The sequence below is a fragment of the Uloborus diversus genome, chromosome 6 (genome assembly GCF_026930045.1).
Source record: "Uloborus diversus isolate 005 chromosome 6, Udiv.v.3.1, whole genome shotgun sequence".
In the NCBI taxonomy this organism is placed as follows: Eukaryota; Metazoa; Arthropoda; class Arachnida; order Araneae; family Uloboridae; genus Uloborus; species Uloborus diversus.
Window position 1 is genome coordinate 102,289,145 of NC_072736.1, and position 121,576 is coordinate 102,410,720.

The 121,576-nt window shown below is 33.1% G+C and overlaps 2 protein-coding genes across 4 annotated transcripts; one reads left to right on the forward strand and one right to left on the reverse strand.

Moving 5' to 3' along the window:
* Nucleotides 1-45,950: 45,950 nt before the first annotated feature.
* On the reverse strand, nt 45,951-90,886 carry LOC129224237 (CDK5 regulatory subunit-associated protein 3-like). 2 transcript variants are annotated; one of them, XM_054858663.1, is made up of 14 exons: nt 90,649-90,886; nt 85,806-85,851; nt 84,195-84,326; nt 78,896-79,045; nt 78,724-78,812; nt 76,234-76,323; nt 75,975-76,111; nt 75,344-75,509; nt 70,896-70,985; nt 56,388-56,496; nt 54,456-54,541; nt 52,905-53,113; nt 48,678-48,849; nt 45,951-46,311 (listed from the first exon to the last, which is right to left on the reverse strand). In XM_054858663.1, exons 1-14 carry the CDS (start codon nt 90,652-90,654, stop codon nt 46,225-46,227), a joined length of 1,569 nt encoding a protein of 522 aa, XP_054714638.1. In that variant the 5' UTR covers nt 90,655-90,886; the 3' UTR covers nt 45,951-46,224. The 2 variants fall into 2 exon arrangements, with proteins under 2 accessions (XP_054714638.1, XP_054714637.1); XM_054858662.1 differs by having other exon boundaries at nt 45,953-46,311; nt 56,376-56,496.
* A 275-nt stretch (nt 90,887-91,161) lies between these two features.
* Nucleotides 91,162-101,924, forward strand: LOC129224283 (SRR1-like protein). Of its 2 annotated transcripts, none has more exons than XM_054858711.1 (2): nt 91,162-91,357; nt 99,961-101,924. In XM_054858711.1, exon 2 carries the CDS (start codon nt 100,292-100,294, stop codon nt 101,168-101,170), a length of 879 nt encoding a protein of 292 aa, XP_054714686.1. In that variant the 5' UTR covers nt 91,162-91,357; nt 99,961-100,291; the 3' UTR covers nt 101,171-101,924. The 2 variants fall into 2 exon arrangements, with proteins under 2 accessions (XP_054714686.1, XP_054714687.1); XM_054858712.1 differs by having other exon boundaries at nt 100,015-101,924.
* The last annotated feature ends 19,652 nt before the right edge of the window (nt 101,925-121,576 follow it).

A 121,576-nucleotide genomic window follows, 5' to 3' on the forward strand; every position in this document is an offset into this window, starting at 1 on the left:
TATTTTGGACTCTCGAGTCTCAACCATGGTCGTGCTGGTAGAGCTGAGTTAATAAAGAATAAATCTGATCGAAGAGGACAATACTGAATTCGTATTGCCAAAAAGGTCAAAAACCTTTAGCTTTTTCCATGCAGAAAACCACACCTTTCTCAACTCCCCCACTGCCCTCCAAGAGTGCATCTTCGTTGAATCGTGAAATTGTTATCTTAATGCATGTACCTGTCCACATCCAAAGAAAAGCAATGGCGGCTGAAATCGAATCTGGAGCAGAAGGTCCCAAATTATTGATAAATACTTTCACAGGAATAAACTGCGAACGAGCACCGTAACGCTTCAAGTATCAAGCTATAAATCTCCAAGAAGACATTGAAAAGATTATTTTTGCCGATGGATAGAAATGAAAAACTATTACAGCCTTCGGGCCGCGAAAAAAATCATTGCTATGATATTTTCCTAAAGCAATGTGAATTCAAGAAATCTCATCTGCATACATTAAGCTTCGTGTTTTCCCTTGATTAAGGATTTCAAGATTTTATGCCCAATATGATGTTTCCTTTTCGGCAAAATTTCTTTTGATTCAACAGTTATGTAGGTCTTTAGTAGATAAGGTTGTTGATATTTTTCCTTAAATGTTTTTTTTTTTTTTTTTTTTCATCTCTCGTCTGCTCCGCGATGAATTGAATCGAAAAAAAAAAAAAAACCAAAAACAAAGGTCATTAATAAAGGAACTGAAAATGCTTTTTCTCTTACAAAACTTCAAAATAACAGTGAGTTCCCCCAGAATTGAACGAGCCTACTTAACTGTGTACCAATTTTGATTTTCGAACATTAGCTGAATCTCTCCCTCGGTTGACTTGGACAGCAAATTATTTCATATCTCTTTCACAATTAAAACAATTTTCTGAAAGCGAAGTATATATCTTTTTTCAAAAAGAAAGCAAGTGTGTTGTTGAAATTTAAACAGTATAAAATTCATTTTTCGAATTCTTAGGCGTTATATTTCAGTAATTGAAACTAAACTTCACATTTGAGGCAGTGAGAAGCAAAAGCAAAGGGAAGTGGCAAAATTAAAAATTTGGAGATAACCAGTACACATGGTAGGTGAACCTCTCCTCTGCCTTGGGGCAAGAGATCGTACTAGTAGCCCTGGTAGTTGCTGCTATACAGCATGATTTAGAAAAAAAATTCAATGAAAGCCTACCTAGGAAAATATCTTTAAATGCGTTTTATTCAAAACTTGAAAATGTCTACTTACATCCCTTTGCTTCTCACTGCCTCATTTGTGAAAGAATTGAAACTGCGTGGAAATGAAATGATACTGATTGAAAAAAATTTAAGAGTAAATTACTTTTAGAACGTTTTGCCACCAGTGATGCTCAGCCCAATCTTTTTTTGGTCCCCCTACAATGCTGACATACCTATCGTCCCACCCTCCATTCCATTTTAGATAAGATAAGATAAGATTTATTAACAAAACACACATACATAACAGTAAGCAAAATAAAATAAAGTAAAGTTAAAACATACAAATTATAAAACATAAATTACAAACGTCATAACAAAATATTAAGAAAATCTTGATTATAGTTCAACATGAGTTAGTAGTAAATTCAACACTAAAGAGCGCCAAAGGCACTGTCCGCAGTGTTATTTAATTGGTTTAATATGGATTACAAACACAAATATGTATTAAACAGTAATATTTACATATTAATTTTACACAAGTAATAAATATTTCACACAGAACAATAATTCGACTGTTTGACTCCAAGAAAAAAAAACACAATAACTCGCATTGAAATATTTTATAGTATAAAAAATACAATTCAAAATCCCCCTTCCCCCCGGTTGGCAAGTCAGTATATTTTATCAGCTGAAAGTTAATTATTTATAGAATGTCGTTATTTTGTTATATTCATTGACCCCTTGTTTATATTTTTTGAAGTTCTTCTCATTCCTAACATCTTCCGTTAGTTCATTAAACAGCCGCGGTGCCAAGTAAAATAATTGCTTTTCAATAATCGTTTCATTTGGGTTTTATAACTTTATATTGTTTATGTGAAATTCGAGTATTATATTGTTTTTCATTAATTTCAAACCAGTTATTGTTGTTATGTAAAAAATACAATATTCTCTGTGCATATATTTCTCTGATATTATAGATTTTCTCTGACTCTTGTAAAATAGTATCGTTTTTATTAAGTTCTTGTTTATATTCATAAATTATTTTCAAAATTTTTGCATAAGTTCTATTTAATTGGTAAGATTTGTTTCATAATCACTTTCCCATGCACAAATACCATACGTAATTATTGAGTTTATCCAAGTATAAAATAAACATCTAAGAAACTTTTTTGCAACTTACAACTTTTTCCCAACTAACAACTTTTTCTTATAAAAGTCACAAGTTGGCCCTCGTAAGCGTCAATATTGTAAAAAACTTAAATTTCTAATTTTAGTTGAAGTAAATAAGAAGCTGACAGTTGAAATTTCAAAAAAAAAAAAAAATTGAATTTTGACATCTTGAATTCAAATTATGTTTCTCGCAATCACGAGTGTGTGTATGTAGGCGTGTGTGCTTGTGTTTGGGTATGTGTTTGTGTGTACGGGTTATGTGTATGTGTGTGTAGGCATGTGTGTTTGTGTCTGTGTGGGGGGAGGGGTATGTGTATGTGTGTGTAGGCATATGTGTTTGTGTCTGTGTGCAGGTATGAATGTGTGGGTAGTTGTGTGTATGTGTGTGTGTATGTGTGGGTGTCTGTATGTATGGGTGTGTATGTGTTTCTGTATGTGTGTGTAGGTGTATGTGTGTATGTGTTTGTGTGTGTGTGTGTAGTTGTGTATGTAGGGGGCGTGTGTGTAGGACATGGATGCAACCTGGAGACGGCTTTCGCTAGAGGTGCAGCATCGTGAGGAGCCCGTCGACGGTGATGGTGCGGCGGGTGGCGGTGGGGAAAATCAAAGGAACGTCAAAAATAGTCAAATGAGAACAATAAGCAATCGTGATTGCTCAAATAAAAAAAAAAAAAAATAGAAACTTAATTATTCATTTTTATCTTTTCAGTGTCTGGCTTATGCTTGTTCGATTTCAATTAGCGTCAGATTCAAGTACGCCTTTTTGAAGCAAATGTCATACTTTTCCCTTTCGACTCATTCAGCTCTTTTTTTACTTCCTTTTACAAGCAAGAAGTTCTGTCTAGAACTAAACGAGCCTACTTTCCCGTACACCCATACTACTTTCTAGTACCTGATCAATATTCTCAAAAATAGCTACAATCGCAAATTGTTTCAAACATACTTTTCCAATATTTTAAGCTAATTTCTAGGAATAAAATATTCCTCACTCATCTAAAAAAAACTAGATGCGTTAAAAAAAAAAAAAACGAACAAATAAAATAGCAGCACCTTTTAAACAAAGCAGCTAATACACTTTTTCCATTAAAAAAAAATCGTTAACAGCTTTCATAACGAAAAAATAATAATTAAAATTAATAAGCTCATTAAAATAAATACATCATGTCAAAAGAAAAAAAAATCGTTTCTTTTTCCCCTGTTGCCAAAAATAATTTTTTAAATCAATTAATGCACTTACCAAGATAATTAAAAACAATAAAATGTCAACTTGAAGAAATACTTTTCATTGTCAAAAAAAAAAAAAAAAAAAAAAAAAAAAAAAAATCGTCTGCGCATATCTTTATGTAGAAATATTCGGAACTCCAGCGCTCGAATACGCTACCTTGCGGTGATTTACAAAACTGCCGATGAAACTAAAACATTGGCACGTTTCGTTCCACTTGTGTCTGTTGACGTAAATACAGGCAGTTTGTTCTGAGTATTTATTAACGCAATCGATGAGTCTTAGTTTGCTTTCAGCTACAGAAATTAATTCGTCCCTTACCAGGAAACATCACGATCAAGGAAATTCAAAAAAATTCCAAATTGGTGGCATTCGAAAGAGCATTGGAAAACATGTTTATGGCACTGAAACTACGTGCCCTCGTGACCACGTTATCGAAATATGATGTGTTAAAAATTGCCGAAACTTTTAGTAAAGTCGCCAAATTTAGCGAGTTTTGTTCAGAAATGGAAGGTACGGCGCGAATTCAACATCTGCATCTGACAAGACATTTCACTTCCATATTTGGTCACCACCAAAGCGCGTGAGAAATATCGCATTAATTCTTTACTCGGGGTGACTACCATGGCGCGGGGTGTCGTGGCACAGACTGCGGCATTGAAATTTTTAGGGGTTTGTGTTTCGGGATATTAACGTGCAACTGTATAGGGGAAAACGCCACAGCCCGAAATATTTGTTTTATTTTATTGTAAAAACAATGGAATTTTTTATTATTCTTAAGACTGTCTGTTAAAAAACTGATGTTTAAAACTTTTATGCTTCTGCGGGTGAAATATTTCCACTGAAAGAGTTTATTCGATGATGAAACTGTTTCGAAAAAAATATGATAACCGTAGAGAAACGGTAAACACACTTTAAAGTCTTTTTTTTTTTTTTTTTTTTTGTAAAGTCGTAAATTTGAAGTCTTCAACAGTATCTAAATACGAAGAAAACGACATTTTTAAAGATTTCAAACCATGTTCTCAAATTAAAAAAAAAAAAACGATTTCTGTCAGTTATTTCCAGTGTGTTTTTCGTTATGTGTATCGTTTTCAAGTTATGTGTAAACCCTCTAACAAGTCAAATAAAAAAAAAAAAAAACTGTATTAATTTTTATTTTGCTCGTATTTGAATTCCCTTTTAACGTGAAACATAATTGGTAAAAGTGACTTCAGTATTTTTAAAAATGACTAAATAACATTCAATATGATGTGCATTTACGTTATAGCGACTTTCAGTTGCAGTGACAGACTTTTTCGAACTACAGGGGTTATTGTAATGAACGTCGACTATAAAATTTTTGATAAGAATCTGTTATGAAGTAATTTCCGACATCGTTAGTTTTGCTGTGCAAATTTTTGACATTTACTATCCGTTGTTTTCTTTTTTTTAATTATTATTTTTTTCGATTTTAAATTAAAAATTAAACATTTTCGCTAGCAGTGGTCAGACAATAAAACTTCATGAATGATAATAACTTTTGAAAAAATAAATAAGAGCTGGGATACTACAATCCATGATCATGTTCTTTCAACATCAAAAACTATCCATTTTATTTTCAATATATAAGCTTAAATAAGCATGTTTTTTTTTTACTTATTCATATTAATTCTCGTACATAATTATTAATTACTTACAACACATTTCATTACAAGAGTACAAACTTTAATTAGTTAAGTAAAACACACTTGAAATGCACTTAAATTCTGAAATGCATTATTATCACGATTACAAAGTTAAATCCTACGTTCAATTTCGATATAAAGTTGTAGCTCCTCTGGATAGAGCTCTCTAGTTTCCATTTCACAGGCTTCATAGTTACTTTTTAATTTTACCCACACAAGTAAAGGGTTAATTCGAAACATCGTTTACGCGCTTTGCAGATGACCAGAAATGGAAATGAGTCTTGCTAGACGCAGGCGATGAAATCACGTGGTATTTTCCATTTCTTGCCAAGTCATTAAATTTGGCGAATTTTTGTAAGATTTCGACAGACTTTGACCCCCCCATATCTCAAAAACAAAAGGACGAGAGCACACAATATTTGGGTCAAATTTTTTTCTAAAGATACTCTTTCGAATGCGACCATTTTTAACTTTTTTCATGATTACTGAACTCGTGATGTTTCCTGGTTAGTAGTATTCTCGAGCTTCTCAAAATAATGTTAGTTTTCCTTATTTCCTTCTAAAATATGAGTTGATTGAAAATGGTGAAAGCGAAAACTGGATTAACAAACTTGGATAACGTTATACAAGGTAAAAAATTTTATTGTTTTGTATGAATTTGCAAGAATATGAGTTTTTTTTAATCTTAAATTAATTTAACTAACCATCTTTTACAGCAGCATTTAGTTGGAATGGACGGTATGCAAAATATTTTCTTGAATATATTATCGTAGAACAAAATGAAAAATGTTTCACCGAGAAAGAATTTACTTTATTCCTTTTATTCTCAGCTAAAAGGTTTCGCCAAATTTGTTTAGGGTTATAGTTTTAGTATTGTGCGAGCAAAGTAGCCTTGGCGAGATTTCGCGTTTTTAGTTAAACCATTTTTAATTTTTATCATGAGTGGAATAAAATGGTAGTACGATTACAGAATTCGATAAGTAAAAAGAAATAATGGTCAATCAACTGAAAAGAAAACTACCACCATATATCCGTAAGAATTCTGTAGATGATTTGCATAACTTGACATAATTAAATCGTAACTCAGAAATTAGAAAAATCGAAACAGAAAAATTTTAAATTAACCGATTCGGGAATTCGAGAGAAATAACTCAGCAACAAATGCAAAACAATAAGCGCTAGCCAAGCAAGGCAAAGAAGTATCATCTTCTTTCGATAATAATTTGTAATGTCATATTGAATTTTCTAGCATTAATTGTTGTTCTTGTCAGGTCACAATTATTATTTAGTTTTATCAAGAATTGATAAATATCGAATTCAACATCGTGGAAATAGCTGCTTAGAACTACGAACTACGTAGTTTGCATTAATCTTTGACGTTTTAGTAATGCTTCTTGAATTCTCATTTCTTTCTACGTGGGCCAGAATATCCACAAGACTTTGAAAATTAATTTAAAAAGAATAAAGCGAAAAATATCATACATACGAACAAAAATCACAACACTTTTAGCATTTTCTTCGTTACCACATTCGTTTGTTTTAGTTTTTAAGTCAGCCATTAGACAGTGACTGCAGTGCCCCCTATAGTTCGTTGGAGTTGCGAATAAATGACTTCGAGTTTATTCACCGAAAACTGAATACCTAAATTAAAACTTTAGCGTTAAAATAAAAACAAATCATATCAACAATAATTATTTCACAGTTAAAACCATAGCTGCGGAGTCGGAATCGGAGTCAATCTCATTTTGGGATGAAGGAGTCGGAGACGAATATCCAAGAATCGGAGTCAGTCATTTGTCCTCCGTGTATAAATTTTTGCCAAAGCTACGAAGTCAGAGCGAAGTCGGGGAGTCGGAGTCCGATTAGTTGTCGGGCACAGGAGTAGGATTCGGAGTCAGGTGCCCCTAAATTCTCGGAGTAGGAGTCTGGAGTTTGGCGTCAAGAGCTATTTCCAACAAAATTTGTTTGAAAAAAATCCGCCTTCAAGTACGGAATCTACATTGACTTTCATTTTCCCCATAGGCGCTAATGTTAAGGGATTTGAACTACTCAAAATTGAACGGAAAATTGTTCAAATCAAAAAGATAATTTATATACAAGTTTTTCATCATTTTCCTACAAAGTTTGTTTGAAGCAAATTTGCCTCACAGTTCGGAATTGCCTTGAATTTCCCCGTAGGCGCTAACGTTAAGTTTTTTTGAACTGTTCAAAGTTGAACAAAAAATAGTTCAAATCAAAAAATGAAATATGGGAATGAGTGTCCTCGCTGAGATCTTTCGAACAAAAAAAAGTTTGTTCAAATCGGACTATTCATTCAAAAGTTATTAGGAGGGGACAGACAGACAGACCGACAGACATTTTTTCTCAATACACTACTTTCCAATTTTTAATTTTCCGATATTTATTTAATTATTTTTTTTATTTTTGACCTTTTTTTGTTTTTCGCAATATTTTTAAGATGCATTAAGCCTTCTTTCATGCTTTTTTCTTCTTCTTCTTCTTTTTTTTTTTTTTTGACTTTTACTGGGAAAGTAGGCTAGAAAGGAAGTATTGTATTCGCAAAAAAAAAAAAAAAAAATCACTCAAAAATCGACCTTAATTTCCGTTTTGCTCACCCTCGAATGAATGTTGAGTTTTTTTTTCGACCCTACCACACGTGCATATGTACCTAAGAACGTATAGACGCCCGAAATATCCATTTTGACGATTAACGAGTTAATTACAACGAGTTTTCTCGTGACGCCTGTATGTACGTATGTGTGTATGTTACATAACTCAAGAATGGTATTTCCTAGAAAGTTGAAATTTGGTACGTAGGCTCCTAGTGGAGTCTAGTTGTGCACCTCCTTTTTTGGTTGCATTCGGGTGTTTCTAAAGGGGTCTTTTGCACCTTTTTGGGGGGAAATCAATGTTAATTTCGTTGCAAACTTAAATGGTGTTATAATTTGGCAGACACTTGGCGATATATCGCAAGTAGTTTGGTCGCCAAACTTTGTCGGCAACTTGGCGACAAATTTGGCGATTTTTTTTTTAAAACTTTGGTTTCAGTTTAGCCATTGTTGGTGATATTTAGAGAGTCAACTATTGAATCACATTAAAATTGCCAATAATGGGGAAATAACATTAAATTGTGTAAAAGAAAGTCATGTGATGCACGCATCAGCTCGTTGAGCTAAATATATGGTTACGAGATGAAGAGTAGTTCCAAAACGTCACCCTGGCTAACTTGTTGCTGCACTGCTGGAAAATGCTGGAAAACGATTTTTTCTCCATAATCATTTTAGATCTAGAGCGTCCGTCTATCACTTACAGGGATGGCTCTAGCAAAAATGCGACTCCCGGACAAAAATGCGAAGTGCCACCCCCTCCTCAAGATAAAAAAAAATATTGAAAGGCACAAATTTTCTATAAATACCAACCAATAAATATCAAACAGATAATTCGAGTTTTTTTACTCGAATGATGTGTTTGCATGACTTACAATGCATGACTTACAATGACATTTGTTGCATGACTTACAATGCAACAAAATATTACATATTTATTAAAGCTATATAAATCAAACTACAAAAGAAGAAAAAAGAGAGAGAGAGAGAGAGAAATTCAAAACAATTGCCACAATAACGTGTTTGGTAGTAATTATCACAAAATATTATCAGCTCAATGTATTTAAAAAAAAAAGTTGAATGCGGTTTACATTTTTTATGTACAATAAAATACACATAAGCAAACGCATATAGTAATTTAAAAATACGCTAAGGCATAACAATGAGCTGCAATTTCCCAGTACATGCAGGGTATCTGCTACGTTTCGAGTTTTAAAATCCATGACTTTCCCTGACTTCTGCTCGTAATTTTCCATGACTTACGGGAAGCAATTTTTCCAGAAAAAAAAAACATTATTTTTCACAAGAATATCTAAATTGGTGTTTTGTGAAAATTAAATTGCAACTATCTGATCTGTGAAGTAAGACGATTCAAATTAAAGTGAAATGTAACTAGCTTAACTACTATTAAAACTGACCAGAAAATTACCCTTCAAGATATGGCGGGTGAAAATTGCTTCTGCAATTGCCTGTTTGATGATATTTTGACTGTTCAAATTTTAAACCTAACTCCAGTGGATGAACCTTAAACTTCAGTAGATAGCGTTCATTGGTGACCACTTTTCCGCTTCTTCACTCTTCTAAAATGACGGTTTTACGGGTAAAACAGTTAAGTGACCGGATCCAGTTCAGCCTTGTCACAACAAAGCCTTTCTTTGCATGGCAAATATTACCAAAAAATATTATCATATTATCATGCCGTGGCGCGAGTTTCATTGTTGATGACGCCAGCGTTACTCGATCATTCACTATTATATATATATATATATATATATATATATATATATATATATATATATATATATGTATATATATGCAAAGATAGCTAAAATTAAAAATTTTAAACCCCCCGACTGAGTTGCAAATGTAGAATCAAGAGGGAAAATTGAAAATCCTTTTAAAAGCCTCATACTATTAAAAGTCAATTAAAAGTATGTCATTCGTTAACAAATAGAAACTGGCAACAGATAAAAATTTTAAATCATTGCATCTAATTTCCTTGACCAACAATGAATTCGGTTGCCAAACGCGTGAATAAAGACTTTGCCGTATTTAAAATCTGCTTTAAAAAACGTTGTAATTCGAATTCTACATAACATGGAAGTTCCAAACACATTCTATAAGACGCAGAAAAAAATACTCTTTATTTCGGTACTAAATTTTTAAAAATGTTTTCACTGCAAAATTCGCAAAAAAAAAAAAAAAAAAAAAAAAACACCTTTTAGAGGTTTTTAATTATATCTTCGTTAATTAATGTCATACGAAGATGCAACCTAGCTAAGAATATATACTCTCGACCAACTCTTCTTTCGAACAATTTTTTTCTCTTCAAAATCGGTCTATCCGTTTAGGTGCTAGAATGCCACAGACAGATACACACATACACCTCAAACATATAAGCCCCCTTCCATTGTGTGTCGGGGGTTAAAAACATTTCATGCAAAATTGATTAGTGGTTCACATGAAATAATCAGAGTTTTAACTTAATTATTTTGCTACTACCAAGGACATACATTTATAAATCTACAATCTTTGAAAATATTTTTTGGATTCCAATAAATTTTACAAATTTTTTATATAGATAAGAATTTACATGTAAACAAATTTATTATCTTTTCCCTAAAAATCTGATATGATACACAATAATTTTTATATCACTAAAAATGAAAAAAAAAAAAAAAAAAAACTTTTACTTGCAAAATCATCTTTCAAGATAAAAGAAGCTTCAAACATACAGCAATAATGATGCAAAACTACTGGTAATAACGAAATATTTAAGATTGATCTTTATTTCTTTTGAATTTTTTTAAAGAAATATTTTATTTTATAAACAAATAATGAATCTAAAACTTATTCTTTTTTAAAGCTAGTAGTTTTCTTAAAAAATTGTAGACTAGCAATAATTTAGTGCTTATAAAATTAAATTTACAATGACCAAAAAATAAAATATTAAATTTAAGTACTTAATAATTAACTTACCAGACATTACAAGAGATATTGCCACCAAAGTTTTAGGATAAGCTACAAATAGTGAAACAAATTCCGAATTTGTGTGACTTGCAACATTTTCCAAAATCTTCATTAACTTAAAGACACTGCTGAAAATTAATGATAATTTTCATAAGTCTCTTCAATCAACATGGATGCAAATGACTAAAAATTTTCGTGTCGAATGATAGCAGCAAAATTAAAAGTCTACAAGTCCTCAACTACGCAATTAGACATGTAAGGATGGTTAAAAATAATGCGAAACACATAATTATAAATGTCAAAACGGTAGAATAACATAAAAAGTAAAACGAGCGAGTATTACAGAATCGTATTTGGAAATGTGTTAAAAATCGGGTCTGACGTGTAAAAATGTAAGAAACGGCTAAGATGCGTAAATTTGCACCTAATCTGTAGAATTCGATAAATATGCATGCTCTGCAGTTCAAAATCTATGACCAGTTGTCAGTTACATGATTTTTGAGCATTTTTTTTTTTCTGAAAATCATGATTTTCAAGTTACGCGGACACTACATACTGGAAAACTTTATTTCAGGAAAAGTTTTCAGTTGTTTGAATGTACACTAAAATGTGTTCCGAAATGTTACTTTAAAAAGAAAATGTTCCGAAATGGGCTCCGAGTGTGTTCCGCTTAGGATATTTGTCAAATTTCAACTTTGAGAACAGATGTTGTTGTTGTTGTTGCTTGTCCCACTTGGCAGACAGAAACATCATACCAAGTCCATGAAGCCGTGCGAACAAAGTCCCTCCAAAACAGCAGAAGAGTCGGTATGCAACTGATTCAGGTCACAGCCGATGCAAGAAAAAATATGGGCGGGAGCAGCCTGAGTCAAATTGCATTTTGGGCACAAGGGGAAAACCTTAATACCAGCCACATGTCGCTGTGCTCGAGTGTGTCCACTTCTCAGTCGGGCTAGGACGGTTTGATGTTCTCTACTACTTGCCCGAAGCAAAGCAGCACCAGGGCGGGATGCTTTGTACCATTCATGAATAGGGAGCTGTCTCCAAGAGGAACTGATGCTTTGCTTAACCCGGGTTGCAATTTCTGAAAAAGAAAGGCATCCGTTATGAGGAGAAATCTCTCGGCTCCCCTGACGAGCCAGCCCATCAGCAATCTCATTTCCAAATACATCCACATGTGACGGTATCCATTGAAAAGTAATGGTGAGACGTTTACTCAAGTGTTTTAGGTGTTGGATTATGTTCAGAGTCGTTTTGTCACCTTGTTTCCACCATTCAGACAGATGCTGAATAGAGCTTCGGCTATCACTCAAGATCCAAATATCAGTATTAACACTCTCTGTGACGCAATAATTCAGAGCCTCCTCAATAGCTAGAAGTTCGGCCCGGAAGACGGAGCAAAAATCGGGGTTTTTAATACAAATCTTAATGCCGTTTCCTTCTCTGATATAAACACCGCTACCGGAGATAGCGCCGTCGCCCCTGCTACCGTCAGTATATATTTGCAATGCATCACATGGGATTTGGTGAATAACCTCCAAAGCAAGTTGTCTAAGATACTCCGGGTGTTGAGAGCTCTTGTTGGTGTGCGAGCACAAGTGAGGTTTGAAGAAAACTCGTTCATATAATGATGGAGCAGCATCCAGACCACAAGTCAGTGAAACATATTCAACTTCGTTAAAAAGGAAACCCTCGCTTTCAGCAAAGCTAAGTGGACTCTGTCTCTTAAGAGTGTCCCATTTTATGAAAAAAACTTCATTTACCCAATAGATGGCGCAAAATGTTGCACCCTGGTTGTGACGAAAGCATCATGCTCGTTGTACGTTTTAGCCGCAAACTAGTTTTACAACTGACAGGATTTACGCGACATCCAGAAAAGGGGACAAACCGGAATTTGTGTATAGGAGATATTGTTCTTCAGAGGAGTCAGTGAGGAATGTCTTTCATTGTTCGAAACACACCCCTCAAGTGCCTTCAGGCATTGACAGCGCGAAGGAATCGGAAAAGCAAACAAAACCGCTGCAGAGAAATGAGATGAGAGCATTTTTGCTTCGATTTGAAGTTTAGATCAGAAATGATTTCGTTATACCAAGGGTTCATCTTTTTAACCGCGGAAACTTCGGTAAATTTATCGCAACATATTTTAGAAATGTCTTCTTTTTGGCTATTAAATCTACTAATAAAAGTTGTCAATCTAATGTAGTTTTTTTTTTTTTTAAATATTAATCTTTAGAAGCTTTGTTTCCTTCATGCTGCATTTATAGAAATTGCTAAATAGTAATAGAAAAGACTGGAAAGTTTGTTAAATCAGACTTGGACAGTTTAAAAGAAAATTGTCTTTGAAAGGTCACATTTTTTTAATCTTTACGAGGAATTTTACCTTTTGTTCATGACAAAGGTCCACAAAAATTACCATGGAATTACAGAGAAAACTTGGTGGTACGAATCTTTTAAAATTTTGAAGAAGAAAACATAGTTTTTTTACGGCATTTAACAGGGCCCAGTCGTGCAAAGAGGGGGAGGAACAGCTCCCCCCCCCCGAGATCGATCTTAGTTTTCGCCTAACTTGGAAATAGTCGGGGGGCTACGGGGGAAGAAACTGCAAATTGTGATAAAATTATGAAACTCGGCATGCTTGTAGACATTGTATAAACAAAAATTTTACAAAGGGGAGGCATTCCAAAATCCCCCCCCCCCTGGCGGCCATTTTTGGTCCAGAACCAAAAACGGCGATTCTTTTTAAATTTTCGGTATTATAATTTTTTTAATCATTGGTTGTGTCATTCCATGGATGTTTATTACATTTTTTATTATTTAAAACTCCAAAAAAATCTAATTTCAGAAATAACTTCACAAAAAATAGTTTTTTAAAAATAAAATCAATATTTTTAAATTATGAGTTCTCTGAAGTGAATTTTTCCCCCATAACAGAATTACAGGTTTCTGAATTTGAAGATACATTACATTTGTGTTATATCAAAGTAGGATTCCAGTTATCCAAACTCTAATTGCCCGAACTGTCCAATTATCCGGTCATGATGCCCCTCGTTTTAAATGACTGAGCACGCATAATTGAAACTATTTGAGAAGGGTATAATAGAATAAGGACTTGAAGAAAAAAGTGAGAAAAAAAATTAATTTTCAGACAACATAATTCTAATAGAAAGAAATTTAAAGTTAATTTTAAATTTCTGTTTATTATTATTATCACTATTGTTGCTGTTTTTAATTCTCCGTCACCCAATTGATCATCAGTAAGCTTTTTCTCATTTTATAATTAAAAAAAAAAAACATATATATACATAAACAAATTCAAGTTTTGGAGCACCGTATCAAAGCTGGTGCTTTTAAAATTAAAGTTTATTAAATCATAGATTTCAACTAACTTGAGTATCTTTACTGAAACTTTGAAGGAGTTGATTTTGTGTGTGTGTTATATACAAATATACGTGTACTCGTGTACAATATACGAATTTTGTATTAACTTATCCAATTATTTAAGACATTTTTAAACACCCTTTAAACTGTTCCAGACCATTTCTTAACAATATATTACCGTTTCTTGCATAAACAGCTGAATTTTTACCGTATTTTTAAAAAAAACAGCAGTATTCAAACGATGCACAATACCAATTATCAATGGGAGAGAGAGACATGAAAAAAAAAAAAAAACAGTACGGTACATATACAGTATGCAGTAATAATAAAGCACTACACTGTAATAGTACTATACAGTATTGCTGTGCTATCTTCGATCAGTGGCGGATTTACATTCTTTTCAAGGGGGTGGCGGTTGAAAAACGTGAAAGCCATATTCCTCCCCTCAACCCACTATGTAGGGGGGAGGGAATCAATTGCCCCCTTTTAGCCTGTATTTTAAATTTTAATCACCCCCTATCGCCCCTCACAAACTTATCGCCCTTCCTTTTGGGGGCTATCACCCCCAGGGTTAGAAACCACTGTTCTAAATCATAGCAAAATGTATCATCATACCAGTATAGTGTAGTCCATGGAAGAAAAAGGTTGGAAGATACATATAGAAATATAAAAATTATTAATGTTCAAAAAAGAGGGGAGAGGCGAGCTTCGGTTTCAAATTAAAAAGTGGGTAATGCTGTCCATCTTCGACTACACTGTCTCAACTTAATTTAAAGCAAATTTGTGGAATGTACTTGATTGAAATTAATAGCGAAAGCTAGTAAATCCTTTAATTCTATATTATTGGTTTTCGAAAATGACAGTTACGGAGGGGGCGGTCGTCTCCACCACCCCCCTGGTAAATCCGCCACTGCCTTCGAACCATTTTTTAGAGTTTCAAGCGTTCAAGAATTCGTTATCTTGTCACAAATTTTCACTTTTTCCTTCTATCTTCACAAACATAGCATGAAACAGCGTGCTTTGGTGCAGAATATTTCATCACCTTTCATATTTAGAATTTAAAATATTAAAAGAAAATTGTGGAGTTGTTATTTATACACACTAACAAAGCGATGTTTTGACTAGCGCTGGGTGGGAACTAGAGCAGTTAGTGATGCTAAAAGGATGAAAGTATATTCACGAAACTAATATTTAGTAGTAAATAGCGAAGCCGTCATTTTGCGCCACGATTCCTTTATAAAAGTTTTCGTGTTGTGGGTGAGAAATTAGCGTTAGCTCTAACATTCGTTACTCGAGAAAAACTCGCGTTATAGGCATTTGGCGTAAGTTGAATCGCTTTGGAGCGGAAGCCGACTGTATATGAGAGATATAAATGTTCAATTTTGAGTGGGGAAAATGTAAATTTATCATACATTTCCCGACAGTATATTTTTGAGTATTATATTTTAAAGTTGATTGTATTCAAAACGTTGATCAGAATAAAACATGCGTCTTGTTTTGCCACAATGACTTGAGCAGAAAACGGACAACCAAGTTAGAAAAGTTACTTATTGGATTTAGTTCAAGCACTTCTCTGCTTCCCAAACGTGATGAAATTTTAACTAAATACTGTTTTTTTTTTCCTTTTGTTTTAGCAAGATTAGTGAACTCCCCCCCCCCCCCCCCTTCGATGATGAGTAGTCATTTGATTGTCATCATTTTTATTTGGAGGAGAATGGAATATATACTATGACTACGAGCATTCTTCGGAAGGGCTAGAGAGGTGAAAACCAGGAAAATATGTAGCAAAAAGGGAGATCCAATGGGGTATTCCCCCAAAAATATTTTAAAAATCAATAAAACGATCTATCCTTCCTGGATTTCGTTTCAAAGTTTATTTCAGGTCCGTCATTTGGGAAATCAGTGTGAGGAGGGGCCATTGGAACCTCCTGGATTTTAGAAATATTTTTTTAAAAAATAGTCTTTTTGTTCGTATTTTTTGTTTGTTCCTTTAAATATTAGGCAAATGTTTGGATAGGTAGCCTCTCCCCCGGAGTTTTTCCGGAATTGAAGTCTCCAAAACGTATTTTAATCAAGTTTTAGTGATTGGGGGGGGGGGGGAGAAATGATTGGGGGTAATATGAAGGAAACTTTGGAAATTTAAGTTTCAGAAATAGAATAGTAGATTATCTTAGATGGCAAGGCGAAACGATCGGAGACCCTCACCCGGAATTTTTTTTTAAATTTAAATCCTGAAAAGGAATGTTTGTACGGTCTTTAATCATGCAAAAGGAATAGAAGGCACTCCTGTGAAATTTTTCCGAAATTGAAAGCTTAAAAATCCATTTCTTTGCTATTTTTAGGGAATGGGATAGGGTTCTAGGAACTTCTCGAAATATTTCCAAAATTAAGTCCTGAAAACGCAATTACATGACATCTTTCAGGATGAGGGTTGGGGTTAAGAGACTGTCTCACAAAAAAATTCGATATTGAAGTTCCAAAAACGAACTATCAGACAATTTTAGATAATGTTATAGGGAGGTTTTTTTCGACTCTTTCGCGGCAATTTGTAGGGATGCAAGTCCGTAAACCAAAATGTAATAATGCTGAGGGATCATCAGGCTCTTTAAATTCGCCACTATGCTCAAGTATTGATGCTTCTCTAAAATGATTTTTTTCCTCTACATATTTTAGTTTTTACACTGTTTAATGATATGTTTTTGAATGTGTTCTCTTATAAGAAATTCTTCGCGACTCCCTTGGAAGTCACAACATGCTGGTTGGGAACCGCTGATCTGGAGCATTAGTAATTAACCAAGCTAGTCAATTAATGGTTAAAATATTTTTTTTCTCAATAAAAGTTGTACTATACACATTCATATCTTTAACATAAAAATGTTTGTAATTACTTTTGTATAAAGAAAAAAGCTTTAAAACTAGCATTTAACTATGTCATTACTACAGGTAGATCGTGTTTGTCAATTACTGGCGTTGAAGGCATTTTAGATCAATGCATGTAATCGACCAACCTTCAGTAACAAACAGCATAAATGGATAGTTATTAAATGCATTTTTTTTCCTTCACTGAGAATAAGCATTGATCAGCATATCTCAGTAAATGAACCTGTAAAATTAAATTTAACCTAGAAAAAGGTGATTCAACATTTTATCTGATAACAATTTGCACCAGTAAGAAAAGTGACTTCCTTGAAAACTTCTAGATGTCTCTGTAAGTATATCGTACGTAACCTTCATAATGGTCAAATCAAAACCTTTGTTACAAGTTAGTTCAACTTACTGGCTGATGGTCAGTAACTCGCGGATCACACTATAATACTTCCAGTGCAATTTAAATTAACGCTTATCAATATAATGTTTACTTAATCTGTTACTTTTCCAAGTCTAAAACTTTAAAGTATAAAATTGAGATGAAGATTTACTTAATCCATTTGCACAAATTTGACATTTTTATGCTTGTATTTGCAATTTATTCCCAGAATTTTAAGCTTTGTCTTAAAATTTTGATACATTCAAATATAAAAACCATTAAACGTTACATAATATATGAAGTACCTACTTTCTAAAAAAGTTTCGTGTCTACAAGGTAATGATTTGAGCCTATTACGCGTACGCACACAATATGTAAAAATCTTTACTTTTCAAGTTCAATTTTTTTTTTTTTTGAAAGTTCATATATTATCATACATAATACTTTGCTCTTTGTTATAAAGGGCAAATATATGCACAAAGATGTCACACCTGCGCAAATGGATTGAGCAAGGTTTTTTTATTAAATAAGAACTATTTTCAGATCATCTTTGTCCTTCGTTAACATTAGAAAATATTAATTACTTCTTGAAAAATAGTTAAAATCGTTGTTGAAATAAAATATCACGAAATTTTAATGATCTCTGTTGCGTCAATTTAGAAAGATATTCATTGCGGATTAGGAAAGATTCTGTGGCGAGCACTCGTAGGCCAATCCTCCACTTCTTGTTCACACCACCTGTTTCTAACAACACGGAAAATACACACGGGGATGTCCTCCCTCCCCCCTTTCTCTTTCCTCGACTACAATCACTGCCGCCTCAAGCATAAGCTACAAGCACTGACATCCGATACCACTGGCCATCACTTCAGGCACACGCATGGAAAGCCTCACTTTTTCGCAAAAATCTAGTTCATCTGCAAAACTCACTGATGGCGATATTTGTCCGGCGGGATCTCCACGCGATCACGAACAATTGGTTTTAGAGAAAAAAAAATCTAGACTGATTTATGAAGAATATGAAGGAATGAAACTTGTTACAGAAAGTTTATGGTCCATATGGAATCATTTATTAGCATAAAAATGAGAAAAAAGCCGAGCTATTAATAAAATAGACCTTAATTTCACGTATCCTTACTTATTCGAGTTTTTGACGCCATCTATTGGCACTTTAGGCAACTATAAGATTAGTGGACAGAATCGAGTAAGTTTCAGAACACGTGAGCATTGAAATTTTTTTTAATGATATTTACAAAATATTTCAATTGCAATGCGTCTACATTGTTTCTATGGTTCAGAGAAAAAAATCTCGAATCTCTGTGCTTAGATGATTTTTCATGAATGTGTTCAAGAGAAATATTTCATATTTGACAAAAAGTACTTTTTAATATCATTTTGTGATAAATGTAGGTAACTCAGCAGCAATTTACTTCATGTACGTTGTTTTTTACACATTCATCTGATACAGTAAAAAGTTTCATTGCTATCCGGCGATTAGATTTTTTTTGTCGCTGTTCCCAAAGAGTCAAGTTTAGCATGTTTTTCTACCGGAACAGCCTGGTCCTGTTCTGGTCACCATAACTAACAAGCTTAGCAAAGTATTTAGCCAGGAGATATCTGCTTCGGAGTCCTAGAGGTTGCAGGTCAGCCTCATACAGAACAATATCCCTAGGGCAACTATTTCGGAGGCCAGTGATAATTCTTGCAGCAGAGAGCTGAATCCTTTCCAGTTTTTCAAGGTTACTGACAGAGGCAGCCTGATGAACCTGAAACCCATATTCCAAAACGGGACGTATGAGCGCAGTATAAGAGTTTCGAAGTGTCTGAGCATCCGCTCCCCAGGTCCTGCCAGAGATATATTTCAAAATTTTCAGTCTCTGTTTGCCTCTCAGGACCAAGTTATTTATATGTGCATGACTGAGAATCTCCTGATCAAGGATATAACCCAAATATTTCGGTTGCTTTTCGCATTTCAGCCGTTTTCCCAGCAGAAAAACTTCAGGCTCATAATTGTAAAAATGTCTATTTGTGGTAAATATACTTGCAACAGACTTAGAAGGATTGAATGTAATTTTGTGCTCTATAGCAAACTTCTCGAGTTCAACGAGAGAAGAGTTGATGTCCTCTTGAGCAATAGTTAGACTTCCGCTGGTGCTCCAGATAATTATATCATCAGCATACAGTCCTATACATTTCTTAGTATTATCCCCAATCTCGATTCCGGTTATAAATAAGGAGAACAGGGTGGGACTGAGTACAGATCCTTGTGGTATGCCTTGACTTAGTCTGAATTTGCTTGAAATGATGAGAACAGATGTGGAATACATTTGTAAAGTTATCGCTTTCTTTCACACAATTCAAAAGAAAGCAATTTCAACTGCTTTCTTCAACTATCAGTCAGAGGCGTAGCAAGGCGTGGGCGAAGAGGACGACAGCCCAGGGCCTCGCGCCTTCCAGGGTCTCGCATCTCCCCAGTTCGTTCCGAATTTTTCTCAAATTGAAGTTTGTTTTGAGAAAATTTTTTATTTTTTCATTCCCGAATCAGTTAAAAAAGACAGATAAAACAAATTTTTCAAAAACACATTCATCCAAAAAAAAAAAAGAAAGAAAAACCGAGGGGCCTAGCTTTGAACTTTTCTAACGATCTGTTTCTTCCTTTTATATGAACTTAAGGCGCGCTCGGCTTCCTCAATTGCCGATCTTTCCCTTTGTATCTTGCACCTGTGGTCGAGAAGCAACCACGAGAAAGAAACTCCCCCCCACCCTTATCTTCCACTCTTTAGAACGTTTTAAACTGCATTTTTAGAGAAGGCAGAAAAATATTTATTGCCGACCGGTTTTAGGTGTTAAGATGGTTAGGTTCTAACTTGATGGATCAAATTGACTCCACCTGGCTTCCGGGGGTGTGAACTTGAGATCGGAAGATCTAGGAGGACTGTCTGCTCAAACACGTTTGTCCTGATCCCCTCATTTGCATTTGTATAAAATTATAACTTTGTTTCATTTAATTCTTTTCGAAGACCAGACCCGGACTGGCCAGGCCGGCTAGTCGGCGATCGCCGAGGGTCTTCGAGCTGGGGAGGGCCCCCAAACGAAGCGAAAAAAAAAAAAAATTTTGTAGCGAAAAATGATTTTACAGTTCTTTGATTTCTTTTGTACCTATATTTCGATCTGCTTCCTTATACTTTTTTGCCAAGGTCAGGACCTGATTACTGAATAGGCCAACTAGGCTGTGGCCTAGGGCTCCTGCTTTTTAGTGGCCCCAAAATGGCTAAAATTGTTTCAGCTAATGACTAAAAGTGTGAGGTTTGACTGCATGGGGGCTCCAAAAATTGTCTTTGCTTAGGACCCTCTCTTTATCTTATACAGGCCCTTGCCATCAGAATGCTTTAGATCATTTTTTTTTACTAGTTTGATACAAATAGTAACACTGGGCTCAATTAAAGCAAGGAGGGGCCAGGGGCAAACATTAATTTCAGGGGCCCCATACCCAGGGTTTCCATTTCTCTGAATTTGGCCCGTGAACTTGATGCTTCAGTGAACTTTTTTAATAATAGTTATAGGACTTTTCTGCTTTTTTGTTTTTGAGAGTTAGAAGAGGAGAGGATTACGCAGTATATTCTATTAATCCACATTAAATGAAAAAAAATATATAATTTTGTTTATCTGAAATTATGTATTAGACTTTAGATACTTATATACAATGCGTGTAGACGACTAAAGAAGTTTGAGGTGGACATTTTGTGTACAAAACTACTATTGTTATACATAAACATATGAATTTGAAAAAATAAACTATTTATTAAAAATACATAGTTACTAATTTGGTACGATTTAAGAGAACTAGAACATAAATTGTTTCATAATTGAATAATTGTTCAACTGAACATTTTTCATATCATAAATTTTACTAATTTATTCCAATTTTAATAATTTAATATTCTATCCAAAGAGATTTTCACTCAGACAAAATTATATTTTCAAGCAATGGTGATTTTTCGTGGACTATTGAGCAGTATTTTCCCTTCCATTTCAGAAAAAAAAAAATCTTATAAAAGCATTTTATTTCTTTATTTTTTAAATTTATAGTTGAGTGTGACCAGTGTTAGATTTCTTTAAGCCTAACAAGCTGTAGTTACATACGTCCGCTTTGTTGGGGCCCACAGTTCCCGAAAAATAGCGCTATTCTTCCAAAAAAAAAAAAAACATTTTCAAGTGCTTGAAAACTTTGAAAATTTGGGAAAATGTGGGTATAAACCTTCAATTTAAAAGTTTCTAACAAATGCAGGAAGGGAGCAGAACGTCCCAAATTCCGTTCCTTGCTACATTTTGTATCAAAAAAATAACAATCATGATTCTCACATTTCTGTAACATATTGTTTGAGATAAATTTTTGTGACTTGCATGTTTCATATCTTACTATTTATTTTATTTATTCCCGGCATCAGTATTTTGGAAGCTCTTTTATTATTGCCAGGGACGGGTTACCAAAATAGGAAGAATTTTTTTTAAATCTTTGTTTTAGCCAAAAACATTTTCTGGAGTTCGATCAGTTCAAAATCGGAAAAAATAAAATTTCGGCGACTCCTTTTTTCCCTTCTTTTTATTAGTGCTGCCAAACATGTTGTTTTCAATTAGCCGACAACCCTGGGGATATTCACTGGACAAAGAAGGTAAGAAGGGTATGTGCTTTTTGACTTCCGACTATTCAGCCACACATGGGAAAGATGATGCATATGAGGGAACCCGGAAAATGTTCAACCGCACACGATTTCAAAACTGTCCAGTCAGGGCCGTCGCCAGGTACATTCTGTTGGGGGGGGGGGGTGTTGAAACTGGTTTTGCCGACTGACTCCTGACAATTTGCCGACAGATAGATACGCGCACAAATATTATATATATATATATATATATATATATATATATATATATATATATATATATATATATATATATATATATATATATATATATATAATTCAGAGCCTCTGACCGGAATTTGTTACAAATTCATTTGTTGTGAAGGTCTGGAACACGCAATTGTAGACCAGCTTTAGTAATGCTAAATGCTAAGGAGATGCATTAATTTTGATAAAAGTCGAGATATATTGCTCACCTCTGGAAAATTTCCGGAATTGGCCTCCTAAAAATGTGACTTTAGGCTTTGTTGTACAATAAGAAAGACTCGCCGCGGGTTCCTTCCCATTATCTTTTTCGCTGGAGTCAATTGTGGACTTTATTATGGAAAGGATGTTTTTGGGAGTTCTTCCGTAAAAAATTCGAGAAACAAAGATTTTATGCAATCTTTGTTGACGCGAAGAAAAGGAAATGGGGGGTTCGGGGGCTCTCCCCCGAAAGTTTTTCGAAATTAAAGTTTTAAAAACGCAATTTTAGGTTATTTATCCAGACTGTGTGTGAGAGGGTAGGTTTTGACAGATTTCAAGTGGACAGTGGCAGATTAGCTGGAAAAGATGGGACTGGCATAAACAAATGGTAATGACCCTCGATTTTAAAAGACTCGATTGTTTATGAAGATTACGCGGAATTATAAGGAATTTTAGAGAACACATAATGAGGAAATTCGAAAAAAAAAACATATTTTATCTACACAAAATTTAAATTTAACCCATAAGCAAAGCATGTTTTTGGAAGAAACAAAAGCTCGCGGTAATCATCCGTTTAGGTATCTTTGAATATCTTGATTCTGATTGAACATTTCTATAGCGCACTAATAGGGATTTTAAGTATACAAATCAGGAGAATTATATTGTATGCGGAGAAATAGACTTAGTAATATGAGTCATATCATGATAGTAATGGAAAGTCAGAAATAGCGGGGTTCAGGAGGTTCTCCCCTTGAAAATTTTAGAAATTGTTGTTCTGAAAATGAAATTTTAGACAACCTTAGGGGGAGAGAAGGCTCGGGAAAATTTCGAAATTGAATACTTAAAAATGCGATTTTAAATTATCTTTGAAACCGTTAGAGGAAGGGATGGGGCTCAGGGGCGCTCAATGTGCAATTTTAGAAAATTAAATTTTCATAAATAGGCAATCATAGACCACTGTTTGTTCATATTAAGGAAAGGAGGTGAATGACATATTTTTAGTGTTGGGGGAAAGAGTGGGATACAGAGACACAACCCTGGAAATTTCTGAGATTGAAGTTTAAAAAACTTATTTTTACAGGATCTGGGTGACGTTCAGGGGCTGTTCCCCGTAGAACTTTAAGAGTTGAAATCTTAATAAAGAAATTTTGTAAGCAACTTTGATCGAGTTGGGACAGTGGCGTAGCTGGAGGGGGTTGGGGATACGGAGAGCCCCGAGATGCTTGGACGATTCCAGTCTGGAGCCCAATCGCGGATCCAGAGGAGTGTATAACTTATTTTGGAGACCTTTTTCGCTCTTCAATTTCGGAAAGCTTTCGGGGGCGAATCCCTGATCCCCGAGCATTTCCCTTCTGTCTACAAAAATGGGGTTTCCGAGTCTTTGAAAACTATTTTCGGTAAAACCTTCTCCTCCTCTCCCTCATCTAGCGTAGCGCCAAACATAGCTTTACAATGTTTTTGGTAGGGACACAGCTCTTGGGCACATGATTCCTTCGACAAGGGCTCTCGGTGACCCCACTTTTAGGCCTTGAATTTCGAACAATTCCCTCCTCCCCTTACCGTCTCTACACATAACCTAAAACTGCACTTTTGAAACTTCAAAAATCTAAGATTTTCTGGAGACATCCTCCATGCCCTATATTTTTCCAAACATCATCAAAATTAGCCTCAAACTCGTTTTAGGATTTCAATTTTAAAAAATTCCAGTTGAGGGTCTCCAAACCACACGGTTTCCCAAACGTTACTATCAAAGATAGCCTGAAATTGCGCAAAATTTGGCCGAGATAAATTCTGAAACACTCGCTCTCACCTTATGTCTAAAAAGATAGTCTAAAATTGCGTTTTGAAAACTTCAATTTCGAAAACTTTCCGGGAGAAGCTCTTGACCCCCTAATATCAGCAAAGATAGTCTAAAACTGACTTCAATTTTACAAAAATACCAAAAGGATACTCTAAATCCTCTTTCCACATTACCAAATGTAGCTTAAAATTACGATTTTTACGTCAATTTCCCAAATAATCGCATTTTGCTATTTTTACAAGCCTCCTAGCATCTATGGAAGCCGTCGAAAGTACAATTTCGACATTTAAACGAATGAGGATCAATTTAAAGAGCAGTGTTGACGGTTAAGAGCGTCAAAATGGTCTAACTCTGTCTGGTGTCAGTACACAGTGAAATCAAAGTCATATTTATAAATAACTAAAAAAAGAAAAATAAGAGCTATTTCAATTTTTAATGTTTAAAAAAAATTTTTGAGCAAGTTTAAGTTTTGAATTATTAACATTATTGTAGGTGAAAACATTTCAGTATTTCTGTCTAATAGTTAAGTTTTAATCATATTACTCATGCATAGATTTTGAGGCTATTTATATCTTGATTCATACAAATAGGAGTGTATTGGTATTTTATATTATTAATAAATAATTAACAGCTATCAATAATTTGCATAATTTATGATGAAGCCTATTTAGCGATTCAATGAAAAATAATTAATGTGATAATCTCTTTGAGGTAAGAACCTGGGCCCCCTCCGAAACAGAATCTTGGCTACGCCACAGGATTTGAAAAAGGGGGCATCGGAATATTTCCCCAGAAATATTCGGAATTGTAGTTCTAAACATATAGTTTTAAACATCAAATGATCATTAGTGATGTTAGGAGAAGGTATGTATCAAGTGATTTCTCTAGAAAATTTTTGAAAATTGAAGTCTTAAAAAGATCGTAGGCCATCTTTGGTTAACGAGATTCAGAGACTCTCTCCCGACAACTTTCTGAAATCGAATATAAAAAAAACGAAGTTTCAGACGATCTTCGTTGATCTCATAGGGCCCTCCTGCAGTCATTTTTTAGAAACGTGACTTTAGGTTACATTTCAGTACCAGGAGGTAAAAGGAAATGGTTAGCTTCTGAGATCCACTCCGTCTCTCCCTCCTAACATGCTACGCCCCTAATTCATTATATTTATTAAAATAAAAAAAAGTGAGAAATCCTTCCCTACTTTATTTAAAAATTAGGAATCCTGAATGCCTGAATATTGATAACTTTTATTTAACTTTACATTTTTACCGTTAGAGCTACTGGTGTAACTTTTCATTACAAAATTTTAAATATTTTCCTCTATTTAAAGCATATTTTGGCGGTCCTTACTTTTCCCCATTTTACTCTGATTTTCGTGTTGATATCGTGGTTTGTAAAAAAGTAGAAATACAAAAGTATGGGTTGCCCCTAGGAAACTGTCTTGTTAGTTTATTTATCCATTTTTTTTTAAACTGAAGCTTGTCATATGGGATTCTATAACGCACTGACTACTTTTTTTCCCTTAATGGTTAAAAAAGTGTTTGAAACGTATTTCAGCTGCCTTTAGTTTGGTAATTTTAATGATGAACATTTTTGAGTGTTCCTAAGTAATATTTTAAGGATTGAATTTTGTTTTGAAATTTTACACCAAAAAAAAAAAAAAAAAAAAAAACACACACACACACACACACATTCATTTGTTTTCTTTTTATTTATTTATTTATTTATTTATTTATTTTTTAACACTGCGAATGTGTAACAGGCTAATAGACACCCATTTTTCCATCCCAGTCAGCATCTAATTTACAGCTTTTAGTTTTCAATTAATGGTAGATGTATAAAAAAATAAGCCCAAAATAAAGCTTTGAAAATATTACATTAAAATAATCATACCTTTTCTGTTGCATTTCAATAAGGTTTTTTTTCTTCTCAAATTAAGATCAAGTGCTTTCAGATTTTTTCTTATTTGCCACAAGAATTATTACTCGTTCACTTGCGGAGTAAGTTCAAAATTTCAACTAAATTTTTTGTGCAGTGCTGAATAAACAAAATAACTCTAGAATAGTCATCCAAGTCGTCTGCTCTACTCCCTGATGCGATTAGCGATTAGCAATAACCATTTTCTTTTTTCGGAGGAAAGTTCACTCAGCGGGGCTCCGGACAGACCGTCCAAAACTAAAAGTACTCAAGAACAGTTGATCCAGGATTACCCGTTTGCCTAGAAAAAGTGTAAATGGTGCTCAATGTGCACTCAGAAGTTTGTTTCAAAATCAAACACTTATAAGTACCAATGTGACTTTGTGTTGTAATATTTTAACTATCTTTCTCTCTACTTTTTAATTTGCTTTCGTTTCGCCCCCCCCCCATGTGTTTTTCCCACTTTGCTGTGGTTTTTATTGATGATACAATTTTATAAATGTGTAGACGGTCAGAAGCTAACATATTTATTAATCGAGTTGTATTTTTAAACTGAGAATTTCCGTGGGGTTCCATATACTGTACTAAATAATTATCTTTAAAATTATGTTTGAAACATGCATCTCGACTGCTCATCGTTAGGTAATCTTAATGTGTAATACAGATTCCCGAGTAATTTCTAAGTAATATATTAAGGTTTAGTTTTCTTTTTAGATTTTAAAGAATAAACACTCATTAGAATTTATGCTTTGCATTGCAAATTTGTGAGAATAGGGAAAATAACTGCATACACTTCCAAGTAACTATGCATACTTTTATCAAAGATATGGTGAATTCAGAATTAACTCCAAAAATAAAAATTGCCGATTGTAGCTGAAATTGCCGACTGACCCTGTGGCCTCAGCAAAAAAGTCCTCATTCGGCAAAATTTGTATGATGATTCGGCAAATTTTGAGGCATTATTGCATTTTTAAAATTCCTGATTTTCCCACCTTGCCTCATGTGTGTATTGCATACCCGTATTTTATCATTCGGCAAATTGAAAACTTCTCCCAAGTTGAGAATTCCCCAAAAATTGAAGTTCGATGTGTTCCTGGATCAGTGTCGGCAAAATCAAATTTTGTTCAAAGTAAATGTCGGTAAATTGAGAATACAGCGCAATTAGCAGTCAGCGAGTTGATTATGTCCTTTCAGATGAACAGTTGTCAGTGATCACATGATACACTGACACGAACATTTTTTTCTTCATCTGCTCACTATGCCGATTGCTTACTTTGCAACTGCTCATTTTGCCGACACAATAAGCATCGATTCCCTCAGAAAATTCATCTACAGTCGGCATTTTTGCTTTTTCAATTGATTCTAGATTAAAATATTTGAGTACAAAGTAACGTGTATCTTAACCATGGGTACATTTTCACATTTTAGTGAAGAAAGAAAAATCAAAAACATGTATATACTAGTATAGTTTGCATTGGCATGTGCTCATTATTTTCTCTTGCGCAAAGTACACTTGAAACTTTGAAATATGAAAATAATGCTAATTTTTTGTAAAAATTCAGTCAATAAAAGCTTTAAAAATCCGGAACATTAAAAATGCCGACTTAAACTAATTTTGCCGACTGGGTGAAATCTCTGGGAGGGTGAAACACCCCCCTCACCCCCCCCCCCTATGGCGACGGTCCTGTGTCCAGTTGACCCCCAGTTACCACATGTGGGGTAGTATTTATTAACTCGCTCTCCTTTGTTGAAATGAAGTCTGGCCTCAACGCTCCTTGTTCTTATCGACACTCAGTACAAGCGTTTTTATTGATAGTGTCATTAAAGCCAATTGACCACACAAACAGCTATACTGTTTCAATTACAAGGCACCGTATTCTTACCGGCCGTACGGGGCAATATATTTTACTCTCTCTGTTTGCGCAGTACCTGGGGCATTATACCTGTAATTCCGAACAAAGATTCTTTTCTTTTCATTTATATTTTGAAATTTTAAGGCAATGAGTTGTGTCGGCTTCTGCAAGAAATCGCATGAATGACGGTCTAACGAACTACACATTACGTCTCTTGTGTCTAATATTGCAGCGTAGAATCTTCAGATATGAATTTTTTTTTTCTCTCCAACAAGTGCAAGATTCATGACGTTTTGCTTTCCACAGAAGTGATGAAAGGTATGCTGCGTTTATTTAAAGCTTTTGATTTTTACAATAATGCCATAATAATTCAGGAATAGTACTTAATAATTTTTTCAGGTACTTTTCAGATTATAATTCTGAAATTTAACGTATCATAGACTTTTATTGCGCAAACTGTGCCATTGAAGTTTTTAGTGGCGCGATTTAAAAAAAAAGTTTCGTGTTCTTTTTTTGAAAGGGGAAAGTGAATGATAAAAAAAACCTTAGCCCCTTTCTCAGTAGTGGCGCACCCACGGAGGGGGCTAAGGATCTGTCATCTCCCCCCCCCAAGCTCTAAAAATACAGAATGTTCTATCTATATCTCAAATTCTTTTCTCGGGGGAGAAACCCCTGGACTCCCTAGAATTTGGGATATTCAACACCCCACTTAAAGGGGGGTCCATGCGTCCCAATCCTTAACCCTTCTTTTCCGCCTACAAGGTCAATCAGAAAAAGAAAAGAAATAAATATTTAGTTCAGAGCAATATGGTAGAAAATGCACCTTGAAAAGATTGTGTAAAAATAGTATGAAATTTTGTTTTGATAAAGAAGCAAAGCCTAAAACAAATGTATTTAATGCAACTTTAGTTTTATACTTAAGCCCCCCCCCCCCAAAAAAAAAATTGCAAAATGCTGATTTTGAGAAAATTTTTAACATTTTCGAGGGGGAGGGTCCCCGCACCCACCCACAGGGGAGTCCCTTTCCGTTACCTTGCCGATCACCCCAAAAGGGGCCAGTCTGGGCCTGCAGCCAGTTCTTGAGTTACTAATAGGCAATGCAGTCTGGATTAAGGGCTGCCCGGCTGGGCCATGGTGGACTATTTTTCCACCAATATTTTGAAAGAGCCCGAAGTTCAAATAGAATCTAAAACAAGAATACATAGGTTTTTAGATATTATTAACTGTAGCCAGGGTCGTATCCAGCGCCCCCTCCCCGAAATATTTTGGGACGTAAACTTGAATAACTTCTTATTAGTATCATTTTTTTTAAATCTTTCTATTGACAGAAAAAGGAAAATTGTAAAGATATTTTTTATTCTTACTTTTGTAAACATTAAACGACTTAAAATTTAAAGAAATGCAGAGAAATTAGACAATTCGAATTCTCATTAGCTGCAAGACATATTTGAAAACGAGACATTTATTATGCATATTTACTGTTCTTTCCTTATTCTATTAAAAAGTGAATTAAGACTCCTTTTTTGGATCTACAATTTAAAAAAATTGCCGAGCCCCTAATGTTACCAAATATGGTCTACAGTCGCATTTTTCAGACTTCAATTTCAGAAAACTTCTGAAGAAGGGAGCAAATCTGAAAAAGAAAAAACTATAATTCCGAAAAAAATTAAGGTGGAGAGCTTTGAATCCCTCCTCCTAGTATCACTAAATTGCTTAAACTTCTATTTCAAAATGTTTTTTCGGGAGAAACCCTAGAGATTTGCTTCCAGTAATATCATCAAAGTCTGTCGGTAACTGAGTCAATCCATGACAGCACCTAAGTCCCATTCCTTTCTCTGACGACGTCAACAAATATCGCCTATAATCGCGTTTTAAGAGCTAAGTTTCTAAAAATGTCTTTAGAAGAGGCCATCCAAAACTGTATAGTCGCCGTAATGTCACCAGAGACCGTCTGATATTGCGTTCTTAAGACTACAATTTCAAAAATTTCTCCAGGGGAAGACCCCCGGACCCCCTCTATTACCTACGGGAAATTTTGAGTGCGCCACCTTTAAATATTTCCCGATTGCGCCACTGAAGCGTATGTGACCTAAAAATAAAAAGTTCATCCTGACTTATTTATTTACTTTTTAAATGATGAATCATTCATTGAGGCCATTTCTAAGAATGTTGTTGCGGTATCTGTTTTGATGTCCCCACCCCCCTTTTAAATACTTTAAATTACAGCCTTAATAAATATATGGTTTTATTTTATAACATTTTTTGGTTAACAAAATTTATTGACTCTTATTTAATGGACAATATATTTTTGAAAAGTTTAAAAGTGGGGAGGAGTCGGCATTTTGCATTTTAGTCCGGGGCGAAACTGCTAGAGCAGGCCCCTGCACAGAATACAAGAACAACTTCATCTAGAATCTAGAATTTATTTCAAATTAGGGGGGGGGGAGGCCTCGCAAAATTCATTCGCCCACTCTTAATGTTGCTGTTGCTACGCCACTGCTACCAGTCAGTAGAGTATCTCAATATAACTTTAGTGGAAATTTTGCTGCAATGAATCGCGGTGAGTTGGTGTCATTGGATTCCCTGGTTGAAGATCGTCCATTGTCCGACGGCGGTTAACAGCTAGCTGCCCAGCGATACTCCCGTAAAATTAACAGCAAAAACTACAAGAGTGTTGCATAAGTGTTGTAAAAAGCGTGCTAAAAAAAGGGGCATGTGTCAGAATTACATTTTTTATTCCTCAAATGCATTCCCTAAAGTGTTAAAAAAGTGTGCTGACACAAATAAGTGTAATGAGAAATGTTTTGAATACTGTTTCGAAATGCGTGCTTCAGAGTTTTCTGAGAAAGGGGACAAGTGCCCGTGTTCAAAAAGTGTCTCAATATTTGAAGAAGATTCTTGAGAAAAATAAATAGGACATTGGAAGTGTTATCCATTTGTGGTAATAAAAACTGAGCGTGGAGCTAATTGACGACTAAAATAAAAACATCCTTTTAAAAATATCAAACTATTCCAAAAATGTTTTAAAATATATCTTGTCCTATTCAAAATTTCTAGTGTAACAACATAATTCCTCTCCGGTAGCAAATTGTAATAAAATTTCAATTTCTATCAGTCTTAAGGAAAAAAAAAAAAACAGTAACATCAAGAAAAAGGTTTAATTTCTTTTGTGAGGTTTTTTCCCCTTGATTTTTAGTTCTGAAAACTTTCTAATTAAATTTTTAAAATCTATTTTCTCAGCTAATTCATACTCTAGAACCAATGTAGTGAAGCAATTTCGCCTGTGGGTTGTAAGAACTTTTTTTATGAATTTCAATTCCGAAAATCTATTATTTTCACTTGCCACACTTATTGGCTAAGATGAAATCAATAGCGAGATTTGGTATGATATCTAGAGTTGAAACTATAATTCTTTTATAGACTTTTCTTTTCACATGACCAAAATGGATACTGTTTTATCTGCTAAAGCGTATTTGTCTCCAACGATTCCTCATTGGTCAACATAATTTAAAAATCTTTGCTGTATTTGATTAACACATCGTTAGGGGTTTATTTTAAACCATATTGATGAATATAAAAATTTAGAATGATTGGCATGGGTACTCATCAGTCAAATCTACATTCTAAGACAGAACTCGCTGGATTCATTGTGAAAAAAAATCTCTATTTCGAATTTTAATTTAGGGTCATATACGAAATGAATAGTTTTTCGCTGAACTCTATGATGCGACTGCGTTCGCTCCAATCTGGGATGTCAATTTGTCAATCTCGTAAGTAGAGGGAAAAGGACAGTTCTGCGCCAGGAGGGGGCTCTAGGGCTCATAGCCCCCTCCCACTCCCCCTCTGACCTTGGGGATGACGTTGGGCTGCCCCTCCACCCAATGCCGACCCCCCCCCCCTCCACCTCCTCCCGACCTTGGGGTTGACCTTGGGGTTGCGCCTCGAACTTGAAGAAGGTGACGAGGGTTTTTTCCCGTGATTTCGCCCTTCCTCGTTTTCGGACTTAGAATATTTTGAACTTGTTGTCATGACAACCAGAGTTTTTAGTTTTCGGTTGGCAACACCTGTTGCTATGCTTTAACTTATGCGGTGTTTAACGTTCATGGCGCCATCTATTGAGAGGTTTATTTTTATTTTTTTATTTCTACGAATTTAATTATTTTTATTTTTACAGAGTGTTGAAGTTGGGAATCGAACACCCAAACTTTGAGTTAGCAAAAACGTATGCTAACCACTATGCTATATTTTTCATTACTCTTTCAGTCTTAATGTGAATCTGTACCATGACAACGAATATTACAATTAAATTAATTTTAAAACCATCAGTTAATTTACTCTTTAGTACTAATCATGGCATATCATTAACTGAATTTCAGCTCATAATTGAAACTATCATCATTATTATTATTATTTTTCATAATAACAAAGTTTTCACTTAAGTAAAGATTTATTTAAATACAACCCATTCGAGATTTTAGATTTATTTCAATGCTTTGTGGACTTGAAATATATTTTAAACTTTGATTTTCTTTTTCATGCATTTCAAACTTTATCCTTTTTATTTTTTCTAACTTGTTAAATTTTCTTTTTTCTTTGTCAAATTTACAAATAATTTTTCTAACTTGTAAAAATTTCGAAGAAATAATTTTCTTAACTAATTTTTTTTTTTTTTTTGACTTTCATACAACAAAATATTTTTTCTTATTTGTTAAATTTTCTAAGAAATAATTAACTTAAATATTCTTTCATACATTTTGAACTTTAACGTTTTTTCCTGTCATTTAGCACTTTTGATTTTTTTTTCCACTATTTTAGCGTTTTTCAATTATTTTCAGTCTTTAACTATTTTCTTAACTTTTTAGTCTTTAACTAATTTCAAGCATTTCAGACTTAGATTATTTTTTCGTGATTTCGATTTTTTTTTAGTATATTTTAGAGTTTGATCATTTTCTCGCTTGTTTTTACTTTATCGTTTTTTTTTTTCCCCGATATTTTTAAACTTAGAAATTTTTCACAAGTAGTGACAGGAATCGAACCTTCAAATTTTTCAAAACGTTATCATGTCTTCAATTTTTGCAATCATGTCAAACTTGCAATCAATTTACTCGTAGTAGTAATTAACACTTATCATTAACAAATTTTCTCAGATTTTAAAAAATCAACTTAATTAATTTTTTCCAGTAAGCAAATTGCGCACTCAAGTTACATTCCAACACTGCATATATGTTTCAAGAGTTTCATTGAATTTATCACATTCCATTTAATTAACTCTAATAATTACTTTTTCATTAATACTTAACTTAATCATTTTATCATACATTTATTCCAGTTACAAAATTATGCTTAAAAGTTATTTATTTTTCTTAGCACAAGAGATTTTAACATGTTCCTACTAAAATGCTTTTCACTCTAGTTTGAGTTTACTAAAATAGCAACTCATTTACGATTTAGATTCATTTAATCGTCTTTGATTCTTTTTTCATTGTTAATATTTTACATTATCACATACGTTATTATTTTTATACATTTATCCATTTAATTTTCCAAAATCTACAATCAATTTACTCTTCGTATTAATTAACACTTATCACTATCAAATATTTTCATGAATTTTAAAAATTATCTTCTTAAATAATTTTTTACTGTAACCAAATTTCCCACTCAAGTTATATTTCATCACTACATATGCTTTTCATGAGTTTCATTTAATTTATCGCATTTCATTTAATTAACTCTAATAATTATTTTTTATCATCGATATTTAAGTTAATCATATTTTCCTTTATTTATTTTTCATGCAAACACTCTTGATGGAATAAAACAAATTTTTAAACTTTCATGAATTAAATCCCCTCTGACTATTTTATTTTACTTTACCATACTTTACTATTTTACTTACTGCGTTTTACTATTTATCATTCATTACAGCTTTTCCAAAATATTACTTTACAACCAACTAATTTCATTAACAGAATTTTCATTACAATTTATAAATTTCACTTTTATTTAATTATTTTTACCTACGCTAAAATAAAACACATCACATAAAAAAGTTAAACATCAATGAAGAACCCGAGAAATGTTAAAATTATAAGTCAAGTATCAAAACTTCATGTCAGCAAATTTTAAAAATAGACTTACCGAAAAATAACTTCTACTGAAATTCATTTCAAAACTTGGAATCAATTTACTCTTAGCATTAATAAACACTTATCATTAAGAAATTTTCATGGATTTTAAAAATCAACTTATTTAATTTTTTCCAGTAAGAAAATTTCGCACTCAAGTTACATTTCATCACTTTATATGCTTTTCAAGAGTTTCATTTAATTTATCACATTTTATTTAATCAACTCTATTAATTATTTTTGATTAGTATTTAACTTAGTCATTTTATTGCATAGTGTTTTACTTTATTATTATTATTTTTTTTTTTTTCATACAAGCACTCTTGTTAGAATAAAACAAAATTTTCAACCTTCATGAATTAGAATCACTTTGGCTATTTCATTTTCCCAATAATATTTTACTTTAACAACTAATTTCTTTAACAAAATCGATATCATTTATTTTAGTCTTTATCCTTTTCGAACGATACATTCAAATGGACAGCTATACGTTAAATTAAGAAACTTAATCTAAATTTTGACAAATTAAGTTATAGCTAAATACTGACTAAAATTAAGTACAAAAGACTAACCTTTTTGGGGTGAAATCCCTCAAGTACCAGCTATCGCGAAGTTATTTAAAAACAGTGAATGAAATTGTAATAAGTGGATTGTTAATTATAACTCAATCTCACAAAATTACAATTACACGCATGTTTTATTTGAAATCACTGCATACGGCTGGCTGCCCATCGTCGATTTGCAGAACGAGTAATTACTCGTACCTACTACGAGTAATTTTAAGATGGTAGCAGGTTTTCACATCACATCGAATGCCGATGACGGTTTCGCATCTCACGCATGACATGATCAATCACGTGTAATTGATCATGTCAATTTGCATGAGATGCGAAACCGTCATCGACATTCGGTGTGATGTGAAAACCTGCTACCATCTTAAAATTACTCGTAGTAGGTCAGGATGAATTTGGAAGTCAAAGTGTTGGCATTTTCTAAAAATCTGAATACTGTGTAAAACAACACAATTCTGCTCAAAAGTTCATGTGATATTCTATGACGTCAGTAGCAAGAGATTTATGTACACTTCTCATTGGTTAAAGTGAATATTCATTGGTTTATAGTGGATGTTTGGAGAATCATTTTCAGGGTGATTCTGAGCTTTGAAAGAGATCGTGAAATTTTATTCTATGTACTTAGGATTTTTCTTCACCAGCTAGTGTTAAAACCTAGTTTGATTTATTTTTTAAGTTCACAGGAAGTTGTTTTAGTATTGTGACTCCTAATCCTATGAGAGTTAAGAATGACTAACGCTGGTGAAAATCATTCTGAAACTTTGAAGCCTGAAGATGAACAGATGGGATGCAACGAACATGAAAATGAACATTGAGGCTTCTCCACAGCCTGATGATATGATACACTTGGGTGATTGTATTTTCACTTTAGGTGAATGCTTTTCGGAAACGTACACGCGTGCATATTAGAAGATATACGTGTGGGAAAGATGGTATTTTTCGACCAACTATGGATGGTATTTCCTTAGAACCAGATGTGTGGAGATCAGTTATTTCAAGCCTACGTAAAAATATAAATCAAAAATTAATCGAAGACCGTGATTTCGTTTTTGTTATAAAAAAGGAGAGTCGAGTGCGAATGGTAACATCTGTGTTAGTGTGCAAAGATTGTTCAAACTGAAACGAGAAGTGTTCCAGTTGATGCCTGATAGAGTTCTACTTTTGGAAAGCCAGATTGACAAATTGTGCTACGCGTCCCCTTGTATCTCACGTAGTGTCAAAGACAAACTTATGACTTATACTCTAAAAGAGTACATCCTTTCGGAAATTGAGAAAAAATATCCCTGTGATTGTCGATGTGATAAAATCAGCACATATACATCACAAGAAGTTCGTAAACTGGCTGATTCTCTACGTAAGTGACTATTTGATGAGCTCATATGCAACATAAACTACCTTTCTAAAAAAGAATGTGTGGATTGTAAAAATGGATTCATTTTTTACATGAGAGTGCATGAATGTGAATCATTAACAAGGGGTCGAAAGTTCGACACTTTTTTCGAACGGGTTCTTTTTAATGTTAATTGGGAAAACTTGACTCGTGACTTCGTTACTTTGAATGTTGATAGTCCATGTTTAAAATGTCATGTGTCTGATTTATTTGATGCAATCGATGTTAAAAATACGCTTGAAAGTTTTGAAGAGTTTTACTTAAGGATGAAAGTTTTTTTAATTGTCTTTTACTGTGTGTGTGAATAAATTGTGTTTATCATTTTAAAAGAGACTTGTGTTTTGATTGAGTTGTTGAATATGGTTGATGGATTATACTTTGAAATCACTCTTACATATATTTTTTATATGCACTTTATTGTAAGTAATCTTTATACTATCGGTGTTGTCTTCATCTTATTGTATGGTTTTGTAATTAAGACTGAATGAAAATATAATTTTTGTAATATTTCTATAGTTTAATGCATGCGAAGGACTTCAAATAATGCTAAGTGGAAAGTCAAAATTAGAACCGTAAAGCTTAAACATGACAATGGTTTGAAAACAATACACAGTTATATTCACATACACAAACTCGTACGTATCAATACACTTACATTAAAGAGAAATATTAAAGACTTATAAATTCTCATATGAGATAAGAACGCTCTTTCTTAACTTAGTTGGTCACATGATCGATAAAAGATCCTCACCTATTTGTGATTTGTCATGAAATAATATACATCGATAGATATGTTACTAAGTGTGTAATAGTTTTTATTTTTCTTAAATTCAAAGTTAAAACCAATTTGTTAATTGTAGGATTATATTAAGTGCTAAAAAAATGCGATATTTTCGCTTATAATTTCGGTTGATAAGTAAAGTTTTATTACAAGTTCCCTCACACGAATGAACAATAACATGCTAGATGGATATTTGAAAGCTTGAGTGGATGATTTGTAAGTATCTTAAACATTATTATTATTATTTGTAATGCGTGTGTGTTAATTAATACTTAGAGTGCAAAGAGTAAATGGTTAAGTGCTATTGGTTATTAATACTAAGAGTAAAGTGATATTGAGTTTTAAATTTAATTAAATCATTTCGTTTGAAGATTCAGTTGAAAAAATTTTATTTTGTAAGTTTGAAAATTTTTGAAAAAAAAAAAAAAAGATTGAAAGGAAAAAAAAAAACAATATGTTACAAAAATATTATTATTATTATTATTTTGATTTGAAAAAAATATTTTTGCGGAAAAATTTATTGTTGTAAGAATAAAAATTTATTTTTATATGATTGAAAAAAAAAAAATTGATTTTTTTTTTTAATTAGTGGAAAAATATTACAAGTTTGAGAAATTATTTCTTAAAAAACATTTTATATGATTAAAGAAAACAAAAATTTTTGATTTCATTTTCTAAGTAGAAAAATATTACAAGTTTGAAAAAATACTGTTTTGAATCAAAAATCTGTTTTTGAAAGAAATATTCTTACAAGCTGGAAATTTTTTTTTATAAGTTTGAAATGAAAAAGAAATTAATTCGAAACTACGAATTAAAATCTAAAATTTTGTTTGGAAAACCAGACATCAGGCTATTGCCGATCTATGTGCTTGATATTTGAGAAACGTGAACTAATTTTAATTGGTCAGAAACAGTGACATCACTTGAAAGACGTAGGCCAGGTGGTGAATAATACTCGCACGTGGGGTTTGTTATCTGTTATCGGTAAAGGGGTAGATAACAATATTGATAAAGTCATTTTCTCAATTCGTCTCGGTGAGTGTGGACGATCCGAAGTGCTGTAGCATTACGGTAGTTTTTTTCAACAGCCGAGTTGATTTGCGATATCACGGCATGCGTTCTGCAAATCGACGATGGGCAGCCAGCCGTATGCAGTGATTTCAAATAAAACATGCGTGTAATTGTAATTTTGTGAGATTGAGTTATAATTAACAATCCACTTATTACAATTTCATTCACTGTTTTTAAATAACTTCGCGATAGCTGGTACTTGAGGGATTTCACCCCAAAAAGGTTAGTCTTTTGTACTTAATTTTAGTCAGTATTTAGCTATAACTTAATTTGTCAAAATTTAGATTAAGTTTCTTAATTTAACGTATAGCTGTCCATTTGAATGTATCGTTCGAAAAGGATAAAGACTAAAATAAATGATATCGATTTTGTTAAAGAAATTAGTTGTTAAAGTAAAATATTATTGGGAAAATGAAATAGCCAAAGTGATTCTAATTCATGAAGGTTGAAAATTTTGTTTTATTCTAACAAGAGTGCTTGTATGAAAAAAAAAAAATAATAATAATAAAGTAAAACACTATGCAATAAAATGACTAAGTTAAATACTAATCAAAAATAATTAATAGAGTTGATTAAATAAAATGTGATAAATTAAATGAAACTCTTGAAAAGCATATAAAGTGATGAAATGTAACTTGAGTGCGAAATTTTCTTACTGGAAAAAATTAAATAAGTTGATTTTTAAAATCCATGAAAATTTCTTAATGATAAGTGTTTATTAATGCTAAGAGTAAATTGATTCCAAGTTTTGAAATGAATTTCAGTAGAAGTTATTTTTCGGTAAGTCTATTTTTAAAATTTGCTGACATGAAGTTTTGATACTTGACTTATAATTTTAACATTTCTCGGGTTCTTCATTGATGTTTAACTTTTTTATGTGATGTGTTTTATTTTAGCGTAGGTAAAAATAATTAAATAAAAGTGAAATTTATAAATTGTAATGAAAATTCTGTTAATGAAATTAGTTGGTTGTAAAGTAATATTTTGGAAAAGCTGTAATGAATGATAAATAGTAAAACGCAGTAAGTAAAATAGTAAAGTATGGTAAAGTAAAATAAAATAGTCAGAGGGGATTTAATTCATGAAAGTTTAAAAATTTGTTTTATTCCATCAAGAGTGTTTGCATGAAAAATAAATAAAGGAAAATATGATTAACTTAAATATCGATGATAAAAAATAATTATTAGAGTTAATTAAATGAAATGCGATAAATTAAATGAAACTCATGAAAAGCATATGTAGTGATGAAATATAACTTGAGTGGGAAATTTGGTTACAGTAAAAAATTATTTAAGAAGATAATTTTTAAAATTCATGAAAATATTTGATAGTGATAAGTGTTAATTAATACGAAGAGTAAATTGATTGTAGATTTTGGAAAATTAAATGGATAAATGTATAAAAATAATAACGTATGTGATAATGTAAAATATTAACAATGAAAAAAGAATCAAAGACGATTAAATGAATCTAAATCGTAAATGAGTTGCTATTTTAGTAAACTCAAACTAGAGTGAAAAGCATTTTAGTAGGAACATGTTAAAATCTCTTGTGCTAAGAAAAATAAATAACTTTTAAGCATAATTTTGTAACTGGAATAAATGTATGATAAAATGATTAAGTTAAGTATTAATGAAAAAGTAATTATTAGAGTTAATTAAATGGAATGTGATAAATTCAATGAAACTCTTGAAACATATATGCAGTGTTGGAATGTAACTTGAGTGCGCAATTTGCTTACTGGAAAAAATTAATTAAGTTGATTTTTTAAAATCTGAGAAAATTTGTTAATGATAAGTGTTAATTACTACTACGAGTAAATTGATTGCAAGTTTGACATGATTGCAAAAATTGAAGACATGATAACGTTTTGAAAAATTTGAAGGTTCGATTCCTGTCACTACTTGTGAAAAATTTCTAAGTTTAAAAATATCGGGAAAAAAAAAACGATAAAGTAAAAACAAGCGAGAAAATGATCAAACTCTAAAATATACTAAAAAAAAATCGAAATCACGAAAAAATAATCTAAGTCTGAAATGCTTGAAATTAGTTAAAGACTAAAAAGTTAAGAAAATAGTTAAAGACTGAAAATAATTGAAAAACGCTAAAATAGTGAAAAAAAAAAATCAAAAGTGCTAAATGACAGGAAAAAACGTTAAAGTTCAAAATGTATGAAAGAATATTTAAGTTAATTATTTCTTAGAAAATTTAACAAATAAGAAAAAATATTTTGTTGTATGAAAGTCAAAAAAAAAAAAAAAAAAAAAAATAGTTAAGAAAATTATTTCTTCGAAATTTTTACAAGTTAGAAAAATTATTTGTAAATTTGACAAAGAAAAAAGAAAATTTAACAAGTTAGAAAAAATAAAAAGGATAAAGTTTGAAATGCATGAAAAAGAAAATCAAAGTTTAAAATATGTTTCAAGTCCACAAAGCATTGAAATAAATCTAAAATCTCGAATGGGTTGTATTTAAATAAATCTTTACTTAAGTGAAAACTTTGTTATTATGAAAAATAATAATAATAATGATGATAGTTTCAATTATGAGCTGAAATTCAGTTAATGATATGCCATGATTAGTACTAAAGAGTAAATTAACTGATGGTTTTAAAATTAATTTAATTGTAATATTCGTTGTCATGGTACAGATTCACATTAAGACTGAAAGAGTAATGAAAAATATAGCATAGTGGTTAGCATACGTTTTTGCTAACTCAAAGTTTGGGTGTTCGATTCCCAACTTCAACACTCTGTAAAAATAAAAATAATTAAATTCGTAGAAATATTCAAAGTCCGGAAATAAAAAATCAACCTCTCAATAGATGGCGCCATGAACGTTAAACACCGCATAAGTTAAAGCATAGCAACAGGTGTTGCCAACCGAAAACTAAAAACTCTGGTTGTCATGACAACAAGTGTTGCCATTCCAAAACCGAAACTCGCCATCCAAAAAGTAAAAACTTTGTGGATACCATGACAACAAGTTCAAAATATTCTAAGTCCGAAAACGCGGGAAAAATATCTAAAACGCGGGAAAAACCCTCGTCACCTTCTACGGGTTCTCGCGGCGGCCCCGGTCGTGGGGAGGGTCAACCCCAAGGTCGGGAGGGGGTGGGGAGGAAGTGGAGGAGGCGGTGGGAGGAAGAGTGGGAGGGGCAATGCATTGCCCGATTGCCCCTCCTGCCGCAGAACTCTCCTTTTCCCTCTACTCTCGTAGGGTAATTCCGTTTCATCACCGATAATTTCATTAAATGCACATCCAATCGAAAATCCCCCCCTCTCTCCCCCTCCAAAAAAAAAAAAAAAAATTTTTTTTTTTTTTGGAGAGATGGTTTGGTTGCAGATGAAAGATTGCAGTTTTTGGTCTGCAGTAATTTACTGGATTCATTCAGTTAAAAGTTTTGAACCATATAATAATAGGGCCTTTTGGTGAAATTTGAATTGTTTAAGCGGGTTTAACATTTCAGAAGCCTGATCTCTAAAAGAGTTGTCAATTTTGGAATTATTATAAATGCTAAGGAAAGAACCATAAACTTCCACAGCCTCTATTCGGCTTGCCCATCGAATTTCATTAAATGGTTTTTAAAGTATGCCCTTTTACATATTTCAATAACATGGCCCATTGAAAAGTTGGTGTAGGAAAAAATATATAAGTATTTTGAATCACATTAAAAAAAAAAAAAAAATACAGGCCTCCAAGGGTGCCATTTGCTATGTTTTTAATAACTAAATTTAGAGACTGGTTACTGGAACATCGATTACCTGTAAATTTAATGCTCTGATTCTAGATTGCACCCCTGAATTTTGGCCTATCATATGGATTAGTTATCATATGCAGCAAATTCAAGCCAAATTTTGAATTTTTCTCAACAAAAATCTGACGTTAATTTCAACGGTAACCTCATTTGATTCGATTGTCAAAGACCATAAAAATAAAAGTCAGTAGCTCGATCTTGTTGACATCAGGAGTGCAATCTTAGGTTTAAGAAAATTTTTGCTTTGTTTAATTTCATTAACAATGTGCTATTTAATATTTACATGTAAAAGAGAAACTATACAGTTTTGAATTTATTTTAGAGATACTTCAGTGTGTGTTAGCAGACTTCAGTTTCATCCTTTCATCAATATCAGCTAAAACTAACAGTAGCAATGAAGTGGGTACATTTAAACGATGCACTTAAATAATGCTACATTCATACTTTTCAGGCTTCCAAGCCATAAAAAGAATTCTATTTGTAAAATTCTTTTCCTCAATTTGATATATAATGAAAAAAGAATTGTAGATATTCAAGCCAAAATGTCGCCCGGAATATTTGCTGCCCCATACAGGGATCTGGTTTGTCTGGCGATAGAACCGCCCCTGTCTCCCCCAAGCATATACTGGCTTGTCTGGGTCTTGATAAAGAGGACCTCATTAAATAACCTCTCCTATTCCTAGTTACTGACTTTTTGAGGACTTCTGGGCTCATGAACCTGGTTTAGGATAGAGTTAGACCGGGTAGGATTAAAAACAACAACAAAGCAGAAAATAATGCATAATATAGAATTGTATTCAAAATCATAATTTGAAAATTAATGATACCTGCCATCTTCATGCATACAGTTATTTGGTAACTAAAGTAGATAAAATTTAAAAAGTATTTTTCTTAGATATGACATATTTTTAGTTTTTCCATGGAAGCAAATTCAATGTGACCCCTTTTTTTAAATTTTACTTTTAATGGTTGGCAAATACAATTATCTAAAATACAAACTAAAAATCGTGAAAGAAAACAAAACTAAAGTTAAGCATTTGCCAATAAGTTCTTGTGCTTGCCAGTATTTTCTGCACATATTTGCAGCAGAAAAGGCCAAACAATAAGATAGATGAAAAGACTCCATTTTATTGTTGGAGCGAGCCAAGGAGAGGACAACAGGGTGTTGAAAGGATTCCAAATCTAAATAGGTGTTTAGCGAGTCATGGACGGTAGCTAAGCAAAAAGAAGCAACAGCTTCTCCTCTGGGAGTATCCAGAACACTCTGCACATATTGAACCAGGGTATATGGATGTTTCTGCGTAAGAGTTCATGATCAGATGTTGAGTTCATAGTTTTACGAATGTATACTTTTACTTATTGAAATGGCGACAGCTGCAGCTCCTTTCAGCATCGGCTGAATGGTCAAAGCATGGATGGAGATAGAGCAACTGTTAATATTGTAGGGCTTTTAAGCAAATTTCATTATACTGTCTATTTTCAGTGAATCCCGTGGCATGTGAGAGTATATGGTACTGATACTGCAGATGTGCTGGCTAAGGAGGGCAGCCTTAAAAATTATACTAGTGGTGTTTGTCTCTCTTTCTCAGAAATTTCCTCAAGGGTGAAAGTAGATGTCAACATCTTCTGGAAAAGTTCCTTTGCATGATTGGTATGCCTGTGACCGGCCGTGGCATGGCATTGCATGAGACTAAGAGTAGATGTCAGCAGACAACTATTGCCAGGTTGCATTCAGGTCACTTGCATTCCCAACGTCATGTGGTGGGACAGAAAGTTTATCCCGCTTGCAAGAAGTGAGGTGTGGCACGAAGTGTTACCATTGAGGCTACTCCATCACATATTTTAATGTGCATAGGATCTGATAGGAGCCAACTGATCTCCAATCCTGGTGCACACAGGCGCAAACAGGAATTTAGCAAGGGAAGGATCCAAATCGAAAACCTTATTCTCATATCATACTCCAATATGCCCCATCAAACATATTGACTTTATTTCATCAATTAAAGAGAACAAAAAATAAACTATTGAATAAATAATTAGCATTATTTATTGAAATTTACCTAAATTAATAACTAGAAAGCAAAATGATTTACACTTTTACTTTTCTTATAAATACAAAATAGATTCAAAATCATCAAATCTCATTTTAGTCTGTAATTACAAAACTAAAAACGTGATTATTAGTGTATTCATTTATAATCACCATTCTGCTTCTTATAGGCAATTCGTTATAGGAAAAACGCACAATATTAAAAAAAAATTGATGATTTTTCTTTCTCTTATTAGATTTTAAATTATTGTTACCTTTGTTTGAAATTAATCTACGTACAAAATTCATAGGATCATAATCAATCGGGAGAAAAAGCAAGACCTATGGGAGGGGTTCAGACCCTTCCCTTGTGTATGCCACTGACTTCGATTAAAATTTGGTGGGAAATCCTAAAAGGTGCACCTCTGAAGTCGACGAAGAAGCTTAATATCTAAAATAATTAAGCTATATTGCTCAATAAATAAATTATATTCACTTTTGCTAATCACAGAGCAGCATTCAACCTATTAACACTTCAGTAGGATGAATGTTGGCAATGGTTTCTAAGCAAAATTGGTAGAAATAGGATTAAAACAGGGGTGTTCCCCCAAAGGCAAAGGTGCACCCCCCTCAATATTGTGGAGACTCCCCCCCCCAAAAATGAGAAAAATACCCCACCCCTAAAAATTTCAAATGGTGCAGTCTGAGCCATGACCAAGGATGTACAAATATTTAGCAATATTTGTAGTTTCACTCGGCCAGTGCTGTACACAGGAATTTCTCAAAGAGGGGGGGGGGTCCAGGATCGAAGATCTACCATTTTCATATCATACTCCAACACAAATCCAAACATATTCTTCTAATTTTATTGATTGTCGGGAACAAAAATATTTAAAAACATTATTGAACAATCACTTAACATTAGTTCATAAATTAAATTTATGAATAACAAATATTTAATTTAAATACCAGAAAGCACAAGAATGAATATATGAATATATTTACTTTTCTCATAGTCAAAAATAAAAACAGTAAAACAAAATCATCATTATACAATGATTCATGTTCACATACAGTTCGATTTTGTAGAGGAAGAAGGAGAGAAAATAAATTATATTTTTTTGTGTGAATTTTAAATCTGAAATTGTTACCTCTGCTTGTAATTATTTTACGTACTACATACATAGGATTATAGTCAGGGTTGCCAATCAATTTCGGGAAAAAAAATCCCTGTGTTTTCCCTGTACGCAACGTTACAAACATGCATGCACTGATATTTAAAAAAAAAACATTAATATATTGATAGTTTCAACACAGGGTTGAAAAATATCAAATAAAAATATAAAATAAGGGGAATTAAAGAATTTCTTAATTGAAATAATAACATGGTGATTGTATAAATATTTAACTTTTTATATAAGAAAAAAAAAAGCCTTTTCATAACAATTCATTACTTGAATCTAAAAAGATAAAAGTGCAAAAGTTAAACAGAATAATGAATATTGATGACTAATTTTATTCTCTCTAAACTAAATTAGCATTAAATTCAGGATGCATGTCAAATTAAACAATAAATAATTCTTGCTTTTATGATAAACATTTTAAAATTTACTGAAACAAAAACAAGAAAAAAGAAAACTTAAAGTGAAGGTACCTTTTTATAATTTTAATTTTTTTAGGAACTTTATTAATATTAACAAAAAAATTATTTTCTTATTTATTTATTTTGGTAGTTTATATAATTGTGCATTGATTTTGCAATTTCAATTAAAAAATTCCCTGCGTTTTCCAGGTTTTTGAGAAAATTTTCAAAGTTCCCTGGATTTTCCCTGTTTTTTTGTTAAGTTTTGAATTTTCTGTATTTTCCCTGTTTCTTCAGGTTTTCCTGCGGAGTGGCAACCCTGATATTCACTTAAAAGAACTCAAGGGCCATGGGAGGGAACCGGATCCCTGGGACCCTCGCCTTATGTGCGCCACTGCATGTGCGGTATTTGGATTTCTGCAAGATTTCGAGCTAATGGACTTGGTTTAAATGCTGCTGTCAGCCAAGTGGGATAAGTCCCCCCCCCCCTCCACACTTATTGAAACAGAACAGTTCCATTGGGAACGGGAAAAAACAATAACAACACTTTAAGAAGTAAGGGTTTAAGCTTTCAAAACGGTTTATTTCAGCATGCTGTCGAACATTATAACAATATCAAATATCAACATAAAAATTTAGAAATAAAATATTTACAGAGAATAAAGATTAACAATTTTAAAACAATATGGAAGCATCTGTAACACATATGTATATTTCATTGGCATAATTTAAGTTTTGAGCTTTTTCAAGTCAGAAATGCAAGAAGCAGTTTTATAAATCTCTCTCTTTTACTTTCTCTTCAGTGCGTTATGTTCTGTAATGCACTCAGTCCACCCATGATGTTAACAACTCTGTTTTTATACCTCTTTGAAATGTCTTGTTCAACCTGAGTAGAAAATTTAGGAAGTGATTAAATCTTTATTAATATAAAATTGTCAACTTTCAGCACATCTAACCAACAATGCATGAAATCTGGTATTCTATAAAATGACTAGTATGAGAAGAGGGCTTTAAATAGATTCTTTAATTGGGGCAAACCTAACCTGGCAGCACTGGAATGCTATGTAGATCCTAATTAAAGCATTACAACACTGCAGGGTTAGGTTTGTCAACTATAGTTTGAGATGTCAGCATTCTGTAAAATGTCAGATTTCATGTGCTGCTGGTAATATACACTTATATAAAAACATATATCTGTATACAATGAAACCATTCTAAAATACTGCAGATGCATCTTAAATCAAAAATTGGAAGCTTTTTATTAGCAGTGGGGCTGGGTGATACCAGAATTTTAATACTGCGATATATCGCTCTCCAGATATCGGTATTTTCGATGTATCTATATAATTAGGTCGTTCAATTCAACATTTTAATATAAAGTATCTTTTACAGAGAAAAGCCATTGGCCATCTTGGTGGAAAAATATTTCAGCAATGTATTCTAATAATAATAGCTAAAGCAGGATAGCAGGGATGACCATGTGTGTGGGGGGGGGGGGGGGAGCAATAGGGTGGATCGAAAAAATCAATTACTTTTATTTTGAAATTGCATTACCTCTTAAAAGTTGAAATTTGGTATCCTCAATTGGGTAAAAAGGAAAACAACAACAACAAAAACCTTGTTGAGATCTTTAGATTGCACATAAGGCTGAATTTTAGGAAATGTGTTCAAAATTAAATTATTCCAAAATTAACAAAATTAGTTTTATTTGCAATTTTTATCCACACAACAGCTGCAAAGTATCAGAATATATCGTAGTTTGAATATAAAAAAATATTTTATAGCTTTTAAATAAGATCTTACGCTTGTACATATACCTTAAATTGGACTAAAATTGCCAAAAATGTGAAATTTACATGTTTAAGGAGGTATTCTTATTTAGAAATTTAAGAAAATAGATTTTTTTCCCTTCATATTTTCAAAGTTTAGACCTTTAAGAATAAGCCTCGAAGAGGATTTACAGAAACTTGAATTATTTTCAGAGTTATAGTTAATTTTGTTAAGCTGAAAAAAACCCCAGCAAACGAGATCAACAGCGTGACAAACGTTCCGAGGTACGAGCTTCCGAAACTTCAAACGAAAGCAAAACTGCTCTTATGGCTGAAAGATTTGCCAAAAATGTAGCTTTTGAGGTATAGGAAGAAACAATGTATAAGGCAGGGATGGCTGTTCAAAAAAATATAAGCATAACATACCATCAAATTACTCGGACTGCAGAAAATGCAACTACAAACTTTAAACGCATTTTTCTCGAAACTTTTTTATCAATTTCGCTGACAAAATATCTCAAGTTCTAATGCACCGATTTATTTGAAATTTGGCGTAGACTTTTTTAATACTAACAACCTTGTCTCCATGTAGGGGTTTCTGTATTTTTTTTTCTATTTTTAAAAAATTACCCAAGTTGGAAAACAAGCCAAAAATAACCTTTATTTATTCAAAAAGACGCCATTTTGTGCAATTTTTTTCCAAATCCACTACGTCCAGACAATTCTACATCCTTGTTTAACAAGAATCAGCCTTAATTTCTTGTTTCAAATCACCAAGGGGATTGGAATCTTGTCAACCATTAGACACCTTTTTTTCTGAGTCCCCACTTTGCTGGCCTCTACTGATTTCAATTTTAAATTTTTTTCTCACTATTATACTTCTCAAGTATCAATAAAAACTGATGAAAAATTGATAGAAAAAAATCGTTACAGTTTTTTTTACAATCGTAAAATCGCCTCAAAATCGAGCCCCTAGACTAGAATACCCCCTTAATATACAATAATACATATGTTTCAAAAGTATTTTTTAAATTATAAATTTGTTGATTGTAATCTTTTATTGCAGTATTATAAGTACAAATATAGTTACACACATTAATATGCACATAATAACATTGCATGTCATAGCTAATTTCTGAATGATTTATAGATTTTACCCAGTTTTACAATCAATGTGCATTTTATCATGTTCAGAAGTAAGTTTATTGAGGTTAAAATTTTTCTTTGAACCACACAAGATGCCTATATAGCAAAACCTTTTTAGCTACTCCACTTAAATTAGAACCACAACATTATTATTAGCAAATTTTCAAACTCTTCTGACCAATCTACACAACAGAGATTTAAAATTTTATTCAGATCATTTCCCTAGAACCAAAGCCACAGCTAGGAGTTTCTGAATAACTTTCAGTTAAATTTTAACCACCTTGTACAATGTACATGCATACAAACACATACATTAATAATATGTATTGTAACTAACCTGGTTAAGTAAAATTTTGGTCTTTTCTACAATTAAATCAATTTTTGGTTTCAGAGATCTTTGTTCTTCAACTGCTTCTTGATACTTAATTTTCACTGCTTTTTGGCATTCCACCATTCTTTCAGCAGTTTCTAATTTGCTTTTTAAGGAATCCACTAATCTATCAACATACCTTAAAAAGAAAAACAATAATTTAATTTTGCTACAAATAATCATATCATACCAACAAATGTATTTTTGATCAAATCATTATAAAGAATATTTTTAAAAACATATTTATTTCAATCATGATAGTGTAGGGAATATAAAATGCATGAGGGTCATTTCACGTCAAATCGCCTAATGCCATGTGTCGTCATGTCTATTATTTTTTAACAAACAGGTATCTATGAGAAAAGCCCAAATTAATTTTTTTAGATTTTTGGAATAAAAATTACGAATTGGAGAATTTTTTCAAAAATTCGATTTTTGATCATTTTTCAGCCATTGTTTTGGCATGAATTCAGAAAATCTCTCTAATTTCTTGATTTTTCAACCAATTAAGCTGAATTTGGTATCAATTTCAAGCTAAAATTTTTCTCTTTCAGTGTGAATGACAGAAAGTATTCTATGAACAGTTGGGTGTTGCCATTCCTTATCAAAAGTCAGTTTTTTATGTTTTTTTAATTGGGAGATTAAATAAGTTATCTCTGGAGTACCTACTACGATCTGCATCAATTTTTTTTTTTAGCATATTTAAATCATTCTCTGCTATGTAGAAAAAAGTAGAAGGGTGTTTTTTGTTGTTTTGAAATAAAAAAATAAAGTTTGTTTCGCAGAAAATACAAGTTTTCTATTACTTTAAATCCCTTTTAAGCTTAAAAAAGGCCAAACACTTTTCAGAACAATTAATACTGGACTCTCAAAGGCTTTGTATCAATAGTTAATTGCTAAAAAGTTGTTTACTTTTGAAAAGAATTGTGCAAAAATCTCCGTTTCAGACTTCGCAAAAATAAATAAATAAATAATAATAATAATAAAAAAAAAAAAAAAAAACATGTTTGATTGAAAGAGTACTAAATATTAAGAACAATAATTTGAAGAATAGTATAAAAAATATTTCTAATAGCATTATTTAGCTTTTTTTAAAAAATATTTTTAAATAGTTCAAAAATATCGTAAAAGTTCTAAACCAGTCCATCACCTCAGTACTTGCCAAACCACGGGAAAAAGTTCCAGTAGAAAACTTAAATTTCATACCACAGGTTAATCCTCACAACAGGCTGGCAGAAACCACGAAGGTCACATTCGCTTGTCGGAAAAACTGAACAGTTGAAAAATGCATTCCCATCCGGAAAACAAATGTGCTTGCTTCTCATAGTAGACAATTACTTATATTCTATTCCAGGTACCATCCCATCTGCTGAAGAACCCGTTCATGCAGACATCCAGTTTGGCCAGACATCGGGATCCAATTAGAATGTCCAAGACCCCCCGAACGCACCTACAGCTACTTCCACATCGTCAAGTCCGAACTTTCAAACCGTACTGAGATGGCTAACTCAAGCACTTGAATATTTCAACTAAATCTTAAAAACTTGACCCCCAAAGTACACAAAAGAAAGGTTTAAAACCTTAGAGCAGGAATTAAAATGAAGAGAGCAAGTCTAATCATTGGCTAAGCAAAAGCTGACCTAAAGACCCCAAGTCAGGTGACTCAACAATGACAAATGGTTTACACGCTTTGCATGAAACAAGCGAAAGAAACTCGATTCCTTCCAATGCTTTGCTTTAAATTCTATCACATGATTTGGTTTCTTCGTGTCATGAATGAAAGTCTTCACTCCCTCCATTTTATCTCTTCTCAATGTTTAGAACCACCATTCTCATAAGCAGGGTCAACGAACAAGATTCTTACATTCCTTTAATATATTTCATCCACTTCCTCAGTGCGGAAAAAGAAACAAGAGCACTAAGCTCCCTAGCGCAATCTCCCAGCACCCAAAACAACCAACAAACTGCAGCTGCAGTACAGATGAAAAGAGAGAGAGCTAGTGAAAGAACATACCTTTTATGATCACTGTTAAAACTTACGTAGCTGCACCACACACTGCTTATTTTGCATGATCTAATTTAAATATACAAATCAAACAATCAATACATCTCAAACTCTCAGAGATTCAACCCGTAAAAACTTTTAAAAATATTTTTCACATCAGCATCAGCAACCTGTTACTCAACACTTGCGCTGTGACGTCATACAGCTTCCGCCGGTAAACACGTGAGTCACAGTAGGCTCTTTCGACACTAAAGGGACATTCACTTCTAGTACGCCGGTTCAGGAGAGTGGAATAATTCACCAAGTTAAATACCAAAAACAAGTTCTCTCATTTTACAAAACACTTTTTAGCTTTTTAGGAATTTCTCCAAGAACTAAAATGGTGGCATTTTCCTATTAATTTACCCTTTATGCGCTGGCCAGCTAGATCCCATGTAATTTTTTTTACAAGGTTTCGTTAAAGACTGTTTTTACACCACCATTGCAAGCCAAAAACCTAATCTTGCACCAAAAAACCTAATCAAATGAATCAACATTGCAAGAACTGAAAGATCGTAAGTGTGTAGCATTACGAAAAAATTGACAGTGAGACAGTTCAAAATGTACAATATAGATGTGTGTTGCGTTACAAAAGGCGCACACATCCAACATTTGTGAATGAAAAAAAAACTTATACAGTTTATCTTTATTTTTATGCTTCATTTATACACTGACTACCAATAAGTATTTGGACACCTGTGATAGAAAAGAAAAACTAACTTTATTCAAAATCAATAGTTGGTAGAGCTTCCACGAGAGGCAATTACAGAATGAACCCTCAGGGGAATACTTTCCACAAGTCTTTGTATGACAGCTAGTGGTATTTCTTTCCACTCAGCTTGGAGAAGACATAGAAGTTCCTTCAACGATTTTGCACGGGGAGTACACCCCTGAATTCGGCGATGCAACTCGTCTCAGAGGTTCTCGATAGGGTTCAGGTCTGGGCTCTGGGCAGGCCAGTCTATTCGATGAACTCCATTGGCACCATACCAAGCTTTGGTTAACGTCGAAACATGACAACTGGCATTGTCGTCCTGAAAGTCCATGGGTCCAACCCGTAAAACTGCCACAACGTAGGAAGCACAATGTCATCCAAAATAGTGCAGTAGGCATCGGAGTTGAGCTTACCATGAATGGGGACCAAGGGTGCCAGCCCATACCAAGAGAAACACCCCCAGACCATAATTCCACCTCCGCCGAACTTGACTGTTGGCACAATGCATTCTGGCAGAAGACGTTCTCCAGGTAGACGCCAGACCCAGACCCTGCCATCCGAACGGTAAAGGGTGAACCTTGATTCGTTACCCCAAAAAACCTGTTTCCACTGATCTACGGTCAAATTTTGATGTGCTTTGCACCATATTAACCGGTTAGACTTTGTGATCAAAGGCTTATGGGCAGCAGCACGACCATGAAAACCAAGCAGATGTACTTCCTAACGGATTGTATTATATGAAACAATACTCCCGGATGCCTGTTGAAACTTCTCGCAGATGAGGGCCATTGTTTGGGTGCTGCTCTTCCGAATTTCTAAGGACAGCACTCGTCGGTCTCTATCTCCCAGTTTCGTTGGTCTGCCGACTCGGAGCTCATTCCGACAATGACAGCTCACCCTCCACTTCTTAATCACATAGGCCACTGTTGATTTTGGGTACTTCAGATCGCAAGTAATATTCCTTAAGGATCGGCCACATTTGTGATACCCGATAGTTATACCTTTTTCGAAATCAGAGAGCTCCGAACTGCGAGGCACCTTGCATGCGACTAAAGCCGATGCTGTTTCCTACACGATATATACCGGCGGAGGCCGTGACCTACCTTAGGACCGCAGATATCGACATTTGCATAGGTGTCCAAATACTTATTGGTAGTTAGTGTAGTGCTAAGTGCAATAGTTTATGAAATATAAATTTTTATCTTTTATGGTAACCTTGTTCTGTAATTGGAAATTTTATTTTTCAGGTTAACTTATAGCTACATTAGCTGGCGCTGAACAAATGCATGCACGATATGAGTATTTAAGGCTAACAATGTAATATCTTTTTTCAGTTGAGTAAGCTATTTTATTACATCAAAATTAAAAAAAAAAAATGCTCAAGTATGAATAAATATTTGATGACCAAATAAAGACATTATTTTGGAGTACAAACCTTGATGAGCTTTTAATCAAGTAAAGATGCTTTAATTTTGTAGTCATGAGCTGAGATGCAATGTTCTTTACATCATTTTCCATTTTTCGGAAACTTTCAACTGACTGTATCTGAAGAGAAGCAGGAGCATTGTGGAAAATACTCGATGACAATGCATCACTTACAGAAGATTCACATTCCAAAATTCTTTGTGAAACAAATGCTTCTAGCTAAAAAGAAAGAATGAAAACAAACTAAACTTGTTTAAAAGGGAAGTGATTTAAAATTTACACATGAAAGTCTTCTTAGAACTTTAATTTTAGAATATTAAAAAAAAAAAAAAACAAGAATTGATAAAATCATTATTACAAGGAATCTGACCAATTTTACTCAAACTTACCTTTTATTTTTGAAGAAACTTTTTGATAAATAAACCTTTAACTACTAATGCAAACTAAAAATGCATTTGAGTGTTTGTATTTTTGTATGTTTATCTTTTTGTATAGTGTTAAGACCGTTAAAGCACTTCCATTGAAAAACAGTACTAAATTAGTTAGGGACGTGATAAAGTGCACCTTGAAGTGATGTTTCTAACTGGATTATATGTTTTTTAATAAGAATCTCAAACTTATTTTTCATATAAATATGTCAATACAGCATGCAAGCATATTTTGCACTTTGATAATTTTAATGCTATTTCAAAGGCCTAAAATAGTACACAAAATGAAAAATCCATGACAGTTACAATGCCTGTTATAATTTTGTTAAACAAAACAAAATTCAACGAGCATCCATCGAAATTGGCACAAACGTTGAAAGAAAGTTTACAGGGGTGAGGGGAACCATTAATAACAAATTCCATTAAAGGAAAAGAAAAAAAGATTTTGTCACTATAATTTTAATGAATCTTGGAAGCAAAAAAGGATGAATAATTGAAATCCTTGAAAGGTATGTTCTAAAACAAATATGCCTTTGAAAACAGTTTTCAATATGGCTGATCAAAAATTGATAAATATTGTTAATTAAATTTTTTATATTTGGAAGCGGATTCAACGCAGAAGTTTGCAGAAGAATAGGTGGAATACGTTACAGCAATTATTATTGATATTTGTCTAATTTTAATTATGCTTATGATTTTAACAGTAAGTTTCTCAGATACAATGAGCAAATATTGCATTAGCCTGGCTTCATGCAAAAAAAAGCTTGATTATTATGGAGAGAGGGGGAGAGGAAATCTCCAATATTATTTATGAGTCACCTCTAAAGAAAAAAAAAATCAGCAAGGTCAATTTCATTTTTCTTTAAAATTAAATATTACTTTAAAAAATATTACTTATTAAACATTTTATTGTCTATTTTTTGATAGTTGTTTTAGATAATCCTACAATTTTGCATAAAAGTTAAAGTTTTTATTTCTTTCATTTTGTACTTTTCAACAAAAACGAATATATGGATTGCATTTTATCCAATCGAAATATCTCATGAGCGGTCTTTAAAAGAATATTAAAAGATATAAAACTTACAGAAAGGCAGTCTGAAGTACTAAAGAGAAAAATAAAATGTGATAACTACCTCTAATAAATCATTATAAAATGCGTCTCGTGTTGCTTCATTTTCAAGTACTGTTAAAGCATCAACTCCACGGGCAACTTTGCTACCTGCAACACATCAATTTTTATATCATGCAGTTGATATGAAACTATTGCATCAAATCACCAATTTTTTATGCAAGGAGTAAACCAATTATACAAAATATAAACAAAAATCTAATTAAGGCAGCAAGAAGCTAATGGATGTAAGTAGATAATTTAAAGTTTTGAGTAAAACCCATTTAAATTTCAGATCCTAGGTAGGCTTTTGTTGATTTTTTCTATATCATGCTGTATATCAGCACCTACGAGGGATACTAGAGTGGACGCTGGTTAATTGAATCAGTGGTTTATTGAGTCAAACTCTTTAATGAATCAAATTGTCAAACACAAAATACAATCCAGCTTTACTGAGTTAGCCGTTTTATTGAATCAGTCGTTTTAAGGAATCAAAACTGTTTAGAACAAATGTGATTCATATAAGCGGCGGCCACTGTAGTTGTTCATTAATCACACAGATTAATTAAGAAAGTTGTATTTATTTAAAGAACAAATCATGAACAACAATGAATTAACTTGTACACACAGTACCGATGAAATCTTCTGAACATTATACAATTTCCAGCTTTACTAAAGAGACATATGAAAGGAATTAAAGCACATGAAATGATAAACCTAAAACAGATCTTAAATTAAAATAAGGAAAGAATTAAATTAAACTTAACATATCTCTTGCTCTGTTACAGAGGAGAAGCTCCTTTATCATTTGTACTGGTTATCTCCAAAATTTTAATTTGGCACTTACATCCTTTTGCCTCAATTATATATAACTAAACAACAGACAAAAAAAAAGAATCAGGTTTTTGCCTAATTTCTCCCAATTTTATCGAGATCAGAGAATGCAAGAATTTTTTTAAGGCGAGAAAAAAACTAACAACACAAAAAACTAACTTTCAAAGGATGACATGAAAGACAGCAGGAAAGAAAAGATGAGTACTATTTTGATTTTTAACATTTATAATGCTTGACATTTTGTATTTAAAAAAATAGCAAAACATTCAAAGGTGACACTTTAAAAATATCAGTCAATTTCTGTTTTCCATTTTGTGCGATGCTAAATTTTCATTTTAAATATAAAGCGTGAAAATTCGTTTCTGATTTTTTGAGGTGTGTTTCCAATTTTCAATGTGTGAAATAAGCTTGCTTAGGTATTAATCCCTTATTAAGATAAAAATTAAATGTAATGTAAACTGTAAATGCATGGTGTGAGTGATGCACTATAATGGAAAATTTATTTTACATTGCTTACTGATTCGTGGAAAATTGCAAATTTATTGCACACATTTTGATGCAAATTACAACTTTTCATAGCCTTGCATCTTTTCACAAAAGAGAACTGCACTAGAATTTTAGTATAATTTACCAAACAAAGTTTTTTGAGTCATTAAAAGTAGGATGGCCACCAAGTTTTTTAAAAAGAGGTTACTGGGGTAATGTTTCCAATGATTTTAAGCAAATATAAAACAAACTTTCTTGATCAAATAAACCAACTGTAGTTACAAAACCATATTTAAAAGAAAAAGATTCATTTAATGCTGAGTTTAGAATTGAAATTTTAGAAAAATATAAATTCCACTTACTAAAAAAAAGCTTCTCATTTAACCAAATTTATTAATCATATAAATTAAAAACATGATCCTTAGAGCTTTGCAGATGCAAGATAACTAAATTTAATAATTTACATCAAGGCTGCAAAAAATTTCAAAACAGAAGGGAAGTTAAAATTTCTTCACTCATGACTTTGTTATCTTTATATGCGTTGCATATTCAGGCCCCAAAATGAACCATTATGTTTTCTCAGTTAAAAATACTCCAAACAGAAAAACTGAACTTGAAAAAATACCTTCATTACTGCCTGGCGAATCTATAACACTTATTGATGCTGAAGTATCAACCGAAATATCCCAATTTATTTCTGAATCACCAAAGTCTACCTGGTCACTGTTATCAGGTTTACATTCTTCCTAATAAAATAATGAAAAATAAAATAAAATTCACCATTGAAGAATAAATCCATATAAATAAAACAGAGAATTTCTTTTTGTGATACTGTATAGGTATACAAATATACAGTTTACATTGGATCTTGAATAAATTTGGTAGGGAGGTACTTTTGTACTTGGGAAGGCTTGCAGAGGGCTTTTCAAACACTGAAAAAATAAACAAACTATTTTTAGAACCCAAAAATGACATTAAATGACCTTTTCTACTGGAAATGATTATCTGATCATCTCAATTTTAGTTTGGTTAGAAAGCTCATGAAAAATATCCCCTTAGAATATCCTTTCCTTGGTTTTTAAAACTCCAAGAGCCTAGTTACAAGTATTTTTAAGTTTAAATCCTTTTGAATCGGATGTTTATTGCTATCAAGCTCAGTTTTACTGAGCATGAAGAAATCATTGAAAAGAAACATCTGCTGGCAGTTTTTGCTTGAGTGTGAACAAATAAAATTTCTGCTTTTTCTCTGAGGTTTTTTTTGTGTTAGCTGGATTTAAAATTTGCCCTTTTTTTCATCATTTTTTTTTCAATTTATAAATTTTTTTGCACTGCTCTCAGAAGATAAGGATTTTAGTAGTGTCAATGTAGAATTTTACCGTTTTTATTCTAATCTCTAATTGGGAATTTAAGATTTGGCATTAACATTACTTGAGAATAGTTGATGGGGAGGATTTTGGGAGACTAAATTATTACTCTAAGGGGAACTTTTAGAAAATATTGAACTTATTCAAAAGGGATTTTTGGCAGCTATTTTTCCAATTCTGAAGGGGTTTCAAAGAGAGAATGTTGATGCTATTTGGAAATTTTTTCTCATGTGAAAAAGATTTTAAGAGCTATTTTACTTACCCAGATAAATTTTAAGAGGGGCTGTTGATGTTATTTGAAATCTTTAACCCTCTTTCTATCAGAGTATTTAGTGAAACTCATGTCCTTATTCTAATGGGGCATTTTAGGGACAGTTGTCCTCACTCAAGTAAGGATTTTTTGGGGACAAATGTCAACATTGTAAATTGAGTATTGGGGGACTGTTGTCTTGATTTTAAAGAGGTTTCCTAGGGAGTGTTGATGCTATATTTTGGCACTGTTGCCTTCCTTTTAATGACTCTTTTAACACATTCCACCTCATTCATTTGGGAGTTAGTATTTTTAGGGGAATGTTAACTTTATTTACGAAGTTTTATCACTTGAATGGTAATTTTTAGGCACTAATTTGCTTTGTTGGGAGTGCAATACAGTCCTTTTTTTTAATAGGAAAACAAATTTTTTAAAAAAGAATTACACATTTGTTAACATCAGAGTATGTGAAATGGTAACCAGTAATACTTCAAATTATATAAAACTAATCACTATAATTACAAAATATGATGTTTGAAACATATTAAATATATTAAGAGGATGAAAGTTAATACTGTCGGCCCCGCTAAATCGCATAACGGATAAACATACACCGCTTATACGAATATAATATCCCGGAACCGAATATTTCCTATGTTGCAGATGCAATGATAAAAATCCCCACTTAATCAAATAATATTTCTTAGAACTGACAATATTTGTTTAGGTGAGGCCGACAATTACTAGTAATGATTTAGTTTCAATGTCAGTGATAAAATACTCATGACAACAAACTGCTTTTGCTACTTGATGCCAATGAAAAAAGAAAATTATGCTGCTTCAATGCGAGAACACATAAATTAACAAATATTTTTTATTTAAATTGAATATTGACAAATTGCTACCATTTAACTAACCAAAACTGTTACATAACATTTCTTAAACATGCAACTTCTGCAAACTTACATTAAATAAAACCATAGTTACCAATAAAATATAATAACTTAAACAACATGCAAAACTTTGAATAATTACTGTTAAATGCTACACATTTACTCGAGATTTGGTCAGATTTTCCTTTTTGCAGCATTTAATTAGATGCATTTTAACAGTAATTTAAAGCATTGTCAATGAAATAATTAATTTACAATGACTGATTTCTGCAGTGATACAGTCATACAGAAGTTAAATTCACATTAAAAACAACAGAAATTGGGAGAAAAAATGGCTGCTTTAAGATTTTTCTATCAAAATTTTTAAAAACTTAAAACTTTCAAACTCTTCAATGTTAATGGGCACAACGCGAGTTTCAAAATTATATAATATTTATTGGCATAAGAGCCTGGGCTGGATTAGCCATAGAGCAAATGTAGCAAATGATATGGGTCCCGCGCTCCTGGGGTCCCCACACCATGAGAGAAAAAATTAAACTACTTTTCCGTAATTTTTTTAAACTCGTTTAAACTTCTTTCTTCTTCTCTCTTAATTTAGATTTAGCTTATCACAGCAAAAATAAATGTTTATCAGGGAAATAAAAATTCTATATTTTTAATGCCCTCCTGATTATTATCATCAGTGCTGGAAAAGGGGGGGGGGGGGGGGATTTTTGTGTCTTCTGGAAACTGTAAGTTTTCTACTTGACAAAGATTGAGAACAGTCACTGTCGTAACTCCATTATTGTGTTCATTTACCTATCTAGGCATCCGAAGCAACAAACTTGGAACAACTTTTGAATGAAGTTTTGTCATTTAGATTTTGATCACTTTAGACCTTACCTTTCCGCTAAATACTCCTTTTAGATTTACTTAACAATTTTGCACATTAATATTTGATCTCTTAAAGATAGGCACTTATGACTAAATTACGACTTTGTTCTCCTAAAATCAATCTGAAGCCTGGGGCAAATGTAACGACCAATTAAAAAAAATGCTTACAAATATTTTTATCTGATAGGTCCTTTTGTTCTGAAAGAGGTAACTATTTCAAACAAAGTGATTATTTCTTGTACACATCAAATGTTAAACAATTTTACTTTTGCACGTACCAGCAATAGTTCAACTGCATTCCAATAATAAATGAAGCTATAAATTTGATCAAAGACAAATTAAAAGAAAAAAGAACTATATGTATATATTTAATTTAGTGATAAAAATTGTTTCATGATTACAAGTCTAACATTCATTCAGATTTTTACCGAGTATGGGGCTCCACTAAATTCAGGGGTCTTAAGCCTAAACTTGGTTGGCCTCTTGCGGAACAATATCCAATTTATATATATATTTTTAAATTAAAATATTGTAGCTAAAATCATAGCAAAATGCAAAAAATATATAAGACTACAAAATATGTTTCAGATTGCATTCAAATTTAAGTGGGAAGAGACATACAGGGTGTTTGAAAAGTCCTTGACACATTTTAAAAAATCATAGAAAATCAACGAACTGCAGTATCAATATGTGGTTTGTGCCATAATACTACAGTTTCAAGAATTTTTTATGACATTGCAAAAAAAAAGGAGAAAAAAAAAGTGTAACAATAGACAATCTCTGTATCGTCACAGAAAGGAAAACAAATGTCATGCAAGGTGTTTAATTATTTTAATAAACAGAAAGCAACCCCTTTCATTACTAGAGTTCAATGCGTGTACTGTTTGTGGACATGGGATGAATTTGAGTTCCGTTTAAATAGGGTTTGAGGAACATACATTGCACATGTTTAACTTTGCTGATGAAAGGTATTCTATACCATGTAACCAGCATTCTGTTTAATAAAATGATTAAACACTCCACAAGACGGTTTGTTTTTCTTACTGTGACAATAGAGCAATAACCTAGAATTACACTTTTTTTTTGTTTCCTTTTTTTACAATGCCATAAAACTTTTTTTGAACCTGTGAAGTATAACAAACTGCATAAACATTGTAATGAAAAGTCGCACCGAGTAGTTCTCAATGTTTGAAGGTAAAAACAAAATTTAACCGGTCTGCAGTTGAGGACGAGATATCTCGTCCGAGATGGATGCCATTCATGTGGTTGAGGACGAGATACCTCGTCCGAGCTAAACTGGTCTTATTTGGTAGGAGACGGGCACCTGGATTTTACAGGAATGTTTTCTCTGCAATACCATCGTCCCCCCCCCCAGAAGTATTGTTTGCTGCCGCTGTTGCTTCAAAAAGCTACGTTTGAGTAAATTGACTTTGATGGTCAGTTGTGAGGAAGCACAGTTTGTTTTGGCATGTTTGTTGGTCTTTAAAGCGGCTTTTAAGTATGGAAAGTGTTCCTCCACTCAGGGGCCTCACAGGGGACGGATTATGGCGCAAGTTGCGCCATCAAAGATGGGGGGGGGGGACTTTTAATATCTTTATTTAAATTATGTATTTATTTTTTATTATTCATTAATTTTTATTTTTATTTATTTATTTATTTACTTCTGTGTGTGTGTGTGTGTGTGTGTGTGTGTTTGCACGTGTCAAGGTGTAACACAGAACTTTTCTTATAAATAATAAAAATAAAAATTAAAAAAAAATAAATAAATAAATAAATAAAAATATTTAAAATGATATAAATTAATTAATTAAAAATGTTTAAACATAAATAAGTTCATAAATAAAGAACATTTGAAAATAAATAAATAAAAAATATTGAAAAATAAATTTAAAAAATAAAAATAATGATTAAAATTAAAAGTAATAAAAAAGGACTAGAGGGTTGAGTAAAATTCACGGGGGGCGGGGGGGGGATTTGCGCCATTGAACTTGGGGGGGGGGATGTGCACCTCACTGTATACCATATGGAAATGAACATTGTTGATGAAAGTTTTTGTTTTACTTTTTATTTTACTAGACGCTACACAATATATGATTAGAAAACGTGACTTAATCGGTTTTATTTTCTTAGTTAATCATACTGTTCAAATATAAGATCAAATTTAGCCAAACATAGATCCTTTTATATAGATTCTCAAATTCAGCCTTTTTTCAGCCAGTAACATTCTGTAGCAATTGTTCTTTCAGCAAACACCATCGTCTGCCCTTTTTCTCGAGAATCCCCAGTCCAAATCACATTCCTCTATTGTTCCTTTGATAAGCAGCTGTTTCTTCAGAAGGAGGGGGCGGGGACGATATCCTTTGCCAGCTCCCTCAATTTTCAACTGGTTTTGGTCAAGGACAGGATGATTTTGCACTCATGCATTTGATCTGATTTTTAATTTTCTATTCCATTGATGATAATCATATAAACTTCACAATAGCCGTGACTAGTGAAAATAAACGAAAAGCGTTTTCTGCAGACGCGAAAGTTCAATTTATTCGTAACTAATATGTAAATACATTTTACGCACTTATTATTCTAATCAGCTGATAAATAACATTACATTTACTATAATACCAAATAATGTCGCCTATTAACCACCAATAAATGTCTATTTTTTATGCCTCTTTCTTAAAAAATTAAGGAGAAATTATAATTCAACAATACTATGTGGAGTTAAATTTATTTCTAGAAAGCCCCCCTTCCCCCCAGTACAGATCATTGAACAAAGCACGACTCATAATTGTTTTATTTAAAAGTGTTTTTTTTTTTCCAGTTTTGCTTTCTAATTAGAAAATAGTTAGTACTACAACACCGTGAACTTCTATCAATACAGCTGTTCATGAAAACTTTTACTTTCATATCTTTTAAAATGGAAAAGAATTTTTCTTCCTTCCCTCTTCTCAAAACATTTCGATCTGTTCTACTAATAAAACACAAAGTACCTTTATATATTTGTCTGATCCTCGCCTCGGGTAAGGACATTTTGGTCGCTTTTCATGAAATTCGGTACAAAGTTAGTTGAAACCTCGGCGGTATACACTTCTAAGTCTTTTTTTTAAATTTCGAACATACTTTTTTCCCCTAATTTAACCAATTTTCAGTGCCTTTAGAATTACTAAAATATGTTTAAGAGATTAGAACAGAACAAAGCAAAGCTCATAACCTAAAACTGAAATTTTTATCTAAATATTTTCTGTCAAATTGCTACTCAAGAAAGATAAACATAGGTAGGTATCTAAGAAAATATTCTGTATGGAAAACAGCAAAACTTTAATTGATTAGTCGCAAAAAACTAATTAATACTAGTATATTTCCATACATATTCAAAATATAGTACATTATTCTAAAGAAATATTTGCAGTGCTCAGAATTACCCCCCCTCCCCCCTCTCCTCCCTTGTATGTAAAGAAATGGGAAAGAAAGGCTGCAAGTGCTTTTTATACTTGCTTTCATTACTGATTTTTGCATTACTGCTCATTCGATCTGTCTACTGTTGCTTACAAGGGTGACAAGTTCGTACCTGCTCCTTATACTTTACACTTAGAGTATAAAAGGGAACGAGTGGTTAAAAATAAGCAGGTAAAAGATACACAAAATACATGAATAATTTTTGAATATTTTTTCATTTAAAATGTGATTTACTGTTACTTACGGATAATTTGAAGATATTTTAGTCAATAAGTTAACATAATTGTTAAAGAAGTACAATGAAGCACTCTTTCGTAATGTATATTTTTTTCAAAAATTCTCTTTTGATTTTAATTACTTACCAGTGGCGTAGCCATGGGGAGGGATAGGGGGGTTAGAACCCCCCCCCATGAGCCCCAAAAAATTATATATCTATATATATACATATATATATATATACACACACACATACATATATACATATATATATATACACACACACACCCACATATATATATATATATATATATATATATATATATTGTGAATATATATATATATATATATATATTGTGAAGCACAGTTTATACGTTTCTCTTTTGTACGTTTTTATCAATTATGTGTTTTTCAAATCGGTCCCTGCATAGTCTAATACTCAGTAACCTATACCAATTATACGTTTTTTCATACAGTCCCTTCAAAAACGTATAAACAGTGCTTCACCGTATATACATACATATATGTATATATTGTATATATATATATATATGTGTGTGTGTATAAACTTGAGGGCATAGCTTTACTTTAAACTTCAGAAAAAATTAACACCCCCCAAAGATTTTTTCTCGCTACGCCACTGTTACTTACTAAGAGTTTTTGACGCTTTTCTTAAAAATTATTTTTTGATACATATTTTTGAAACTTCTTTTATTTTCTTCGTTCTTTTCTTTCTTTACATATATGTCGTGAAGTATAAGGGTAGTTCTAATATGTTTAATGATTTATTATGTTTACTTATGCTGTGACAGAAACTGGTCAGATCATGTGCCCCCCCCCTTCCAACTTGCTTGACACTTAATCTTTGAACCTGAAGTTTTGCAAAATCAAAACGAAAATCATAGAGTATCATTTACAGTTTTATAAAACAATATTTTATCTTTGCGTGTCTGAGGGGGAGGGGCACGAGTGTATTATTTTGCTTCAATGTGGGCCGAAATGGTGATTTTTGATGCTTAATTGAGAAAAAGAACTCTTCCCAGAGATATTGGAAAGTGAAATACCCTCGTCTCCCCCTCGCAGACACTCTGCTTAATTGCAATTATTATTATTATTATTTATTATTATTTATCAGCTGCAATTTCATAATATTTGAAGAGAACTATCACATTTTTTTCTCTACTTAAGATATATTTTCACCACTAAAATTGTTTCTTGACGACACATTCCTGGCTTTGGAGGTAAACAAAGGTCACATTATCTTCAACATAGAGCAAAACAACAACGGTTAAGATCGGGTGGTTTTCTGAATGGCATTGTGCCTTCCAACGCGGAGTAGAACTTGGTGGGGGTACATTATTCACACATGAGTGCTTTACAGATGGACTGAACACGTGCAGCAATCATTACAACAAAGCCCAGATAATGACTCATTACTTGGCATTTTTAGGACACATTTTTATCAGTTCTGGAAAAAGAAAAAAATATCATTCATCTTCACAAAATCAATTCACAAAAAGAGCAAAACATTCCATATCTACTAAATGTACTCTCGCCTACTTCCCCCCCCCCCTTTTTTTGATAAAAATTGTTTTTAATGCGAAACTCATCCTTCAATCGAAATATTGCAACGTTTTGATGATAATCGCCAAGAGAACTTTAAAATTTACATATGAAAAAGAGGGAACGTGGGATTTGTTTTAAAGCAAAGAAAAGGAAAGGAAAGGTTTTTACATAAACAAAAATACCAAACTGAGAGGAATATTAATTGCATATATTATCATTTTAATTAAGTAACAGCTGTAAAACATAATTTGTTTTACTACCCTTATATTATTTTACACGGTAATTATTAATTTTGCATTAATAAACTTTATTTACATTTATGTGCTAATTAAGATTGTAAGTTGAAATGTCAGTTCATATAATTAAGCAATAAAATAAAGATGGAATACTCTTAAAAGACCAAAAAAAAAAAAAAAAAATGGTGGAGCTAAAAATATATATATGTAAGTGTGTAGTAATGCATCCAGTTATCCAAAGGATGGAGAGCATATTTCCATGCCGCCCCCCAAAACTTTCTTTCATGATCATACAAAAGGACAAAAAATGCTCACATCTCCTGAAATTACCGAACATCCCTCAGCACCTCCTCTACCAGGAATTGGTTTTTGTGTATAAAGAACACACATACACACACACACACACACACACATATATATATATATATATATATATATATATATATATATATGTTTTTTTTTTTTTTGTAAATCAATGCTTCAAGCAGATAAAAAGTACCCACCCACATATATACCACAAGAAAATTATACATATTGAAAAACAATTAGGTCTCCCGCACAGTGAATTGTTGTTTGTGTACTTTTTAACTAAGAATAAATTCCATACACAAATCTCAAGTTGACAAAAAGGTACTCTTGAACATTTACCACCACACCTACACACATAAAAAAAGAGAAGAAAATCCAATTAAAAAATTACTCTATTACGCTTATTCAACACTACTTTATATGTAAACGCAAGGTTTCAGTTACTAAAAGCTTTCAGTTTTTTTTCTCAGACGTAATTAATTTGTATTTGCTTTTATAATTTTCCGTCATATAGATTTACATGAAAGTAGATATCTCATAATAAGACCAAAAAAAAAAAAAAAAAATCACGCTAAAAGTTTATACTTTATCAAGTAAGATCCGCAAATTCCTTTTTTAGATATGCTTGCCCACTTACCCCTTCCTATGGTTAAGTAGGACACCCACGTCATTTTTTTAAAGAATATATATTTTAAAAATATTTAAAGCAATGTTTTAAGAAATAATTATAAACTTGTGTTCATTAATAATGTTAAAGATAAAATAAGTCAGTAAATTTGAATTTTTTTGCTTTAAAACTTGTGTATAAGGCTTCAAAATCGAACTATGCCAAAAAAGGGTCCCATTTACCCCAACCCTATATTCTGTTTTACTCAAAATAAAAAAATAATTTTTCAAACATTTTAAGTCAAAGTATGTAAACCTAAATTGCGTAATTTAGCTTCAAAGTATTTCTTGCTCTCATATATATATATGTTTCCCACGTTCGGAAGATGGGATTCAAAGTTTGTTTGCTGATTTTAAAAAGAAAAAAAAGTGATGCAAGTTTTATGTTATTTTATAAATAAAAATAATTAGATTTTTTTATAATCATTTTGTAATTTTTTTTATATTTAAAAAGAAATACAAGGCTAAATTTTTTTTGTGTGGGTTGAAAAGAAAAAAAATTGTGTTCAATGTTTCTCGTTTATAATTTTACAATCTTCACACATTAGGAAGACTGGTTGTAATGTTCAAAAATATTTATATCAACTATCATTTAGATAGCTAAGACATTTCGTTATTTAGTAAGTCAGTAAGTGAACGAGTTGAAAGCACAGAGTGTACTTTCATAAGCCAACAAGAGAACTTCCACGAAGTCCCTTGACTCTGTCAAGGTCGACTAGTCGCTCTTGCTGGGTCGTGCAAAGGAAGACTAACTGACAGGGAGGTTGTTCCTCCACTCCCCCTTAAAATCCCGCTCAGTAGGTGCTGTGGGGGGAAGGAACGTAGTGGAGTTTTGCAAGGAAAATAACAGATAGGAGCCTGCTTATTTTCAAAGCATTTCTTGAATTCTCCCCTCTAGGCTATGAATGCAGTTTTCACGCGCAAGGGCTAACTGCAGGGTGGTTAAACAGACATTATTTTTCAAGAGGTTCAAAGTATTTAAAATTAAATAAAGTGGGAAAAGCGTTCCTGCAAAACACCACTTTCGTTGTTTTTAAAAGTCTACTAAAGCTGCAGACATTTGTATCTATAAGAAATTAAATTATTATGATAGAAATTGAAAATTTCTTTATTTAAATTTTAAATAATTAAATGATTCTACAGCAAATAGTAGGGCAGAACTTGCATTGAAAATAAATTAAAGATGAAAGGGGAAGTCACCATACTAATCCATTTCTTTTGCATCACTGAAGGTAGCTCAGAACTGCAATATTCAAACTTGAAATTCAGAAAAATTCAGGGAGAAAATCATCTAACATAATCAAAAATGGGGTAAAATTGTTTTCTGGAATTTCAATTTCAAAAAATTTCTATGGATGAAATCCCGAACCCCATCCCTTCCATCAAAGATGGCCTACAATTGCCTATTTTAGAGAATCATTTCGAAAACTTTCCGCAGGAGTGTAACCCTCCTACTCTCCCTCTTCCTCCAACATTGTTTTCGATAGCTAAAATTGATTTTTTGGACTTTAACTTCGAAAGTTTTCTGGAATGCTTATGGAGAGTCCCTGAAATCTGAAAACCTTCCCATACCGTAATGTTACCATCAATGGCATATAATCACATTTTCAACACATCAATTTCCAGAAATCTCCATCAGGGGAGAGCTTTTAAACTCCCCTCCCTTGCCTCAAAATCACCAAAGGTTGTACAAAAATACTGTTTTAGAGGTGTTCGGTTTAAAATTGTGTTTTTAAAACTATAAATTCAAACATTTTCCTGACCATCTTGAACCCACTTCCTGCCACCAACATTATTAAAAATCATCTACAATTTTGTTTAGGATTTCAACTTTGAAAAATTGTCTGGAGAGAGTCTCTTCCTCCAACCTTACCTAAACTGGGATACAATATCGTGTTTTTTTGACTTCATTATTGAAAAATTTCTGAATAAGAGTATGAGAACCTTCCCTTCCCCAAATGTCATCAGAAGTCGTTAGAATTGCGTTTAGACCTGATCTATCGAAATTTTTCCAGGGGCGAACCCCCCTTCTTTTAGATTATCACTAGCAAAAATACCCGGCGTTGCCTGGGTTAGCAATAATTATGAGAAGCAATCGTTACTTGCATTTGTTTTCTGTTTTAAGTGAAAGAACTTAAAACACACCTTTTTGACGTGATTTAAAATCTAGCTTCTTTCTTACTCATAAAACTAAAGTAGCAGTAAGTAAAAAGAGCAAAATAGTATTCATTTAGAAACGAAAACACGAAATTTAAGCGTATACAAATTTGAAGAATTTCCGAAATATGAAATTAAACTTCACATGTTAAAAAAGATTTATCAATTAATACTTATTTTTTGTTTACATGGAGTCTTACCTTCTCTGTACGGCTATTGAAGAACGAACTGTTTAAAAAATGTAGCCGCGCGCCCCGTGATCCCCTTAAACTTGCTTTAGTTATTTTGGAAATTTCCAATTATTGTGGGTTCTTGGTGCGATTTAAAATGTTACCGAATTTGCGGGAATCGTTTTGGGATGCCTTGGATAATGCTCCCCCTCCTTACTTTGTAAAACGGTATGTTACTAATTTTTGTTAAAGAGATATTGTCGCCATATGCTATGATACTTTTGGTCACCATAAAATGGCGCTAAAACAATTTCATCCGAAATGTTTCCAAAATAAGTAGTAAAATTTGGCGATGGTTTGAATTTGAGCACAAAGTCACATTAATGGAAGTTTTTGTGCTGTTTATGAATTTGCCTAATTTCGTTGCTAGATTATTTTACAGTAAATTTTGGCGAGGTTTCTGCTGTTAGTTTGGATAATGATTAAAAAATCCAATCAGCACAAATAATAATTAAAAAACCATTAATTACACCAAGGTTCCGTTTAAATGGAAAATAATCAACCAAATCAAGTTACTATTATCCAATCTTGGGGAAAAACGTTACTTTAAGATTTGACTTGAGAAAAGCCTCGAACAGTCAGACGAAACACAAAAACATTCAACAATTCTTATGAACTGGGAGTTGAGATGATACACTAAATAATGAATTGGGTTGAGGAAAGCCTTCGAACATGGAACCAAAAAAGCTCATAACTCGTTTTTCATACAACTTAGAAACTTCGAACAGATGCTATCTTCAGCAGAAAAATTGGCGCTTTCGATAGACATATAATGTTAATATGTGCACGTTTTTTTCCACCTCCATATTGAGGCATTTATGCGAAAATTTGGACAAATTAGAATAAAAAAGGAACTATCAATCGGATTTTTTTCGAACTGGTCTACAAACCTCCCCAGTACCAAAAAGAACAAACGGTGAAAGTTTCAGCCAAATCTGCCGGGTAGTTTCTGAGATCTTAGGGAACAAATTTACCAAACTCCAATTGTATATATATAGACTAAGCTACTATACTTTTTAAACACATAAAACGTTCAAAGCCTAGATACTTATGAAATGGAAAAAACGTTCAGATTTGAGTTAGATGAGGGTTTCAGTTTTAAAATATCGTCAACAGTCCCTCTAAAAATATCTATCATAATAAGGAAAGTAGTCATCCCCCCCCCCTCCCTTCGGAATAAGAAAAATTTTCAAAATAACATCAACATTCTGTTTTTGGTTTTGGTTTATCCCCAGTTCTGCCGACACTTCAAACTTCCTCTCGCCTTTAATATTTTAATATATCAAAACGTATGATTAAATCAGAAAACGGGGGGAGGGGGACGAAATGTCGGCTAAACTGGGAAGACACCCTTTTTTAACCCCAACAGAATTGGCACAATAGCTTCTAAAAAATTCCCTTTTTAATGAATTCTCGAAACGTCATCTTAGAATATCGACGTCAGTCCCTCAAAATCAACATCAGCATCAACCATTCTGAAATAACGATAACGGCTCATCTAAAAATCTCCATTACATTAAAATTAATAGTAAAAATCTTCATTAATACAGCTAAAATCCATGTCTTCGGCCGGCTAACAAAAATTAAAACGGTCTGTTACAAATTTTCGTCAAAAAGATATTGTCGCCAAATCATGAGATACTTCTAGTCACCATAACATGGAGCTAAACATTTTCATCCAAAATGTTTCCAAAATGAGTAGTAAAATTTGGCAATTGTTTGAAAATGTGCAAAAAGAAAAATTTATGGAAGTTTTTGTGCTCTTTAATGGATTTGCCTAATTTAGTTTATGGTGGATTATTTTTTATCTTGAAAAAAGTTTTAAAGATTCTTTTAATGGCGATATTTTGTTTACATGGTGAAAGCTGAGAAACATTGGCTTCAAAAACAGCGACAGTTGAAAAAATGGCACAAATGTATTCGCATAAGCTACTGAAATCTTTGCAAAGAGTTTGGCGAGATTTCTACTGGTAGATTGGATCATGCGTCTGATCAGCACAAATAATAAAAATATAACAATAATTTCATTAAAGTTCCATTTAAATGGAAAATAATCAGCCAAATCCATTTATTATCAGCCAATCTTGTGAAAAAACGTTACTTTAAGATTTGATTTGAGAAAAGCCTCGAACAGTCACACGAAACGCAAAAATATTGAACAGTACAACAATTCTAGCTATCAACTGAGAGTTGAGATGATACACTAAATAATGAATTGGGTTGAGGAGAGCCTTCGAACATGGAACAAAAAAAGCTCATATCTCGTTTTTCATACAACTTAGAACTTTCTAACAGATGCCATCTTCAGCAGAAAAATAAGCGCTTTCGATGGACACATAATTTTAATATGTGCACGTATTTTTTCAGTCATTTTGGGGCATTTATGCGAAAATTTGGACATATTAGAATAAAAAAGGAACTAACAATCGGATTTTTTTCGAACTGGTCTACAAACCTCCTCAGTACCAAAAAGAACAAACGGTGAAAATTTCAGCCAAATCTGCCGGGTAGTTTCTGAGATCTTAGGGAACAAATTTACCAAACTCCATTTTTATATATATAGATATGCTGCGTTTTTGGAATTAAATGCTCCAAAAGCGCGGGGAGACTAGCAAGAATATAAGGGGCTCATAACCCCCATATAGCTCAAAAAATTATATCCCTATAAATGCATCTATTCATGTGTGTATGCATTAAAAGTGCACTCCCCCCACCATGAAAAATTTATTATCCATATTATTGTCTATTATCCATACAAAATTGAGGGCTCCTTGGTAACATTTGCTATAGGCCCTGATTAATCCGGCAACGATAAGAGCCAAATATGTCATACATGAATTTTAAAAATTGCATTTAGTTTCTATATGCTTGTTTTGCATAGTAGGATATAACAGAAAAAAATGATAAAAAAAACCCCCTTGATAATACATACTTTATCTACATGCACAAAGTCTCCATTAGGAGAGCTTGAGCTTCGATCATCTCCAGACTCTGAATGTGCACCAAAATCTCCAAAGTCAATCTAAAATTAATAAATAAGAAACATCAGTAGGAAAGAAAAATAAAATTATGCTACAAATTTTACTTGTGAAACAATTGTATTAGTCTTTGTAAAATCAGTCAAAACTTTGTACTAAAATATGAATAGTAAAATCAGACAATGTAAATAAAAGAACAAATAAAAGTGAAATAAATTAATAAATTAATAAATAAACAAATAAAAATGAGCACTGATGGTTGATTTTTTAACAAAAATATTACAATACAAATAAAAAATAACATCCTATATATCCTTTTCAATCTTTAAAAATTCATATAATCTTATATTTACCCAATTGTTCCATAACTTTCACTGAACAAAAGATTTAACAAAATTTCTAACAGTATGCAATTTATATGAAATTTTTTAAAATCTTTTAATGTATGAAATTTTTCAACAACATTTATCAGAAGATTTATTACAAAACATAGAAAAAATGTAACTCGCATTTCAGTACAGTACAGCAGGGCATATTTTAAGGAAATTTGACTGTGTGGGTAACTTCAACTTCCTCGGAAGGGGGGGGGGGAGGGATTGTAAATGTGCAGTTTACGTTAGTTGAATAATCGTCAAAAAAGAGTTGGGGTGTGAAAATTGGAATTAGGGAAATTATTGCTAATGGTCGTTTTGTTCGACAGGAAAAGAGTGTAAATAACATAAATGCTGTGACTCAGCATTTAAAATAGTTCAAACAGTCACTGAGTTTTTGAATTTTTTAAATTTCATTCATTGTAATACAACCAAATTCAAATAACATTGTCTTTTTCAAAAAAAGATTTCATATAAAACCTCTCTTTGTGAAGTTTTTACAACCAAATTCAAATAACATTGTCTTTTTCAAAAAAAAAAAAAAAGATTTCATATAAAACCTCCCTTTGTAAAGTTTTTACAACCAAATTCAAATAACATTGTCTTTTTCAAAAAAAGATTTCATATAAGACCTCTCTTTGTAAAGTTCAGCTTCTGGTTTTCCTTCTCTTTGGTTTTTAATTTGCAGAAATTTTATGGTGGATGGTCACGGGTTGAAATAGGATATCCCACAGCCATTTAGAGCAATATTCAATCTTTTGTTTATTGTTTCAATTGTCGTTCCGGCACGATGGTCTGATTTGACTATATTATAACTGGAAACTACCCGCTCCACCTGCATCGAATGGGGAACACATATAGAAACACATAACCGATGGAAAAATTTAGAAAAATGTAGGTGGGCAATTTTATTTGACTGTGTGGGCAATTGCCCAAAAAAATCCCATTAAAATATACCCTGCAGTACAGTACTTACATATATGTAAAAACTAGAGCGAAAAATTATAAAATTAACAATGAACAGCAGTAAAGCTAAAATGAGTGAAAATATAAAGTTTTATAAACAAGATAGTATTTCAAGCAACAAACCCCAATTATAGTTAACATATGAGGGGAGATTAAATATTAATACACACAAGTTTAGTTTGTACTACTTTGTTTACTAGCTTTTATGCTTAAATTGGTTCCAGAAGGTAAAATATTTTAACATTATTAACTCACAAAAAAAAAAAAAAAACAATAATAAATTAACGAACAAAATTAGAAGACTTTTTCTTTTATCCTCATATATATATATATATATATATATATATATATATAAAAGCCAATGATCAAGTAACGCTCCTGATGTCACCAACAATGAAACGCGCGCTACGGCATGATAATTTGATAATGTGTTTTCGTAAAAATGCAGGGAAAGGCTTTATTGTGACAAGGCTGAACTGGATCCAGGAACTTAACTGTTTTACTTGTAAGAATGTGTCATTTCAAGGGAATGAAAAAAACAAAAAAGTGGTCAACAATGAACGCTATCTACTGGAGTTTAGGGTTCATCCACTAAAGTTAAAAGTTAAAATTTCAACTATCAAAATATCACCAAACAGGCAATGGCTTTGTTCAAATGTAGCAGCAATTTTCAACTATCATATCTTGACGGGTGATTTTCTAGTTTAAAAATCATAGGCAATTCCTAATTAAATTATACAATGGTGTGCAAAAATTGAGGACGACACGGTTTTTTCAATATAACTTTGTACAAAAGCTTTCCAAATCAGCACATTTAATACTGTAAGATCCCCAATACGTAAGGACATGTGTAAGGTAAGCAACACTTACTAATAGAGAAATCATAGGGATAAAAAGAAGCTTTATTGAAAAAGTAGCATGGAGCGCAATGCGACTGAAGGCCGAAACATCCCTGTGATAGGTGTCCAGCAAGAAACATCTGGTCTTTAGTAGGGGATATGATATCTCCCGACTGCTAGGCAGGCTTCACAGAGTCTGCCCATGCTGAGACTGAGGGTGTCAATGAGTTGTTGAGGCATTGCTGCCCATTTGTCTTGCAGCGCCAATCGAAGCTCCCGAATCATTACTGGTGGTAAGGTACGAGCTGCCAAGCGTCTGCCTAGAGAATCCCATACATGCTTGATGGGATTGAGATCCGGAGATCGTGCCGGCCAATCCTTACGTTCAATATCCTCACTCTCTAAGAGCTGTTCGGCAGCTACTGTGTGATGACATGATGCATTGTCGTCCATAAAAAGGAACTGCGGACCCATAGCGCCTCTAAAAAGGTGCACATATGGAAGAAGAATCTCGTTACAATAATGGGTCCCGTTGACTGAACCTGCGTCGAAGATGTGAAGGTCTGTACGACTACCAAGCATGATGCCTCCCCAAACGAGATCACCGCGATCTCCATACCTGTCCCTTTCAATGATGTTTGAGGGATGATTGCGGCTTCCCCGCTCTCTCCAGATGAGTATGCGATGAGAATCGCTACTCAGACTGAATCTGCCCTCATCTGTAAAGAGTACTCGTCCCCATTCATTGTCTCTCCAATTCCGGTGTTCCCGGCACCACAGAGAACGTCTTCTCCGATGGGCAGGCGTTAGAGGTACACACCGTATAGGGCGTTGTGCAAACAGACCACCACCGTGCAGTCTTCTGGCCACGGTAAAACGCGATATCGGTCGTCCAGTGGCCTGTGTCGTGTGTCTAGCGATTTCTCCCGCTGTCTGCCGCCTGCTTCTTCTGGCCTGTAAGACAATATACCGGTCATCTGCGGGTGTGGTTCCTCGTGGACGACCACTATTGAACCCCCGGATAGCTGTTCCTGTAGTTTGAAATTGTCTCCAAAGTCGTGAAATAATGCTGTGAGCAATTCCGAACTCTGCAGCCACACTTGTCACACTGCGGCCTTCCTCCAACTTCCCAATGATTCGACCTCGGGTAAAAGCATCCAGATGTCGTCTAACAGATTGATTATTTGCAATTTCTCGGTGAGGCAGCAACTCGGTGTGATTTTAACTGCTATATGGCGTGCAATCTCTTTGCCAAAAATACTGATCTTACAACGAGAACATGCTTTATACTACTCAGACACTCCCCCATTACGTCTGACTGCATATCTGCGCATGTGCTACCGTACATCACCTTACTTGATCTCCTGATTGGTCTTTCTCTCCGCTCTGCCTCTTCGTTCAGCTGATATGCTAATTTTTCGACTTCGTCCTTAATTTTTGCATTCCAGTGTATATTATTTATATGCAAGAGTTAATTCTCTCATACATGAACTGCTGCAACATGATGCCATTTTATCATTCATACGTCCTCTCCATACACTATGGATGCATGTGACATTGAAAACATATGCTCTCATACACAGTGGAACCCTAATATAATGTAGTCCATTTCGTAGGTTATCCCGCTCAGAGGCGTGCACAGGAGGGAGAAAGAACACCTGTTGGACCGGGTACAAGCCTGAAGGGGGCCCACTATTTTTAAAACTAGGCGTGAAATATAGAAGTAAACAATATGGAGGGTGGCCCAGAAAAGTCACTTGTGACGTACCCTAAAATTTTTTGATCCCGCTTCCGACGTCATTTTCTGCTGGTGCATGATAAAGACTACACTGATAATGCTAAAACGTCCCAGATTTTACGGAAATTCACCTTTTTCAGAAAGTTTGCTGAATAATTTTTTCTATTAGCAGATCAAAATATCTTTTTTTATCTATACAAGACTCATGCATAATTTTTTTCCAGGTTTAGATTTTTTCAAGATAAATTTGTTTCATGGCAATTTGAAGCTGTTTTCCCAATTGGACCATTTTTTATCACTGGTCCGACAGCAAACGTAAAATCACGGTTCCACTTTATACTTTTTGCAGTAAAAGTAATCAACTATGCAAGTACAACACACAATAATTGGATGGATTTATCTTCAAATCATTCTGAATAACAAAAAGCACTAAGTTAAGTAAATAAGGAGTTTGTATACAGAAACAAATGCAACTTTTAAAAACATACCTGATCATCTGCAGCATCAGTACTTCCACTTTCCACATCCAATGGAATCACAGGAGTTGTAACCTCGATCACTTCGGGAGGTTCACCTGTTCTCCATTCAAAAGTAGTAGTATTTCCTTTCTCAATTATGTGCTTAAGCATAGGAACACAAATGGATTCAGCATCTCTAAAAATATGCAGTACCATCAGCAAAATGAAACAAACTATAATTATGTATTAACTTTGAGCTTATTGATATCAGCTCACAAATTAAGTCTATGTTACTAAGATAAACTTATCAGCTACTTCAAAGTCTTAAAGGATTCGAAATAATTGAGAGTTCTTTCTAATTTGAAATTTATCACAAGAAACAAACACACAGACTCAAAATTTAAAATTTGCAAATGACAGAAAAAAAAAAAAAAACATAAATCATCATAATATTTTAACAAAACTGAGTTTTTGCTAAGTTATAGTACACATCATGAGCGTTTCGGATTTGTTTTATTTTAATTGCATTTCCAGTTTAAATGAAAGAGTTTGTTTTTGATACTCTTTAACACTAAACATTAATATTTGGTTAACATAACTAATTACAGATAAATTTGGCAGTCAATGCAAAGCCAGTTACAATTCAGCAAATAATATTTACCTGTTAAGTGTAAAATTTAAAAATGAAACATAATAATTTCGAACATGCACCAAGTCTTTAGCTGAAGCTGAGATAGCATTAAGAGCATCAGGTAGGTCATCTAATAGTGACAAAAGTTCTTTCTTGATGTTTTTCCCCTTTAAAAAAACGAAAAAGAAAGAAAAGTTTACAGAAAAATTCAAATTCAAATATTTCCCATAAATAATTTGGAAATAAACATAAGAATAAGGATTTAAGGATGAAAAAGCTTGTGCTTTACTTCAATTTCTATTTGCTGACAAGATGTAGCATAATTTTCTCTCATTGCGTGTTCATTTTTAGCATAATCAGCTTCTTTCTTGATACATTCCTAAAACAAGTAAGAATTACAAACATAAGGTCAAATTAAAGACAGTTCATGACAATGTTTTTTTATTACTGATTAAATCTCTAATGGTTACTTTCTGCTGAAACTCTCATTTGTTTTTTGTTTTTTTTTTAAACAGTGCAAAAATTAAGCGTATTACAAAATAAGATAAAATCAACAAAGTAAAAAGGTCTTAGTATTTTTTTTTTTAATGTAGAAGTCTGTTTTGAGGTAACCCCTCTTGATGCAAAATGACGTGAGCTTTTAGATGTAAAGATTTATGACAAAAGTCACTTATGCCTCATAAGCAGGGGCTAATTACAGAATAGGCTAACTATGTCATGGTCTAATGTGCCCCATATGGCTAAAATTGTGTTAGCAAAAAATGTAAGTTTTAATGCCAAGAGCACTGAAAATGCAATTTGCCTTGGGTCCCCAATATCTTAATCAAGTTGCCCATAAGTTAATATCTTTGTGCATTGAAAACAGGGTTTCGTGGAACAAAGAAACATAATCTGCAATTTTTGTCAGTCTGTATTTTTATGCTGTTGATTGTACTTTTGCTCCTTAGCTCAAAGGTATTTATTTCTTAGAATACAAAATGAAATGGAACTTAATTGAAATATTGGTGAATTGAAATACAGCAAAACCTGTAAAGTTGACCACCCTTGTAAGTTGATTACCTGTCTATGTTGACCACCAATATGCACCAAATTTGGCTGACATTCATATAACAAACCCTTTGTAAGTTGACCACCTGTTTAAGTTGACCACTAAAGTACTGCACCGCAAGTGGTCAACTTACACAGGTTTCACTGTACTGGTAATTGATTAATTAACCAATCTAATCAATTTAAGGGATAAACCTTTTTCATAAAATTATTCTCATTGAATGATTATTTTTATCCATCCTCAGCATTGTAACTAACTAATGCACAATAATATATCAATATAATTTGTTTATAACCAAACACATAACAAACTACCTAAAGAAAAAATAACTGAATTTTGTAAAAATTCTATACTTTTCACAATGCACTCAAAAGGGTAAAATTACTTTTCTTGGTCAGAAAGGAGTTTTAGTATCCCTGCAGTTTTTAATTATTCCAAGAAAATGACACCACAAACAAAGAAAAGAGCAGCTCAAGTCATTTTAAACCAAACTTTCCCAGAAATGCATGTTTCAACACTCAAATTTATAATTAGATAATGGTAAGAAACTCTCTACCTGACTTGAGTAGTACTTCTTTTTGTTTTTGGTGTGATTTTCTTGGAATAATTGAAAATTGAAAACTACAGGAATACTTAAACTGTCCATTCTGTCACAGAAATTTATTTTGTCCTTTTAAGTGCATAATGAAAAGTGCTTAGTATTTAAAAAAAATTCTGCTATTTTATTCTTTTTAGTGTAAATGTATTTCAGAAATAGTATGATATTACCATCACAAAATTTCACCTTATTTTTTCATTTTTTCTCCATACTGAAAGAAAAAAAAACCTATATACTTGCCTAAAACTTTAAGCAGTTGGCACTAAAAAATAATAATTGTTCCTCTCTAAGATTTATTTGTATGATAATTTAATTAAAACCACTTAAATATTAAAGGTTTCCCAAAAAAATTTATGCTTCACAAACATACAAACTACTCCAGATAAAGATACTTATATGTCTCTTTACTTTGTCCTGTTATTGATCATTGGCATAGATGAGGATAAATATCCTACGAGGGCAATGATAGGGAATAAATTTCATGCTTTCCAGAGGTGCCTTCACTCAAAATTTTCAATATGATCATTATTTAAACTACTGGTGTAAGGCAATGAATTTTTGAGAAAATGGGTTTTATATTTTATCATTTCATGCAGAAATTGCGCGATCTTTACTGTTTTCCATCCTAACTGAAATAATTTTATTTTAGAATTTTATTTTTTAGCTTTAAGTTGTACCATAATTTAAAGAAATCATTTAGTGAAATCCCGAAGTCTATAAGTGGCCTAGTTGCTGCTATAAACAAAAGCAGGCCTCAGAATTTCCGCAACAAACATGCCAAGTATAATAAAAGTGCTTAAAAATGATCTAAAATACCGAATATGCTATCTTTTTAACTATAGCCTGAAGGCATCGCAGACAATGCAAAGTACGGGGTCACAACGATGACATACTGGCATGTTTAAGGTAACTAACAACAGAAGCTTTGGTCCACTTGCATAAACATTTTTTAGATTGACACTTTATAGATAAACCAAATCAAATCGAGCAACATGCATTCACAAAAGATTTTTCCATAAAGAAACGTTTTTTTTCAAAATGTAATTTTAACCCATTAAAATATTTTCAGCATTTATAGCTTGCATCACACAGGGCCACATGGAGATATTTATCACACATTTACAGATACTAACCTCTTGAGTTTGTTGAGCCTTCATGAGTTGTCTTTTCAAAGAAGGCAATTCATAAACAATATTTCGGATCAATAGCTGAGCAGCCTCACCTTTAAAAGAAAGTATTGACAATGGTATCAAAGATTTTCCACTAAAAAGTTCTGTAGCTGAAAATGAGTGCAATTTTGTTTACCAAGGTAAATGCTGTCTTTTTCATACAATTTAACAATCTCCAACCAATCTTTCATTCTTTGGGAAGAATACTGTCCAAAAATATTTTTTGATGAAGATTCAGTGGTTTTCAAAATATCAACAATCTGCAGGCAGTGGAAATAATTGATGTCTGAAAGCAAACATAAAGGATAAAGATACACAAAAGACTGCTTTTAATATATGTAGATAATTTTCTACACACATATATATATATTAAAACCGGAATCAGTCAATTTTCAAAGCCTCAAAACCAAAGACAAAAACTGAAAGTAGACAAGCAGAATACAATTGATCATACAATGAAATCCCTCTAATGCGGACACTAATGGTACAAAAATTTTTGTCTGCAATAGAAGGGTGGTCTGCAATACAGGAGTTTATTAATGTTATTTGTCTTGGAATCGAGGAATTGAAAATTGTCCACGTAAGAGGGGTGTCCGTTAGGAGAGGTTTTACTGTATAATTAGTATGAATACAGCTAATATAAAGCTTTTTTTAAAAGCACATATGGATGCCTCAATTGCTAAATTGATTATCTCCACCTTAAAAAAAATCCCCATTTCTGCTTAAATAGTGCTTTATCAATGCTTTGCATGTGAATCTATATCAAAGTTTTGGCTCATTTCTGACCCTGTGATGGCAGAAAATGTAACCAAGGGCCTATTCACTCCTATGGATAACACTACCTTCTTGATAACTTTTCTCAACTTTTTGTTTTATGGAGTTAATCGATTTGTGAATTTCAAGTGAGGCATTCATATAACATTCGTGAACATGCCCTTAATTTAAAACTTTGAATTTTCATATTAACAGAATTCAATACCATCTGTTTTGGATTTTAATAAAGCAATAAATTAGGGAATTTGAGGGAGGGAGGAAGAGGAGGGAAGAATGATCAACTTTAGATTGAAAGAATTATGATATGGTAATAGTTTATTGGTCACTAGTGATACCCGCACGGCTTCGCCCGCAATAGAAAAATCAAAAGGTCTTTTGGTTCGCCTGTATATTTACAAATAATGTATAGTGAATTTTCTCGCCAGTTGGCTTGTACCGACATTACGGTTCCACGTTATGATAATTTCGTATCTCGCCAATTGGCTTGTGCCCATGTTACGGTTCCACGTTACGATAATTTCGTAATTTATGATACTTTTTTTCTTAAAATTGGAATAAAAAAAGAACCACATCGAATTTTCGAAAAATCGCTTCGAGGTGCACACCCCCATGCTACATACTAACTTTGTGCCAAATTTCATGAAAATCGGGCCGAACGGTTTAAGCGCTATACGCGTCACAGACATCCTACGGACATCCTACAGACATCCTCCGGACAGAGAGACTTTCTGCTTTATTATTAGTAAAGATGAAACACAAGAAACATCTCCTTACTTAAATTTTTCAGCAGAAAATGTTATTTATGCATAAAAGATCAGAAATGTTAACTTTCAAAATGAACTACCATATTTTTGGGAGTAAGTGCCCTATCGAAATATATTCTCAAGAGTTTTTTTAAAAATGTATCTTCAATACATTAAAACTTCTTTCCTAATGTGATTATCATTTGAATAAACATACCCTACAGAAGAGAACCTTCGAAACTCTCAATTTCTACAACCTGATGAACAAAAAATAATTAAGGAAAATAGCACATGTAGGGCTTGTGCAATTTCTTGATACATAGTGGAGCGCCACAAATCCGCCAAAGGCTGAAACCTGCATGGATTTTTTCTGTTTTTTTTTTAAATTATTTTTTTACAAGTTTTTTCTTCGCTCTATGAATTTTTTTTCCCATTCTTATTTTATTCATGTCTCTAATCATCCAAATCAGGATAATTTGCCCAAACAATTGTTTTTACCTCATAATTTGCGGATAGTGTGTTTTGTTTTAATACATTTTTCGCATGCCAAGTAATGTAATCAAGGGCGCCAATAAGGGGGGGGGGGGGCTCGAGCCCCCCTTAGAAATTAGAACTTCCTTCTTTTTAGTACTATTTTCTTTCTAAAAATGTAAAAACATTTCTTCTCCAGCTGTTAATGAATAAGTTATTAAAAATGTCATTTTTTAATAACTCTAATCTGCACTGAAATTAGTTTCCATAGGGATAATATCCTGTTAAACCATGAAGAAAATATCTGAGCCCCCCCCCTATAATTTTGCATATAGGCGCCCTTGGATGTAATCAAATGAAAACATTTATTCAAAAAAAAAAAACATTTGAATTTCTGTTCAATATGCTTTATATTGTGTACTACTGATGAAAAAATAAAAATAAGAAATTTCATAAATCAAAAGCAGATACTAAAAGATTGTTGCAGAGTTACAGCAAAATGCTACTATTTTGCATGACACCTGGCATCAAAGAAACACGAAAATAAGTCAAAAATACAAAGAACTCAACATGTAAAAGTTAAATGTGGATTATTTTAGACATTTCAATCGGAATCAAATGCCTTAGCTATTACAAATTTATACCAAGTAATTTCAAACTGGTGCCGTTTATTGGTTTTTGTTTGATGGTTACTCTAAGAGAAATTGCAACTTTTGGGTTTGAAAGGTTTTTTAAGTAACAGCTAAAAGAATTAATTTTATTATTATTTTTTAATGATTATACATTATTCAATCATTCTAGGAATTAATCGCTGAATATTTCAAAGTTTTTATGTTGCGTTATTTTTTCAGTTTTAAGATATTGCTTAAAAAGTTGGTTATTTAAGGGCCTGAAATATGCAAAATCCTAAAGTCCACACAAGCACTTCTCCCATGTTGTGAGGATTTTACCCTCCTATATATATATATATATATATATATATATATATATATATATATATATATATATATATATATACACACCAGGGTTCGCCGATACATATCAGTCAATATATACCATGATATATATCACGATATTTTTTCAACTACTGTATTTTCAATATAAAAATTATATGAACATAGTAATGATGTTCATTTAATATTAAAAATAACCAAAAAGTTATGTACTATATTTTATGATGCATTGATACATCATTAATATAACAGAGTAATATAATATTCCTTTTTTATTTTCATAACTCTATTAGTAATGTAACAATTTTAATTCATATTACAAGTGGCTTATTAAATATTAAGCATTAGTCAAAAAAAAAAAAAAAAAAAAAAAAAAAAAGAAATGTCTTATGACTGTGCACTGACTAATGCATATTTTTTATGTCTGAATCATACAACTGTAAAAGTAGCTAACAAGAAAAATGAGTAAAAGAGCCAATGCTAAATTAGAGGAAGGTTGTTTAGCATCGGACAAGGCTGCTTCTTAATTTTGCCGCCAGGGGCAGTACGTACTGGGTCAACATAGTGTGCTGTATTGGGTAAGAAAGCCACAGACACCATATTGGTTCAAATCAACCGTTCGTTCTGGTGTGCAAAGCTAGTTGTTTGTTTGTTGAGAGAATTGCAGTGCACAAACTAAACTTCTGGGGCATATATTTACACATAGAGTAAGTTATTTTGTTTCGTTGTTATACCTTTAGACTGATAGTATATTAATCTAAGTATTATGGGCTATAAAAGTGTCTAGTTTAAGTAATAACCTAGTGGTGGTTAAACAACTGTAGCTTTACAGTCGGGTTGTATCGGACAAACCAATTTCGGGTTGTGTCGGACAAAGTTACTGGCACCAAAATAAAATACTGACGGTGTTTTTCTTTGTCCAACAGGTTGAAATGGAAAAATCACGGCATAAATGGGATGAAACAAATATGAAAGAAGCCATTGAAAAAGTTGGACTTAATAAAATGACCATTAGCCAACCATAGGCTATATTTTTCAACTTTTATAAAAAATTATTACTTATTTTCATTTTTAGACATGTATACTATTCTAAGTAACCAACTACTTTGTTCGTTTGATTTTTTTGCACATTAAAATGTTATTTCTGAACTATTTGTTTTTATTTCAACATTTTAATGTTTTATCCGATACAACCCTCCAAAATTTAAAATTGGCCAAAAATAGTTTGACAAAAATTTGTTTAAAAAATAAGAACACATGTTTTTTTAACCAAAGTTTACAATCTATGTTAGATAACTTAGTACAGCATAATTTAGTGTAAAAACTAATTCCTTACAAATAAAACAAAAAGTGTTATGATTGAAATGGCTTAGGTGTCCAATACTACCCGACCTTCCCCTAACTCCATTAAAATTGATAAAAATGTAAAATGAAATATTAGATATAAATAATGAAAAAACCCATTAATTTTCAGTCTACATATTGTAATAACAATATAAAAAAATAAAGAGTGATTTGAGGATGCATTTACTATTTTGAAGACTTTAATTTGGGCTGATTGAAAATATCGGTTATATATAAAAATATCCGATATATATCAAAATATGATATTTTCGAACCCTGATAAACACACACAGTGGAACTTCTCTTAATGAACACCTCTAATTAGCAGTTTTACAGGTCCAGACTCAAATCACAGGCAGTTTCAACATGTATGTTATAGGAGGACATCCCATGCTAACTAGAGTGGTGTCTTATGCCTGCTATCTAGAGTGGATAACACTTTAGGAGGCAGACACAGAAAAATGGAGTTATCTTTTTAACCAAATATTTCTTCCTTGATCATTTCTTCAAGTCAACCATATATACACTTGCCAGACATCCCGGTTTGACCAGAACAGCCCCGGTTTTCAGACTTAATCCAAGTGTCCCGGTCGGCTTACTTCACATTATGGTAAGAGATAAATTTGATTATAGATGACCAAAAGAAGTGCAAAAATAATTAACTGTGAAGGATTATTAAGGATAATTTCTGATATTTGTAAAATAGACATGTAAAATCAATATCATATTAGTTTTTGAAGATTTTTAAAACAAGATTAAAACCAAACAAGACTTTCTAAAAAAAAACCTTAGTCAGTGAAAAATACAGATAAATATTGTTCAAATCTTTATTCGTCTTTTAAAGTGCTTCTTTTTACTTAAGTAACTCACAAATATTAACATATGAGAAATAAAATGTCTAAATTTGTCTGCTTGTGTCATTTATTATGACCTCAGGTTTAGGTTGAAAATAAGTAACAATTTATTCACAGCATTGGGAATGAACTACTCTCTGAAACACTCTAAAAACCAGTTAATGATGTGTATCCTTTTGAATATCTGCTACACAGGGGTGAATGGTGGAGGGGGGGGGATGACTTACACTTACTATTAAAAAAAAAAGACATCACTAAAAAAAAAGCTTTAATATGTGAACATGTTATATACTTACAAGTACCAGCTAACAGCTGAGCTATTTCGTCAACAGCAGGCATATCTTGAATAGCACTATTAATCATCTTTCGGATGGTTATGACATTTTTCTGCCAATCATGGGGACATATTCTACGACTGGTCAACCAATCTAAATGTAAGAAAAGTATTAAGTTACAGCAACTAGCACTTTTGGCATAAAGATGATTTTTTTTTGTTTCAGCTTCTTCTCTCAAAGTATTTGAAATATTAAACACACATCAATAAGTTCCAAAACTAAAATTAAAAAAAAAAATCTTTTGACAAATTAAAAGTTTTGCAACCAAGAATTGCAGGCAGGTGTATACTCACTGTTTCTGAAAGTTATAAGATCAGTTATTTTTTATTATTGACATCTTTTTTATGTCTTTTCATCCAAAACCCAATAAATTCCATTTATTTGACCAAGAATTAATTTGTGTGCGTATGTGAATCCCAGTACTAAAAAAAAAAAAAAACTCGAGTTAAATAAAGGAAATGATGGTGAGTTTTTCAAAAACTCTGTGCCTCAACAATTTTGAAACTTTTGCTAAAATATGAAAATTTTACGAAAGACACAAATTAGTCCATCAGAAATCAACAAAAGTCCTATTCAACTCCAAGAAAATCTGCCAAATTAATAAATTTAAAAAAAAACATTAAATTACATTGAAAGTTTCATTAAATTATGAAATAATCTGCCAATTTTATCATTTATTATCAATCTTGCCAAGAAACCCACACTTATTCATACTGTGTCTAAGAGGCAATTAAGTAAAACATTTATTTAAAAAAAAAGGCCCACTTCAAAACTAAAGCTGGAAATTGCCCTAAAAGCAAAAAATAGTTTTATTCCTTGAACACTATTGATACTAGATTGAAACATAATTTTTTAAGTCAGCGAAAAAGTTAAAGTAAAATAATGAATAACCATATTTTGTTTATATTTTTCAATAACCACTCAATATTAAAAACTAATTAATGATACCCTTACACAAATATGTTATTTATCAATGTAATGTAAACAAATAATATTGAATAACCTGGGTCCGTTAAAATTTATATTTGTAATTGAACTATAGCAGGTGTCAAACCTAACCTGGCAGCGTAATAATGCTGTGATGAGGATCCGCATGGCCTTCACAATGCTGCCAGGTTAGGTTTGCCTCAAGTATATCGGGTTACATATAATTTTACCTATTTCGTTTTTCCTTTTACGGATTTCAAAAATTATGTTTAAAAGTAGTATTAATGGTGTATACAAAGAATAAACTATTTTTTACTTTTTAGAGGAGTTTTGAACACCAATTTCAAGTCAGTTCTTTTTTTTTTTGCAAAATTATTTTTATTTTGTTCCTTTTAGAATAAATATTTTTCAGAAATAGTTTGATGTTTTTATCACAAACCTTCATACAAACCCTATGTTAAAAAAAAAAAAAAAAATCCATTAGCATTTCACTGAACTTACTGACATATTGTCATATCAGAGCGACAGTAAGACACAGAAATAACAGTAAGAATCCCAGAAATAACAGCAAGATATCCTACTGTAGCTCTGAGGCGACAATATATTCAGTGGGGTACTCTGTGAAATAATAATGACTTTACTTACCTAAGAGTTTGTTAAGGTGAATATCAATTGGAATATCCAGTTCATTCTGCAAAAAAAGAGAAAAATATTAAAAAAAAAAAGAAAAGAAAAAAGAAATCAAACCGTAAGTTAATGAAAGATGTGTGATGTTATATTTCAAGTGAATAAGTTTACTTGTGTGTACATATACTTTAATTCAGAAGTTATTATTTTTTTTGTATAAATCATCATTTAAATGAACATTCTCTCAACATATAATTTTTACATGGCAGGGGTTACACTTTTCGTATCCACACTTGAATCTATGGCTCACTTCCAAACGCAAGATTTTTCTTGTATTTTCCACAAGCAGTTGTTACTTACAGCGAAATGAAGTTTTAAAATGATGGCTACTGTAAACTTCTCCTTTCCAATTCAACGTACAGTGAAACTTGTGTAAGTTGACCACTTGTGATGCAGTACTTTGGTGGGTTTTTTTTGTCATTTTTTGCATCATGTATTCATTTTTTGAATAATTCAAATATTTATTCTGTTCAACTCACTTTCATTCTTTAACATTACTTTGAAACAATAATTAAAAACGTTATTCAAATATTTTTGTTTTTCCCCCTTGTTTTTTACTATATTAGACAATGTAGTTTTAGAAATTCCATACGTATGAGCTAATTTTTTCTTGCTTTCTCCCTTTTCAATTCCTTTTAATATTTCATACTTTTTATGAAACTCAAGTTCAACTAACTTTCTTTTCGAAGTCATTTTATGTAAAACTTATAACACAAAGAGCAACAAGCTGAACTCTCCTAGTTCAATAAGGCAGTTGAAAATGAAAATGTTCTATCTCTTAATCCTTTGCACCAGAAATAAATAACTTTACTCTTAAGCACAGTTCCAGTGTTGCCACAAAACATTGCAACTGGAAGATTTGTACTTTTCTACTGACACCTGTTTTCATTGAACAGAGTACAAAAGGTTATCTCAAATAGAACAACAAAAGAAAAAGTTTTTAACACTATGTCATGATTGAAAACGATCGACCTGGAAATGCGGAGCAAGATAGCTTTTTTGCGGAGCTGCTGAGTTTAGCTTTGATGCGGAGCAGTTGGCAACTCTGCATCAAAGCATTAAAATTATTCATGGAAAGCTATAAAAAAAATAATAAAATAAAACAATTTGCTTAGTTAAGTTTTAAAAAATAAACCAAGTGGTCAATTTACAAAGAATTTTTTACAACATTACAAACCAAATTTGGTGTACATTAGTGGTTAAGATAGAGAGGTGGTCAAGTTATAGAGATTTTCCTTCATTTTATAACATAGGACTAATTCCGTTCCTGACAAAAGTGGTCAACATATGCAGGTGGTCAACTTTACACATTTTACTATAGGGCAATTCCATTGTGACGGGTGTGACGTTGAGACGCTATTTTTGAGAGTTGTATCTGAGTTTTACCCAATTAATAACTTAGTAAACACCAACAAAGTTTTAAATGATGTTAACCTATGCATTTGCTTAAATAATTAAGCTAAAAAGAAACTGGAAGTTTTCAATTTTTCTAAAAAAATATTTTAAATTTTGTGACGGGTGTGACGTTTTCTGGACATGAGTTTTCACTTACCTTTGCATTTGTACAATTTCCTGTGAATTTTTTAATGTTTCATTTCTGTAGCATTTTTTTTCTATTGAATGAGATTCAGATGAAACTTAAAACACAAGATTTATAGCACAATTAAATGTTTTTACCTCGTAGGAATTTTTTTTCTGGCGTGACGGGTGTGACAGTGTGCCAATTGTGAATTTGAGAAGCAAATTTTTGAAGAACAGTGATCAGTACAACTATTAAACTGGACAATACTTAACAGATACTTACAATTTATTGGAAATAACACCTATACAAACATACATACAACTGTTTTAGAACCTTCAGTAGCCTGTACTTGTTACAAGGGCTTGTGGAGCAACTTTTTAAAGAAGAGTACAGACAAATAGAAGAGTACATACAAATAGTGAGCTTGACAATAGTTAATATATACTTACATTTTATAAGAAATTAAATCCTATACCTATATGTACCATTGTTTTAGAACTTATAATGGCCTCTACTTGTTACAAGGGCTGGTGGAGCAACTTTTTTAATAATTACCGATATTTTTTCAGATGAAATATCTTCTTTTTCTGGCCAAATCCAATGGGGTCCACTAGCCTGCATATATTTTAAACTTACTTCTTCTTTCGTGATGTCAATGTCCAAAACAGTAGCATAATAAAATTTATTTATGCAGTGCTTCGTACTGCTGCCTGTAGTGGTAAGTGAAACCAAAACAAAATCACCAATTGAAAGCTCAGGTGGTTGTAGGATCCTGCTAGGAGGAAGATCTACTGTTTGAGTTGAAGTGACAGCTACTTTTTTCAATGTAGACTTAGCAGTCTTTCCAATTAAAAGATTTGTAGAATCGCACACCTGAAAGTAGTGAAACGGTTTTATGCCTTCTATTGCGATAGATTTGTCCCATCTTGATGACAACATTGCCTTTGACTGTAGTATTTGATGAGCTGTGACGTAAAAAGATGTAATATTGAAGAAAAACAGCTTCTGTTGTAGGAAAGAAACTTTGATCTCTTCACCATCAGAATCACAAAAGAACTCTCACAAAGAGATAGAGTTATATGAGATAAAGTTACAGTTTAAAAATGTAAACCACATTTAATTCTATGGCACAGTTATGTCTATATAAAATTAATCTTATAATTTGTATTTATCAGAAAATTTATGAAGAATGAAAGAAAAATGAAACACTAAATAATTACAATTCTTGCCAAATTCAAATGTTTTGAATTTCAGGATTTATTACTATTTTTTAATCTTTTAATTTTTTGTGAAACAGAAGTATGTAAACTGTTCTATTAAATCTACGAATTATTTTGAAATTTAGAAAGTGTTTTAAGTGTCACAATGATTTTGTCACACTTGTCACCCCAAAATTTTCATATTAATTTTTTTAATCAATTTTTTTTTTGTGTCATACTTAATCAGATGCACAATAATTAGACTTTTATGAAATTTCATGCTTTTTCATCGAATACTGCATTTGCTATGCTATATTAAGCATCTTTTCTGTGACGGATGTGACAGACAGACCTTATAAGTATATTTGTATTACAAATGTTCTTCAATGTATTTTTAGCAAATATTAAGTACTTTAAATGATAGTCAAAGGTCAGAAATGACAATAAATGTATGCAAAATAAAAATGCTACAGTTTGAAGTATTGTTTCAGAGAGAATGAAAATACCCTATTTTTTCAAACTGAAAGTTTTTTATGTTGCACTAACTTTAAGCCCCAAAAAATGAAAAACAGTAATTATAATGAAAATATTCTTTATAGTTTCATAATCCTCATATTATTACCTTTAATTTGACATATTATTTATTGCAAAAGGACAATTTTGAAATTTTTACCCTCATGTCCACTTTTTCGTGGAAATGCCCTATACCATTTTTATGAAAAAACATGAATATTGACCATTTGGTTGTAACTTTTAGTTTTTATTTTCGTAAAATAAATCAATCCACCCTGTAAAAAAATCACTTTTCAATCAATCATTTATTTAAACTCAAAAAAGTGAAGTGGGCAAGGCAGTTGCCCCTCTTGTCTTCCCTCCCCCCTCCCTGGAATTTTGGTTGGATTCATCATTAAAGGTGCAGATTAGTGGTCGCAACTCGCCAATTGGTAACCAAAAAATTTGAGCGACAACCGAAATTTTTGGGACCTCCCTCTCAAATAAAGTTCTTATATTTTAGTTGTTATTTCCTTTAATACTTGGTGTTTTTTACAATTTATTGTGTTATAGTTGTTTTAGTCAACATTTTGGTTAACATAGTCATCTATGCCTTAAAATAGTCACACTTTTAGTCACCAATGGCAGCCCTGCAATTCTTCCCACACATTAATCTTTGAGAACAAACTGTTTTCCACTGAAATATTTGAATTTAGCCTAATTTAAACATATTAATAATTTGTAAGAAAATAGATTTCATGACCCATTAATATGATAAGTATTAGTTTTAACCCATGCTTAAAAACAGCTTGCATTGGAAAGGCAACCTAGATTCGGTGGGTCACTCGGCACACAATGTTGATCCATGTGGCCCGTCATTTTGCTTAATGTTACAAATTGAAACATGCGACAAAAGACAATGTTAAAAATTTGGAAACAAATATTCAGGAATAAGTTTCTGGAAAACAGATGCATTCAATAAAAGATTCATAGTAGTGATAACAGAGGCCGTTGTGGCCTGATCAGTAAGGCGTCACACTCATAACTTTGCAGGTTGGCTGAAGTTCCTGTTGTTATGGTGACTGGGGGCATGTTAAATATGTTCATGGTCACAAAGTCTTCCAAGTACCCACTCCAAATTAATACCTCTGAGTATGCTAGGTCAAGGGCTCCTGGTCTGAATAAAAAAACAGAGCTGCTTTTAAGGTCCCATCTAACCGGTTTAACTACCGACTTTGGGGCAGTGGTAGGTGACAGCGACCCTGGAGTGTATAGTGATAACAACGATTGCTGGACTATGATTATCATTCTTTTTCCATATTTTCCTATGTTATTCAGAAACATGTTAACATTTTGAATTTTTTTTTGTGTTCCAGCCCGCAAGAATTATTTTGATATGAGATGCGATCTTTGGGTAGAAAAAAGTTGCGCACCACTGGAAAAGGTGTTTCTCTGTGAGCAATGGCATTTCTAAAACTTAAACAGCTGTCAGACGAATTCAACAAATTATGCAATTCAAAGACTTATTAAAACTTCGCAGCAAAATTGGATTAACGCATGACAGATCACAAGAACAAAAAAAAATTACCTGCATCTTGTAGCGTAAATACTAATTCACACTTGGGACTTCAAACTTTGGGATTGTTGTTAAAATGCAAATTAAAACAAAACTCAGAGGCAGTAAAAGAATTGTTAAATTAATAAATAAGCAAAAGCAATATTCATGATACTTTTCGCATTAATATTTAGAAAAATGATTAGAAAAGTAAAAATTTACACTTTACAAAGCGTATTTTGTTTACATCTCAAATGTGTACACGTGAACACGAAACTGAACTGAAATGAAGCAGGTCCTTTAAATGCCAATCTAAAATTGAAATTTTTTAATTTACACGGAATTTACCCTGCATCTCGTTATAAAATTGTTTGATATTTCTTCGATTTCATGAAGAATATAATGAAAACCTTTCAAGGGCTTTGAACCTAAAACGACATTTCCGTAGTTTTTTTTTTTTTTTTTTGATAAAAGGTATGAACTGAAAAGAAATGAGTTTAGAGAAACGACCAATCACAGCAGGAGCAGGGATGATGCAGAAAACATCAACAAAACGAAATGAAACGTGTTTGTTGTTTATAATTATAAGTTAATATTCTTATTTACCAATCGCTATTAACAAAATATGATTTTTATGCAGTTTATTTCTCATCGTGTAATATTATTCCCGAAAGTTTTGCTGGAACAAGAAAATTGATCATTACAAATCTTTTGGACAATATTTAACTTGATTTACTTTGAAGTAAGTGCATTTACCTCTGAAGAATAATAATACTTTTATACTTCTAATTCATTAAATATTTCCAACCTGAAAATTAAATTATTCAATGCTTTTAAAAGTATCCTTTCGTTAGGGATAGGAATTTTGTAGTTTTTTGTGACTCAAAACCAGATCCATCTGAAGGAAAGTGGAAACCTCAACCCTTTCAGGGCCGATAAGAGGCCATGTCAGCCTATTGCGACTCACATGTCAGTCCCACTCGGAATCGGAGTAGTGTAATTTCTTTTAAAAAGTTTAATAGGGGGAGTAAAACTGAAAAGGGGCTCGCCTTGGCTCTCGGCTTCTCTGATGGACCTACCTTAATACCATACTGTCACAACCTAACAAGATAATAGTTCTACTGGCATAATTTTTTACATTTGTATGTACCAAAGTTGTATTTCATTCAAGAAACATGTCATTTATTTTGCAAAATTCTGCTTTGTGACTTCTATTTTGAGTTTTATTGAGAAAAATATTTTATTCTTTGTATTGACTCAGGGTACGTCTATTGTGAAAACAGTTTGTTAAACCTCAAATTTTTAACATTGTCATGAATTCTGGCAGAAAAAGAGGGTTTATCTCCATCTTTTCATTGGAGATTGTTTTGTTAATTTGTATGAGTGCCAAGCCGGATCTACGTACCCGCAGACCCCACAGTGTGGAAGGGTTGTGGGGGGGGGGGGGAGGCACAGCACTGGGAGGGGCACACTGCTCAGTACAGTGGGTGGTAAGGAGCCTTGGTGAGTTTTTGCACTGGGCCAAGAATTTGTAGATCCGGACCACCCTTAGTAAAATTTCAGAGTGTGCATCTCAATCAGGACCAGAACCTGCACTTTTGCCAGGTGTGAGTTATACGCTGTACTACATTGTGTAGTTTACCAGCAAAGAAAAATGCATGACATAAGCAGAGAAAATTGCAATGAATGGTTTATCCATTGCTGTAACCAGAAAATAATTTTGGGGAAGGTTTAAAAACTTTCATGCTTAGCTTTACGGAAGAATTTGGAAATTTTAAAATTTAAACAAACATTCAAATATCAACTTTTTGGCTGGGGGGTTGAACCCTAAGAACCCTCCCCCCTGTATATGGCCCTGGTACTCATAACATTTTTATTTACATGTATAGTTGCCCTGCTAAGTGTTTGGATATTACAGAGCTATTTCTCACTCTTCTAACTGCTGCCAAGAACCTGCCATAACGGGTGGTCACTAGAGCTGGGTGATATACCATAATGCATCGATACATATTTATTAGGGCGTTAACGATATTCAGATTTAAATCTGTCCGATATATCGTCTGACCGGACTTAACTAAGAACTAATTGATATAATGACTTCAAATGCATATTTATTCATAATTCTTTGTGCTTAATGAGTGGATCATACCTACCAACTCTTCCAGATTTCCCAGAAGTTTTACGGATTTTCATATTTCTTTCCTTTGTTATGATTATGAGCAAAATTTTCCAGTATTTTCGTGCTTTTGCACAACAAAAAAAATTTATCTCGGCAGTTTTGGCACTAAGAATGCACCAATGCTGCACTACGCCATGTCTAAAGCCAGGGTTGCCGTAAGAGAATTCACTTGCTTCATTCAGATAGAATCCTACAAGAGACGCTTGTTCCATTAGATGAATATCATTCCGGAAGCTTAAGCAGTTTTTACTAGAGTACCTACTTCGAAAATGTATGTAAGTTTCTGTATTTGAGAAGTAAAGCCTTTCGATCCATCGTTTTACGCCCGTTTGATTTCAAGGAGATACCAATATCGTTGTTGAGAGTTGACGTTGAAGTGGTATTGAAACAAGCGGGGTTGTATCTTTTTCGTTCAAGATCAGACAGTTCATTTGATATGACTTATCAAACATAGGTTGCGGAATTGGGGTAGCATATATTGGGATTTCTGGTTCTTTGTGGAACATCGATTGTCGTAGAAAAACGAGAATAAACTTGCATTTCTGAACTTGTATGGTTTTTGCAAATTATTTAAGGGGAGAAAATTTTAATGTGCAGATGATTTAAATATGGGTGTTACCCCCCCCTCGAAAGTTTACATGGCACTTTCCTCTCCCCGCCTAAAAATGTTATTCTCCAATAATGAGATCTGTTTCACAAAGACTTGAAAATTTTCAAGTAAGTGCCCGTTGTAACATTTCAACAATTCGGTCTGTGCTTGCGACCCCCCTCAATGCATGAGCAGGGAGGAGGGTGCTATAGCGAATATTATTGAAAAAAATTACATAAATATTGCTTACTGAAGGCTGTTATCAATTGTGTATTTTCATGTGAATAGGTATATGTCCAAGTGCCCCCCCCCCCAAAGATAACCTCTTCAATTAAAACACCCCCCCCCCCAAAATAAACATGAGCTCTCATTAAAGAGACTAATATCCGTTTAAAAAACCTTTATTAATTATTTCAGTGGTAAAATCTATCTCATGAATCCCCCCCCCCCCCAAGGAAAGGCACTTCTACTTCAGCTATTATTATTAAAATAAATTACTGAAATATTTATAGATCAAGATTTACGATTACTTTTCTTTACTGCAGATCATGTAGCTAGGAGTGCCAATTTTCCCCAAGTGCATTGCCCCCCCCCTTTCAATTTTATCATGCCTCCTCCCCCCCCCAAAAAAAAAACAGGATCCTCAAAAAATAGGACTAAATCCTTTTGAAATAACATCTCTGATTCTTTCAGTTATATAGTCCGCTTCATGCCGCCCCCCCATGTGCATACCCCCATCAGCAATTATTTTTGGGATAAACTACTTTAATACTTAGCTTTTAAAATGTCCAATGACTTCCCTTTATTGCAGATATCAATATACAAGTAATATAGTTAGGAAAGCACATCCCCCCCAACTGCGACGACACCCCTCAATTGTACTGATCGTCATTCCCCCCCCCCCCCCCCGAAAAAAACTGGCTCCCCTTGTGAAGAGTCTAAAATCCTTTAAAAATAACTCCTCTGATAGTTTCAGTGGTATTGTGAGCCTCATGCCCCCCATCCTTCAAATGGGCACCCCAGCTTTATCATTAGAATAAATTGCTGGAATATTTACATTTCAAGATTTTCGTAGGTTTTTCTCTATTGCAGATCTGAATATATAGGTCATAATGCTAGGACTGCCAATCCCCAAAAAGTGCGATGGCCCCCCCCCCTCATCTTAAATTTTACCGACCTCCCGCCCCCTCCCAAAAAAAAAAAACAACAGTTTGAGTCTCTGGTTAGGAGACTAAAATACTTTTAAAATAGGTTCCCTGATGATTTCAATTTCATAGTCAACTTCAACCTCCCCCCCCCCCCTCCAAGTTGGCGACAAAATTTGGCGACCAAAAGACTGGTGATATATTGCCAAGTGTCCGACAAATTATATCACCACTTGAGTTTACATCGAAATTAACAATGATTCCCCCCCAAAAAGGGGCAAAAGACCCCCTTAGGAACATCCGAATGCAACCAAAAGAGAAGGTGCACAACTAGACCGCACTAGGAGTCTACGTACCAAATTTCAACTTTCTAGGACATACCATTTTTGAGTTATGCGAGATACATACACACATACGCACATACATACATACATACATACGGACGTCACGAGAAAATTCGCTGTAATTAACTCGGGAATCATCATTATGGATATTTCGCGTGTCTATACGTTCTTAGGCACTTATCTACGTGTGGTCGAGTTGAAAAAAAAACTCAATATTCATTCGGGGTGAGTAAAATGGAAATTACGGTCGATTTTTGAATGAAAATTTTTTCGCGAATACAATACTTCCTTTTTTGTAAAAGGAAATAAAAAGGGCTTAAAGTGTTATTCTTCAGACCAATCATAATCTTTTCCTTTTATAAGACTCATTATTTAGTTTCTGTGTCTTTTTTCCAAAATAAGGGATAAGGGGAGGTGGGGTAAGTTGGACCGCTCTCAATTACTTTAATAATATTAATATTTTTAGTTTTATTTTATGTCCAACAAATAGTTCCTATGGTCCTACAAATCCTATAGTGAAATCACATGGTACATATTGAACAAATTTTATTCCAGAAAGTGTTATTTCAGCAGTCCTGAGTAATTTTCAGGAAACTGTAACTTTATTTTTTTTTTTAAATGGTTTTCATCAAAATTGAGGAAACAAATTGAACTCCTTTCTAAAAGTAAGTTCTTATAGTTCACAATAATTGGCAATTGTTTCATTTTTTGTCAAAAAAAAAAAAAAAATGACATTACCTCTTCAGACCAAAAACGTGGGGTAGGTTGGTCCACTCTTTGTGGGGCACGTTGGACCGGACCAACCTACCCCACATAATTTTAAAACTTATTTCTTGCAATACAAATACAAATGTGATGATCAGCAACAGCCTCTAACTAGGCTGTCCCCCCCCCCCAGCAGGGTTCGTGTTTTTTTCTTATTTTTTTAAGTAAAAATAAAACGAGCTGATGTGTGCATCACATGACTTCCTTTTACTCCAATTTAATGTCATTTCCACATTATTGGCAATTTTAATGTGATTCAATTGTTTACTCTCTAAATATCACCCAGTGGCCATATTGATACCAAATAAAAAAAAAAAAACCATCGCAAAATTTGTCGCCAAGTTGGCTACCAAAAGACTGGCGATGTATCGCCAAGTGTTCGACAAATTATAACACCACTTGAGTTTACAGCGAAATTAATAATGATTTCCCCCCTAAAAGGGGAAAAAGACCCTCTTAGGAACATCCGAATGCAACCAAAATTGAAGGTGCACAACTAGGCCCCACTAGGAGTCTACGTAGCAAATTTCAACTTTCTAGGGCATACCGTTTTTGAGTTATGCGACACAGATACACACATACACACATACATACGTACATACAGACGTCACGAGAAAATTCGTTATAATTAACTCGGGGGGATTAATGGATATTTCGGGTGTCTGTAGGTTCCAAGGCATATATCCACGTGTGGTCGGGTCGAAAAAAAAACAAACTCAACATTCATTCGGGGGTGAGAAAAATGGAAATTAAGGCCGATTTTTGAGTGAAATTTTTTTTGCGAATACAATACTTCCTCTTTTGTAAAAGGAAGAAAAAGGCGGATTTTTTAAAAAATTTAAATCAGTTTTTTTAAAAATCTTCTAAAATTTGTAGATATTAATTACGTTACATATATGAACATAATATATTTCATACAATTGATTCACTTTACTTTTAAAATTAAGATAAGTTCTCTAACTATTCAATAATATTTTAAGATTTATAAATACGTTATAATGCTTAGATAAGATGTGATTTTGTTTTACGTTTTGCTTAAAGATAAGGTTTCCCTTATCATGTACGTTTTTAGTGTAAAATAATATGTTTAACAATTACTTTTCTGAACTATATTAGTCATGGTGTATAAGAAAAGCTTCATATTTTTTATTTTGTTCAAAACTAATTTTGGAGTAAAAGCAATATAGAGTGAAAATCTGTTACACACACAGAAAGAGGGATCTATAATAGTTTTGCCTGTTGAAGTTAAGATAGTGTAACGCAGTGTAGTTAAATTTAGAGCAATACATTCTAAAAATGCAAAATTAATTTATGAAAGTAAAATCAACTGATTTTAATTAATGATTTTGTTAAAAAACATCACTTAATTTAAATCAATGATTTAAAAAAAAATCACTTGATTAAATCATGATTTTAATCACGATTTAAATCAAACTGATTTAAATCAACGAACCCTGGTGCCTTGTCAATTTATTAGTCCCCAATGAAGATTAATGGCACTTTTAAAGCTATCTACTCTCTTGCCTATTATAGCCTCTTCCGGTATACTGTTCTGAGTACCCACAAACCTACTATAAAGTAGTAATTTTTTCTTAATTTGTGTTACATTAACATATCCATAAAATATGCGACTACATAAATATTTTATTATGGGGTGACATCAATAAAAACTCGAAAAATATAACAGTTATAAAATATTTTTAGGTTGTAAATCTTTGTTTTGTATGTATGTCTTCAAGCATTTCATTCGACTTTCCCATTGATTTTATTTTCTACTATTGTATATAATAGTCTAATCATGCCCAATAGCATATTCACATTTTTAAATTTTATTACTTTTAAGTAAATTATGATCTAAAATTAGCTGCACCAATGTGTAATTAAAAAAAAAATTAGATTTATGAAATTTTATAGCTAATGGTTCTTTTTTAATTAAATGATTAATTCATAATAGAAAATGTATTAGAATAATATACTAATATTATTACACCATAACAATAAATTTATGCATGTATAATCAGTTTATTTTTCATTTCGTCCATTTTGTCCATTTCGTCCAGTTTCTTCCGGCGTCCCGGACTTTTTACAAAAAAGTGGACAAAATAGCAACCCTGCCACCTGACCCTAAAAATCGAGTTCTTTATGTGAAAAAGGTTGACAAAATGGAACAGTCTGAAACATTTTGAGGGGTGCTTATGAGTGTCTAAAATTAGTGTGCATCTTTTTCATAGCATCATATTATAGAAATCCTTTTCACAACACAAAATTTTAACTTACGAAAGGGGTCTTGGAACGTATCCCTTGAATAAGTCAAATCTCAACTACAAATCTTTTTTAGCTGTTTGAAGCCGTTCTGGCATTTTTTCAGCTCCAACTTATTGTCTTTATTGAACAATTATGAAAACTTTTTAGCAAATTTAATTTGTGAATGCAAACTATGAAACAAATTGGAAGAAGATCATTAATGCAAAACGTGCTGTAAATCAAATTGTCTGGAAAAAAAAAGGTGAAGATTGCAGATTTATTTTGTGAGTTGGTCCCAAAAGTGCTAACTACTAAAACACATGCTTAAATTTTCAATCCCGCCCCAATTTCCCGTTTTCCCATTAGGTGCTTCTTTTATCACTAATCCATCAGAATAGGTAAAATTGAGGAATTTTTTTGTAAATTGTAGGTTTATTAAGCCCAGTTTTTGACAATCTTTGCTAATGTTAGTGGGAAGAAAAGTTCTAGGCAGTTTTTTGAAATGGAACTCCAAGAAACTTAATTGTAGATGATCTTCAATGATGACGTTGGGGAGGGCAGTTTGGAGCTCTCTGCTTTGATTTTTTTGAAATTGAAGCCAGTACTAAAAAATTTTTATCTGTTGTCATTTTCTCTTTGTTAGCAAATTAAATACCCGTAATTGATTTTAGTACATAAGCAAGACTTTTAAATTAATTTTCCATTTTCCCTCTTGATTCTGCTTTCTCTACTAAATGTACTTATTTTCTGAAGAAGCAACTAACATGGGCAATATTTTACTTTAAACTTAAAAGAGAATTTTTATGTTATCATTTTTCTAATTCATAATTTAATTATTAATTAGATTCCACCGAGACAGCAAATCACAGCAATTTGTTAGCTGTAATACTTAAATTTGAAATGCCACAAAGATTGCTAAACTTTGTAGTTGTAATTCTACTTAAGATACGAGAACACACAAGAAAGATACGGACGAAAGTTTTGTGCTGACTACAAAACCCTAATGTTTTTTGGCGAATCAATTCTGGAAATTGTGATACTTTTTTAAAGCTGAGGCATTTTAAGTTTTAATAAAAAAAGTATCTGATTTAAATTTTGCTTAAAATCATTCAAAATCACCGTAGCTAAGCATTTAAAGTTAAAACTGCGTTCATGGTAAAGATAGACTAGATGTTAATAAAGAAGTGCGCCCTTTGGCGATGTCAATCACGTGTTTGGCTCGAAGGAGAACAAATTGGTGCTAAGCAGACGGCGAATGTGAATACTACTGGTGCACTTTTCTATCTGCAAAATCGCCCCAAAAGTTGCCCATAGTAGCACAACTTTTCCCATCCTGTTTGTTCTGGTTAATCTTTTCCTTAGAGCTAGAATTATAAATGGAGGGAGAGAAGTCAAATCATTGGCTTAGCAAAAGCTTGGGCAAAGATCTCAAGTCACGTGGCTTAACTACGACGAATGGTTGACACGTTTTGCGTGAAACTAGCGAAAGAAACCTGATTTCTTCTAATGCTTCGTCTTAAAATCTGTCACGTGATTTGGTGTGTCTGTTTCAGTAATGAAAGTCTTCATTCCTATTTTATCTCTTCTCGATGATCTTTTCCTTGAACGCAGTATAGTTGAAACGTGTGAGAGACATTTTGAACTATAATTTAGATGATCTTTATTGCCTCTTTCCCGTTGATGTCTCTGACACAGTAAGCACGAGGACTCCTAGCTCCTTCAGGAATTTTCAAGAGAGATTGTATCAATGTAAGTTTGTATGTACCTGTGGGGATCTCGCAGCAAATTGCTTATTATTTAGCTATTTCTGCGCTAGAAGTATAAAATCTCAATGTTGAAAGAAATTAATTTCTTTTCGAAAGATGCAAATATTTCCAGCATAAGTACACATACATGCAGTGCATTTATATATTTATATGTAATTTTCATTTAATTTATATATTTCTCTCTTTGTATATATATATATATATATATATATATATATATATATATATATATATATATATATATATATATATATATATATATATATGATCACATTAACGTTTTAATCTTTTCTTATACAGTCATGTTTTTCAGGCAAATCACAGCAATTGTAAAACATTCATGAAAAATTTACGTCTGCTGTTTCAGCTGCAGACGTAATGCTGCGGGGGATTTTTGCTGCATCGGATCAACATAACACAGATGAAGAACAAGTTTGTTTCTTATTAATGAATTATAACTTACGGTAAAATGAATCATTTCGTTCTTTATTCTTTGTAATTCAATACATTCTACCTTCTTAAAATTATTGTATTTGGAGCCTGAAAATGTGCATTGAAGATCTCAGTCTGCCAACTTAAAAATATTGTTCATTAAAAATTCGATACTAAGAATTACTATTTCTGCCATTTCATGTTTTGGAAATATGGATGCTAAAACACCTGCAGTTGTCAAGAAATTTCCAGTTCAGGATGATGGGTTTACTCTTGTATGTAGTCGACGAAGGAAAAAGCGTATAAATAAATTATGTGATCTGCTCGCAAAACATGGAGGTCCTGAAGTTCTTGCAATTGATAGGGAAGAGAAAAGCTTAAGCTTCAAAAAGGATACTTTATGGGACATCCAAAATGAAGTGGAAAGTTCAGAATATTTTAAAGCATTTAGAGAAAACTTGGTTACAGTGTTAAAGCACATTAATTCATCCCGAACAAGTTCAGAGGATACTTTAACTGAATTTGATACAAAAGATCCGTCAATAAATGTTGATTATACCGTAGATGTAATATGTTATGGATTGGGAAATTTTGCATCTTCAGTAATGTCCCGCTATCAACTTGGTTTTCTTTTAGCGTTGAAAGGTACGTTAGGAACCACCGGTTGTACGCAAGTTTATGATCCCATCTTTTCAAAACAAGAAGTGGCATTTCTCGAAGAAGTAGGCTTAGATGTTTTGGAGGTAGATGAAGAAGCGAAACGAACTGTCAAAAGAACTACAATCTTCTTCATGCCCCATTGCGATTTACATTTGTATAATAATCTCTTTTCCGCGAACTGGAATCCGAAAAGTCTTCAAAATCTGATACTGATCGGCAATTGTTTGGAGAACTATAAACTTCATCTCTGTGGAGATAGATATAGACAGCAGGCAAAATATGCGTATTATGTTACTGGATTTGAGACTGAAATAGCGATTACAAACTCTTTTTATCTCACTGATATTTTCAATGATATGAGCATACACTATTTCAGGTTAAATGACTTGCCCTCTGCTGAAAATGATCTTTGGAATGATCTTGGCGATTAACTCCTTTTTAAAGCAAGATATTGGTGATTTGTCTAGTAGAGCGCCCAAACTTTGATTAGTAAATTGAGCTTTTGTCCCACAAAGTCATCTTGTATATGTATAGTGCACCTCAGTTTTGTTGGCGCTTGGTGGAAGAATCAAAAGCATTGTACTCATAGGGAATGGGGAGGTAAATAAGTAAATCAAGATTCTCAGTTAGAGTGTGCTCTTTATCTGGAGGTTTAGCTCGAATTCTTCTTTAAAAATTTTCTTCTAACTGTTAATGGACAATTTCACGGGTAACTGACTGACAATTTAAAGCAAAACAGTAAATATTTTGTGACATTCAATGCAAAATGTTGTGCAAACGATCGTTTCCCCTGGATTATTTTATTTTTTAAGCTGAACTTAATGGTATATAATCGTATTCAGAAATATGGTAACTGACCGACATTTTAATAAGAAGTATGTCAGTCATTTGCCATGCTTTTAACATTTTTTTTTAAAAATCGTCCAAAATGTATTTTTAGAATTTAATTATAGCATTGAATTCAGCTTAAAAAATGCAATATTCCATGGGAAAAGATTGTTTTTACAATGTATATTTTGCGGTTAATGTTACAAAATACGTATTGTTTAGTTTCAGTTACCAGTGGAATTGCCTAAATAATAAACAACGGAAAAACTTGTTTCGACAACGCTTGATTATAGCAACCCATGTTTATCTTGTTTCCAACTGGATTTGCAGTGGACTCATCCAATGCGAGTGCTAACAATCCTGAATTGCACTATAATTCAGTTTTGTGTAAATAATAAACAAATATTTTCTCTATTAAGTTGTGTGTGTTTTAACAAGTACTTTTAAATGTTTCGTTTTCTCAACTGCTGGAAAAGCTCATTTTTAAGAGTTAAGTTTATCATTAGATAATACACTCCAGTGGCAAGTGATACTGATTTAATAGTGGTTTTGGCACGCAATCTAATGTTATTTCCCGCAAGCTTGACTGTTAGTTTGTCTAATGTTAATGTAATGCTTCCAGCAAAAACATAATAGATGATGTCTGATAAGAACCGGTCCTGATTTAAATTTTTTGGAAAATCGCTTCTATAAGGGTAGCGGAATCGAATGTTTTCGACTCCGTGGTTCATGTATCTGAAAAGCTACCCAGAACTTCATAAAAAAGTTGACATACAGGTGATTCCCAAACAATCACCTATTCTGATTAGTTTTATACCAATCGTATTACTAAACAGGATGGTGTTCTTTGACAAATTTAAAAATGCTTAATGCATTCATATGAAAGATATAGAAGAAGGCATCGTGATTGAAACAACATACGAGTCGTATTCATTACTAGCGGCACCCGTACGGCTTTGTCCGTAGTAGAAAATTAAAAGTTCATTTGGTTCTTCTGTATATTTACAAATAATAGATGATGAATTTTGCACCAATCTGCTATGAAAATTTGCTTGTTCATGTTATGGTGATTTACTCGTCCATGTTATTGTGATTCGCACGGTACAGAGAAATTAAATCCACCAATGGTGGTAAAAATAAAATCAAAGAAAAAGAACAAAATCGGATTTTCCAAAAATCGCTTCGAGGTGCACACCCCTACGCTACAAACTAATTTTGTGCCACATTTCATGAAAATCGGCCGAATAGTCTAGGCGCTATGCGCGTCACAGAGATCCAGATCGAGAGACTTTCAGCTTTATTATTAGTAAAGTACTTTTGAGACGTGTTTCATGCGCTAATTGTTGCCTTTCGTCCCCCCCACCCGTTTCTAACACTAGTGACGCCTGACGCATTTACAAAGGAAATATAATGAATCGACTTAAATCTGGGAGTAGAGATTTAGGATCGATAGCACGCGCTCATATACACTGGTGTGCAAACATTAAGGACGAAGTCGAAAAATTAGCATATCAGCTGAACGAAGAGGCAGAGCGGACAGAAAGACCAATCAGGAGATTAAGTAAGGTGATGTACGGTAACACATGCGCACATATGCAGGCAGACGTAATGGGGGAGTGTCTGAGTAGTATAAAGCGTGTTGTCGGTGTAAGATCATTATTTCTGGCAAAGAGATTGCACGCCGTATAACAGTTAAAATCACACCGAGTTGCTGCCTCTGCGAGAAATGGCGAATAATCAATCTGTTAGACGACATCTGGATGCTTTTACCCGAGGTCGAATTATTGGGAATTTGGAGGAAGGCCGCAGTGTGACAAGTGTGGCTGCAGAGTTCGGAATTGCTCACAGCATTATTTCACGACTTTGGAGACAATTTCAAACTACAGCAACAGCTATCCGGGGGTTCAGTAGTGGTCGTCCACGAGGAACTACACCCGCAGATGACCGGTATATTGTCTTACAGGCCAGAAGAAACAGGCGGCAGACAGCGGGAGAAATCGCTAGAAACACGACACAGACGACTGGATGACCGATATCGCGTTTTACCGTGGCCAGAAGACTGCACGGTGGTGGTCTGTTTGCACGACGCCCTATACGGTGTGTACCTCTAACGCCTGCCCATCGGAGAAGACGTTCTCTGTGGTGCCGGGAACACCGGAATTGGAGAGACTATGAATGGGGACGAATACTCTTTACAGATGAGAGCAGATTCAGTCTGAGTAGCGATTCTCATCGCATACTCATCTGGAGAGAGCGGGGAAGCAGCAATCATCCCTCGAACATCATTGAAAGGGACAGGTATGGAGATCGCGGTGTTCTCGTTTGGGGAGGCATCATGCTTGGTAGTCGTACAGACCTTCACATCTTCGACGCAGGTTCAGTCAACGGGACCCGTTATTGTAACGAGATTCTTCTTCCATATGTGCGTCTTTTTAGAGACGCTATGGGTCCGCAGTTCCTTTTCATGGACGACAATGCACCATGTCATCGCACAGTAGCTGCCGAACAGCTCTTAGAGAGTGAGGATATTGAACGTAGGGATTGGCCGGCACGATCTCCGGATCTCAATCCCATCGAGCATGTATGGGGCTTTCTAGGCAGACGCTTGGCAGCTCGTACCTTACCACCAGTAACGATTCGGGAGCTTCGATTGGCTCTGCAAGACGAATGGGCAGCAATGCCTCAACAACTCATTGACACCCTCATTCTCAGCATGGGCAGACGCTGTGAAACCTGCCTATCAGTCAGGGGAGATCATATCCCCTACTAATGACCGGATGTTTCTTCCTGGACACCCATCACGTGGATGTTTCGGCCTTCAGTCGCATTGCGCTCCATGCTATTTTTTCAATAAAGCTTCTTTTTATCCCTCTGATTTCTCTTTTAGTAAGTGTTGCTTACATTACACATGTCCTTACGTATTGGGGATCTTACGGTATTAAATGTGTTGATTTAGAAAGATTTGTACAAAGTTATATTGAAAAAACAGTCTCGTCCTTAATTTTTGCTCACCAGTGTAGTTAGTTACCTGCATTTCACAAATACCAATTTGAACTGACCCGCTTTTATGCTCGTCAGCAGCAGATCGAAAATTTTACCTGCAAAAATACGCCCTTTTCCTTAAATAGGGAATTTTCTTATTGCAGTTACAAAATATCTTCAATGAGCCAGCTTTATGGTTAATATAAACGAGCTTCTGCAGAGTTACCATTACAGCATTCTCTCCCCCCCTCCTCCTACCAATTATTTATTTAAAACTCAATTAACTTATTAAAACTCAATTGGATGCATTTTAAAACTTAGGGTGCAAAATGTATTCCTCTATTTTTAAAATTATAAAATGGAAACAGTACCATCGAAAAGTAAGACAAACACCTTTGGATATCAACTCTTCGATCAGAACGTCTGTCTCTTATAGACGGATATAGTTTAGGGTTTATGGTTAAAAGTGGCGCTATGAGTGAACTTTTTGTCTTCCTGAATACAAAGATAACGCAAAAAAAAAAAAGAAAAAAAGCTGCCCTTATCATATTTTACATGTTTTGAACTACTCTAAACAAAACTGGTTGAAAGTCAGTGAGCCACTTTGCGAAAATTGCAAGGAAGGAATTTGCCTGTCTCAGAGACCAATGCTTCTCAAAGAAAAAAAAAAGAAAAAAAAAAAAAAAAAAAACGTTTGAAAGGTTAAACAATGCTTGTACAGTATTTATAATATTGATCAATAAAGAATTATCATGAATTAATAATGATAATATTCGGAAGGAAATTTGTGGCATTAGAGAGCTTTATGCGATTCCATTGTTTTCAGATGATCGGAAAAATCTCAGTGACTTAATTTGTTTTATATCTGTTACCATCTTCTATTGGTCAACAAATGAAATGTTTGGATTAATTGAAGCAAGGCTTTTTTTAATGATTTTCAGTTGTCACTCTTTGATTCTGCTTTTGCGTTTTTTTTTCTATAATTGGGAAATTGGAGCGGTCATGAAAATTTTTGCTTGAGTAATTTAATTTTGGCTACCCTGTTGTTTTATGGTAACCCTATAGAAATAGACCCTACTCTTCCCTACTCTTTGTTTACGTACGCAATGAAAAAACATTCCTTGCGCGGACACTGGTATCAAAATTTTAACAGCAACGATCAACAATTTCCCAATGGGGTTGTTTCCTTCAGTCAAAAGTAATACTTTTAGTCGGTAAAGATGATAGAATAAGCGAAAAAAAAAAAAAAAAAAAAAAACATGGTTCCAGAAAATACTTTTATTTTCCCAACAGTTACTTTTAAATTAATTTTTTAAAATGTTCGATTTTTCAAACAAGGCGTGATCTTGATGACGTCACAAATATGCTGTTCGGCGCATCTTTCCACGCATTTCCACGTTATGATAATCAAGAACCGAATTAAAATTGCGCTTTACGCTTGCTATCAACCATACCGTTGCCAGTACACGTGAGTAAAGATGCGAATTAAATATTTTGCTCTCTGAATGGCAACACGAAATGGCATTTCATCATTTGTGATGTCATCGGCAGAAGCTTAAACAATATGAAAGCGCATCGATTTAAGTAATTTTTTTAAAATATTAAACTTAAACATATTATTAAAAAAATGGTCAGATCCTATGTTTTTAAGCATGCTCTTTCAGAAAAAAAAAAATACTTTTAAAATTTTGGAAACGACCCCATTATCGAAATCTTCCCACTTTTGTGAATAGTAGAATTTTGAAGCAGCGATTACATTCGTGAGATCCAAGATATAGAAGATAGTTTCGTAATGGCCACAAACATACTAGTTTGGAATTGATTTTCGTCTTTAAAATTTTGATCTTTAACATTTTGAGCCATCTTGTAGCTGTGGTATAAGGCAGAAAAGACCCCCTACAAACTTCTTTTGACATCAAATATGTTTGAGCTACTGATTCTCTCAGGCGGAAAAAAAAAAAAAAAATCAATGCAGCGACATGTTCATTTGTCGCATTCTCTTCCCTTTTTCCTTATACGGAAACAAATCTGCTTGAATTTGGATGGCTGTTAAGATCACATTGCTGACGTCATGATCCGTAAACTTATGCTATCTGTTCCCTGTATATATAAATATATATATATATATATATAGGGACGGACTGGCCAGGTCGTCTAGTCGGAGATCCCCGACTGGGCCAACCGCCGAGTGGGCCACTTTAAGCAATTTTTTTATTGAATTTAATGCATTTAATTGGCATCTAACATTTTTTTAAAGAGCGATAATAGAAGAAAAAATGAAATTTGTTCACTCTATGGGAAAAAAGTGTTTGGAAGCAGGTTTATTTTTCTCCCATCCTTAGCCCAGGGGCCAAAGTAAATATCCGAAGTCTACAGGTGCGAATGCATTCCTCTCTTGGTTTAACTTTCTCTCTAGTTTTTAGAGCTCTGGGGTCCATGGCTCCCACATTGAGGAAACGGTAGGGGGCCAGAGAAATTAGGGTCCGACGCGGCCTGAAAAAGGGCCCGGGACGAAAAAAGAGCTTTCAAAATCTTACATTAGTACGTCTATTAACAACAATTGGCCTGCACCATTAGACAAAGCGGCCCCGGCCCTGCTATAAATGTGTGGGCCATGCTTTGGGTTGTTGATATATGAGCAGCGGCATTCAGAAGGTTGGGGGGGGGGGGAAGCACATCTGTTGGCCCGGTTCCGAGCCTGAAGGGGGCCCGAGATTTTTTAGATGTGGGGTGAAATATACATTAGGGGCGTAATGGTAAACGAAATAGAGGAGGGGGCCCGTAAAAGTCATTTGTGACGGACCTCAAACATTTCTGTACACGCCCCTGGCCTGGTATTTACTGGTTGCGGCAGATTCAATTAAATGCTGTCAGTTGGGAATCGATTTCATTAGTCTAATGTAATTTATCGCTATACGAGTATTTTTATCTCAGAATCGCATCGGGAAATCAAATGTGGACTACGATAAACTGAATCTGAAACAGGACAAAATTTCAACTTAGAAGGGCGAGTTCCTGAACATAAGCGAGTTTAGGCCTGAGTTCCAGGGGGCGGGGGGGGGGGGGGGGCAAGATTTTTCTTTCTTTCTTTCTTTCTTTCTTTTTTTGAGCAATATTAGTTGTAATCAGGGCCAGACTTAGACTTAACGGGGTCCCAGGGTTGCCAACCTTGGAGAACCAATTTGAGGAGCATCTGTGCTGATTTTGAGGAGCAATTTAAAATTTTGTGGAGCAGTTCGGAATTTCGAATGAAAATCAAATAATTTAACTAAAACCACTCATCTGATTTTTTTAGAGCTCTAATAATAATTTTAAGCACTAGTATGAAAATAATTATTTCTAAATTAATAAAACAGCTTTATACACAATTTCAATCTTTGAGTATAAGCATATTTAATTTCCCATATTTACATGTTTATTATGATGAAATAGCAAAATATATGCTGGAAAACTTCGGCAGGGAAATGCGGAGCAAAATAACTTCTTTGCGGAGCCGCGGAGTTTCGCAATTTTTGCACAGCAACTCCGCAAAATGAGGAGCAGTTGGCAACCCTGGGTCCCTATGGTAATTCGGTTATGAAGGTCCTTTTGCAGTCCTAAAATCACGATAATATTAAGTTTACAATTGAGGACTTTGATGCAGGAACGAGTTAAGTCCAAATTTTTCCTTTTTTAAAAATTCATTTTTGCGTGTGGAGAATTGGTTGTTCCGATTGGTGCAACAACGGATCACAAATGTAAGATTAGACCTCTGCTTTGTAGTAAATAATGTGGGAAAGATATTAACCTTTCGATCGAACACTAATCCTTATATATTATTTCTGTAGCCTGTTTTTGCGCCTGGTTTCTATGCCAGATTTTCCACAATTCTTGATCGATTTCTTTGATTTACACCTTATTTTAAAGCTTATCGTGCTGGCTACTGACGAAAAATAGACCCACGGTCTAAAAATTGTTTTTTCTGCCGAAAAAACCTGTTTTAAAGAACCAGAATGAGGTTTTCGGTCAAATTTATAACTTTAACTTGCACCGTAACTAGCAGAGCTGAATAGCTTGATCGGCAGAGCGTTAGACTGGTAACCAGGAGAATGCGTGTTCGGGCCCATGTCCGGACAATCTGCATCAAAAAAATTAGAGAAATATCGCGCATTACATGAACACGTAATAACATACATGAGGGAATAGATGAGATGGAAACGTTCCTTGCTGTTATGGAAATTTGATGCAACATGGAGCTCAATTGATTCTTAATTGTAAGGCTTTTTTTTTTTTTTTGATTTATAAAGTTTTGGCTCCGGTAAGAAAATTAAAACATAATGTAAATGAAAATATAAGTATTAGGTTTAAGATTTCAGACTACAATGGAATTGTTTTTTGTTCGGAAAAAAAATAAATAAATCGTATATTGAAATATAGATTCTTCTAATAAGTTTTTGACTTTTTTTACAAATAAAAAAAAAATACTACTTCAATTTGAAGGGTAAAATATAAATTTTTTCTTCTTTTTGCAAAAAAAAAAAAAAAAAACAAAACAAATAGCTTATCACATTTTTACTACATTCGAAAAGCTACGCTTAAAAAAGAGCATTGTTCAATTTATTTTGTATTTTAACCGTGCTGGTTAATGATGAACACGTGCTGCCATCTAAGTCATTACGGTTGAAGCAAACCTGCGGTAACAAATTGTAAAAAATTTCAAGAATAAAAAAAATTCTCTTCAATATCTTATCTTATATATTATTCCCCTCTCATTTTAAAACTTATCAGGCTGGCTAATGACGAAAAATAGACCTACGGTCGAAAAATCAAGTTTTCGGAAACGCCCCTTGCTGTTTCAAAACCTTGATGCAGCCTGTAGTTCTTATGCATTTTTTTTTCTAAGCAAAGTTCTAATACAGTTTTCCAATTTTTTACGTCGCTTTCGGAAAAAAAAAAAGGCCTGTGTGTGTGTGTGTGTTTATATTTTAATAAAGCTTAAAAGCACTGGACTTAGTTGTTCGGTTAAATTGATAAGTTTTTTTCGGTAGAGCGTTCGACTATAAACTATCTGAACTTCGGTCAAGCTTAGGCTGTCCGACATAATATCAAATTTACATTAGTATTACGCATTACATGTACTCATAACATACACACGTAATAAAATAAATGCAGTGAGAATGCTACTTGGTGTTTCGACTCCTTTATGCAGGCTACAGTTATCATTCAGATTATACTGTTAATCGAAGGGTGTTCTTCCTCTTTTTTAAAGCTCTGACTCTGTCCAGACCACTAAGCATAATGTAAGCATAAAAAAAAAAAGTATTAGATTTACCTCAAGGGAATCCTTTTTGTGGAGAAAAACATTTTCATTGTATGCTGAAATGTAGACTTTTCTAATAGTAGTGTTCGACCTTTTGTACAAATGAAAAAATACTACGCCAAATTGAAACTACGAGTTTCACCCATTAAAGCTTTAATTTTTTATTCGCGCGAATACGATATAAAACATTAAAATTATTATCAACTTCTTTAGTAAGAAATCATTTTCTACTCTTCTGCTTTCTGTTGAAAAAAAAAAAAAAAACATTTTGTCTACGTTCGAAAAATTACACTTAATTACGGACTCAGTTCAACTGGTTTTCGTTTTGAATTTTAAGTGTTCGATTAAAAGAGAAACATGTGCGGGCATTTAAGCCGTAACGGTTAGAGCAACCTTCCATGTGAAATAGTTCAATATTCAAAGATAAAAACACTTATTTCCAATCTAATTTATTACTTCTTTAGAATGTTTGTTTCAATCGCTACGTGAGATCTTCGTCATTCTTTAATCAAATTCCATGCTTTACGAATAATTTTAAATCGTATCATGTTGGTTAATGACAAAACATAGAAGCATGATCTTATTATTATTATTATTATTATTTTTTTGGCCAAATGCTTTTTTGCTGTTTTTTACTACGCATTCCTTCAATGAATAACTTTCGAAAAGGAAGGCGCAATTTCTAGGTTTGTTGGGGTGTCGGGCTGTTAATCAGAATGACGCCAATTCGAATCCATGCCAATTAATATCTCTTTAATGTTTTTTTTCCCGTCAGATGCTCACATGGGCAGGACTGTATTTGCCACAACCTGTTTTTCTTACATGCACAATTATTGCTTTTTCACGAGTCACTACTAAGCCACACTTTTAATGATATTTATGTTTGCATTGAAAATACGTACAACCAAAAGGGGAGCGATGATCAAATTATCACATCGTTGTATTTAACGAGGTTTTGTTACTGATGTCTTTAAATTACATGCCTTCTCTTCTGCGCTTACTTTTTTTCGGTTCTTCTTCATAATGTTCTTTCTTTGACATTTTTAAAGAGCGAAATGCCTTATGAAACGATTCGAAGCACAGTGCGGAGTCCCGCACGGGTCGACTAGTCCTTATATATTATTTCTGTAGCTTGTTTTTGGTTTCTACGCGAGATCTTTCTCAATTCTTGATCGATTTCTTTGATTTACATCTTATTTTATAGCTTATTGTGCAAGCTACTGACGAAAAATAGACCCACGGTCTAAAAATTGTTTTTTTCTGTCAAAAAACCTGTTTTAAAAAACCAGAATGAGGTTTTCAGTTAAATTTATAACTTTAATTTGCCTTGTGATCGGCAGAGCGTTCGACTGGTAACCAGGAGAATGAGTGTTCGGGCCCATGTCCGGACAATCTGCAGCAAAAAATTAGAGAAATATCGCGCATTACATGAACACTGAATAACAATGAATATCAAACATGAGAGAATAGATGAGATGGATACGCTCCTCGCTGTTATGAAAACTTGATGCAACATAGAGCTACATTGATCCGTAATTGTAAGGAATTTTTTTTAAAACTTTGGCTCCGGTAAGAAAATTAAAGCATAATGTAAGCGAAAATATAAGTATCAGGTTCAAGATTTCAGACAACAATGGAATTGTTTTTTGTTCAGAAAAAATAAATAAATCGCATAGTGAAATGTAGATTCTTCTAATGAGTTTTTGACTCTTTGTACAAATAAAAAAAATTACTACCTCAATTTGAAGGGTAAAATATATAAATTTTCTTCTTTTTGCAAAAAAAAAAAAAAAAAAAAAAATCTTATCACATTTTTACTACATTCGAAAAGCTACGCTTAAAAAAGAACTTAGTTAAAATTATTTTGTATTTTAACCATGCTGTTCAATGATGAACACGTGCTGCCATTTAAGCCATAACGGTTCAAGCAGCCCGTGATAACAAATTGTAAAAATTTTCAAAAATAAAAACACTTCTCTTCAATATCTTTATCTTATATATTATTTCTGTGGATTATTTTTCTGTCAGTATGCGAGATCTTTTTTATCTCATGAAGAAATTCCCCCCTCATTTTAAAACTTATCATGCCGGATAATGTCGGAAAATAGACTTACGGTTTAAAAATCAAGTTTTCGGAAGCGCCCTTTGCTGTTGCAAAACCTTGATGCAAACTGTAGTTCTTATGCATTTTTTTAAAGCAAAGTTCTAATACAATTTTCTATTTTTTTTTACGTCGCTTTCGGCAAGAGAAAAATTTTATAAAATAAATGCAGTGGAATGCTACTTGGTGTTTCGACTCCTTTATGCAGGCTACAGTTATCATTCAGATAAGTTTACTGTTAATCAAAGAGTGTTCTTCCTTTTTTTTAAGCTTTGACTCCTTCCAAACCACTAAGCATAATGTAAACATAAAAAAAGTATTGGATTTACCTCAAGGGTAGATTTGTATTTTTGTGCAGAAAAACATTTTCATTGTATGCTGAAATGTAGATTTTTTTAATAGCAGTGTTCGACCTTTTGTACAAATGAAAAAAATACTACGCCAAATTGAAACTAAGAGTTTCACCCAGTAAACCTTCAATTATTTATTCAAATACGATAGAAAACATTAAAATTATTATCAACTTCATTAGTGAGAAATCATTTTCTACTCCTTTGCTTTCGGCTGAAAAAAAATACGTTTTGTCTACGTTCGAAAAATTACACTTAAAAAACGGAATTAGTTCAACTGATTTTGGTTTTGAATTTTACGTGTTCGATTAAAAAAAAAAAAAAAAAAACAAAACATGTACGGGCATTTAAGCCGTAACGGTTATAGCAGCCTGCTATGGGAAATTGTTCAATATTCAAAAATAAAAATACTTATTTTCAATCGAATTTATTACTTCTCTAGAATGTTTGTTTCAATCGCTACGTGAGATCTTCTTCATTCTTTAATCAAAGTCCATGTTTTACGAATAGCTTTAAATCGTATCATGCTGGCAATGACAAAACATAGACGCATGATCTTTTTTTTTTTTTTTTCCCGGCAAAAAGCTTTTTTTGCTGTTTTTTATTACGCATCTCTTCAATGAATAGCATTCGAAAAGGAAGGCGCAATTTCTAGGTTTGTTAAAGTGTCGTGCTGTTAATCAGAATGGCGTGAGATGCTCACATGGGCAGGACTGTATTTGCCACAACCTATGTTTTCTCATGCAAAATTACTGCTTTTCATGAGTCACTCTGCCACATTTTTAATGGTATTTATGTTTGTATTGAAAATACGTACAACCAAAAGGTGAGCGTTGATCACCTTTTGGTTCTGTTGTGCGCTTACTTTTTCCCGTTTACTTTTTTCGGTTCTTCTTCATAATGTTCTTTCTTTGAAATTTTTAAAAAGCGAAATGCCTTATGAAACGATTCGAAGCACAGTGCGGAGTTCCGCACGGGTCGACTAGTGTTATTTATTGGTCTTACCAAAAATGAGTGAGTCTGGATTTACCTGGTTCTTGGTTTTTGCATCAAGGTCCAAGAAGGAAATTGTGTATTACAGATTTTAGGTGGTCCGGGACACATTTTGAAAAAAAAAATGGTATTAAACAATTTAGAGTTTTGAAATTTTTTGCACTGATTCACCATCAGTTTTATTTGCAAAATCATAACATAAATGTTTAAAAAAAATATTTAAATTTAGTTATTGTTTTCTAAAAGAATGGGGTTGCTTTAAATTGCTAAAACTCAAAATATTCTTTTTCAATTTTCAATTTTTTTTCAAAAAACTACGCACAAATATCTAAGTTTTAATTTTTATTCGACGATTTAAAAAATATTTATTCAATAAAAATAGAAAATATTTGAAGAAAAATTTCGAAAAAGTCAAAGATAATTTTTTTTAAAAAACATCATATTTTTTGAAGTACAGTCGGATCCCGCTACAACGCGATCCGACTTACGCGAAATGGCTACAACGCGAGTTTTTCCTGAGTAATGATTTTTTTTTTTTTTGCTGACGCAAATTCCACGACTGCAGCGCGAAAATTTTTGGAAAAGAATCGCGGAGTGTTAATTTGGGCTTCATTGACACTAAATATTGGTTTCGTAAATGGACTTTCATCCCTTTGGAATCACTGAAACAGGAAGTTCACTCACTGTACTAGTCTAAACATCGCTTTGCTTTCAATTATACAAATATCCACTTAGTATTTTTCATTCAGTTTTTTTCACTCTACATATGAAAGTTTATAAAATTGAATGGCACTCAAACGTTTTCTTCCAACTAAAGTTTCCAAAGATGGAAAGAGAAAGAGAAAGTTTTAGACGATTAAAAAAAAGGTCAAAATTCTGGACATGCTTGAACACTTAAAAAGTGCGTCAAAAGTAGCGCGAAAATTAGGCATGAGTGAATCTTCAATTCGGATAATTAAAAATCAAGAAAAGGAAATCCGTAAAAGTTATAAATTAAGTTTTAATACTGAAGGTCGCATAGTGTCGAAGCAAAATACTAACATCATGAAAATGGAAGCTGCTCTTGCACTGTGGATTAAAGGGGCTAGAAAGAGGGGTGTTCCGTTCTTTGTAAAATATACTGTAATTTACAGTTAATAAATGGTTTGAAACAATATGAGGGGTAAAATTAGGTATGCTTAAAAAAAAATTACTAAACATACTTTGTTCCACAATGCGAAATTCCGACTTACGCGAGGTGTCTTGGAACGCATCCCTCGCGTAAGTCGGGACTCGACTGTAATGGTTTTTTTTTTCAAATTCACCGTATAAAAATTAAAGTAAACTGTTTGAAAAAGATATGCTCCAAATTTTATTACTTTATCTTTATCAGTTCTTGACTTATAAAGAGTTTGAATGCGAAAAATCGGGAAAAATTGCATTATGGAGAGAAACGCGTTTGAAGTTTTAAAGTTAAATATAATATTAGTTAAAAGAAGGCAACAAAAATAATTATATTTTTCGTTCTAATTAGGATAGAAACAAGATTCAAACGTCCTTTTAAGCAGAAAAAGACGGAGAAGATTTTTAAATGATTAAAAAAAAAAAAAAAAAAAAAGAAAAGAAAAAGAAAAAAGAAAAGAAAAAAAAAATGCAAAATTTGACACATTTTGTTTCCCGGACACCCTTAAATATCGAAAAATTGCCAGACAAAGTCTTCGAACCTTAAGCATTCCCTTAAAGTCACTAAAGATAGCTTAGAATTTGACTGATAGAAATTTTCATGGCAGAGCTTCGTAACCCTTTTATTTGCATTATAGCCAAAAATTGATTTCAGTTTTAGAAAAAAATGCCCTGAGAGAACTAGTGTTTCCTCCAGACCAAAAAAAGGGGGCACTGCGCTTTCAAACAAAAGGGATAAAAGGGTAGAGAAGTTTTGTTGAATAAAAAAGGTGCTTCTATTACTTTTTGGTATACTAGGTACATACAAAGTTCAAGTGTTTTCGATAGTAATTATTTTTAAAATATTAAAGCTTTTTGATGTTTAGTTTTAAACGTAACGCAAAAAACATTCAGATATATTCTAATCAGATTCATAAATGATTGAAACGAATTGCATAAATGATTGAAACGAAAGAATGACGTTTCAAGGACAGGGGTCGAAGGTTAGCTTAAAAGCGGGAGGACACGGCGTCCTTCTAAAAAATCTTGGGGGAAACCATTCTCTTTCCCTTTCAATGTTTCCAAACATATTATAATATTATATTTTTAAAATTTCAATGTCGGAAAATTTCGAAGGAGAGTCGCCAGATTCCCTATAGTAACGAAATGTAGTTTAAAATTGGGTTAAGTGTACTTCAGTTTTTAAATGCTTCTAAATGAGATCACTGACCCTCCTATTCTCTCAAACGTGACCAAAGTTAGTTTTGCGTTTTTTAATATATAGTTCCAACTCTAAACGTTTTTGTAGAGAGCTCCCTATGCTGTTCCATTAATTTTACTATGGGTAGCATAAAATTGCATTTCTAAAACTTCCCATTTCGGAGAATTTCTGGGAAGAGCCCCCGACATTATATTGTAAACAAAGATAGACTAAAATGGATTTCAATTTTGAAAAAAAAAAAAGTTAAGAAAACAAAATTATGGGGGAACCCCTTGTTTTCCCTCTCTTTTAACGCTACCGAAAATTGTAAAATTGCGTTTTTTGACATCAACTTTGAAATTATCGCTTGGAAGGGAACTAGAACCCCGTGTCCCGATTCTTTTCTTAGGCCTATATAGATCAAACAATTTCCTGGGGGGGGGGGGGATTTTCCTGGTTCCTCATCTCTCTCCTCGTGTCCTTCCTATGTTGTCAGAAGCCTAAAGATGTGCCTTTTCAGGCTTATAGCAATAAGTATCCTCTCAAGGCACATAAAAAATGCGTCAGTGTTAGCTCTATTTTACGTTTCAGAATTTTCTATTTTAGAGTTTAATGTCTTTGCTCGACTAATGTACAGAAGTGGGCCAAAATATTCTTTTGCCGACTGGGCCAAAGTCAGCCAGTCTGCCCCTGTATATATATATATATATATATATATATATATATATATATATATATATATATATATATATATATATATATATATATATATATATATATATATATATATATCTTTTTTGACCAGTCTACGTACCCTCTTACTTCTTTTTGTATGGTAAAGGAAGTATTGTTTAGGTATGTTTTAGGATTATATCACGACTCTAATGCTCGTATTCGATAGTTTTTCTAACACTGTCATACCAACGTGTCCATGATTGGAAAAACACAAAATGGAAATGAGTTCCCTTGTAGCACAATCGGTTGGGAGATGATTAGTTAACGTGGAGCTTATGGTTGGCCAGCGGTTGGCAATGCCGGCATTGGCAACCGTTAACCAACCAACTATTTGCCAACGAAGGGTCAATGATCTGCTACAGTGCCTAACAATTTTCCAACGATGGCGCATCGAAAATATTCTCGGTTGGCCCAACGATGCCCAGAAACTGTAGAGCCATCGTTGGCTCGTCGTTCGTTGCCAACCCACCGTTCCCCACTTGTTTCTACCGTCAGCCACCGTTGGCCAACCATCTTCCAACCGATTGTGCTACTAGGTTAGGTACCCCCTTTTTTGTAACTTTTTAAATTTCAAAATCCTTTTGCTTACATAAAAAGCACTTCAGTTTCATTTTTAGCATTTTTCAAACAAATAACATTCCCTGTCTAGATTTGGTTAAAAACCTTTTTTGTGTGACAATTTGCTGATTGTAATTTCACACAAGAGAGCAAAAAAGGATAAAACATACCCACAACCTAAAAGTAACAATATCTCTACAAAATCTCCTGATGATAAGGAAAGCTTAGGCTGTGGCTCAATATAAATGTTCTGGATTGTTTTTCGAAAAAGGAAATCACTTGCTGATTTTTGATAAAACCCTCCGGAACGTACTTTAGACACGAATTCATTCAATTGGCGGATACAAGAGAAGTTTTTAGCTACTGCTACACTAATAGGGCTAATATGAAAAGCGTCATCAGATATTAAGACACTCTTAGGATGAAACTGTTCGAGCAGCCGAGCATTTGTAATCACGGCTGATTTACCCGAAAATATTTTTCTTTTGACTTCTTGGAGCGTATGTTCAATGAACCAATCATTCCTTTCAATTGCTGTGCCAATAGCTTTTACAGAATCATCCCCACTAGCACGCAAGTGTTCCAACATAATTGTGCCTTGTGGGGCATAGCATTTATAAGTTCCTCTTTGGATAGCTTTTGCAAGCTCTGAAATATGACGAACACCAGTTTCTCGAGACGGTATGGTAAGCTTGGTTAATATCACAGTGGTGTAGCTGAAGGACAAGATCATGAACGTGATAGCTAGTGATAAATGAAAAATTCGACCACTTGATTTTTGAATCTTGCATGGAGCATGACCCAATGGTACCATTCGAGTAACATTTAGGACAGTCTTGTATAACGAGAAAGTATCATTAAAAAATTTCCATGCAACAACGCATACTGCTATAACTGTTAATAAAATACTTAACCAGATGGCTATGGAAAATGGTTGTAGGATAGAAATCACTCTTGGTAGGACTTCAGGTGCTCTAGTTACGAAGTAATGACCTTGCATATTATAGGGAATGCTGAAGTCGACAACGGTTGATCTCAATTCTGTCGCTGCTATTAACGACACTGCAATATCAGCGTCATTACGGTACACGTGGCCAATGAGTCCGGTCCAGCTTCCATTTTGAAGTCTCCTTCCCCATTCACCGTCACCATTAATGATTAATTTGTGTCTTGGTGCAAAGAAGTGTAGTAAAATACTTAAGAGTCCGGCTTCGTATCCGCCTGTAATTTGTACTTCTGGGATTGTTCCATTGACTTCTAGTACATCACTTACTGGATTAATCACAATCCTTAAATGTTTGTTGCAAATCATGTTAGAGTTTGAAACTAACCGCTTGAATGAAATAGATTTACTAAATGAATGTAGTCAACAGTTTGACTGTAGATCCTTCGCAGCATTTCACGTCCTTTTACTTTAGTATATGTATATTCAGCTTCTCTATAATTTAAATAGGTATTTAATTAGATTTCACTTGTTAGTTTGAAGATATGAAGTCAGAAAATTAGTTTATTGTTATGCTTTTCTAGGCATAAAAATTACTCTTTTAACTACCGATTGACTGTCAGGAATACGCCAAATTTAGAATACTTCTTGAACAACCTGCTATCATTTTAAAGATATCTCCTTTACGTTTCCTGTTGCAAAGCCTTCTAAAGTTTATATTTTCATCAAAATGTTACGAACTAAACATGACAGCGCAGATAAATCAGATTTTTGTTTCTTGATCTTCATGGCATCATTTACATTTTTAATGAAACAACGAAAACCAATGCAAATTTTGGTATCCTTTTGCTTCTCTTCTATCCACAAAACTTTATTATTAGTTTCATTGCAATCTTAAAAATCACGCGTCAAAACGCTTTGCATATTCTTCTATGCAGTACAACATTTATAAGAAAAAACTGTCAGTTGTTTATAAAATTTTAATCACGTTGGCTTTGAAGCTTATATTATTGAAGAGATTACTCATGAACTCTACTACTTGAACGTTCTATTTTTTCTTACCTGGTTTTTTATTTTATTTTTTAGAAATTCATGGGTACTAAATGTATACTATGCAACAGATTTTTGAGAGCATATTTCAGCCTCCTATTAAGATATTTTTCAGTATTTATTACTCTAAAGATATTAATAATTCACTTAATTCACTTATTGTTTCAATACGTCTGAAATATACTTTTATCCCTTAATGTAAAAAAAATTCTCAAAAAGGTGCTATTTGAATGTAAATAGCTTTATTATGTTAAGCATTTCAGAAGAAAACTCACTGTATCTATTATCTGTGGTATAGTTGTAACAACGAAAGCATTTTAGTGCATTATTTTGTATGTAATGACCATCCGCCATCTATTGTTAAGAATCTTCAAAGCTCAATTACAATTTAGTATTATTTATGAGTTTTCTTTGAAGCACATCTGTTTGTAAACCGTTAGTGAGAAGTAGGATTATTTTACGTACTATTAACGAAATTCAAAATTGCAAGTAATGCTAAAACTAATGGCGAAATGGCGTGTTTAGAAAGTTGTTTCTCGTGACAATGAAGACATTAAACTCAATTTGCAAACTGAAGACTATACATTTTTCTATAATCCTACTAATGATTGTATCAACAACTTCGACAGAGAAAAAATAAATTAAACAATGTCCTCCTTCTCCGAGTTAGTTAGAACAAGCTGTTTTCTTCTTTCTTTTCATGGTATCATAAGCTAAGTTAATATTACAGTAATGTAGCTAAAAGACAATATCATGAATGTAGTGGCTAGTGTGAAAGTAATTTGTCCTCTGAGTTTATGAATATTGAACGGAACGTAGCCTAGAAGACTCATTTCAACAACATTTACTGCTATCTGGTCGAGCGAAACATAAAACAATTCCATCAGGAATAACTAAAACTTCTCATAACCAGATGGTTATGAGAAGTGGCTGCAGGGTAGAAACCACTCTTGATTAGAGTTTAGGTGCTCTGTTTACAAAATAGTGACCCCGCCCATCATTGGGAGTGTTAAAATCAATAGCAGTTGACTTCTTTTTGTCGCTGATATTAATGACATGGCAATATCGGCTTCATTTCGTTGACATGGCCAACGAGTCTTGTCCAGCTTCCATTTTGAAGTTTCCTGCCTTATTTATCGTCAGCGTTGATGAGCAATTTGCCTTGGTGCCAAGAAATGTTGTAAAATATTCAGTAGTGCCGCTTCGTATCTGCCTAATTCGCACTTTGGGATTGTTTTTATTAAATTCTAGATCATCACTTCTAGGATTAATAGCAATCCGTAAATATCTGCTGTAAACCATGTTGCTGCTGAAACTATTGAAATGTGATATGTTTACCTTAACAAAGCGCAGTCAAGTTACCTATTGTGCAAAACCCGTCAGCTCCATTGATGAATTTCTGAAACAGACTAATTCTGATAAGTTTTCAGAAACAGACTAATGAATACCTGTCTGATAAGTTTTTCGAAACAGACTAAATATTACCTGTCGGGTAAGCTTCCGTAACAGAATAAATAATGCCGCCTGTCTTATACTTTTTCTGAAACATACCAAACATATCTGTTTGATTGTTCGGTGCTGGCTAAAAAAGCACGTATAAACGAGTCTTTTGCTTATAATGTATTTGGTACACAATTTCTAGTTTGAAATGGGTTTACTCCTTCTTTTTCCCCTAGAACGAATTCGATGAAATTCGCAACTTTGGCAAGCTTAAAATGCATTGAAAATTCGTTTATGTTTAATTTATTTATATGTGTTAAGAACGTATTGGTTCAGAAATGTTTAATAAACCCAGGCCGTCGATGAAAAAAATACCAGAGAAGTTTTTGCTGAACTTTGTGTATTTTTTTGGTCCTGATGGCAGGAAAAATTGAACAATTTTCATCACGTCAAGTTTCCTTGAAAAAATCTATTTTACGTGAAGTTTCATGTACTATTATCGTATTTTTTTTATTCGGCGTTGAATTTGTCCCCCTCCTCTCTGAACATTTCTCTTTACATTGCAGCCTTTCAAAAAGCTCTGAATTGTTGAGCTCTATATTGAAAGAAAAAAACTTATTAGTCAAAAGACCTCTTTTTTTTTGACACAGGAATTGAGGAAGGGACTTTGTGCTAAGTACTTGGGAATTGAGGAGAACTTGTCCAGTCTATTGTTCTGATGCTCCCAGATTGATGAGCAAATTTAATGTGTTCTAGAAAACGATGAATAGAGAATTTCTAGAGATTCATCAAAAAGGAGAATGTAAGCAATCCGTCTTTATGTCTGTACATTAGAAAAAAAAAATCGTTATGAAAACGGGGCTCTCGTCCTCAGCAACATGAAATATGCTGACAACGGTTGGACCATTTAATTAAAAGTTATCTCCATACTCTGTGTTTCTTGATCAACAAGGAGGGCATACAAAGTACCCATGTAATCATTTGTAAATAGGTCAGTTCTGATTAGGTTCAACAGTATGTCAAAAAAGTTTGACTAAAAAGGCAAAATCTTATGTCATGTCCAAAAATTTGATTCGGAACACCCAAGTTGACCAAAAGAGTACTATTGTTACCGCTTCTACATATAAAATTTGGTGTAATGAAGCAGTTTTCTGAGGCTATACCAAAACGTGACGGTTGTTCCAAATGTGCAAAAAATATCCAGGTTTATCCGATGT

Bases quoted from the DNA above. Each gene is read 5' to 3' on its own strand.
- LOC129224237 (XM_054858662.1), bottom strand. The intron at 75,510-75,974 runs GTAAATATTATT...GCATATTTTTAG, and splicing joins TTAAATTTTACACTTAACAG to AGATGCTGAATCCATTTGTG. The intron at 53,114-54,455 runs GTAGTTATCACA...CTTTCTTTTTAG, and splicing joins TTTATAATGATTTATTAGAG to CTAGAAGCATTTGTTTCACA.
- LOC129224283 (XM_054858711.1), top strand. From the start codon at position 100,292: ATGGATGCTAAAACACCTGCAGTTGTCAAGAAATTTCCAGTTCAGGAT.